Source organism: Rhinichthys klamathensis, unplaced genomic scaffold (assembly GCF_029890125.1).
Source record: "Rhinichthys klamathensis goyatoka isolate OS25496 unplaced genomic scaffold, OSU_Roscu_1.1 h1tg000011l_1, whole genome shotgun sequence".
Lineage (NCBI taxonomy): Eukaryota > Metazoa > Chordata > Actinopteri > Cypriniformes > Leuciscidae > Rhinichthys > Rhinichthys klamathensis.
The window spans coordinates 18,501,898-18,646,076 of NW_026606564.1; the positions used below are offsets into that span (position 1 = coordinate 18,501,898).

At 39.9% G+C, this 144,179-nt stretch overlaps 1 protein-coding gene and 1 long non-coding RNA gene across 2 annotated transcripts; one reads left to right on the top strand and one right to left on the bottom strand.

Annotated features, from left to right (window-relative positions):
- Window positions 1–31,837: 31,837 nt before the first annotated feature.
- Window positions 31,838–99,081, bottom strand: LOC130100961 (NACHT, LRR and PYD domains-containing protein 12-like). Its single transcript, XM_056266589.1, has 14 exons — window positions 98,841–99,081; window positions 98,462–98,755; window positions 94,938–94,977; window positions 94,123–94,230; window positions 91,520–91,624; window positions 91,260–91,344; window positions 90,799–90,994; window positions 86,531–88,361; window positions 75,363–75,533; window positions 72,594–72,767; window positions 40,238–40,408; window positions 37,820–37,993; window positions 32,398–32,571; window positions 31,838–32,079 (listed from the first exon to the last, which is right to left on the bottom strand). The coding sequence occupies exons 1-14, from the start codon at window positions 99,079–99,081 to the stop codon at window positions 31,869–31,871; spliced, it is 3,975 nt and encodes a 1,324-aa protein (XP_056122564.1). The 3' UTR covers window positions 31,838–31,868.
- A 4,092-nt stretch (window positions 99,082–103,173) lies between these two features.
- LOC130100688 (uncharacterized) lies at window positions 103,174–103,770 on the top strand. The gene is made up of 2 exons (XR_008808914.1): window positions 103,174–103,454; window positions 103,532–103,770. It is a non-coding gene; the product is annotated as an uncharacterized LOC130100688 (long non-coding RNA).
- The last annotated feature ends 40,409 nt before the right edge of the window (window positions 103,771–144,179 follow it).

Here is a 144,179-nt window from a genome sequence, read left to right on the forward strand (position 1 = left end):
ATGAGCAACACAAAATACCTTTTATTAGATGATGGTGTTTTCTCACTGAAGTCTGGTGGATAACCTTCTTTAGACCGATCACTCTTCAGAGACACAGAGCTGGACACATGTGAGCCTGATCTTACACTGATGACACAAAGAACAGAGAGAAAACACTTTACTACAAGAGATACTTAGTCTCATTTGAAAAGGTTTAATGTTGCAAATAGTAATCAAATGCAGTATAGCTGCGAGGCTGCTGTGTTACTGGAATGAGTTTCATAAGGTTCCCAGGAATTGAGTTTTATTGTGATTTATTGTTTTATTCAGTCAAGTTCAATCACATGAATCACTGTGGACCAATAATACAAACCTATAATGTAATGTAAACACATAAAATACCTTTTATAAGATGATGGTTTTTCCCCACTGAACCTTGGTGGAACATCTTTAGACCGATCACTCTTCAGAGACACAGAGCTGGACACATGTGAGCCTGATCTTACACTGATGACACAAAGAACAGAGAGAGAGAGAAAACACTTTAGTAAAGGAGGATCAACTGTGTCTGAAACACATCTATGTCTTTATCTAATCCTCCACAGAAACACACACACACACAATTTACACATTAAAATTAAGTGTATAGATGTTTTCTAATGTCTATATCAATCATTTTATGATCTAAATTCTAAAGTCATTTATTTGGATTAATTCAGCATCTAAAAGGTTATTAAAGCTGCAGTCCGTAGCTTTTTTGGGTTAAAAATTATCCCAAATAATTTTTTGAGCAAAAACATAACCAGCCAGAGTTCATCACTATCTGCTTGCCTTAGCTCGATTCAAAGCGGTAAGCTTGTAATAATGTTTTTAGTTCCAGTGGTACTGGTGGATTTCCGTGGGAGATTCGAGCATGTCTTTGCGTCATTACCTCACATCTGTACACACCAGTGATGGAGTACTCGAGTCCTGGACTCGAACTCGAGTCCTTATTCTCTGGACTCGAGTCCGACTCGAGACTCCATTCTCTGGACTCGTGACTCGACTTGGACTCGCGGACTGATAACTAGTACTTGGACTCGGACTCGAGAATATATAAAATCGGACTTGAGCATTCATCAAATGATTGACGTAGTTTCTGACTAAAAATTTGATATAAGATGTTACACTTTTCCTGTTTCGGGGTACAAGACCGGCCGTGATCTTTTTTTTCCCTCACAGACACTGCTACCGCTCGCTCTCCTTGCTTGACAACACACTCGCTGACGTCACTCACTTTACGCTGCATTCTCGTGAGAGAGATAACGTAACACTCATTTAACACTAGATAAGTTCCTCTACATCTAATCAGCAATTTCGATTTTGGCATGCTTTGCAGCAGCTGAGCTGACCACTAAGGAGCGAATGTACAGTGACGTGACATAACTGCCAGATTTAAACTGTGCTTTCGTGCTATGGCTGGCGCTGAGCCAAAGTCGGACGCGCTCAGCGCTTAATCCCGCTTCTCATACAATAACACAATTATGTTTATTTTAGCTAACAAACTAGACGGCAACCTTGACCATGTCACACATCGCAACCACTCTTTTCCTGCGGAGTTACAACTGCTTATAGCATTGCATTTTCTGATTTTTGCCGAAGTTAAATTGGGATAGTTTGCTTTTCAAAATTTCTAAATTGTTTTTCTTTTACCATATTCGTCAAGAAGAATGCATTTCTCCTCCTCAGTCCAATTAGGCTTTCTTTTTTTTGTTTGATTTATCCATTCCAGTTGACTGATCATCCAAAAATGTATTTAAACAATTAAATAAATATAATCGTGCCACAGCTAGTTGACAATGATTTGAACTAAGGTCAAAGGCAATAGTGATATACACATTTATAGCTGCAAGAAAGAGTGCCTGAAAAATGTGGCTTGATTTGGCTTAAGTGTAGGCCTATATAATTTCGACTCGGACTCGAACACGGACTCGAGACTCGACTCGGACTTGAACTCAGGTAATGGTGACTCGACTTGGACTCGACTCGGACTCTTCTTTGGTGACTCGGACTTGGACTCGGACTCGAACACTGGGACTCGAGACTGGACTCGGACTCGACAGTTGGTGACTCGACTACAACACTGGTACACACAAATCTGTACACACACACACATCTGTACACACATATCTGCACACACACACATCAGTACACAAACATCTGCACACACACATCTGTACACATAAAGAAGAGTCTCGGCTAGTAGGCTAGATTGTGCGTGAGGATGCTAGAGGTGGAGATTTATAGCCTTTTCCCACAGCACTTGATATAATTAAACTTATTAATTTGATGGCGGATCCAGAAAGGTTCAAACGACAATCACCAGTGACAACAGATTCACCCGCTGTAAAATGCAAAAGACTTTGGACTGAGAGTTTGGAAAAAGAGACCGGCTCATGCGAAAACAAAGGATAATATCAGAAGGGCTTTATGTAGTCACGCAATGCTGATGTTGTTAACATTAACAATTTGAGAACAAAGTATAATTTGCACGGTTTGACGTGATATGATAAGCGATCGTTAGATTTAATCAGCGCGATTTAGTTCACTGCTTTTTTCCCCTTAGTTGGTCAGGACAAAAGTGGATGTTACTTGTTCAAATTACAATTTAGGGTGAAAATACTTATGTTGGTCATACTTCCAAAAATAATAATCTGTGATTCTGAACACAAAGTCCAGTGGAGTTTAAACTGAGAGTGTGAAACAGACGCAGTCTCACCTGTGTTTCTCTGAGAGACTCATCTGAGAGAGAGAGTCCTTTCCTCTTTCCTCTGACATACTGCAGCTAAACTGACCCTGAAAACTGATCAGCACTGCTTTCTGAAAACACTCAATCCTTCAGCATCACCTGCACATCACAACATTTACACACATCAACAACATCTTATTGAAGACAATCATGAAGAATAAAGGAGTTATCATCAACAACAGCAACAGCAAAAACAATCTATCAAATAAAGTGAGTTACAAACAAATATATTGTAAAATAACCGAATGGTCTTAATCATTTCTGATTGTTTAATGAGTTTAACTGACTCTAAATATGAATTCATTGGGGAACAGAAATTTACACTGTGCTGGGAAAAATTAACCCAATTTGTTACATTCTCTATTACAGAATAATATCATATTACCATCATATTTACCCAATCTTTATTAATTGTTGAATCGTTTGCCATTCAATCATTACTTCAAGTTCACAATAATTGAATGAGTAAAAGTAACCAGAATTATAATAGACATACTGTATAACTACTAATCACAATTGCAGAACAGATATATTCAGTTTAATAACAGCAGATTGTTGTTGATTGACGTTAGGCTTCATCTGTCTGTCTACTGTAAATGTCTGCTTCAAAAATACTTTCGATTTCACATCACAAAAACAACAGCCTAACACGGAAGAGGAAATGGGAGAAAACTTTTTAGAAACATATTCGTGTTGAATAATCCTTTATCAATACAATTTTTTGTGTTTTAACTGCAAATTATTGTAATTTCTGGCAGATTCTTCTTCTGTTCGGAGTAGCAGAGGAACAGCCTTCTGTAACTTCACATTTAAATCTCGCTTAATATACAATATGAAGTTCCTAATAATAAAAAATGACTGTAATGGAGAATGTATTAAACTTACTTGCAGTCTTGTCCACTAAGAAGAGAATTTATCAGTATTGTAAACTCAGTAACGCTTGTTGTCAGTCCGCGCGCGTCGTTCTCAGAATCTCTCGCTGGTCTCGATGGATTGTGGATTAAACACATAAATGGCCGCGAGTGTTATTAGATTTGGTAGGCATTGCGCTAAATTGACATCAGTAGACATGTTTTCTGAATCATAGATGAAATCAAATCCTAAAAAGCGACAGGTTTAGGTGTGGACAGGTGTTCCTTTCGTTTTGCTCTTCTTCGTGTGTTTTACAGGAGGGTTTGGAACAGCTGAACAGTGTCACACCGACACCTACTGCACTGGAGCGAGATATTATACCACATACATCTCTAAATCCTGTTTAAAACCTCTTAAATACACATTTCAACAGTGCATCTGCTATATTCCCTATTTCTGCACTATTATCTAATATGCTGAATATTGTAAATGGCTGACATCCCCAGCTAACACAGTTACGTTGTGAAGACGTAACCGGACCAGACCATATTCGTCGTAGCGACGAACCACATAACGTTCCAGCGACGTAACTTGATTCCCATAATCGTCGTGGCGACGTTATAGTGGTACGTCGCAAGAGCGTGATGAGTACGTCTCAATGACCAAACTGGTATGTTGTGAGGACGTTACATCAAAGGACCGTGTTAGTTGTAGCAACGACCAAAATCACGTAAAAAAAAAAAAAACTATACTTTCTAATCAGCAAGTGTGTTACCTGTACGATTGTGTGTAGCCTATATGCACCGCATGCATCAATGTGTTACACACGTGTGCCTCAAGAATCAATCAACTAGAAAACATTTATATAATTTATTAATCAGGATTTAGTTAAAGACATTTTCCACAGTAAGCTAATAAAAAATTAACATATCATTTTTAACATATAGGCCTATATATTTTAAAAGTTAACAACAAAGTTATTGAGAAGTGAAAATTTGGCATATACATTAATTTTAATTAATTTGATCTTACTTTAAGGAAAAAAAAATTAAAACCAATGAAAATTTCGAATGAATCAAAAAGTATTTATTCGTCTTCAAAAAGTAGGAGTGTTTCATCATCGTCATCATTCTGCTGCACACCTTTTCTCTGGTCCTGCTGCTGCAAAATGAAAAGTATATTTCAGTTTTATACAATTAATTGCACATCATTTTTTTCACTTGACTTTTACATTTGTTGAAATTAAATGTTAGATTCAGCTGGTCAATATAATTGATTTAAAATATGATGGTTTCATTAGGCCTATATTAATCATGTAAGATAACTATAATATACTATAAATCCAGTGATTGTATTTACTAAATGGCTCAAATGCAGGAAACAAATACATGCAATAGTGAGTTTATTAGTATTAGTGGATTAAAAAATAGGATTTAGGGATTACGTGAGAACACCAGTTCTCTTCACACTTCATCACAGTGGCGGCATGCACCAATGGATGTTGAAAACACTTCAGCTGCGCTGTGTGAGTAACCATGAATCATATCTTTCATTCTAATATTGTATTTGTTGATTGTCAGATGTCAACTATATGTACATTATGACGAGGTGAGATGCGCTAATCATGTTAGCTAATAGTGTTCTGTTCTTTAGACCGACAGACGAACATCATAAACCAACTTTATTATACTCCAGTAACAAAACATACACACGTGACTCTGGATGTCATTATATCAGATGACCACTAGATGTCCTCATGACCTCATATATGTATAACATATCAATATATTACATGCCCCTTCTTAAGTATATTCCTTTATGCTGATGCACAGAACTACTGCACAATCTTTTAAACACAACATTTGAGTTTCATTTAACAAACTTTCAGCATAACTGCAAAATTATTCAACACATTTTCACAAATGCATTTATACTTAAAAACAATTGCATTTCAACCCATTTACCCAACCAACAATGCATATACAACATAACAATCGACATACCGGGCCAGTAGAAAATGTCTCTGCCTCTTGCCTTACATTTGACAGTTCCCAGGTGTGACTCATGTATTTTGTTGATCATTTCTTGTCTCAGCTGATTTGGAACAATGAGTTTATTTGCTTTCAATAACAGACCATCTTCATAACTGATTTCCTCTCGATATGTCCAGTATTCCTGTATTGATCTTGGCATCATAGATCGTTCTTTCGCCCATCCATTCAGCACTGCCTTTTTTAACATTTGCATCTCTGCATCCTCTGCTGTTGCTTTTCTGAAAGCATCCAGTTTTTCTTCTGAAATAGGAAGTTGTGACGTAATCCAGTTCACTGCTAGATCCTCTTCCAGCAGATTTCCCTTCTGTTCGTGTAAATATGCACGACTTAGAGCATCTGCTGTGTATAGTCCCTTACCAGGTTTGTACATCACCTTCAGATTGTATCTCTGTAGCCGTAAAAAGCATTCTTTGTAATCTCATAGGAGCCTGATGCAGCGGCTTCTTACTCTCTAATGGCTTGTGATCACTTTCAATCATGATTTCCTTTCCGTACACATACTGGTGAAATTTCTCACAGCCATAAACTATGGCCAACAACTCCTTTTCAATGTGTGCGTATCTCCGCTGACAGTCGTTCAGAGCTCTCGAGCCGTAAGCCACTGGCCTTCCTTCTTGCAGAATCACAGCTCCTAGTCCTTCTGAACTGGCATCTACCGACAACGTGACCGGTTTGCTCACATCACAGAGTTTCAAAGTAGGACTTTGAGTAACCAAATATTTCAGTTTTTCAAAACTTTGCTGTTGAGCATCCTCCCAGTGCCACTCTGTCTCTTTCTCCAGCAATTTCCTCAAAGGTGCACTTATGTCAGACATATTGGGAATGAACTTTGCCAGAGATTGCTCCACTCCCAGAAATCTTTGCAGTTCTGGCTTGCTTTGTGGTGGTGGGATTTCGGTCACTGCCCTTACCTTTCCTTCATCTGGCTTCACTCCTTGAGCACTCAGTCTGTGTCCTATGTATTTGATCTCCGTCATTCATATTTTGCACTTGTTCCTGTTCAGCTTTAAATAGTTTTTTCTTGCACATTCCAGCAGCTTTATGAGCCGTTCATCATGCTCTTGAATGGCATCTCCCCACACCAGCAAGTCATCGATGATATTTACCACACCTTCCAGTCCTTCTATCATTTGTGCAATGGATCTCTGAAAGACTTCTGACGCTGATGATATACTGAAAGGTAACCTAAGAAAACGGTATCGCCCAACTGGTGTGTTCATTGTGCAAAGCTTTGAGCTTTCATGATCCAGCTTTATCTGCCAAAACCCTTGATTCGCGTCTAGCACAGAAAAGTACTTTGCATTCGGCATTCTTGAGACCACATCTTCTGCTGTCAGCATTGGATAATGCTCTCTTTTTATTGCCAGATTAAGATCTTTAGGATCCATACAAATGCGCATTTTCTTCGATGTAACTACAGTTGCCATGCTGTTGACCCATTCAGTTGGCTCAGTTTGCTTTGCGATGACCCCCATCTGCTCCATTCTCTGTAGTTCTTCAACCCCTTTCTCTCGCAGAGCTACAGGTATCCTTCTCGGCGCATGCACAACTGGTCTGATATTTGGATCAATTTGTATGTGGTGTTCTCCTGGTAAACAGCCTAGTCCTTCAAATAGATCGTCAAAATCCTTGAGAATGTCTCTGCTCTTTTCAATTTCACATAGTCTTTTATTCATGCCCATTTTTTGACATGCAGATCGTCCTAGAATGACAGCTGCATCATGCTTTATTTCAAACAGGATTTTGTATTTCTGTCCTTTACACACAATTTAGTGCTTTCTTGCCCAATGGCGCCATCTTGTGTCCAGAATATGTAACGAGTTTGCAGCTGGACCTCTGCAGTCTCCCTGCTGTGTTTAGCAACTTGTACACACTTTCTGACATGACATTACATTCAGCTCCGGTATCCAGTGTCACTTTTACATCATTCTTGTTTATCTGGATTGTCTCGATCCATTGTTCATCCTCATTACTTGAGTTGATGGACATTACATTTCTTTCTTTTTCCACTGTTACTGTACCAATAAACATGTTACCATCTTGTTCAATCACGTGCATTCTTTTACTCTGACTCTGCAGATCTTAGGAATTACACATCTTTGCAAAATGATTTTTCCTCTGACAAGACTTGCATGTTTTCCCGTAGGCTGGGCATTTCTGTACTCGAGCTTATTACTGCATTCCTTTCTCATCACTGACGTCTGCTCTGATTTGGTGTCTCTTTTCTTTGGCTTTATGGATTCAACTTTGTGTACAGTTACTTCATCATTGAGTGCTTTCATCTGACTCGACGTGATCTCGCTGGCCCTGCAAATGTCTATGGCCTTTTCCAATGTGAGATCCGTTTCTCTTAGAAGCCTGCCTTTTAGTTGATCCTCTCTTATGCCACATACAATCCTATCACGAATGAATGAATCGTGGAGATCACCAAACTCACAGTCTTTAGCTTTGCTTTTCAGATCAGTGACATACATGTCGATTGTTTCAGCCGGCCCTTGCGATCTCGTGAAAAACACATGTCTGATGTACGGTAGGTTTTTTCGAGGCTCTCAGTAATTTTTAAACTTGTCTTTTAGTACTTGTATTTTATTTTTCTCCTCTTCTGAGAACTCAAATGTATTACATACTTGTATGGCCTCTTCCGCCGCCACGTGCAGAAATGTAGCACACCGCACCGCCTCAGACTTCTCTGCTACTCCGCTAGCTAGCGAGAAAAGATCGAACCTCTGTATCCAGTTCCTCCAATTTTCCGAGAGATTTCCTTGCAGGATCAATGGCGGCGGTGGCTGTAACTGTGCCTCTGTTTCTGCCTTTATATCCGTTTTATTCGGACAGCATGTTCTGTTCTTTAGACCGACAGTAGACGAACATCAGACCCTGTGTCATCAACCAACTTTATTATACTCCAGTAACAAAACACACACACGTGACTCTGGATGTCATTATATCAGATGACCACTAGATGTCCTCATGACCTCATATATGTATAACATATCTAATATGTTACAATAGCATGAGATCCAAACTTTTGTTTTACCTAACGTTAATTAGATTGCAATGAGCGGAATTGGAATAGTTCAAATTCAAACCTGCCTCAAGCCTAATGGACCTAAACGACAGACTGTGAAATGTTCCACTCACATGTACAGTCAGATGTTCTTTGTTTGTGTAAGTAAATCGAACCAGTGACTAAACGGTCAACTTCACATTGTTTCTACTTTTACTAAGTGGACTGAACATGTCATCTCCCTTTTTTAAACGATATAACGTTAATTAGAATATAACAATAATAACTATTTTACAGAAAACTGCACCAAAGGAGCTTATATTCTGACACTTGCTGGAGCGTAAGTGTGTCTGCCACAATGGCCTCCACTGTTGCTTGCTGGACTCTAGGATTGGACATCATCACTGCCTCTGGAATATTAAATTCCATAATTATGCAGAAATGGTTTAAAAAGTACCACTGTAAATTAGAAATGAAATGTACTGGTATTGGTATCAATCAACTAATGAAATTTTGATATTCTGAAAACCCCCAAACACTTTTTAATATGAAAATGTGCACAAGTGGTAAAGTAAAATAAATTAAAACTAAGAAAGGCCTACCAGTTGATGTACAGTTCACCCGGCTCTTCTTTTTGGGGTGAGGGACTGAAGAAGTATCTTAAAAAAAAAAAAAAAGATTTTTGAATTACTTTAATTGTTTACTTGTAAACTTTTTTCACATGCTCAGGTTCATACCTTCATCGGAGCTGCTGAGACACACTGGTGTTTTCTCCTCTTGGGAGCGTCACCGGAGCTCTCCACAGAAGACTGCACAGCTGCTCTTTTGGGCCACTTTCAGCAGTTTCATAGTCACCTGAAGTAAAAACACAGTGAGTATAATTTAGCATTCCTTAACAGTAGTTGCACTAACATTTTGTTTGAATGGTCCTTTAAAGTAAAATGAAATACCTGTTTTTGCAAACACTCTGACCCTGTGCCTGGTCCAATTTTTTTTATCAGGTAGTTCAAGCCTTTTAATTTTTTTGGTCACATTAATTGGTGGCCAGTAACAGTATTGTACCTGCATTAAAATAGTACAATTAAATTATGAAATAAATATTGTAGAAGTAGAAAATGAATTCAAACTGTAATATGAAAGCAAGAGTAACTGAAAATCTAACTCAAGTAAAAAGTTAGATGTAAATGTTAATAATTGAGAATTGTACTCAAAACATGCTAAATGAAACTAACATTCGTTGGGAGAACAATGTGTTAAATTTGAAAAGAGAAAGATGAGGAAAAAAAAGAGAAGAGTTGTCCTTACAATGAAGGCATGTAAATCATTTTGTAAAACACGATTAAAAGCGCTTTACAAAAAATGTGCATGAATAATTTTAAAGATGCACTGTTATGTTCCATAAAAGAAAGAATTGTCCATTTTGATTGTCATGGTGAATGTAAAGATATTTGTTAATGTATGTTGTTGATACAAGTGAGATTTAATACCTCATCTTCTTCAAAAAGCCAGGTCTGTAGTACCAAATCACAAGTCCCCTCCTCCAAAAATTCAACTATTGCAAACATTCTGCAAGAAGCACAATAGCGTCTGGCTGCAGACAAGTGACGTCACTTGCACTCTCGGACTTGCACGCTCAGACACGAGCGCTTCCTCTGCAAGTGACGTCACTTGCACTCTCAGACACGAGCGCTTCCTCTGCAAGTGACGTCACTTGCAATCGACGCCTGATCTCTACGGAACGCGATCGTAATCGTCTTTAAACGAAACGCGTGAAATTTGACCGCGTCAACACGAAGTGTTTGTCCGCGGCAATTTTTTACGTGTTTCTTTTGAACGCGTAGACACGCTCATTTTGGTCGTGTTAAGGTGTCATTTGTCATTTTGTTGACAGTTTTTTTCAAATTGCTAAAACACTACAAGTGGAATTTGAGGCTCACTCAGTGAAACCATTCACTCATGTACCCAATCTTTAGACCAAGCCTGCACAAATACAAGGACATTATATGCTTTGCACTCAGTTTGCATTTGAAAAACAAACTATTTGCAAAACTCTAAACACATTTCTCTACATTACACACATCATTCAAAACTAACAGCTCTTGTGTTTCATTTGGGAAACACTGGCATTTAAATGCCACATTAATTTACTGATGACCTACAGCCAATCATGTGGGAAAACACTTGTACATAAATTGATCACTTAGAAATCAAAACTCAGTTTTGAGAAAGAAAGAAATTATTTTTACTATTATTATATATTTAATTATTTTCAAGACATTTTGGACAATTTCATGCTCCTAACTTTGTGGGAACAGTTTGTAGATGTAAAACATCAAGATGATGCATTTTTTTTCTTTTTATTGTAAATGTCAATTTACAGTTATTACACACAGTTAATGTGCAAAACAGACAAATACAAGGTAGAAATAGACAATATACAACATATATAAAAACACATTAGCACATTATTCACTTTGCTCTAGTGTAGTTCGACAGTTTACCTTTAATTTCATGACATCGACTACATGTTCAAGAAACATTTGCATGTCATTCATTACAGTAAAGATGAAGCAAAAGGGTTCCAGAGCATCGATTCTGTCCTGTGGAAACTCAGCCTTCTCTAATCTCTCAATGGCTTCCGCAACGTCTTGTTCCTCCATACACTCTACTTTGGGCAAATGAACAGAACCATACAGTGCACTAGATTGATCCAAACACCACTTGCTGGCTATCTTCAAATCTGGCATCAATCGACTCTGTGAAATAACACGGAGAACAAGGGATTGCAAGTGACGCCACAGCCGGTAGCGGAGAGCAGGTGTCGACTGCAAGTGACGTCACTTGCAGCGGAAGCGCTCGTGTCTGAGCGTGCAAGTCTGAGCGTGCAAGTCTGAGAGTGCAAGTCTGCAGCCAGACCCTTCTCAAGAAGCAAGACAAATCATTATAAATGGAAAAGAAGCTAATTATATTTACCAATCGCCTCATATCACATCACATGACAACCTATTACCTTTGATTATAACTTATGGAGCAATGACAGAAAAATCACACTCCTGTCTTCTGCATTCATCTTTATCGCATGTTTTGTGAGTTCTGATGTTGGAATCCATTTGATAGTGTTGTTTTTTTGGTTGTATGTGTAGGCACCAATCAAAAATGACGTGCATGGGCTGTGGACCAGAGGGTACGGTTTACTGTACACACGGCAAAGCACTCTTTCTTCCTTGTCTGGCACTTGAAGAACCTCACAGCATTGGCCCCCACTGAGGATGTATGCACAGTCTCGGGCCTTTGGGGAGATTTTCTGTACATTTGTATTGTTTGGAGTTTTTTTCTGTTTGCTCATCTCTTCCAGCCTCTTAGAAACCTGAATCAGTGGGTGTCTGCCAGAACGCACCATCTTCTTCAGTGACTGCAGGTAGTTTTCAAACATGAAGGCACTACAATTTTCCAGACAACCAAAGTGTTCTGCATCACTTGCTATGTGCAGCATGGTATGGGTGTTGTACACGAGGAACTCCTGTCCATAGAGTGTCCTACCTTTTTCCACAAAGTATTGCAGCAGTTCATTGGCATATTTGGAAAGTTCCTGCACAAGACTTGGACATACTAGGATTGCCATGGCCACACTGAAAGAAAGGAAGTGTAAGTACAGGTCATCTGGCAGTATTCCTTTCAACACAATCTTCCCTGTGTATAAAAGGACCTGACGAAACTCGGCTGCTTTCCATCTGTCCAGCTCCTCAAGACCCCTAGGCTTTCGCACAGATGCGGATGGTATGCAGTTCCGGAGAGACAGCAGTCTTGCACTAATCTCTTTGGTTTGGCTGGCCGAAACCCTCACAGCTCTGTCTCCTCTGGTCCAGATGAGCAGGAGCCTTTTCATTACACGAGACAAGCCTGGTGCATGTACTCAATGGGAGAGCACCGCACCATGTCTATGGGGAGGTGAGACACAGGTGTGTTCCCATGGTGATGCTGAAACTGTGTTTGATTCCTGAATGCTTCATCTGTCCGGAGTATGAGGTCAGCAGTCTCTTGGGATGTGACTCTGTTTAACCACACACCTTTTTGCTCACATCGGTCACAGCCAAAGTACCCGGAATACAGTTTAATATTGTTCACTAATGCACGAGCTGGAGCATCACACACAAAGCACCTCAGATTGACATTTATTTTTCTTCCCATGAAGGTAATCCCGTCATTCATCAGATGACCAGGTCCCTTACTGTGTCTTCCAAAAAGCCAAGATCTGTTGGTCGACTTGCACCACATGTCAGAGCCGTGGGGAAAATGGTAACAGGATCTAGCATGACTGCACAAAGGACTGGCCACATACATGTTTTGGAGCTTTTGTACAGTGGTAATCCATCAACGTTCAGGGATAAATCAACACAGTCGAGTTTAACTACTTCATCAAGTGGGTAACTTTCTAACGTTTCTTGTCATTTCTGTTTTAGTGGAAAGTAAACGTATTCCATTCCAGATGATTGCTGTGTGTCAAGTTGCCGGGGAGTGTGCAAAAGGGTCCGGGCAGTTGAGCGTAATTCACTGTGTCCATGCCTTTTTAACAATTTAAGAAGGTTGTCAAGTGCATTGTGTTTTATCTGGTATTCAATGGCCCAAGTGGACAGCTCTTCTGCCAGTGACATGTCCTCACTGTCGTCGTCTTCAAGGTGAAAGGCCAAGGATTCATTCAAGCTGTTAATTACCTCCCATGTTGTTGCTATTGGCTGTTCTCTTGCATTTTCAGAGTGCAAATGGTGTTCAGTGTCAGATGAATATTCCCCACAATTCTGCTGCATATCAACTGACATTACTACTCCGTCAGCACCTTCTGATTGTTCTTCAAGTGGAAGATCGAGTGATTGTACTTCACCGGCTGGATTAGTCTCCAGGTGAGATGGCGATCTGGACAATGCCTGCCTTGTGGTTCTCCAAGCATGCACATATGTCCTGTGCATCTCTCTCTTCTCAGAGCTCATTCTAGGAGAGTAGCATTTATTTCATTTATATTTAATTTGTACACCCTTTTTTACCCAATCTGAGCTTTCCAGTTAGTTAAATTGTCAAGCTTATTTTTCTTAAATATTGAGGGATCACTGATTATCAGATTTTATTTTTAAATATTGTATTTTTGTAATGCTTGGTCCTTTTGTGATCTTTCAGCACTAAAATCAAATCCTACTAGAAAGAACATGTTAATGTAAATTTGTTAATATCTTACCTTGTAGTGTTGAAGGCAAAATGAAAGAACTTGAAAAACGAAAAACTGCAACACATCAATGTGAATGGCTTGTTATTTTTAGGCACTTGCAATAGATATTAATTGGCAAAATGTTACTTTGCTACATATTGAACATATTGAAATTGCAAATATAAATAAAAAAAATCTATTTATCAAGTTGGAAGTTTTGCAGTGTTCTCTTAATTTCTGAATCTACATAAATAGCCTATGTATGGATAGTTGTCCCATCGCAAAAAAATGACCAAATATAAATATCCGATGTAAGTTTAAAATAAAATATACAACATATATTACTGACAACACATTTAGGAGCAGCTAAGTAATATTACTTATCTTGAAATTAAAACTGAGGCGGCAGAGGAAGACAATCCAAAATCTAATAAAACAAAGTAGTTAAAAAATATATTAATTAAACCTGGTAACAGTCCTAAAGTTTCATGTTACATTAATGCTGCATTATGCCAATAAATACTGAAAACTTGTCTGATAGTTAGTCAAAACATGTACTTACGAAACCAAAGCTCTTAAAAGTCTTAGCTCTTAAAATAACTTTTGGGGTGTACAGTATCGGGCTGCTGTGGACACGTGCAAAAGAAAAAAGAGAAAAAGAGAAAACCAATAAACAAGGCTGAATATGAGTGTGATGGGCCTCTATACGAGTTAAAATGTTTCATTACAGACTAATCAGAACGTAATGAACATGGCAAATCTGAGATGTAGGATGACTGGTGTGTATGACTTACAACAAGCAGATGGTAATCGAAGAAGCTGAAAAAGAGAAGAGAATAATTATTTTATAAATCATTAAAAGCTTTAAATGTATAAATTGTATGATAACATCTAAAAATAAGAAAAATAAGCTATACGAGTTCACATGTGTGAACTATCCCTCTCAGTCAGAGCGCATTAGAGCAAATGACGTCATACATCGAACGGTATTAATTTGTAAATTGTCCCTAGTTAGATTTTTTTTTTGTTTAAATGTATAATTTGAATATAAATTGAATTAATTTAAATGTTAATGTAAAGGGTTAAAGATGATTCCAAAAAGATATGTATTTATACAAATTCAGGCTGAATCAATGCTCTGCCCAGTCTACACACCTAACTGTGACCGTAGTAATAAGTTCATGAAGTGAACCACATCTTTCTACAAACAAAGGTGTATTATTGTGACTTGGCCAAAAAGCTTCTTGCACTGGGGCGCCTATTGTTTTTATGGTCCGCTTAAATAATACTTTTCAGTGTGTTTGCACAGTATTCAACCATAGACCTCATTTAAACTCCAGTGCAATAGGTGGCGGTATGCATACAGTGTGTGTCCGCCAGTAAACCCACAGGTGAACTGGACCTTGGGCCATATCCGCCTATACACACACACGGCTGGTAACGGTAGACGTATCGCTGGAAGACTGCGGATACAGAAACACTTTTAAAAAGGTAAGACGTTTTATAATTTAAACGTTTATTATGTGTTTAATTATAACTACATCAAATGTTAGCTTGTCTTTTATTCAAGAATCCATTATTTCGACAGATTGTGCTTCGCCAGCTCTGCATTGCATGATCTCACGCGTCGCTCGCCCAAGAAATGTAACTTGTCTCGCGCACTTCACCCGCAGCGTATAACGTTAGCTGTGGACGAAAGGTTAATATGTGGACGAAAGGTTAATATATTAATTTATTACATGGCTTGGTTGAATTCTAATGTAGTATGCGGCCTATTATTTCAGGTCTAAGTATCACACACCGTTGCCATGAAAAACAGAGCGTTTGCCATGGACACAGTTCTGTTCGCTCTGGAGGATAAAATCCTTTTTAAATCAATATTTTGTCAAATTATTGATTTATTCGTTAGGTAGCCATGTAATAAGCGGGATACTGTAGAGCGAGGCTGTTGCTATAGCGAATACAAGCCCTTCAGGCGGATTCAAGACCACTCCGTTCGCGCTGGGTCCTGATCAGCCTGTCGGGGTTGTATTCGCTATAACAACAGCCTCGCTCTACATTATCCCGTACACATTTAACCTAACGTTACTAACCACAAATGTCACTGTATGTTTTAGCGGTGACAGTGGTGTAATGCAGTGGTTCCCAAAGTAGGGGTCGCGACCCCCCGGGGGGGCGTGAGACAGCGAGGGGGGGTCGCGAGATGATTTCCAAGGGACCGTTCGGTATTTATGGAAAGGTCCACCGGAGGAAAATAGGGGAGGGTGTATTTTTATTCTTTGTTGAGGGGAGGGTCATTCAACTTTTTGTATCCATGAAAACAGCAAAATTTCAAATATTTTTTCCATGTAGCTCTCTCGGTCTCGGTTCCCCATCGCTATCAGATGGGTCTCCCAACAAAAATCCAGTTTAGCGCTGTCTGACAGTGCGCGCGCGCGCTTCAGTGCGCGCTCAGAAAAAGTACATCATGTACAGAACGCCAATGAAATGTTTACCTGGCATAGCTTTAAAGCACGATTAAATAATTAACTTTTGTGATTACGAATAAGTGCAGTGTCCTGTGAGTGTAACTCTACCGCTGCATTAACATGTGATATAATGTACGTTGAGTGTTTGAGTGTATTGGGACTGAAGCGCCAGAACTGCAGCTGATATAATGTGCGCTGTAGCACGATACTTCCATATTTTAGTTTCCATTCTTATTGTGTTTTCACAACAATGTTAGTGAGTAAATACTGAAATTGCCACCATAACAGTGGAGTGTGATGTGACGTAGGGCTACATTTTTAACATTTTTAAATTACTATTAGTATTATTTGAAGTTAAAATAATCGGAAACCGACACCAAAAAACTATTTGAGGATAAATTATTTAAAATTGGGCAATTCCAGCGTTATGGACGTGACATTTGCAGTCAAAACTTGAAATATAAATGATCAGAAAATGTATTTAATACTGAAACAGGCTATCCATACCCCCAAAGGAGTCAAGACATTAGAAAAATATCAGTCTACACATGCGTTTTATATTTAATATGAGCGAAATACACATGTGACGTGACACAAAAAATCTTTAACTTTTATGTGGCAAAATATTTTTTAATAATTCTACGAATTACACTGAATTACACAAAACAAAAGTACGCTAATAACTGGATGAAGAAGGGTCGGCCTCCACAGAACATAAAATATTATTTATTTTATTTTATTTTTCGTGTTCGCATTTATGAGGAAAAAAACAATACGGACGTGACAGTTCTCCGTTTCGGACATGACCGCTCTGAAAGCGACTTTAAAACTTCCACAGAGACTTCAGAAAGCACAAAGCCTTTCTTTAAAGTAAATTTCGTTTTTTATTAATTGTATCTAAATTTTAATTAATGTTTCATCAACCAATTACCTGGATTAATGAATAAGAAGTAAATATAGTAGAAAATAGATCATCATGACACGGAGTCGCCGGCGCGTGAACTGGACTCTTTCTCATGAACCGAAACTCAGCGTATAATGTAGCTACTTGCCTCACAGAATTGAGAAATATATAGAAAGCTTGATGTCAACTTTTAAACAGAACATTTAAAAACGAAAAACAGACTGCTCTCTGCTTATGTAATCCGTATGAAATCTGCATTTCTCTCTGGCGCGTTACTGTGAAGATGGCGAGTCAGCATCGTCAAATTCATCTTGAAGCCGACACACTGACACAGAAAAACCTTGTTTATTAATAAACAATTAATATCTCTCCCTGCTATACTATTTGACATATTCATAATCATTACTTTTGCCGGTTCTTTTGTGGCAGCTTTTAGATACTTAATTGGGAGCGCCACCCTTGTTACATGAACGCGTCACCACTGCATCAGCACCGAAAACATGATTTTTCTTCTTTTTTTTAAAATCTAAAATAAAAAATCATGATACGAACCGAGTTGTAGGTTTGGTCCATCGTTACAGCCTTAGTAAAACGAGAAAGTAGGAGTTTAGTCGTTTGTCATTTTGTAAAAAAAACAAACAATGGCTATCTGAGCATCTTTGCCAAGCGCAAACCAGCAATCAATAAATTATCGGGGAGGGTCATGCCTTTTTCACAATCATTTTGGAGGGTCATGGAAAAATGTATTACTGGCGAAGGGAGGGTCAAGTATTTTGACTACAGATCTCAAAACTCCTCCGGTGGCCCCTTAAATAAAAAACGAACAGTCCCTAAATAAAAAATAATAATAGGCTAATAAAAAAAAATAAATAAAAAAAAAAAATATATATATATATATATATATATATATATATATATATATATATATATATATATATATATATATATATATATATATATATAACGATTAGAAATAGCATATTGTATCCATAATTGTAACAAAATACAAAAAAAAAGTTGTTAAATAAAAAAAATAAAAAATAAAAACATAAAAAAAATAAAAAAAAAGCCGTTGGTCCTGAGCCTGAGGTGATGACGAGAGATTAACGACAATTAGCGGTCACTTTACTACAGCACCAAGATAAACAGTCTTTCTGACACGTAGCGCAAGGTATTTTTTAGGTTTAAGTATAGGATAATATTGTTTTCGAAATGAAACGTTGGTTAATATCGACCAAAGACAACAAAGGAAGGCCAGCAGAGGTGCCAGCGGAGGAGAGTGGAGAAGTAGGCCTACCACCGTCGGAAATGCCATCGACCTCAGATACGGAAAGAGGCCGGCGTGTGCATAAAGAGCACATCCATCAGCAGTCGGATCAGCCTTCCTCCAAGTGTCGAAAGTATCGAGACGAATTTATCCAGTATGGATTCACATGCGTCATCATCAACGAAGTACAACATCCCCAGTGTGTAGTGTGCACTGAGGTGCTAGCACATGAAAGCCTAAAGCCTGTAAAAATGCTACGACACTTGAAAACCAAGCACCCCTCTCTTGCTGCTAAACCAGTAGATTTTTTCCGACGAAAGGAGCGAGAGTTGCAAGGCCAAAAGAAAGTTCTAACTAAACAAACAACAATCCCTGCCAAAGCTCAACAGGCATCATATGAGGTGGCATATTTAATTGCACTGGCAAAAAAGCCACACACGATCGGTGAAACCCTTATCAAACCCGCTGCTATAGCAATAAGTCGGGCTATGCATGGGGATAAACTGGCCCGTGAGCTAGAAGCAGTGCCTCTGTCTAACGGGACTATTGCCCGGCGCATCTCCGACATGGCCCAGGACATAAAGTGTCAGCTGGTGGACAGAGTGAAGAAAGGGAAATATGCTTTACAATTAGATGAATCCACAGATGTATCAAACTCTCCCCAGCTGCTTGTATTCGTCAGATACAGTTTTGACGGAAAACTTAACGAGGACATTCTGTTTTGCACCGCGCTTGAGGGAACGTGCACAGGCGAGGACATTTTCACAAAAGTTGACAACAAACTAAAAGAAGAGGGACTGTCTTGGGGTGAGTGCATCGGTGTGTGTACAGATGGTGCTGGAGCGATGCTGGGGAAAAAGAAAGGTCTTAAAGCAAGAGTCTTGCAAGTGGCGCCTCACATAAATTTCACGCATTGCATTATACACAGAGAAGCTCTTGCGAGCAAAACACTTGACCCAGAACTTAAACGTGTTCTTGAAACCGCGATAAAAATTGTCAACTACATAAAAGCGCGTCCACTCAATATCAGGCTGTTTGCCACTCTCTGTCACGAACTGGGATCGGAGCATGAGTGCTTGCTGTTCCACACAGAAGTCAGGTGGCTTTCGCGAGGGAATGTGCTCAGCCGCCTGTTTGAGCTGCGGGACGAAGTGCGCTTATTTCTGATGGAGCATGCGTCCCAGCTCGCTGACCACCTCACTGATCCTGACTGGTTAACAAGGCTAGCGTATCTGTCTTGCATATTTGAAAAACTGAATGGCCTTAATATGTCATTGCAAGGTGAAAACACAAGCATCATGTCACTGAATGATAAAATCTACGCATTCACGAGAAAACTTGAGCGCTGGACTGAGCGAGTTGAAATGGGTAGGATTGACATGTTTTCTGAGCTGGACGAATTCATTGAGGAAAATGAACTGAGTGTTAACATAGTGATGAAGTCTATCACTACTCACCTTCAATCCCTACTGGAACACTTCAACAAGTATTTCCCAAAGGAAACAGCTCCAGAACAATATGACTGGGTAAGATCACCGTTCACTGTAACAAGGGCTAATCATCTGACATCCAACCTGGAGGACGCATTGGTTGAACTGTCAAGCGACCGAACCTTAAAGACAGCGTTTAATTCCAAGACGCTGGCTGAGTTCTGGATTTCTGTCGAGAAGGAATACCCACAGCTATCCAAGGCCGCTATGGATGTACTGATGCCTTTTGGCACTACCTACTTGTGCGAAAAGACTTTCTCGGCACTCACGTACATTAAAAATAAACACAGATCGCGACTGAATGTGGAGGACGAACTCCGAGTGGCGGTCTCCAAAATTAAACCAAGAATGGACTTGCTGTGCTCCAAGCATTGTGCCCATCCATCTCATTAGGAGATGGTAGGCTAATATTTAAATGAAAGTAATGAGTAAATTACTATAAAACAGTATTATAGTTTGATTGTTGTGTTCTTTTTTGTTGTAAACATGCTCGTGTTTAGATAGGCCTATTTGTGCGTGTGCGCTTTTGTGCGCAACGGCATGTGCCCATCCATCTCATTAGGAGATGTTAGGCTAATATTTAAATGAAAGTAATGAGTAAATTACTATAAAACAATATTAGAGTTGTTTGATTGTTGTGTTCATTTTTTTGTTGTAAACATGCTCGTGTTTAGATAGGCCTATTTGTGCGTGTGCGCCGTTGTGCGCAACGATATTGTGCGCATCCATCTCATTAGGAGATGTTAATATTTAAGTAAGGAATAATTGACGAGAGGCCGTTGAATTATTAGAAAAATAGTGCACACTCGAGCTAATAGGCTAAATGAAACACAAAGCCCTTTTAACAAGTAGGCCTATCAATAATTATTTATTTGTTATAGAATAATAACGAAAACCCGTGCAGTTTAATTTTTATTAAAATTAAACTGCATGTGTCCATTTATTGTGAAGTTAGACATTACAAATTGCAGATCAAGCGCATGGGGCTGCATGTTTTTTCTTGTTATGAATTGTATCCTATTTTCCGTTGTTACAGTTATTACTACGCGCAGTGATATGGAACTAATGCGGTCAAAACTACTTTAGCCGTGCGTTTCCCTGAAAATAATTGCACACCTTATAACCTTCTCAACCAATCAGAATCAAGCATGTAACAGCCCTGTAGTATAATATAAAATAATATAATGTTTGTTTTGACTGTTGTGTTCTTCTGTGTTGTAAGTATGCCTATTAGTGCGTGTGCACAGTTTCACGCAATGTTTGTATACTTTAACCACCTCCGAGGATAGTAGGGGTCGCGAGTCACTCGCACCTTTATTTTGGGGGTCGTGGGCTGAAAAGTTTGGGAACCCCTGGTGTAATGGACCTGAATTAAAAAACTAAAAATACGGGAACAACAATCCTTATATGAAAAAAATAAAATCAACTCGAGCTGGTCTGTATCAGTCTATATCCACCACCGTCTTCAAGCAACAAACGTTAATTCCGTCATGGCAGTTATTTAGTATGACTGACGAGGAGCATTATATTCATTTTAAATGTCTTATTTCCGCTCTCACTCTGGACATAATGATATAATAGGCAACTTGGTTGGAATTTGGTGAAGGCCATATGTAGCACACCAGTAGTGCACTTAGTTTGCCCCTCAGTTTAATTGTGTGTGTATATACTGGTATATCATTATACCGGTATACCTTTACAGCCCTAACCGGGTCAGGGGATTATGACAGGTAAGTTATAGCTTGTTAAGAATGTCTGGATTGGAAGAAAATGATGAGAAACATTAGAGGGGATCCAGTGTCCAGCTGAAGCAAGATGGATGCTGCCTTCCACCAGGAGATGTTCTGGCTGGGATTAATGTATTCACATCTTGGATGATGATGATGACTCGGCCGCTAATGTTGAGGCTGTTGCTCTGTGTATACATGGATCGTTCATGGGGAAATTGTTTCGAGGGTGCATTCACGCAACCTAACAATTGATGCTCATTACTGTGCCTCTGTTTCTGTGTTCGAGTGCCTGGTGTCATAGTTTACTTCCTGGCTTGAAGGATGAAGCTGTAGGTAAGCAAATTAAAATCCCACACAACTCCCTGACACCTTATCACTATTATATATATATATATATATATATATATATATATATATATATATATATATATATATATATATATATATATATATATTGTCCATTTTAAGTAATATCAATCAAACTGAAGCTTTGCAACTGTTCTCCTCACGAAACAAAATTAATTTTAAACACAAATCTGGTAAGATCAGAAGATCAGTGTGGAAATTATTAGCAACACTATAACAGAAAAGTTAATGTTTTTTAAAAACACATTTAAAAACACAATTTAAAAACACATTCATCTTTCCAGTGGTGAAGTATCCCTTTAACCCATCGGCCCACCTCAGCTTTTCGATTTGATAATCCAGCCCCCGAATTAAGCTAATTGAATAGCCCTGTCATATGATGTAGTTTATTACATGAGAAAGAGTGCCATTTCCCCTAAATATCAGCATGATTACAAATGCGATATTTATTGTATAAAAAACAACAAGCAGATAAGCAAATAAGCAAATCCCCTTTTGCAGCCTGACTTTTTGACAGTTTGTCAGTTTAAATTAAAATTAAATGTAAATTATGGTTGTAGAATGTGATATAGCCCAAGATTACATGAGAATGTATATCTTACCTGTATCTTTTTTGTTTTTCTTTTCCAGTAATTCAGCAATTGGACTTGTTTCCATCCTTTTTGGCCTCTTCTGCACTTGAAGTCATTGCTTTCATCCGATTCAGCGCCTGTCGATCTGCATCTCTGTTTGCATTACTCTGCTTACATTTTGAACCCTTAGCAACAATAAAAGGGTTTTCCATTTTGGCTGTAGTTGTAGTCAAGTTTGTTTTACCTTGATTTAATGTGCTTGTGTGGAGATTTGCTATGTGACAATTATTTATTTCACAGCACTTCATCTCTGGGAGGATGCAAAGATATATATATATATATATATATACTCACCGGCCACTTTATTAGGTACACCTGTCCAACTGCTCGTTAACACTTAATTTCTAAGCAGCCAATCACATGGCGGCAACTCAGTGCATTTAGGCATGTAGACATGGTCAAGACAATCTCCTGCAGTTCAAACCGAGCATCAGTATGGGGAAGAAAGTTGATTTGAGTGACTTTGAACGTGGCATGATTGTTGGTGCCAGAAGGGCTGGTCTGAGTATTTCAGAAACTGCTAATCTACTGGGATTTTCACGCACAACCATCTCTAGGGTTTACAGAGAATGGTCCGAAAAAGAAAAAACATCCAGTGAGCGGCAGTTCTGTGGGCGGAAATGCCTTGTTGATGCCAGAGGTCAGAGGAGAATGGCCAGACTGGTTCGAGCTGATAGAAGGGCAACAGTGACTGAAATAACCACTCGTTACAACCGAGGTATGCAGCAAAGCATTTGTGAAGCCACAACACGCACAACCTTGAGGCGGATGGGCTACAACAGCAGAAGACCCCACCGGGTACCACTCATCTCCACTACAAATAGGAAAAAGAGGCTACAATTTGCAAGAGCTCACCAAAATTGGACAGTTGAAGACTGGAAAAATGTTGCCTGGTCTGATGAGTCTCGATTTCTGTTGAGACATTCAGATGGTAGAGTCAAAATTTGGCGTAAACAGAATGAGAACATGGATCCATCATGCCTTGTTACCACTGAGCAGGCTGGTGGTGGTGGTGTAATGGTGTGGGGGATGTTTTCCTGGCACACTTTAGGCCCCTTAGTGCCAATTGGGCATCGTTTAAATGCCACGGCCTACCTGAGCATTGTTTCTGACCATGTCCATCCCTTTATGGCCACCATGTACCCATCCTCTGATGGCTACTTCCAGCAGGATAATGCACCATGGCACAAAGCTTGAATCATTTCAAATTGGTTTTCTTGAACATGACAATGAGTTCACTGTATTAAAATGGCCTCCACAGTCACCAGATCTCAATCCAATAGAGCATCTTTGGGATGTGGTGGAACTGGAGATTCGCATCATGGATGTGCAGCCGACAAATCTGCGGCAACTGTGTGATGCCATCATGTCAATATGGACCAAACTCCCTGAGGAATGCTTCCAGCACCTTGTTGAATCTATGCCACGAAGAATTGAGGCAGTTCTGAAGGCAAAAGGGGGTCCAACCCGTTACTAGCATGGGGTACCTAATAAAGTGGCCGGTGAGTGTATATTCATGCAAAGGCATGAAAAATAACCACTAATAAGCATACATTAATTCAAATGTTTAATTGGTTAAAAAGTCGTGGTAAAGTTCCATTTTTTTATAATCTTGGCTAACTTTCCAGAAATGTCGTCGGCACGTCCTCAAAAGACGTCGCTAGTTTATCCCATGGAGAACGTTGTAGAGACGTGGTCAACTGGTCACCAGATATGCCATTTGGATATTATTTGGGAAATGTACTTAATTCAGCAAAAATTGTATTAAGTTATCTGGTGACCAGTTGACCACGTCTTTACAACGTTCTCCATGGGATAAACTAGCGACGTCTTTTGAGGACGTGCCCACGACGTTACAGGAACGTTAGCCAAGATTATAAAAAATGGAACTTTACCACGACGTCCTCACAACGTTGTCACAAAGTAATGTCACGCTGACCAAATGACGACTAACTGACGACGTCGTCACAACTTCTGTGGCAGCTGTTACCACTTGTTTGTCCCTTTATATGTTCAGTAAAGGCGGGCGTACACGGTGAGATGTTTTGCTGTTTTACGAGCTCGCAGATGATCGTGTGGAAATCGGTGATGCTCGCATGGTCGCACTCACAGCGTGTGAGAGGAATAGGCAGTATCAGAGCCATAGAGAGAAAGAGTTGCGACACTCTTTGATGTCGCCGCGACGGCTGTCACGTGGTTCATGTAAGCCCTGATAGTTCCAACACATACGCTGGCTGTCATGTTCTTCTATGGGACAGACAGCAGCGATTGCATTATTGAACGCTAAATATAAAATAAAACACACACCCAAGTACTTTTTCAGCTGTTATTGCATTTTGTTAATGTCAGTTTTGCATTTGGAGAGGCAGGGTGACAACAAAATACTGTAGATTACTTAGATAAGTTTTAGGCTATAGTTTTGGAGGGAAAAGCTTAGTGTTCATGTTCGCATGGGTAGTAGCACTGGCTTTAGGGGCTCTCACTTAACTTTTCCATATCATTCATCTGATGATGGACGTCTCGTGATTTTTATTTTAGCACAACTGGGCTGTATTAGGCTATTGATTCCCGTTATCTTGCTTATAAATTCCGATTCAGCCATTAGCCTACCTTCGTGATCACGCAAATTCAGAATTCGCTTAGAAGCTAGCTCACTTCTTCTGATGAAAGTGGCCACCCCCAGGACCACAACGTGAAACATGATTATGTTAAGACTAAGAATATCATTTTAAGATTAAGCCATACACATATTATCAAAACTATAACAGATTAAAAACTAATTTACGCTTTTATGTTTGGGTCTATAGGTAAGTGCAGAGTGAAGATTTTTCTCTATGGCTCTGGGTTAGTGTACAGAGTAGGCTAAGAGTAAGGGTAGCTGTAACTCAATCCAAGTAACTTAAGCAATTAACTAACAAAACACTTGTAACTTCTGTTACAGCTATTGAGACAGCAATTAAGCATGGCTGATACAAATGAAGGTTTTAAAATAAAATATGTTTTATTAAACAATGATAGACAACAAAAATGTGTGCTTGTGTGAGTGTGTGTGAACAAGAAAAACAAAATCCAGGGCTGAAGGCAGATGCAAACATGGGGTTTCAAATTATTAAAAGTATTTAACTTTAGGGGAGGAAGCCTGAAAATATGAATGTTATAAAGGTGGTAGCGATTCATTACCAAAATGTCACAGCTGAAGAAGTCGCGCTAGCTAACTAGCTAGCAGGCAGTGCTTGAAAATTGGTTGAAACAACCGAGATAAAATATAAATGATTACGCTGTGCATATACAAATGAAGACCAGTATAAGCATCGCAAAGGGCCTCTGATACAAAAAAGACAGTTGACAATTCAAAAGAGGTCGATATTTCAGCTACTTATCTCTGGAACAACTCGACGCGCAGCAATGTAAGTGAATGGGGTCCAACGCCCAAATGACAGTGTTTGGAACTAATCAGATCTTCAAATCCCGGAAGTAGGCGGTTAAAAGCGCCGCCATTTTTTACAACGGAGGTCTATGGGAGTGTCGCAACTCTTTCTCTCTATGGCTCTGGGCAGTATGCACTGGCGAGCATGACGTATTTCCGGTTAAATCTCAGGATGGTTGTAAACATCCGGTTATTGTAGAGTGAAGTGCTACCTATGCTACCATTGAATGCTTGTCGTCAAAACACCCAAAACTGTTCATTTTCGTCGTTGTTGTGTTGTTTATGTTAATGTTTTTACTTGTACTTTGTCTTGACTGATAACGCGATGACATGTAAACGCACGAAATTGTCCTTTCAAAGGCGGGAAGACAGCTCTTCTAGCCACAGTGTCTGCAACATGCAATTCTTCAGTTAGTTTTTTTACTTTTCCCAAAGACATTGAATTACATAAACGTTGGGTGATTAACATCCGACGAGAAAAGTTTCTTACTGTGCGTTCACACCGGACGCGAATAGCGCGTCAAATTCGCGTCTACCGCGTCTAGTTTGACGCTTGACCACTTTGTGTTAATTCGCGTGTCAATGGCGAAATTGACGCGCGTAACAACAAAAGTTTGAAGCGAAATTTACGCGCGTCAGAGGCGAAATCCGGAGGCGAAAGTTTCGAAACCCGTTGGCGGCCATCTTTTTAGATGTTTATCGAGCATTAGCATTAGCATTATTCGAGAGAGTCACCGCTCGTATATGCTCTGGAGAGCAGAAACAGCTGCGTAGGGGACATCGTCGCTGTACTCGGGTCCACCAGAACCTCCGGAGGGTTTCAAGAGTTTCACAATTTGCTCCAGGAGCTAGGTTTGGTGGACCTAATGGTGAGGATGCTGACGAGGACAGCGTAGGCCGTATAAGCCCTCGGCCTCGAGTGGTCTATTCCTGTCGAGCCCGCGCTCTACAGCCCGGCGCGAGGTTCACCCTCATCCGCATCCACCTAATCTGTCATTTATTTTTGTTTTGATAATAAACGAAGCCAGCCTCCAAAAGTGATTAATCTGTCCTGTGATTTTTTTCTCTCTCTCACACATCACTGTCCAGACACTAACTTATATGTTGGTTGTCTTTACATTATAATAATATTTCATATAATCTAGATATGGAATAAATAGCATTCAATACAAAATGAATATGTCTCATATATTGAAATCAAGTTTTATGTGATAAAATATTTGCTTTGTTGTGCATTAGAACCACAGTCATATATTACAAAATAATTTATTGAAGCATCCAGATACTTCACCACGTGACAGCAGCAAGCAGCTAGGCTCCTGATTGGTTAACGCGGCGCGAATTGACGCAGAAGTTCAGATTTTTCAACTCGGGCGGCAGACGCGAATTCGCGTCAAACGCGTGAATGCACAAATAGCACTAACTAAATCATTTGCGCGTAACGCGCTTAACGCGCCAGACGCTCAATTCGCGCGAACTTGACGCGCGAATGAGGCGTATTCGCGTCTACCGCGCCGCGCTCTACGCCTCATTCGCGCCGCAGGAATTTTTTACGCGCGTAACGCGTCTTTGCATTGACTTAACATTGAAATCACTCGCGCCTGACGCGCTATTCGCGTCCGGTGTGAACGCACCATTACAACAAACACACGAGTCTGCAGCCGACACTTTCAAAGTGAAGACGTGATGAGCCTCTGACTCCAGCTGGGCGGAGACGTCTAAAGAAGGGAGCTGTTCCCGTGCTTTTTCAGTGGAACAATTTCAGTCTGCCAGCCCCACGGCCCGGAGTTTGGGAAAGGACCGATCGTCCCAATACAGAAACCACGCACGATCCATCTGTGGAATTGGACTATCCTCCTGACCATGACTACTGCGACAGTAGTGAACCTGCTGCGCTGGATATGTCTCTTAACCGCACTGAAGAACTTCATGAAGAGATAGCAAGACTCAGAAACGTAATAGAGGAGATATCTATCAGCAACAAGTTCTGCTTGGAGCGGTTTGCTGGATCAGATGATGACAGAAGGTTCTTCACAAGGTAAATTAAAATGTCCACCTTTGTTTAATATAGATGTTTTAGAGCTTTCAACATTGCTTAGTATTATTAAGCCTATCTGTTTAAATGTTGCATGTGTGATGTGTGTTGTAAGCTACTGGAAACCTTGAATTTCCCTCGTGATGAGAAAAGTATCTATCTAAAACTATCTAGATCTATCTACTAGTGCATTGTATTTTAAAATACTGAGAAGAGCAGTAAGCAAAAGGACTGACGTGTGTGGTCCAGTTTCTGACCTGAGTGCCTAAATGTTCTAGGATGTTTACAGTAACTGTCAATACAGATGCTAACATGCTTGCAATATAATGTTGTGTATGGGCACTTAATGTAATGTAATGAAATGTAACACCTATGTCCCACAGATTTAGGTTTTATACTGTATTAGGCTACCACTGTTCAGCTTTCGTGAAAACCACAAAGGTGCTCTCTTAGAAATGGTCATCAAAGCTGAAATGTGGTAACATTAAACGAGTAAAACTTTTGTTGAACAGAACCTTAAACAAGTTCAACAGAACTTTTGAACGTGTCACTTAATCTAGTCCTACTTTCAGCTGGTGTGGTGGCTTTAGCTTCTTAATTGAGCGGTAGCAGTGGGCTCTCACAGATATCTCATTTGTTGCCCTATTTTTACCTGATGCTTTAATAAAAGTACAAACACATGAAGTGAGAGGTATATACACATAATTAAACTTTATTTAAAGCATGATTAACCTGAAGCAGGACGGAGTCATGACTTAAAACACTACGCTAAAACGCTAGCTAGCGTTAGCAAATTACTTTCAAAGTTGCAAAGAAATAAAGAAACGTAAAATTTAAAGCCTTTATCTAATTTGCTGCGTGGTGTTGTCGTACTGGATAACCGGACGATCCTCCGGATATCGTTAACAGACACTTTGGCAACTCCAGCAAACACCTTGTGAACTTCGTCTCTGCCATCGTAAATGTCGACTGTCACTGTTTAATGTTTTCTTCCGTTAACCGGAAATGTCCAAACATCCTTACGCCAATGCGGAAGTGATGCGTGCATAGACGAGCCGAGCCGAGCACTTTACGAGCACCTCCCGACCTCCTGATCATTTTTAAACATGTTTCTAATACGCATGCTAACACACACGCTGCTTTATTTAATAGTGAAGCCTGAGTCTCTTCCACCTGTATGAAACACATTTACACATGTATTTCTCCTCATAGACAGCAGTGAGACTCTTCTGTGGATCACCTGATGGTTTCTGCTCCTCTCATCTCCGTTTCACAGATTTAAACCATGATGTAAATCCACTGACGTTTGGTAATCGATCTTCATCTACTCTGTAAAGTGGAACAGAAGAGAAAACAATCAGTGTTCAGTGGAACAAAGTGCAAATTATTATATTTCAATTACTGTTTATTGAGTAAAAATAAGTTAAATTGAAATCCTGTAATCAGATTAATTACCGACTTTAAATTATCTTGCTGATATTTGTGTTTTTAAATATAATAGATGTAAAACCTGAATCATGTTCATATATGTGTGTGTGTGTGTGTGTGTGTGTGTGTGTGTGTGTGTGTGTGTGTGTGTGTGTGTCGGTGCGACTGCTATTGAGTCTCTGTAAAGGAGAAACTAATGAGTGTACGGCGTATGGAATAAACCACAGGGAGCAAATACTAATGTTATTTTGAGTTAAACACAAACCTTTAGTTAAAGCCGTTTGTCCTCTAGTTTAAACATGTTTGTAGGCTCTTAGTAAATAACTGAGAGTAAAGTAAGTGTAGAGTAGTGTGACGTGTTGCTTGTCACAGTAAAAACACACTAGAGACAGAGACATTGCTCATGTGAGCTGGACGCTGTGAGCTGAAGCTGGAACTGCACTGATTTTAGCAGGAGTGCAGCGTTTCCTACAATCTGACCAAGTCTGTTTTCACACTGAAATGATTCACTTCTACTGACACAGTTCATAAAGCAGGTGTTGATGTATAAAGCTGTGACAGTGAGCTTTTCTTCTCTTTCCTCCTTTGAACATTTCAATAACTTCACATTTTGTTCTCACACAAACCCTTTGTTGCAACAAATCTAAATGATAATTTCCTTTCACGAATGTTTGAAAGGATTGTTCACATATCAGAGGTAAATGAAGATCTCTTTAATATCTCAGTGATGTTTCCTCACCTCAGGACACAGTTTGAGTCTCGTAGCTCGTCTCTGAGTTGCTGCTTTGAGTCTCCTATCTCATTGTCTCTCAGATCAAGCTCTTTTAAAAACTGCAGTGCTTTTGAGTTAGTCAAAGACTGAGTTAAAGAAGAAACATCTGTAATGCCACAGCGCTGTAGACTAGAGAGACACAAACAGAGGAAGAGAGATTATCTAGATTACAAACAAATCATGAATGTGAAGAATTTTACACAGATATAATGTGAACTCAGACTCACTGTCAGATATTGAGAATAAAGTATTTTAGTTTAATAAACCCAGAAAGTGCACTGCTATAACCAATGAAACATAAGCCCTGCTGTCTTCAAATAAATAAACTTCAGTCACACTGTAATTGCTGTACAGTATAATGACACTAACTGTAGTTTCTCCAGCTTGAATTGTGGGTTCATCAGTAGATCACTGAGGTTTTTCACTCCAGAGTCTCCTAGTTTATTCCCGCTCAGGTTCAGCTCTCTCAGGTGTGACGGGTTTGATTTCAGAGCTGAAGTCAGGATGAGACTTTCTCTGTAATACTGCATCTATACAGACTGAAGACAGAGAAATAACAAGTTTACATCTATGAAGATCATCTTATTGAAGAGCTACAGCAGCATTTAGTTTCCAATAGTCTGTTTTAAAACCCAGTCACACTAGTTCTGTGCGCTGGAAGACACTGTTTCTTCTCTTTCATTTTTAACTATTTATTTGACGTCTCTCTTCTTTATTCTCTGTTGAAAAGGCAGATTTCTGCATGTACACAATCAGTACATTGTATCAAATGCTGGGAATTAAACAATTACTATCTAGATAAAAAACACATAAAAATGTGAGCAATAGGGAAACCCAGAAAGTGCACTGCTATAACCAATGAAACATAAGCCCTGCTGTCTTCAAATAAATAAACTTCAGTCACACTGTAATTGCTGTACAGTATAATGACACTAACTGTAGTTTCTCCAGCTTGAATTGTGGGTTCATCAGTAGATCACTGAGGTTTTTCACTCCAGAGTCTCCTAGTTTATTCCCGCTCAGGTCCAGCTCTCTCAGGTGTGACGGGTTTGATTTCAGAGCTGAAGTCAGGATGAGACTCTGTTTCTCTGTAATACTGCATCTATACAGACTGAAGACAGAGAAATAACAAGTTTACATCTATGAAGATCATCTTATTGAAGAGCTACAGCAGCATTTAGTTTCCAATAGTCTGTTTTAAAACCCAGTCACACTAGTTCTGTGCGCTGGAAGACACTGTTTCTTCTCTTTCATTTTTAACTATTTATTTGACGTCTCTCTTCTTTATTCTCTGTTGAAAAGGCAGATTTCTGCATGTACACAATCAGTACATTGTATCAAATGCTGGGAATTAAACAATTACTATCTAGATAAAAAACACATAAAAATGTGAGCAATAGGGAAACCCAGAAAGTGCACTGCTATAACCAATGAAACATAAGCCCTGCTGTCTTCAAATAAATAAACTTCAGTCACACTGTAATTGCTGTACAGTATAATGACACTAACTGTAGTTTCTCCAGCTTGAATTGTGGGTTCATCAGTAGATCACTGAGGTTTTTCACTCCAGAGTCTCCTAGTTTATTCCCGCTCAGGTCCAGCTCTCTCAGGTGTGACGGGTTTGATTTCAGAGCTGAAGTCACATCAGAACAACCTTCATCTGTCATATCACAGTAGCTTAACCTACATTAGCAGAGAGAGAGAGAGAGAGAGAGAGAGAGAGAGAGAGAGAGAGAGAGAGAGAGAGAGAGAGAGAGAGAGAGAGAGAGAGAGAGAGAGAGAGAGAGAATGAAGAAAATAAGAGACTCTTTATTCTGTAAAGTCACATCATCTTCATCAGCAAATAAAACAGACAGAGGAAGAGAGATCTTCATCTTTATTTCACCAGATCACAAAATACTAAGGTGAAAATGTTTGTACAAATATAATGTTAATGTGTTCTAGTTTAAACAGTTGAAGTGATTTAAAGCATTTTGATTCTTGTATGTGAATGTGACTGACCTCAATCTCTCCAGTTTACAGTGTGAATCCTTCAGTACGGCACATAAGTGCTTCACTCCTGAGTTTCCTAGATTATTCCAGCTCAGGTTCAGCTCTCTCAGGTGTGACGGGTTTGATTTCAGAGCTGAAGTCAGGATGAGACTCTGTTTCTCTGTAATACTGCAATCACTCAGACTGAAGACAGAGAAATAACAATAGTTCACATCTATGATGATCATCTATTGAAGAGCTACAGCAGCATTTAGTTTCCAATAGTCTGTTTTAAAACCCAGTCACACTAGTTCTGTGCGCTGGAAGACACTGTTTCTTCTCTTTCATTTTTAACTATTTATTTGACGTCGCTCTTCTTTATTCTCTGTTGAAAAGGCAGATTTCTGCGTGTACACAATCAGTACATTGTATCAGATGCTGGGAATTAAACAATTACTAACTACACTCTAAAAAGTTTTATATGATTTACTAATTTTTTTTGGTGAAACATTTTTACTCAAAAATATTGATTCAATTTTAAAGCAGTGAAATAAATTACAATACACTGTATAAACTGAGTAAATGTAAGTAAAAAAAATGTAGATCTGAGTAACTGAATCTGGTACATTAACAAATAAAATTGAGTAGAAATAATTGTGGAAAAATATAAAAAATATCAATATTTATGAGTAATATTAACTTTTTTATTTTCTCTAAACCTTTGTGAAATAGTATTCTGTACAACCACCGGTAGCTGTACATGACATTGGCCTTTATTGTCGATGAGTAACGTTACATCAATACGGCATATTTTACACTGTTTTAACATGTATACAACATTGCCTAAATATCACCCAAATTAGTTATATTCATTATCTTTAGGAATAAAGTCGTGTGTTTTCTGCAAGCCATCAGACATTTCAATCAGCGAAAAGACAGACGTGACACTCGTTTAGGTGACTCACATTGAGTCCCAGTATGTTGTTTTGCATTACATAAAATGATTTAAAACACAGTAATGATTTTATAAAATAAAAGATAAAATAAAACACACACACACCTGAATTTCACAGAGGCACATTCACAGAGGCATTGTTTTAACTGAGTAAATCTGCTCAATCTCTCAAGAGTGTGTTAAATATATTAATAATACTGTATTTATTTGTGGATCTTGAAACATATCAGTTTAATTCTCAATTCTCAAATATTTTGATAGAAATTTCACAAATATCTTAAAGCTGCAGTCCGGCGTTTTTCCTCTTTGTCGCCATCTCTGTTCGAAATCTGCAATTGCAGTCATTCGCAGAATTATCCACTTTACGTGAGTTGTACTTCAACACCATCGACACGGCACAGAGCGGATGAACACAGTGTTTGAGGAGAGTGTGTGTGTCAGTCACCGCGCCGGTGCTGATACTGGCATTCACTGGCATGGGTCCGGTTAAAGTCTCTTTTTTTCTGTAGCCGCTCCGAAGTCTGAACGAAGTCTTCTGCATGTTACAGCGGGTGAATCTGTTGTCACTGGTGATCCGCGTTTTAACCTTTCTGGATCCGCCATCAAATTGATAAGTTTAATTATATCAAGTGCTGTGAGAAAAGGCTATAAATCTCCACCTCCAACATCCTCACACACAATATAGCCTACTAGCCGAGACTCTTCTTTATGTCTACAGATGTGTGTGTACAGATGTGTGTGTACAGATGTGTATGTGTGTGTGTGCAGATGTGTGTGTACAGATGTGTGTGTGTACCAGTGTTGTGCAAGTTACTTCCAAACTGTAATACATTATATATTACTTGTTACTGTTATTTAAAAGTAATTCATTACCTTACAATATTACTGTCTCAGAATTGTAATGCGTTACATTACTCCTGTATTACTTTTGAGTTACTTTCACCAAAATAACTATACAGAAGTAGAACTTAACATTCTAAATGACTAGGGCTGTAACGATATGCGATATGAAACCGCATATCCATACCGTCCAGATCCAATGCTACCACATCTTTAAATTACTATTAGTATTATTTGAAGTTAACTTAACATTATAAAATACTTAGACCTACAGCACAAAACTAGTTGAGGATAAATTATTTAAAATTTGGGAATTCCAGCGTTATAGGGTCACTCCACCCATTTGCATTAAGAGGTCCATTGTTAGACAACCAGTCATACTATTGAATGGTCGTGCAACATTCTTTCATTTTCCCCTGAGACGAGAGAAATCTACTATTTACCTTTTTCACTTCCTCCTACAATGACGCAAAAATCGTCATTTGACGTCATTGTAGGAGGAAGTGTAAAAAGGGGGGATTTCTGTATAGACTACAAGCACAAATTCCCACCCTTTCAAACCCGCCCATAGGGGGTTGTGCCTAATGCGCTAACAGAGCTATCACAGATCAGTGGGTGGGACTTCACTTGCAGATACTGAAAGCAATATCAGCCATCTTGTTTATAAGCTAAGCTAACAAGCGCTGTGGATATAGGAAGTTACGACAATGACGGAAGAAACTAAACATGATATGGAAGTAGAGGATTTTGAAATTCTGCTGCTCGAATCCGCTCTTCGTGGCTATCTTTACGAGCCGCAATATAGTGAAGAGCAGCTGAGGCTGATGGAGGACCAGGAGGCGGCTGCCTGTCGCGAACGAGGAGCCCGGACTGGGTCGAGCTGAGGCGGGCTGCTGGTGCGTGTGCTCTCGCTGTGCGCTACGGACACAGATAGAGTCCGTCTGCTGCAGAGAATTTCAACGATCGCAATTTCTCCTAGACGAAATCTCTGAATCAGACGACCACACGGACGTTTGTGTTGTGATGTGAACCATCCTAGTTTCGCCTGACTGAAAATCCAGGTATCATGCAATAATTCACCATATAGAAAGAAATACAAACGAGTAATTCACTAATGAGTTTGCCAATGTAACGGGGTTCGTTGTTGTGGGAAGAAGGAGGCTGGAACCGGCGAACATTTAAACATTTTAATAGTAAAATAAACAAATACAAAACAAAAGTATAAGCCAGCTGGCCACACACAACAGAAACAAAACATAAAATCAGGCCTGTTCCTTTTGTGCTTCCGCTCCTCCGTGAGAGATATGAGACCGCTGCACAGGTGCCATTCATTATCACTCGCGTCGTCCTCTCACGTCCCTCGCCCTCGTCCTGCTCGCCACAGCCAACTAACTAGACATTTTTTGTGAAATGAATTTCAAACTCATTTAGCAGCTAGCCTTCTTGTAGACGGAAGAGTGATTTCTCTCTGATGTTTGCGCTGTTCTGGATTAGTGGGAGTGGCTTGCGGAGCTGTGCAACGTGGTGCATTGTGGGAGTTGTTGTCTTACATACAAATGCGCCCTAAAGTTATTTTCTGTCTTTTCTCGGTCAAGAGGGCACCAAATTCAAAATTTCTTTTACATTTCGACTACATATATAACCCACTTTCAATAAAGATTAATGTTGAAATGGGTGGAGTGACCCTTTATGGACATGACATTTGCAGTCAAAACTTGAAATATAAATTCTCAGAAAATGCATTAATACCAAAATATTTAAACGTCTGTTTATCCATAGGCTCCTCCCTGAAAGGAGTCCAGACTGTGTGTTTGTGGCAGTTTTCCAAAATATTGAAACGTCTGTTTATCCATAGGCTCCTCCCTGAAAGGAGTCCAGACATTAGAAAAATATCAGTCTACACATGCGTTTTATATTTAATATTAGGGAAATAGACAGTCATGCGTGACAAAAAAAAATCTTTAACTTTTAGGAGGCAACGATTTTTTTTTTTGTGTGTGTAATTCTGTGAATTACACTGCGCAAATCGGATGAAGAAGGGTTGGCTCTCCACAGAACATAAAATATTCATTTTATTTTATTTTCGTGTTCGCATTTATGAGGAAAAAACAATGTTACAGACGTGACAGTTCTCCATTACGGACGCGACCGCTGAAGCGGCACTAAAAGACTGCTTTAAAACTTTCACAGAGACCTTACACAGAAGACACAAAAGCCTTTCTTTAAAGTGAATTTCATTTTGTATTAATTGTATCTTAATTGTAATCAATGTTTCATCAACCAATTACTTGGATAAGTTGGATTTAATAAATAAGAAGTAGGCTAAATATAGCAGACAATTATAGATAGGCCATCACGACACGGAGGTGAACTGGAGCGCGTCTCATAAATGAACCGAAAATCAGCGTATAAGGTAGCCTATTCACGGACCCGAAAAATATATCTATATTGAAATGTCTACTTGTAAACAGAACAATTCAAAACGAATGAAAACAGACTCTGCTTATGAAATGAAATGCGCACATCTCTTCATGATGAAGAACATTCGCGAGATGGACGTTCATGCCATCTTCACCATTAACCGCTTTTCCACTGGCCAGCGTAAGCACAGAGGCCGAAATCATACTTCACGGCACTCCTGTAAAAAATAAATCGCTATACAAATATATCAGACGCTGCCATTTAGTCTTTATATACAGACTTGGACCACACGCGGCTATTGACTGACCACGAACAGGTAATTTAGCCTACTTGCATTTTTCATTCGTTAATGTCTCGCGGTCTTGCTGTTTTTTTTTTGTTATGTTTTACAATTAAAACTAAAAGTCTGTTGTAACGCAAGTCTTACTGAACATGTACCGAGTAAAATATTACTGAAAATTGGTTAGTAATGCCTTACACTACTGCGTCACAGCAAAAAGTAATATGTTACTGTAATGCATTACTTTTGTAACGCGTTACTCCCAACACTGGTGTGTACAGATGTGTGTGTGTACGGGTGTGACGTAATGACGCAAAGACATGCTCGAATCTCCCGCTGAAATCCACCAGTACCACTGGAATTAAAAACATTATTACAAGCTTACCGCTTTGAATCGAGCTACGGCAAGCAGAGAGTTTTGAACACTGGCTGGTTATGTATTTTCTCAAATATGTATTTTGGATAATTTTTAACCCCAAAAATCTACGGACTGCAGCTTTAAGTGTATTATAAATAAATAATTGGTTAGTCAAATATTAAATTCTTTTAGTGAAATTTTTTTTATATAACTGTACATTTTAGATGAAATGAACTGTTGGATCAATTATAATAATAATAATTAATAATAATTCATTACATTTATATAGCGCTTTTCTAGGCACTCAAAGCGCTTACTTTTGACACATTAAACACATTATTTTTGTATGTTTAACTCAAACAATCAAATAAATGATATTCAGAGATTTTATTAAGTTAATAAAGTTAAATATTACTGTGATATTTACTAAGCCACAGAATAATTACACAGAGTGTAGATAAACAAAACACATACAAATGTGAGCAATAGGGAAACCCAGAAAGTGCACTGCTATAACCAATGAAACATAAGCCCTGCTGTCTTCAAATAAATAAACTTCAGTCACACTGTAATTGCTGTACAGTATAATGACACTAACTGTAGTTTCTCCAGCTTGAATTGTGGGTTCATCAGTAGATCACTGAGGTTTTTCACTCCAGAGTCTCCTAGATTATTCCCGCTCAGGTCCAGCTCTCTCAGGTGTGACGGGTTTGATTTCAGAGCTGAAGTCAGGATGAGACTCTGTTTCTCTGTAATACTGCAGCTATTCAGACTGAAGACAGAGAAATAACAATAGTTCACATCTATGATGATCATCTTATTGAAGAGCTACAGCAGCATTTAGTTTCCAATAGTCTGTTTTAAAACCCAGTCACACTAGTTCTGTCAGTCAGTGCCGTGATCCTCAACTACAAGTTCATTGGTGAATTCCTCCTCCTCGTCGCTCTCCTCCACTTCTCCCTCTCCGGCCTCCGCTAACTCCTCCTGCCTCGCTTGCGCTAACAGCTCCGCCCAGATGCGCAGGGCTCTCTTGCGTGCGCAATCTGCACCATAACGAACTGGCTTAAACAGACGATCTGACGGGTTTTAGAAGATTAAATACAACCCGAAACTAAAAAACAGACCAGGCCTTTATTTGAGACCGGCCTTTATTTATCCAAACCTGTCGCCACACCAGGCGTGTAAAAGAGACGGGCGTCTATTTGGGACTCGGCTATTATTTGAAGTTTTACGGTATGCGTGGTAATTCTGAATAATGTCCCTAGGGGCACCTCATATTTTCGGTTGCAAATTGATGTTCACAGGCCCACAGTGCTTTTGGCTGGATTTGTGCGCAAAAAACGTGCCAAAAGTGTAAGCGAGGAAAAATGAAAGTCAGAAGAATACAGATCCTATTTATTTTGCATAAACATGAAGCTGCAGCTTCAAAATACATGAATTACACTTACGAATACGATTAAAATGCTGCAAATGTTTTTTTCTTACACTTGATAGGCGATTTACACTTTTACAAATCTTCTCTTGCGCATGCAAATTTAATTCACACTTGCAATCTTAAGTACAATTTCACAAATCTTACCCTGCGCATGCGATTCTTTAGGGGGCGACACGTGACTGTCTTTATGAGTGAGCAATTACACCATTAATTGAACTGATTAGTCCAAAAACATTGATTAATTCAGGAAAGAAACGAGTTGCTGAAACTGATCTTTGATGCTCATACATATTGCTCATATGCCTCTGGACACAGAAGGATTGCATTGGCGTTTGACTGAAATGTAACATCTATGCAAAATAATCATTGAATCATTTCTCATTCCTGTTTGGAATAAGTGATTGTGTTTGTCAACAATAAGCATAACATTTCTGCATTTCAATTTTGTAGTGTGGATCATTCATTGCAACATTTAACCTGATTCTCATGTTTAAGAATCTGTTTTCTGCTTGACAAATAATGTATGCTACTGCCCACTGACATGCTTTTAAAGCTATTGATATCCAATTGTTTTGTCCTTCAAACACCTTAAATTGCACATGTTCAGATCAGGAAAATCTAAATTTCCCCTGAACCCCCCTAGCAACATCAATTTTGGGGCCTCAGTTTTTATAAAAAACGACACACGCTGGCCAAAAACTGCATAAAAACACCTTCTACAAACCCATTACAAATGTTTTATTGAAAGTAAAATCTATCAAATGCAATTAACTAATAATCTAATATGATTAAATATCAAGTGTCTGTATAATATGTGCTCTTTTATCAATTTACAGTGCTTGTTTTATTTATTTTATGGATAGCTCAGCTAAAAATGCCAATAAGAGACTATTAACTACTATTATTTCTTTTAATTACGCTAATGTCTAATTAAAACATCTACAAATGAGTAAAACTGATCAGGGATCAGGTTAAACCCACAGACACTTGTTCAATCTCAGTAAATCTGCATGATTAATGGGTTCACAGAGATCATCTTCCCCCAGCGGTGAACCACTGACATTTCATAACGTTTTGAAACAGTTATGACGTAACTAATCCTCGTTTCCTGAAATCATGTGACTTTGGCAGTTTGATACACGCTCCGAAACACTGATTCAAAACAAAAGATTCGGAAAGGTTTCGTATCTTCATGAAGCGTGTTTCGAAAGCGCCCATCACTAGCGTTCAGTGGATCTTATTACAGGCAGATACTGATCACAGACTTTTAAAATGCACTTGTTCAATTTTTACAAGTTACAGTATATGCTGCAGCAAAATTAGACATTTTACATTTTGGGAAACTGAAATAATTATTGACCCATGATCCATGGATCTTAACCAAAATATTTAAAGCTTGATTTCACGTTTTAATTGTGTATTTTTAATTTGCCGTTTAATTTTTTTACTTTAAACTGTTGTGGGTCTGTGTGACGCTGAGGAAAAAAACTGCTCTGACTCAAACAAGTGAGGAAATATTATCATCAGCTAACATTGCAACTAAAAGTAAAGTAATATTATAAATAAATGAGCAATACTCACGTCAGTGTGTTGAGTCGACAGTGTTTATCCTGCAGTAGAGCAGCGATCTGATTCACTCGTGTGTCTCCTAGTTTATGATCAATCAGATTCAGCTTTCTCTGGAGAAACGGGTTTTCACCCACAACTCTATTCACATACTGACAGGCTTCCTCTGCAGCAGGACTCAAAAACCTGCAGAACAGTCAATTCAGTTCTCAAATAAATGTCTGTTGCATTACAAAAAAGATTGATACGATACATTTTTTTTTTTTTTTTTTATTAATCTAAAACATTTAAATACACAAATAAATATAAATTTTAAAGAAACTAGAGCGACACTCAGTCCTAAAGCAAACTCATAAGAATAGAAACGTCTCACGAGCAGAGGGGCAAAAGCTCACTAGATCATGGTTCCCCTTCAGTCGCTCACGTTCGACGTTCGACATTAGGGGATCACTTCAGGGAGCCCTATCAACTTCGAGTATCTAAAGAACAAGCCAATGAACGTTGGCGTGCGTGAACGCGTCACGCGCCCCTGCCCCGCAGCGCGGGTATAAAACAGGAAGTGGGCGCGCGCACCCACTGTCTTTCATTTCGGAGCCGAGTTCTCTGGGACTTCTGTCTAAAAGGATTCAGCGCTTTGACGACTTCAAAGGAGATCTCTCTGCCTGCAGTGTTGGTGTGACGGCGCGATCAGCGGTGGCCGCGAGCAGTGCAGCTCTCAACTGCTGTTCTCACAGCACTATTGTTTGTGTGTGTGTGTGTGTGTGTGTGTGTCCACACAGTGGCTACCCCTGGGCGCCTTAGCACTGTGAGAGCATTTTCCAACCTTTTTTATTTTACTAAAAGAGCAACACAAGCGGACCCTGCGTCTTTTTCAAGATGTCATTCCGCTTGTGCGTTTCTGGATGCCGTCGTTCCCTGGTGCCAGCAGTTGGCCACAATAGCTGCATCTCGTGTTTGGGCATTCAACACGCTGAGGCAGCTTTTGTGGATAGTTCATGTTCCCATTGTGGGAATATGACTATCGCAGCACTTAGATCGAGACTCGCTTACCTCAAGGGAGGTGCAGTCCCCTCGCCTATGCCCCGATCTAGTGCTTATTCTGCCCCGCAGAATAGGCCTACTTCGGCGCATGGCCAGGGTGATCTGAGGATCACCGTGAGGGCTTCCCCGCCGGGGCAATCTCCGCGGGCTCCTCACGCCTCTCAGGTGCTGTTGCCATCGGCGCCCCTTTGTGAACGGCTCGGTCCTTCTCCGGAACGACCAGTTGTTTCCTTTGGGGCGCCAGCTGACAATCAGATGTCGATCGCAGCATCGGAGGGGGAGCAGTCCTCTGGAGATGACGACTCGGCTGCGTTGCCCCCTTCGGGGTGTGTAGCGTTGTCCGAGCCTGATCCAGAATGGGCGGCTAAGCTTTCCCGGGCCGCCGAGAAGGTCGGGCTTGCGTGGAATCCTCCACCACGTCCCGAACCTTCTCGGGTTGGACGATTGGTTTCTCGGGGAGGGCCATGCTGGTTCTCAGTGCGCCGCCCCGGTACCTTTCTTTCCGGAGGTGCATGAGGAGCTTTCTAGGACGTGGAAGGCACCGTATAGTGCCCGAAGCCGTTCTAGTGGCTCCTCTCCCCTTGCCACCCTCGACGGCGGGGCAGCTAAGGGGTATGTGGAGATCCCCCCAGTGGAGCGGGCTGTCGCGATGCAGTTGTGTCCGGCGTCCGCCTCCTCCTGGCGGGGTAATCCACGCCTCCCGTCCAAGGCCTGTAAGTTCTCGTCCGGTCTAACGGCGAGGGCTTACAAGGCCTGTGGACAGGCTGCTTCCGCCCTCCATGCCATGGCGCTCTTGCAGGTCCACCAGGCCCAGGCGCTCATGGACATGAACGAGGGTGGTTCTGACCCAGAGCTCCTCCGGGAGATCCGTGTGGCAACTGACCTCGCCCTCCGGGCGACGAAGGAAACCGCACGTTCAGTCGGTCAGGCGATGTCCACCTTGCTGGTCCAGGAGCGCCACCTTTGGCTCAACCTGGCGGACAAGAGGGACACCGATAAATATCGGTTCCTGGATGCCCCTCTCTCCCAGGTTGGGTTGTTCGGCGACGCGGTCGAGAGCTTTGCCCAACAGCTCTCGGCCGCACAGAAGCAGACGGAGGCCATTCGACACATCCTGCCCCGGTGGACCGCTGCTGCTCCCACCCGTCCGCCGGCCGCAGCCCCTCCGTCTACTCGTCGCCGAGGTCGGCCTCCTGCAGCGTCCTCCGCTCCCGCTAAGCCCCAGCAGCAGCAACCATCCAGGCCTCAGCGTGGAGCAAGCCGCAGGAAGCCGACGCCGCCCGTCCAGGCCGCTGCCAATCCAGGAGGCAAGCGTCGGTGCAAACGACCCTGAGACGGGCGGCCCAGAGGTGGATCAAGTTGCTCTTCAGGAGATGACGAACGTGCCACTCCTTCCCCCAGTGGAGGGCCGGGCGGAGAATCCTTTGTTTCCTTTTCTTTTTGTTCCGGCGGGTCAGTGGTACCCACCTTTTCAAAGAAAGAGCAATTTCTGAAACCTCTGGGCCCCAAGAGGGAGCGCTTGGCAGTCAAGGACGCTATGCCTTGTCACTCCCGAGCCCCTCTTTCATCGCCAGCGGGCAGCAGTGGCTGTGTCCTGGACGCAGTATCGCCTCCGCACACTCACTCTGTCCTCCGACGGAAGCAGGTACGTTTTGCACCACACGTTCAGACCCCACTCCAGGCCGCTATCCCGCCCGAGTCGGGTCCCCGCATTCCGCCACACTGCCCGACTCCGGGTACGTCTGTGGTGCCGTTGGTCACGCTTGCTCGGTCTCTGGGAGCTTGGTTAACGCTTCCCAGCCCGTCTCGCTGGCTCATCCGTACCATCAGACTAGGCTATGCGATTCAGTTCGCTCTGCGCCCCTGTTGTTTTCGAGGGCATCCTGTTCACCCGTGTTCTGGCGGAGAGTGCCCCTGTTCTCAGGGTGGAGATTGCAGTCCTACTGGCGAAGGACGCAATCGAGCCAGTCCCTCCAGCCGATATGAAGATCGGCTTCTACAGCCCGTACTTCATTGTACCCAAGAAAGGAGGTGGGTTACGGCCAATCTTGGACCTGCGCATCCTGAATCGGTCCCTTTACAGGCTACCGTTCAAGATGCTAACGCAGAAACGCATTTTCAAATGCATCCGTCCCCAAGATTGGTTTGCAGCGATCGACCTGAAGGACGCGTACTTTCATGTCTCGAATCTCCCTCGACACAGACTGTTTCTTCGCTTTGCGTTTGAGGGACGGGCATATCAGTACAAAGTCTTACCCTTCGGGCTGGCCCTGTCGCCCCGTGTCTTCACGAAAGTCGCAGAGGCGGCCATTGCTCCCATGTGCGAGCGTGGTGTTCGCATTCTCAACTACCTCGACGACTGGCTTATTCTCGCCCAGTCGAGAGAGCAGTTGTACGAACACAGGGACATGGTGCTCAGTCACCTCAGCCACCTAGGGCTTCGGGTCAACTGGGAAAAGAGCAAACTCACCCCCGGGCAGATGATCTCTTTTCTCGGTATGGAGTTGGACTCGATCAACATGACAGCGCGCCTCCCCGAGGCCCGCGTCCAGTCAGTGTTGAACTGCGTGAGTACGCTCATACGCAGAACAGCGGCACCACTGAAACTATTTCAGAGGCTCCTGGGGCATATGGCATCTGCAGCCGCGGTTACGCCGCTCGGATTGCTTCATATGAGACCGCTCCAACACTGGCTCCACGATCGAGTCCCGAGATGGGCGTGGCAGAGCGGCTCGTGCCGGGTTCCAGTGACCCCGCACTGTCGCCAAACTCTCAGCTTGTGGTCGGACCCTTCGTTCCTGCGGGCAGATGTTCCCCTAGAACAAGTGTCCAGGCACTCTGTGGTCTCCACGGATGCCTCTATCACCGGCTGGGGGGCCACGTACAACGGGCATGCAGTTTCAGGTCTGTGGACGGGGCCTCAACTGCATTGGCACATCAACTGCCTCGAGTTGTTAGCAGTACATCTTGCGTTGGGCAGCTTCAAAACGTCGCTACATGGCAAGCATGTACTGGTCCGTACGGACAACACTGCGACCTTTGCATACATCAACCGCCCAGGGTAGTCTACGCTCCCGCCGCATGTCACAACTCGCCCGCCATCTCCTCCTTTGGAGTCAGAAGCATCTGAGGTCGCTTCGTGCCGTTTACATTCCGGGCCTGCTCAACCGTGCAGCCGACGAGCTCTCACGGCAGCAGGTGCTACCGGGAGAATGGCGACTCCATCCCCAGGTGGTCCAGCTGATTTTCAGGCGCTTCGGGACCGCACAGATAGATCTGTTCGCCGCCCCGGACACGTCTCACTGCCAGTTGTTCTATTCCCTGACCGAGGGGACCCTCGGCACGGATGCTCTGGCACACAGCTGGCCCCGGGGTCTTCGCAAGTATGCGTTTCCCCCAGTGAGCCTTCTGGCACAGACCCTGTGCAAAGTCAGGGAGGACGAGGAGCAGGTCTTGTTAGTTGCACCGTATTGGCCCAACCGGACCTGGTTCCCGGAACTAGTGCTCCTCGTGACAGCCCCTCCCTGGCCCATCCCTCTGAGAGAGGACCTGCTCTCTCAGAGACGGGGCACCCTGTGGCACCCGCGTCCAGACCTCTGGAAGCTCCATGTCTGGTCCCTGGACGGGACGCGGAGGTTCTAGGTGACCTATCCCCAGCGGTAGTTGACACCATCACTTCCGCTAGAGCCCCCTCTACGAGGCGCCTCTATGCATTGAAGTGGAACCTATTCGTTGACTGGTGTTCTTCTCACGAGGAGAACCCCCAATCTTGCTCGATCAGAGCCGTGCTTTCCTTCCTGCAAGATGGGTTGGAGCGAAGGCTGTCTCCCTCCACCCTTAAAGTGTATGTTGCCACTATTGCCGCACATCACGACGCTGTTGATGGTAAGTCTTTGGGGAAGCACGACCTGATCGTCAGGTTCCTGAGGGGAGCGAGGAGACTGAATCCTCCTCGCCCACTCTCTATACCCTCTTGGGATTTGTCTCTGGTCCTTTCGGCACTTCAGAGACCACCCTTTGAGCCTCTGCAATCAGCTGAGTTAAAAATCTTGTCTTGTAAGACAGTTCTCCTGGTTGCATTGGCCTCTATCAAGAGGGTAGGGGACCTGCATGCATTTTCGGTCGACGAATCGTGCCTGGAATTCGGCCCGGATAACTCTCACGTGATCCTGAGACCCCGGCCCGGTTACGTGCCCAAGGTTCCTACCACTCCCTTTCGGGACCAGGTGGTGAACCTGCAAGCGCTGCCTTCGGAGGAGGCAGACCCAGCCCTGGCTTTTCTCTGTCCCATCCGCGCTCTGCGCTTGTACGTGGACAGAACGCAAAGCCTCAGGACCTCAGATCAGCTCTTCGTCTGTTACGGAGGCCAGCAGAAGGGAAAGGCTCTCTCCAAGCAGAGGATGGCCCACTGGATAGTGGATGCCATCGCCTTGGCTTACGAAGCCCAAGGCGTGCCTTGCCCGCCCGGGTTGAGAGCCCACTCCACTAGGAGTGTCGCTTCTTCTTGGGCGCTGGCACACGGCGCCTCGCTGACAGATATCTGTAGAGCTGCGGGCTGGGCGACACCTAACACGTTCGCTAGGTTTTATAGCCTACGTGTTGAGCCGGTTTCTTCCTGTGTGCTCGCTTCAACCAGCCGGTAACACCGAAGTTCCCGCTCTAGTGTCGGCTTGCTGCGCCACTCCTCTCCACGGAGCGGATACGTGCGCTTTTTTGCTCCAGTCGAGTTCCCCACCCAGGCGAACCCTGTGAGTTCCTCCACACCCCTTCGGCAGTCGGACGTTGCGGAGTGTCCGACGCCAGGCCTAGTGCTCGTATGCTTGTGTAACTTGTGCTAGGCTGGGTTCCATATGTGTGATTCCTGCGGCGATCCCATATGAGTATTCTTCCACGACCAGCTCCCTGCGGTGAGCCCGTGTCTTTCCCTTGGCAGAGCTCGCTCTGCCGTCACTGTCTGGTGTAGCCTCCCCCTTCTTGGGCTGGAGCCACCCCAGTGACATTCCATATGTTGCACTGCTCCAACCGACCAGTCCATATGTGTATTCTCCACATGGTACCTCCATTCGGGCAGGATGTGGCTCCGCAGCGTCCCTCTCCCCTGGAAAGGCACACTTCCCAGTGTTATTCAAGAGTTCACTGTATGGGTATATGGAACAGCAGTTGTACTCCATCTACGCAGGTCTTCCGCCCCAGCAGTTGGGGGTCTGAGAGTCTTGCGTAGGACGCTGGATGTGGCAGCAACCGATGGCGTTTTCCATGGGATCCCCTAACATCGTCACGTCGAACGTGAGCGACTGAAGGGGAACGTCTCGGTTACTGATGTAACCCTCGTTCCCCGAAGGAGGGAACGGGAGACGTGACATCCCGCCGCCACAGTTGCTGACCATCGCTGTACGGCCGTCACTATCTCGGCTCCTCAGTGAAAAACAGTGGGTGCGCACGCCCCCTTCCTGTTTTATACCTGCGCTGCGGGGCGGGGGCGCGTGACGCGTTCACGCACGCCAACGTTCATTGGCTTGTTCTTTAGATACTCGAAGTTGATAGGGCTCCCTGAAGTGATCCCCTAACGTCGTCACGTCGACGTCACGTCTCCCGTTCCCTCCTTCGGGGAACGAGGGTTACATCAGTAACCGAGACGTTTTCAGTATGAACACAGAGTGTGAAATTAAGATCTTTCTGGCTTTTAAGTTTCAAGTTTGTATTTATTTATATAGCACATTTAAAAAAAGCAAACAGGGCTGACCAAAGTGCTGAACAATACACAAGATAAAGAGCAATAACAAACCACACATTCAAGACAAAAGGTCACAATGAGTTAAAAGCTAAAGAAAAAAAATAGGTTTTAAGAGAAGATTTAAAAACAGTTAAAGATTGAGCAGCTCTGATGTAAACCGGAAGGCTGTTCCACAGCCTAGGGCCAGCAACAGCAAAGGCTCTGTCCCCTCTATTCTTTAACCGTGATCTGGGGACAGACAGAAGTCTCTGATCACCAGACCTCAGGTTTCGTGTGGGGTTGTGTGGGCAGAGTAGCTCAGACAGATAGCTTGGTGCCAGGTTATTTATGGATTTAAAAACAAATAAAAGAATTTTAAACTCAATTCTAAAATGCACAGGTAGCCAATGCAGAGATTTTAAGATAGGTGAAACATGATCAAATTTGCGTTTTCTTTTGAGGAACTTTGCAGCAGCGTTCTGTGCTAATTGGAGACGAGCAATAGAGTGTTTGGGTATGCCAAAATAGAGAGAGTTGCAATAGTCCAACCGCGATGTAATGAGCGCATGGATAGCAATCTCTAGTGTTTTCTCAGAAAGGGAAGATTTAATTTTAGAGAGAAGACGTAACTGAAAAAAGCAAGCACAAATCACCACATTGATTTGTTTTTCAAATTTCAGGTTTTGATCCCAGAGAACACATAGGTTTTTAATGCAAGATGACTTTGGATCAAGATAGTCCAGATCAATGTTGCTGCTATTATAGTTGTCATGGGGGCCAAAGACTATGACCTCGGTCTTGGATTCATTCAAAAATAAGGAATTTTGAGAAAACCACATGTTTGCTTCTTCTAGGCATGCAAAAAGAGATTTTAGAGCAGTATCTTTGTTGCGTTTCAGAGGGAAATAAATTTGTGTATCATCTGCATAGCAGTGAAATGATACACCATGCTTTGGGAAGTAAATATACGGAAAAAAGAATGGGTGCGAGAATAGACCCCTTCGGCACTCCACAGGAGAGTTGAGCTGGTGAGGAAGAAAAATTACCCAGTTTAACAGAGAAACTTCTATGTGTTAGATAAGATCTAAACCAGCTGAGGACAGTTCCCTGGATGCCCACAGAGTATTCTAGTCGAGATAATAGAGTTTTATGATCAACTGTATCAAAGGCCGAGGTGAAGTCTAACAGTAATAAGATCACAGAGTCACCAGCATCGGTCGCTAACAGTACATCATTAGAAACCCTTAGAAGAGCAGACTCTGTGCTGTGCAGAGGCTTAAAACCAGACTGGAAAGTTTCAAGAATTTGATTTGCGCTAAGATGAGATTGGAGTTGATTGAGAACCATTTTCTCCAGTGCTTTAAGAGCGGGGAGAGTTAAAAAATGTCCAGCCTTCCGGAATCAACTCAGCAAAAGGACTTAAATCACCAACCTTCATCCAAGTTTCTGTGATGCACATAAAATCCAGTGCGTGGGTAGTGAAAAAGTAATTTAAAATTAACGTCTTATTGACTAGCGACCAAGCATTAATCGGAGCCATCCTGGAAGGTGATACCGAGTCAGAGATCGCGGGAGAGAGGACTCTATTCAAAAAACGAAGATTCTCTAGAGTAGCTCCACCACGACGAGCACGGATAGGAGGGTAGCAGGAGACCGTCGAAGTAGAATCCGGGAGAATGGTCCAAAGCCAGCGAACAGGTGGATCGATTAAACGGCAACCAGCACATCGGCCAACGCCTAGATTCCACGTCGTCATGGAGACGAAGCTGGACGCGCGCCCGGCGAGTAGCGTCATTTTCAGTTTGACAGCAACCCCTCCGCGCTTGCCGCGTCTCCTGCGGCGCTTTCTGCGGGGAACCCCATTAGGCCAACTGTGCAGATATTCTGGAATATCCCAGGTAGAGTTTGGAGAGCAGGATTGTGATCCAGCCACAAAGCTTTTTGACTCTGGGTTAAATGTGGCCACAAAAGAGTCTCGAATATCCAGAAGTAACTGGCGATCATAAACCAGAAGCGAGTAGCAGTTTGATGTAGATAAAAACACACATATAGCACAGAGAAGCAGAGACGTCCGACGGCATGCCACAAACACCGGCGCCATCTTCGTAACATCGCTTTCAAGAAATACTTAAAAAAAAAAAAAAACTCGAAAAGTTTTTTAAGCAGGAGAAGTGAGAAACGTCAGCACAGAGAAAACTGGCTTGTGAAACTGCATGTTTGTGAACATCTGGAGACTCATAGACCTGCTACAGAGAGATGCAGTGAATCTGGGCTTGATGGAAAACAATTGTGTTCAGAAAACTATTTCACTAAAAGGTTATCTAGAATTTTGATAAGAAGTGTGCACACAAATAAAACTGTGCATTTCAATTATCAAGGTATACTCCAGAATAGCAGCACATACAGAAGGTACTCAACCAGAATGCTTATTACCGCCGCGCAAAAATAAACCAGTGGCATTTCAAAGTTGTTCGCGAAATGACCGCCAAGTGGAGCAAAGGGACATTCAGCAAAACAGCAGCAATTGCCGCATTTTGAAACTAAGTGGGGCTGATGTCAATTAACAGTAAGGATGAAACACTACAACTATTGTAATTTCCAAATAAGCCTACAACAAACATGAGAAATCAAAACAAGAACTACTGACATTTGCTGTACACTGTAACAAATTGCTGTAGATTCTACAGCAAAAATCTACCGAAATGTATTGTTTTATCATTTTACAAGTTATTACTGTAATTTGCAATGCATTATGGGTCAAAAAGAGTATTACAGTTGTTAACAGTATATTTCCCTGTCAACTGTAAATTGATTTACAGGTAAGAGGTGTTTTCACTGTAGTTCATACGTTTTACAACAATTTACTGTGATGTGGCATTATGGGATTGCGCGGGCTGAATACAGGTTTGAAAACTGGTGGACTGGAGCAGGGCAAGACGAGTTGAAGATAAAAGGCACTATTTACTCAATTCTTGGTAAGTTAACTTAAATTTACCTCCATAAATATTACAATAATGTATTACTTAATGCTGTTTAAGCGATTCATATTTTGAACAGAATTCATAACGTAGGCATGTCCGATGCAATTAATTTTCGACTTGTTATACAACTGCATGTTATCAGGACATTTAGTGTGATGTAAAAGTGTTTGATTCGAATATTTTCCCCCCCGAAACGTTACGTTTATTTAGTAAAGGAATGTGTCTTTAATTTTAAATTTCTTGTTTCAGGCGAGGCATAGAATCGCGACGGCGCGCGCGCCATAACAGTGGTGAGACGAAGCTGAACTGTTACAAGGTAAAACCATCGTAAATGTTATGGACGAATGCTACAGTTTGATACAGTTTTATTCGCAATCCGCATTTGCTCTCAAGAGAGTATTTTTAGAGCATTTGCAGTTTGCAAGACAAGACAAATCTACATACAGTAAATATGCACGTGCAGTTACCTTTGCTGATGAAAAACATTAGAATATATATGACTGTAACATCGTTGGATGATGCTGCTATTTTCTCATTTATGTCACTAGTTTGGATTTCTTATTGAGAGCTTATAAAACCAGTGTTTAACAAATCCCTGCGTCATAACTAAATTCAAAATGACTGGCAAAAGATTTGAAAGTTCATTTTATTTTCTGTTCAAAGTTCCCATAGTTATCGTTTTCTTAATATAACTTGAACCTAAATCTAATTGAGAAATGCATCACTGTAAATTGTCAACATGAGAGCAAAACCATTGTAGGTTTTACTTAGCATATGAAAGGTCACAGTAATGTCCCAAACTGCTGTTTTACCGGTGGTGTACCTGACTGTCCCCGTGCATTTACAAAATTTGCAGCTTTTAAGTCTCATCTATATAGATACCATACAGGTTATCAGAAGTCTTGTAAATGTGCCAGATTTGACCAAATAGACAACACTGATTTGCCAGATTGGATATTGTCATTTCACATGTACAACTCTGAATGACTTAATTAGGCATTTAAAATACCATATTGATGAGGGCAGGGGAATCTGTCTGTACTGCATTTACTTACATTTACAATTTTTTTCCTTTTATTTTTTTTTCTTGTAGATGTCAGCAACAGCAGCTGATGTGGAAAAAAAGTTCTACACTTCCAGACTCTCCGAGACTGATTGCCTTAGGTAATGTACGTTCCAAAATCTTTAAATTACTTAATTACTTAAATTACTTAATACATACCTTCGTTCATTTTTGGAACACAAATTAATATATTTTTGATGAAATCCCAGAGGTTTCTGAACCACACATAGGCAGCAAAATCATTGCAACTAATAGACCATGTGACTACAGTGGATCAACCTTAAAGTTATGAAGCCACGATAATACTTTTTGTGCGCAAAACCCCCCCAAAATAACTGTAGCAGTTTATACTGTATAGTAATGATAGTATCAGTATTAGAGGAAATACGGTAAAGGGGTGGGGTCACCCTCGCCCGGATATGAGCTGTATCAGAGTTGTACCAGAAGTAAAACAGCACTCAACTTGGCTCCGTCTCTGCGTGTGTTATTGTTCATCCACAAATATTACATTGGCGACGAGGATAAAGAGTTAATGAATCCACATCGGGAAGGATATTGAAGATATCTGACGAGTGAAACTCAGTAAAAAGGCAACATTCCGCCTGTTTTCGGGTTCGGAGGAAACCGAAACTGCTAGCTACTCAAACGGCTAGGAAAAGGGACAGCGCATGAAAGCGCATGAGCGCCCTCCTGTGGTGAGTGGATGTAACTGAAAAAAAAAGAAAAAGAAAGAAAAAAAAATGTGTCTTGCAAGTTATAAAGGAAAAGCGGAGATTAACAGAAGGAACCATAGGAAGAAGTGTGCTGGAAGAGGCGAAATTGTAAAGAAATTAAATAAAGAAAACACCTGAAGAGATGGCATTGATAGGAAGAGTGCCAGAATTTGAAAGTAAGAAAGAAGATTTTGATTCATATTTAGAACGATTTGAAAGATGGCTGTCAGCAAATGAGATTGATGCTGAGAAGAAAGCAGACGTGTTTCTGAGTGTCTTGGGTCCTACTGAATATGGACTGTTGAAAAATTTGATTGCACCTCAGAAGGTTACAGAAGTGTCATATGACAATGTCACAAGTGCCTTGTCACTACATTTTAAGCCGAAGCCCATTTTGATTGCGGAACGATTCAGATTCTACAAAAGACAGCAAAAGCAAGATGAAACTGTGGCTGAATACATTCTTGTTCTGAAGACATTAGCAAGCACTTGTGAGTTTGGACAATTTCTAAATGATGCCCTCAGAGATCAGTTTGTTTGCGGGCTCTCAGGAGAGGGATATCACAAGCGGCTATTATCTGAAAAAGATCTTACATTCAAAAAGGCCTGCGATATTGCACTTGCTCTTGAGTTGGCTTACAAAGACACTATGGAATTGAGAGAACATGCTGAAAAACCAAAAGGGGCAGTTCACAGAGTCTTTAACACTTCTGGTGACCGGCGGCATCACAAGAAGAGTAACAGTTCATTTTACAACCGGCAGGATGATGGAAGAGCTAAACAGCGTTTCTCTACAGAGAAAAAGCAGAAGTGCTATCGATGTGGAAAGGACAATCATCAAGCAACTGAATGCTACTATCGCACCGAAACCTGCCACGGTTGTGGAAAAGTCGGACATCTAAAAAGAGTCTGCAAGAAAATAAAGCATAAGGACAAAGCTCAAATGGTGAACGCAACTGGAGTAACTGATGACTCTGATGATTGTAAAGATGATGGACTGGACTTGTTCACGGTGTATACCGCTCAAGGAACAAAAGATGGAATTTTTGTCAAAGTTGATGTAGCTGGGAACCCAGTGAAAATGCAAGTTGATACAGACGCATCTGTGTCTTTGATTCCAGAGTCTCTCTATCGTGACCAACTGAAGGACTGTTCTCTGCAGCCAGTAGCCATTCATCTGTCTTCATACACAGGAGAAACCATTCCTGTGCTTGGGAAAATTCTAGTGCCAGTGAAGTATGAGGGATATGAGTGGAAGCTGCCACTTGTGGTGGTGAAAGGCAGTAAACCACCACTTTTGGGAAGAAATTGGATGCAGAAGATAAAGCTGAACTGGGGTAAGATCTTCAGTCTTCAAGGCAGCGAGAAAAATGAACAGCTCACCCTGCAAGCAATGCTTGAAAAGCACAAGGATCTTTTCAAAGACGGATATGGGAAGATTAAGGACTTCAGAGCGAAGATTAGAGTGCAAAGTGAGGCCAAGCCCATCTTCCACAAACCACGACCAGTACCTTATGCATTGAGGGACTCAGTGGAGAAAGAGCTGGAACGATTACAGAAGAATGGCATCATAACACAGGTGGAAAGGAGTGAATGGGCGGCACCTGTTGTCGTGGTACCAAAGAAAGACCAGGCAGTAAGATTGTGCGGTGATTATAAAGTGACCGTGAATCGATGCATACTCCCGGAAGAATATCCACTTCCAAATGGTGAGGATTTGTTTGCTACTTTGGCAGGTGGGAGTTTTCAGTAAGCTAGACCTGTCTTTCGCTTATCAACAACTGCAATTAGATCCAGAGTCAGAGCAGTATCTTACAGTGAACACACACAAAGGCCTTTTCAGATTCCATCGCCTGGCCTATGGAGTTTCCACAGCTCCAGCAGTGTTTCAACACACAATGGATAAAATACTGAATGGGATGGAGAAGGTTGTGTGCTTTATGGATGAGATTCTGGTGTCAGCACCTTCAAAGGAAGAACACCTGGCAATTTTGGATCAAGTGATGGCAAGACTGGAAAAGTATGGTGTGAGAATCAAGCTTTCCAAATGTGCATTCCTGCAAGACTCAGTGAAGTACCTAGGGTACAGAATAGATGCACTGGGACTGCACCCAACCACAAGCAAGGTTGAGGCCATAGTAAACGCACCAGCCCCGCAAAATGTTACTGAGTTAAGATCATTTTTGGGGTTGCTTAATTACTATGGAAAATTTTTGGCAAATCTGTCCACATTGTTGCACCCACTGCACCAGCTACTGCAAGCTGAAGCCCCATGGAAGTGGTCTCCAAAATGTGAAGATGCATTTCAGGGCTGTAAACAACGGCTCTTGAATAGCAAATGCCTTGCACACTATGATCCAGAGAAGCCTCTCAGGCTTGCTTGTGACGCCAGTCCATATGGTGTCGGAGCAGTAATTTCTCATGTGTTTCCATCAGGTGAAGAACAACCAATTGCTTTTGCATCAAGAACTCTCTCATCTAGTGAGAAGAATTATGCTCAAATTGAGAAGGAAGCATTGAGCATCATTTTCGGTGTCAAGAAGTTCCATAAGTACTTATATGGTAGAAAGTTTGAGTTGTTGACGGACCACAAACCACTTCTGACAATTCTAGGCCCCAAATGTGCAGTTCCAACTCTCGCTGCACTTCGCATGCAACGCTGGTCTTTAATTCTGTTGGCGTATGATTATGACATTCAGTACAGACGATCCAGTGACCACGCAAATGCAGATGCATTGTCACGTCTCCCTTGTGATCATGACACGGATGACGCTACAGATGAAGGCGGAGTACTCTGTGTCTCACACATTGATGAGCTGCCTGTGTCTGCAAAAGACATTGCAGAAGAGACAAGACATGACCCGGTCCTTTCCAAAGTTCTTGATCTGACATTGTCAGGTTGGCCGAAGTTTGTGTCAAATCCAGATCTTAAACCATTCTATCTGAGAAAGGATCAGTTGTCTACAGACCAGGGATGTATTCTCTGGGGGTCAAGGGTGGTTATACCACCAAAGTTCAGACGGAGGCTATTGTCTGATGTACATGATGGACATCCTGGAATAACACGAATGAAGGCAGTAGCCCGGAGTTTCCTATGGTGGCCGGGACTAGATCAAGAAATAGAGAAATTTGTAGGTCAGTGTGCTGCATGTGAGATCACACTGAACAGGCCTGCAGTAGCACCCCTCCATCCTTGGTCATGGGCTACATCACCGTGGGAGAGAATACATGTTGATTTCGCTGAGATCAATAAGCAGCACTACTTGCTGGTAGTGGATGTCTATTCAAAGTGGCTAGAAGTTCTGCCTACACAGCAGACAACAGCTGAGAAGACTGCACATCTTCTCAGAAACCTATTTTCATCCTATGGCCTGCCAAAGGTGTTGGTGTCAGATAATGGCCCTCCGTTTACATCAGCAGAGTTTGAACAGTTCCTCAGGAATAATGGAGTCCGCCATGTTCTATCACCACCCTACCATCCTGCATCCAATGGAGCAGTGGAGCGAGCTGTGCAGACATTCAAGAAAGCCTGGACTCGACTGGAAGTTCAGTCTGTGTCACCCCAGCAACGGCTTGCTCGGTTCCTGTTCACATACAGAAACACTCCTCACACCGTCACGGAGCGCACCCCGGCGGAAATGTTTCTAAAGAGACTACCACGTACTCGCCTGTCATTATTGAAGCCGGACATATCGGAAGTAGTGCTCAAGCATCAGCTACAGCAGAAAAAGGCTCATGACAAGCGAGCAAAGCCACTCCGGACGTTTAAGCGGGGAGAGAGGGTGTTAGTTCGGGATTTCAGACATCCAAAGAAGCTATGGGTTTCAGGAACGATTCTGCAACGAAGAGGATCTCTGACCTACGAGGTACAAGTTGATCATCGTCAAGTTAATGTGCATGTGGATCACCTGCGTGCATCTAAAGCTTCATATTCACCAAGCAGAAGGGATGATGATGATTTCTTGGAGTACTCAGCAGGCTGTGGGGATCCAGTATAAAGCACAGAGCCAGAAAATGTTGCTGCTGGTCCATCTTCGGGAGTGCAACAAGAGCGGCGCTATCCAGAAAGGCAGCGGACAGCACCAACTAGATTGAATCTCTAGTGTTCATGTAGAGATGAGTTATTAGTATAGTATTCATGTTCTGAGTCCTTACGGTTAAGTTAATGAGGTTTGTATATGTGGTATAATTTTAGCACCACATATTATGTTACGAAATAGTGATAACAGTACAGTTATTTTTTGGTTATGGGTTCAAATCTAGGGGGAAGGAGTGTAGTAGTTTATACTGTATAGTAATGATAGTATCAGTATTAGAGGAAATACGGTAAAGGGGTGGGGTCACCCTCGCCCGGATATGAGCTGTATCAGAGTTGTACCAGAAGTAAAACAGCACTCAACTTGGCTCCGTCTCTGCGTGTGTTATTGTTCATCCACAAATATTACAATAACGACTTTATTTAATAATCTCTTCTCTTCTGTGTCAGTCTCTGGCGCTGTTAATGTAATAAACACAGTGCAGCGCTTCCAGGTTCTACGTTAGAACACAAAGTATTTTCATCACTTCATAACATTGAAGTTGATCCACTGGAGTTACATGGACTATTTTAATTATGTTTTTACTACCTTTCTGGGCCTTGGAAGTTGTAATGACGTTGTGGTCTATGTGTGGTTCAGAAACCTCTGATTTCATCAAAAACATCTTAATGTGTGTTCCTGAAAATGAATGAAGGTCAGTAGTTAATTAATGACAGATTAATGAGTAATTAATTACAGAAATGTCATTTTGGGGTTAACTAACCCTTTTTAGTAGTTAGGGGTGTAACGGTTCACAAAATTCACGGTTCGGTTCGATACGATACACTTGTGTCACGGTTCGATACGATACACTTGTGTCACGGTTCGGTACGTTTTCGATACAGCAAAAAGAAAGAAATGCCAGAGAAATTTCCTTGATTTAATTTTTTTAATTATATGTTTATCAAAACTAACATCATGAAGTATGATATTTTTTTACTTTGAGCAATGATGGAGCTCTACTTGACTTTTCTCAGGAGCTTATAAAACAAAACAGCTCCTTGGACAAAATGAAATGTAATATTGTAGTAGTTATAAACAAAGGTTATTTTAGTTCAGATTAACATTTGAGGGCAGCAATTGTATTCATAATGTCAAAATAAAACCGACGTAATGTTACTTGAAAGCATTGTAGCCTACTATTCCTGCCAAACTTCCATGGTTACAGTTAGTAGTAGAGCTGGGTTTCGATTCAAATTTCAAGAATCGATTCGATTCCGATTCTCAAGATCTTGAATCGATTATCATTATTCGATTCGATCCGATCCGATCTGATCCGATTTTCGAGATTTAGATATGAGTTTTTTTTTGTTTTTTCCAGCTGTTACCTGAATTACAGGACTGTAGTTATGCAACATATTGATACTATTAGGCTATTATAGACATTTAACTGCTTGTTTTGAACTTCATGCATGTGTATTGAATGTTAAACAAGTTCATAATGATAACAAACAAGAATGTTTATCGTGGTGATGTGTAGCCTACAGAGGCTTCGCACAGACAGTGAATGAGAGAGATCGGCAGAGCGCGTGCGGATTACCTGCGTCTGTCTTTGAAGTCATATGTATTCGTGAAAAAGGTTGCCGTGTCAAAGGAAAGCGAAATATTTGTCGTATCATCCTTTTAACGTTCACGTCACGGGTATTTACCATAAATGCGCGTCAGCAGCAGCACTGGTCAGCATTACACAGCGCGAGGAAGCCGCGGGGAAATAAAATCAGCGAGTCACGCATTGAATCAATGCCATATTGGTCTCTAATAACTGAAGCATCAGCTTCAGCGTTACCCATGCGACGCATTGCTGCTCAGCTGAGCCTTGAAAAGTGGAACTCAAAGTTAAAAATAATTAACACCTTGTTTCATTACATCTCTTTTAATGAATCAGCTTTTTTGAACGTGTTCGTTGAATGAACGAATGACTCACTCAAAGCCCGTTGTTGTAACAGTGTGCGCGCTGAGTGAAAGCCTTTCAATGCGCATACAGGGATCTCCCAGTCGCGGCAAGTTAAAGTTCCTATTATTAAATCGATCCTCTTGAGTTACGGATCGATCTTTAGAAATTAATATGAAAATCGATTCAGAATTGGTGAATCGATTTTTTCAACACAGCCCTAGTTAGTAGTGTTACTACAGTAAACCCATGGTGAATGTGCTGATCTGTGGACACTGGATAGTTCAGTCATGGCACAATGTTTCTTCCTGGTTTCCACGTTAGCGTTGTTTTTTAATCCGTTAATAATGGAGAAATGTGAATGTTTCTCACCAGATCTCGCAGCGATGTTATTACTTCAGTGGCGAATTAAATTTTTTTCTTTACTGGATTTCGCTGTGTAGTAACAGTGCTGATGATTAAGATCGGCTCGCGCTGCATTGGTCCAAACTGATAAACGGTCCGTCAACCACACAATAACGGGTGGCTCAGTTTTGTTCTGCTTACATTACATTTGCCATTTGATGTTGGGCAATGTTGTGGTCACAACCAAAATTTCGTTATTTCAAATGTAGGCGCGTCGCAAGCGCGCTCATAATGTAAGAGACGCTCTCTTACATTATGAGCGCGCTTGCGACGCGCCTACATTTGAAATAACGAAATTTTGGTCAGCAGGAAAAATGGTCCAACGAACCGTTTGGTTTAAAAATGCGCACCGAAAACCGAACCGAAAGCCTCGTACCGAACGGTTCAATACGAATATGTGTATCGTTACACCCCTATTAGTAGTGCAGCGAATGCTTATTGTAAAGTGGTATATATATTCATTAGTCTGCACATGATCCTAAAGCTTCTGCTTGTGTTTTTCTGATTGATTTTTTTGTGCAGATGTTTTGTTGGAATCAACCCATCCACTGGTACCAAGACAGTCAAAAAAAGTGGAAAGACCTCAAAGAAGAGGAACAACACAGTCAATCCTCATGTGTCTACTCTTCTCAGAAGGCTAATGGACTTTGAGTGGTTAAGCATGTAAGTTGTCAAATGTATATATATAAAAAAAAACTACAGGAGGAGATGTCTATACTTGTAAAAAAGTACTTTACATTAAAACAGTTTAAATGTTTTTAGAGGGAATGTTGTCAATCACCATTGTTGTTTATCACAAACATTTATACCAAAAAAAAAATTTCTAATAATTTTAACAGGAGATGTGTTACCCATAATGCCATTCTGTTGATTCAGCTTAAAGTGATAGTTCACCCAAAAATGGAAATTCCGGCATCATTTACTCACCCCCATGTTGGAACAACTTGAGGGTGAGCAAACAGAATGATGACAGAATTGTCATTTTTGGATGAACTGTCCCTTTAACTTTTATTGAACCCAGAATCTTGCTTTTAAGTCTTACAAGTTATTTGTAGTTATTTTGTGACTGATTTTGACAAGATTTTCTGTACTTGAAAATGTAAAGTCTTTGCCGTAATTTGCGTATTATTTTAATAAATATTTTTCTACAACAGTTTTGACTTTGTGATTGTTTTTTTAAATGTTTATTTTAATGCATTTACATCAATATAATGGTAAATAATAGAGTACAGTTTACTGTTAAAATGATTCTTTTCAGCTTTTAAATGTTAAACTATTACAGCATCTTCTTGAATTTTGTGGGTATTTACAGGATTTTATTGGCAACTTTATTGCCAGGTTAATAGTGTACTTTAGTGAAATTACAAAAAGTTGCTGTAAAATATATTTACAGGATTTTATTGGCAACTTTATTGCCAGGTAAATACTGTACTTTAGTGAAATTACTAAATATTGCTGTAAAATAAAATACAAGCTTAATTCAATGTTACTGTAAAAAAACCTTCAAATTACTGTATTTCATATACAACAATTAACTGTAAGTTGCTTTACAGTATTATACTGTAATCGATTTTACAGCAATTACCAACATTTTTACAGGACTTTATTGGCAACTTTTTTGCCAGTAAATTCCTGTAATATCTACAGGAAATTTTTTACAGTGACAATAATGAAACAAACAAAGATTTGGTGGAGTTGAAACTGCATGTTTAAGTAATAATTGTATTATTAATTAAAGAAAGACAATTTGGTTAATGTTATTTAATCAAACGATCATACAATTTATAGTATACACATATAGTATACTGTACATATAGACTTTTATTTGTACGAACAGTGAACTATTATATAACTATTATATAACAAACGAAACAGAATAGAACAAACTTTTAGAACAAAAAAAATAATACAACTTTTTTAAAATAGCCTATAGGCTACAACAGATTTGGTTAAATTGAACGAAAGCAAAATGTAATTATGTAAAAGTAAATTTTAAACAGATTATAACAAACTTTTAGAGCAGAACATTTTATGAATCAAAAGTTAAAATAGGCCTAACTCGCAGTCAGTGAAAATAAATGAGGTGCAATGACGCTAACAGGGGCGAGTGGGACCAAAAAATCTACCGGGCAATTTCGTAGACAACCGGCCCTCGTGGGGGGGGGGGGTTGATTTGTTTAAATATAATATTTTAATATCTAATTTGCTGGGCTTAAGCTGGGTTTAATAATTTGCTGGGTTTAATTTTGTTCCTCTGTATTCTGTAGCAAATTCTGAAAAGGCATTTGTAAGCTATAATTCATGTTGTGTACTGTATCTTAACTTGAGAAGCCAAAACCCCTTTTACATTTAATAGAAAACATAATGAACCACTTATATTACGTAAAAATGTGGGTACATTTGCAATGCTAATAATATGCATCATTACAGTCTGTAACAACACAATGCAATCACTAGTAAGACTTCCGGTTAATAAAGTATCTGGGAAGAATCTATTCTATATTAACAATGCATTAAATCACATTACACATTAATAAACCACAATAAATAAAACAAATTCAGTGATGTCTCATGTCTCAAGTAAAGTGAATTACTGACTTCCGGAAAAGGGGAAGTAACCAATGACATTTGAGGTTATTAAAATAGTAAGTCCCGCCCCTCGACTGCCAAAAATAAAACTGTTCAGTGAGCAAAAGCAGCAGGCGAGAGCAGATCAAGCGCGAGCGTGTGGGGAATGATCATGCGCGCGCCATGGCTTGTATTGCGTGCAGAAGATGTCATGCGGGCGCGCGGTTTTTGAATGAGCTCGCGAGTTCCCGCTTCCTCACGTGTAGATCTGTTATCCTCTCGCAGAAGTCATTTACCGTGCACACCAGTATCAGTTGTGCGCTTGGTTATTATTGGCATTGATTTGCATTGATTTGCCACCATAAAAGCTGGCCTAAACCGAAATAGCGTTTTAATTCTTTAGTCATTGAAATAATTTTGATGAACTTTTATGACAGAAATATTACTACATGTAGCCTAAATGATTTAATTCCTTCTTTATCAACACTTTAATAATCAACACTTTAATAACAACTCTTTGTCTCAGACGCTCCTCAGAGAGCCTGTGGGGGGTTGGAGGGAGAGTTCAGTGCTTATCGTGGGGGTGCAGGACAAGCTGTTAATCGCTTCTCTTTCATATGGAGACTGTCGGATAGCCAGCCTGATGATACACTTTTATATTAAAGAGCAGGCAAAGTTCCTTTCAGGATAAATCTGTCGATGTGTACAAATGTAGACCCTATATCTTATTAAATTAGCTGTATTTAAAGGTTTTCTTTTTTTAAGTGTGCAATCCAGTTGTTTCAACTGGTTTTGTAGAGGTGTAGAATGTTTGAGCAGTGTGTATGATTGTCAACAATATGACATTAACTGTTGAACTGTTGATGAAACGCGTTCATGCCAACTAAACGAATGAGTGAGCAGCAGACAGAGCTCTTTTATTCACGATCGAGCAACCTCGTTTTATTGTAGGGTGAATTCAACAAGGCATTCTGTTTTTTTTAAGCAACAAATGCTAAATAATAATAATTTACAGTTGTTGTTTTTTTTGTCATTGGTGACACGCAGCGACATACAGTTTTATTAGCTGTATGATGCGTTTCTATCCTGAAACATTTAAAGGGACACCAGGCAGAAATCCCGTTTTTGTCAAACAGTGACCCCTAGAGTCGCTGTGGAGAACTTGTATTTAACGTTAATGTCGTAAATACCACTCACGCAGAGCGTGACATGGCGTGACGTGTTACATAGTGTACAATAGTACATTGTTTAATTTGTCGTTTAATGAGATCTAATATATGTTGTTAGTGGTGAGAATTTTCACGTGATTAAATACATAGATCCGACAATTATCCCCATGAACTTTAATGGTCCAGTGGCAGAACTTTTGCCAAGTGTGTCAGAGGTTCTGGGTTCTAATCCGTACTAGTAGTATAGTTTATTTTCCTCATCAAAACCGATTGTTTATTAGTGGTTGTATATCAAGCAGGGACAAGTTCATTAGGTTTTGTGATTTCACCGTAACAAATATAGAGAGTCTCTCAGCTCCTGCAACGGATTGAGGCGCGCGTCCGTGTGAAGACTATGCGCGTCACAACAGAATACTGTATCCACGCCACTGATCGCAGCGGCAACAGTCTGTGAGCGGCAAGCACTTTGGTCACTTGATTTCAAAAACAACACATTTCAGATCGCCTCTTATTTAACAAACGAACGAAATGAATGCTCTACTAGAGTTAACTAGATATGTTTTATTTATTTGTATTGGTACATCCGTGCCGCGAGATGTTTCAATGGGGACATTTCACACCCGCAAATTACGCCTATGCTGGTGTCGTGTCTGACTCCTCGCTCGGTCAGTCTGCCGTTCCCTCTTTCTCTGTTCCTCCGACAATGCTTTCCTAGCTTTCTCCATCTTATATACCGGCTCAGCCATGACGATAGTGTGACAAACTCCATCCCTGTCTCTACATTGTTCCTGGATGGGGGTGTGTATGTGTGCAGTGCCGTAAAGGAATATGTTACATCGCGAGAGCTGATATCACGCGATACTTCCTGACACTGAGGCCGGCGGCCCGCCGCACGGCCGCACCGAAGTTGCAAGTGAGATTTTTCTGCTCACAGGCACCAGGGGGGGTCGAGACGCCCACCATTCAACCCGAAAGAAGTCATATAACCATTTTTAATAACTCTGAAGCTGTTCAGTTAAGCTAAAATAACTGTATAGAATCCCTAAATATCAAGACCCAGCGCGTGCAGTGCGGGAGATAAAAGAAACTTGAGATCCAGCGCGTCTGCGAGAGAGAGGCAAAGATAAACGCCTGTTCTTAATTAATGTTGCTTTCTACTATTTTCATTTTGTACTGATTTAATTGTAGCCTACACAGCAAAGCTGAAATTTCTTTGGCAATACAAATTTAAAATGTCGGAAGAATTAGATTCTATATTTCTAATTTTTCTTCGCAAAGGGAAAAAACACTCGATCCAGCCCTGTTTTAAATAAACAAACTGTCCTGACTCTTTATTTAAACCTTGAAATGTATAATAGGGTTATAATTGTATTGTTTTTTATATTGAAAGCAATACTATTTAGTTAGTGTATAATTTTTGTAGCCAAGTCAACAAAATGTTAAGAGCTATTCAATGTAGGCCTATGGATCTGTTTTGAAAAATGTATTTCGTTGCTATGGGTATCACTGTCAGCCATCTCAATTTCATGAATGATTCACAAAAAAAAAAATTAGCTGATTAAAGACGAGCTTCATGATCTTCATTTTCTGCTGCGATCGGCTGACAATCTTCAACAGCACCTTCGGGTTTTGTCGTCTGTGCAGCGAAACATAGGCTCTGCTGGAATCTAGCAAATTGATGATGTAATGTGCCATTAATAAATAAACAAAACAATTGATGTTAATAACTGTTCCCTTTTTAAGCATCAAGAACGTTAAAACATTAAAGTCCCTGTAAAGTCAAAATTAAGTATGTGTTCTGAGTTTGTCACACCACAGAAAAATGTGTTATTAGCCACCCAGCCAAATTTGAATGATAAAAAAAGCCGCCAAGTAAATAAAATAAGCTATCAAAATCTTGAAAAAATTAGCAGTATTCTCTGCTCTTAAATGCTGGGGGCGTGTCCGCTGTGGGGGCGTGTCCGCTGGTTGCACTGAAACCACGCCCACTAGCGGGAAAGCTTCCGACGGTGATATTAGGTGATATTGCTTTCGGGACGGGAGGATGAAGGCCGATGCCGGAGATAGTCGGTTTGGCCCCATTTACCCATTCACGGATTATCAGTGAATCCCAGAATCTCAGACGAAAGTTTATAAATCTATCCATCCATCCATCCATCTTCTTCCGCTTATCCGGGGCCGGGTCGCGGGGGCAGCAGTCTGAGCAGAGATGCCCAGACTTCCCTCTCCCTGTACACTTCCTCCAGCTCTTCCGGGGGGACAGCGAGGTGTTCCCAGGCCAGCCGGGAGACATAGTCTCTCCAGCGTGTCCTAGGTCTTCCCCGGGGTCTCCTCCCAGTGGGACGTGCCCGGAACACCTCCCCGGGAAGGCGACCAGGAGGCATCCGGAACAGATGCCCGAGCCACCTCAGCTGACCCCTCTCGATGTAGAGGAGCAGCGGCTCTACTCTGAGCTCCTCCCGAGTGACCGAGCTTCTCACCCTATCTCTAAGGGATCGCCCAGCCACCCTGCGGAGAAAGCTCATTTCGGCCGCCTGTATCCGGGATCTTGTCCTTTTGGTCATGACCCAAAGCTCATGACCATAGGTGAGAGTAGGAACGTAGATTGACCGGTAAATCGAGAGCTTTGCCTTACGGCTCAGCTCCTTCTTCACCACAACAGACCGGTACATCGACCGCATTACTGCAGAAGCTGCACCGATCCGTCTGTCAATCTCCCGTTCCATCCTTCCCTCACTCGTGAACAAAACCCCAAGATACTTAAACTCCTCCACTTGAGGAAGGATCTCTCCACCAACCTGAAGTGAGCAAGCCACCCTTTTCCGACTGAGGACCATGGCCTCGGATTTGGAGGTGCTGATTTTCATCCCAGCCGCTTCACACTCGGCTGCAAACCGTCCCAGTGCATGCTGAAGGTCCTGGTGTGAAGGGGCCAACACGACAACATCATCCGCAAAAAGCAGCGACGAAATCGCGTGGTCCCCAAACCTGATACCCTCCGGCCCCTGGCTGCGCCTAGAAATTCTGTCCATAAAAACTATGAACAGAACCGGCGACAAAGGGCAGCCCTGCCGGAGTCCAACATGCACCGGGAAGAAGTCTGACTTACTACTGGCAATGCGAACCAAGCTCCTGCTTCGGTCATACAGGGACCGGACAGCCCTTAGCAAAGGACCCCGGACCCCATACTCCCGGAGCACCCTCCACAGGTCGCCGCGAGGGACAGAGTCGAATGCCTTCTCCAAATCCACAAAGCACATGTGGACTGGTTGGGCAAACTTCCATGAACCCTCCAGCACCCTGTAGAGAGTATAGAGCTGGTCCAGTGTTCCACGGCCTGGACGAAAACCGCACTGTTCCTCCTGAATCCGAGGTTCCACTATCGGCCGTATTCCCGTGTAAAATGTTCACTACAGAAGCGGGTTTTGGCGGTGATCCTCAGCTCTCCATCAAGGTTGGCTCTTCACAAAATGAATCCACCTCTTCTTGATGTGATCGTTTTTCGGAAAATTAAATAAGGACACCGATCTGTTTTGTACGTGATCGCATCCAGGTAGTACGTATTTCCGTGACGAAGGCAAGCTAGCAAACTGTAGGCTGTAGTAACTAATAGTACTGACAGTAACAATAACTGATGTGAATGTGCTCTATTGTTAGGGGAGGGGCCAGCCTCAGGGGCTCCAGTGCGTCATCAAGTAGGGGCGTGTCCAGGAGCTCAGGGGCTCCAGTGCGTCATCAAGTAGGGGCGTGTCCAGGAGCTCAGGGGCTCCAGTGAGTCATCAAGTAGGGGCGTGTCCAGGAGCTCAGGGGCTCCAGTGCGTCATCAAGTAGGGGCGTGTCCAGGAGCTCAGGGGCTCCAGTGCGTCATCAAGTAGGGGCGTGTCCAGGAGCTCAGGGGCTCCAGTGCGTCATCGAGCCCGAGATTTAGGAACACAGCAATGGTGAAAAACTGTTTAACGGTCTAACTCCACAATTCAGTACTTCACAGTTCACGGTATTTGTAATATGTTTTAGCAATACATTTCTAAAAATGATAATGTGTTTTAGAATTGCCTTTACAAGAACTTTAACGCTGTCGGCCAACATCGGTCAACAGCATGTAGGCTTCAATGTAGGGCTGTAGTCAAGACCACCTTTGTCGAGTCCAAGACAAGTCCAAGACCAGGACTAGTCGAGTCCAAGTCAAGACCAAGTCCAAAAAGGTTCGAGTCCGAGTCAAGACCGAGTCCAGGACAAGAAAAAAAAGTCTTATGCATGACATTATCAAGAAGACTATCATTTTGGGTTATTAATTGTTGATCTAAAAGCAAAAACAGTGTCACAACACCCAGGATTTTTAAGTATAGACATTCCCCTTGATATCATATAATCTTCTAATCTAAAGAAAACAGAATGATGACATATGGTGATACCTCATAATAGCAGTGTGAGAACTGATATACAAACACCAACCCACTACTATTAACACTGCTAGGTACTAGTACTGAGCATTTGAGCAACTAATTGACAATATAGCTTAGGGATGGGACGAAATATCGTTTGACAAAATATCGCGATACAAAACGTGATGAAACGCATCGAGGTCGAAAAAAAATGGATCGCGAAATAAAGATAGATGGCACTGCTGCATGATTTGGGTAGTATATAAATAATTTAGTGTATTATATGTGTGTGTGTATGTATATGGGGCAGACATACAGTCTATGGTGGCAGGCTGGCAGCACCATCTGCTGATCAAGCAGGGTAAAACTAAATGAAAAAAAAAATTATATCCGGGGAACAGTGCGGTACGTCATCACGTCAAGACAGCGCATGTTGCAACAACAACACTGCAGTCTACAGCGAGCTAACAAATATTAGCATCAGTACCAACTGCCTTGTCCCCAAACAGCCGACCAAGGAGTCAAATGTATATATATACCGTAAAACTTCAAATAATAGCCCGGGCTTTTATTTTACCAAATCGTCGAACTGCACCGGCTTGTATTTGAGACAGGCGTCTATATGAGACCGGCCTTTATAATTTAGTGTTGAGATGTTCATTGAGTCTAAGTAAACCTAGAGTCTCTAATCTCTAAAAATCTCCAAATGCTCCACGTGAAACTGCGGTCTTTCGACCTTTTACTATCGTGTCAATTGATTTTGATTAATATGCGCGAGGGAGAGAGAGCAAGACAGCGCTCGTTTTTTTGAAGACGTGAGAGTGCGCGCGCGCGGCCGGAGCGCTCTCTCTCTCTCTCTCTCTCTCTCTCTCTGCTCGTTATGCGCCCTGTCAAGCGCAGCAGTCAATTCATTCTACATCACTCGCCGATCAAAAAAGGCTTTTGCGGGACACACATTTGCTTTGGCCGCAAAAGCAAATGAATAAGTTGTTGTTATACAGTAATATTTTTTTTCTTTATTTTCCTTTTTTGATATCGTATCGTGACGTATCGTATCGTGACCCTGGCATATCGAGGTGCATCGTATCGTGAGTTTAAGTGTATCGTCCCATCCCTAATATAGCTACACTCCAGTAAAATATATCTTTTATAATTTCTTCACATTAAACCAAACTTTTATTTTGACGGGTTTCTGAGTGTATCTGACGATGAAATGCTGAAGATGAACGCGCGTGTACTTGAGTATGTGTAGTACATGAACATGTGCCACTCATTTGCAGAGACACGCTGAACAATCAGACTTAGTTTGATAGCATTCTTTAATATTCACAGTCCATATAGCAATTTGATATTATGATCACCAATGAATAGACAGATCTGTTATTTCAGCTATGCGCCGGTATTGCAGTAGCAAATAGTAGAAAATAATAAATCACACATGCGCAGGTCGTACTTGTCAATGACGGGCACTGCAATCTGCGGAGGTTCCTGGGGAAGTCTGCGGGAAGCAAACTACACTAATTTGTTACTGGGAACATAATAAAGACACCTGGACTGGACTCGGTCGAGACCAAAAGCCATATTTGGCAAGACGAGTGGCCTAGACCGAGACAAGTCCGAGTCCGAATCCGAATACAAGCGAGTCCGAGACAAGTTCGAGACCATAGAAAACCGGTCTCGAGTCCGGACTCGAGTCCAAGACCGGACTCGAGTACTACAGCCCTGCTTCAATGTTATCATCTAAACGCCTATTAATAAAAATGACAGACAATTAATAACAAAGCTCCGAAAAAGTGTTTTGAATCAATAAATGCACATTTCAAAAGTTTTTATTTTCGACAAATATTAAACTAGAGACAAAATAATGAAATCAGTTTATAGAGCTGAGTTTCGAACTCAGAGCGCTTGAAGCCCCGCGAGGGACATGTTGAAGCATTGACCGCACTGCTATCGTCTGAACACTTAACATCTTATGCTCATGCAAAGCCTTATTGATTTAAAAAAAATTATTACAATGTTTTATGTTGAAATGTTTTCATTTATAAAATAAGCCTATTTAACCCTCTGGGGACGGACTGGGTGATACCGCCCAAAAGAGCACACTTTTACAAATGTGTAATTATCTTAAAAACTATTAATGATAGAGAGGTGCCGTCTTCCTCAGATTCCGCTGAAAACAATGGAATATGGGATACACACTTCCTTGTTGCGTAATACCACTGCGTATAAGGCCAATGAAATCAATGTTGTTAGGAATATTCCATGAGCAAAGACCAATGGAAAAATTGCCGCTGGGAGGAATATTTTTCTTACCAATCAGAGGAAGGTTACCATGGCGTATTCTAGCTAATCAGAGGACTCTGTAGCCTTGCAAGGGGTGGGATTATAGTAAGTGATATGACGCAATTTCACGCAAACAGCGTCGAGTGGAGAAGGAGACAGAGAGCGAACGGAGCAGAGTATTACAGCGCGCAGAGAGATTTATATGAGAGAGAGACAGAACGATTATAATATATATATATATAGCAATTATAGCATTATTATCTTATTGTTTTAGCACTTTTATGATGGCAAGCAGTAAAAGATTTACCTCAGAACACGCTCTGGAACAATTACTGGAAAGTGACGAGGAGAAATCCGAAGCTGACAGCTTTTTCACAGATGATGAAATATTTTACTTTTGATTGAACAATTACAAATGTCTGTCAAGCAAAGGGTTTGAACAATATATTTTTTGTTCAAAAACTGTTAACTATTGTTGTGTGAGGTGTGATTTTCAGTAATAAATGACAAAAATAAAATTTTCGTTTTGAAATTCTTTAGTTTATTGTACATTTATTGTACATGTTTCACTCATTCTTCCTTTATAAACACATTACATACTAGCTTAGGGTCTTTTGAATCCATAGATACCAAACACATGGGGCCCTATCTTGCACCCGGCGCAAATGACTTTGTACACTGACGCATGTATCATTCCTATTTTGCACCCGCGCAAAGCGGGCTTTTCCCTCCACAGACGCACGTCGGTAAACTAGGGAATGAACTTGCGCTCCCTGGGCGGGTCGGAGCAAAAAGGAGGCGTGTTTTGGCGCAAACATTCCCTAGTGCTATTTTGCAGTTCCAGAAAACAATTCCGCCACTGACCAGAAAAAACCTAGTCTAAAGTCAGTGGCGCGTTGCGCGTTGTTCATAATGCTATTTTAAGTGCGCATGCTTGGCCATTATGTAGCGGGTGCACAACACGCATACACTTTGATTCTCTCATCAACACAGATGCAGCAGTTTTTATTTTTCCAAATCATACATTATAACAAGGAAAAATATTAACACATGAGGGAAATCATTGTGGTGTCCATGAAGATGTAAAAAAAATGTATTTTTTTCCCTCCCACGCCTGTTTAATCGACGCTGATTTGGGTGGGTTTCTCCCATCCCCATACAACGTCACTTCTCTGTCTTTCACTGCCCTGACAAGAACGTCGGTCTCCTCGGCTGTGAACCGCTCCTGGCGCGCGCCTGGTAAATCCGCCATAATAATAACAATCCGCCATGCAACATGCGCACCTGCTCTTAAAGGGTATGTTGGATGACGCTCTGATTGGTTTATTTCACGTTACGCCCAAACCACACCTATGAATAATGAAGCTATTTCAGGCAAACCCCTTTTAAACTTGCGTCGGGCGCAAGAGTCATTTATCCCGCCGGTAAAATAGCAACAGCGCCCAAGACCCGCCCACAAAGTTACTTGCGCTTCGCGCTTGATACTTGCGTTTCAGATCGTTAAAATAGGGCCCATGGTGTTCAATCTCCATTACATATGGTTTATAAGCCCAAATGTAAAAATAGAGAAAACGGACCAAAAAGGGCTAAGTCCCCAGAGGGTTAATTCTTAAAATAATAAAGAATGCTAAAACAGAACTGATGCCGACTAACATCGGTTAGCAAGTCCTGACAATGTTTAAATAATTAACTTACCAGTCGGCCCCAATTTTGGCAAGTGAAGCATTCATGACATACCCAAAATAAAAAGGTTGCTGCTCTTAAGTCATTCTGAATAGACACATAACCAACATATATTTAGAAAGCCAACCCTTGAGAGTTTACATTTCAAGACTCAAAATTAATCAGACTGTTATTAATATTGAGATATATAAGCTCAAACATAAAAACAAAAACAACAAATATTAAGAACATATTTATTAAATGTATAAAAATATTATGTGAATTTAGGATAGCAACTTGAAACCACAACTAAAGTGTAGCCACAATTGTGGTCATGCTTCATTTAAAATCTGAGGATGATATTTCTAAAATTATGCATTTTATTAAGCCTATTGTGAAACCATGTCAGGAGAGAGTTTAGAGAAGTTTTATAGGATGCTAATATAAGATTCTCATCAAATATTTTATTGCCCTGTAAACACCCATTTACAGTCTCTGACTAATGTCTGGCGAGGAGAACTGGCCCATTCATGTTCTTTTCATTTAATCGACCAACCTTTCACACCTATGCCGGTATGAGACTTAATCTTCATTATTCTTTTATCCTTATTCTTTTGTTTGAATTCAGCCATTATAGCCTATATTGGCCATCTAAACCTCTCTGATCCCACCCTACATGATCAATCCATCTATTATATTAAGTCTTGTTAGAAAACAAACAATTCTTGGAACTTTAAATGCGAATTATTTTTTTTTTTAAATGATTGTATGAAATGGAATAGCTTCTGCAAGCAGGTGCATTAGCACAAGTAGCCTCGAGCTACATGACACAATTTAATGTATTAATATTACACTTTTATTCAAAGTTCACTTTAAAACAACATCTAGTATTTGTATCATATGCCGGTCGCGGATTAAAATGGTTTCAAGTCATGAAAAGATTTTGAAATATGTTATATTTAGCATTTCAGATGAAGCTATGGGCTAGCATTTCCTAGCATATGCATTCTGTAAACATTCTGTATTGATATGAAAACCCCAAATCGCACGAAAATCAAACACAAAACACATAATATTTCAATCGTGCATTTATTAGTTCCTTGTTTCGGGTGAAGAGATGTCAGTTTCGCTTTGTTATCACGGATGTCCAGTATGAGGAAGTGTACACATGACGCGTCATGCAGAAGAGGTCACGCTGGACCACGTGAGATGATTGACAGCTGTACAGCGAATGATATAGCTTTGAGGTCAAATGTGACGCGATTCAGGAAGAGAAGACACACATCTCGCTCCGTTCGCTGTCTGAGCTCTTTAGATCGCACATTTCAGTGGTAAATGAATAGAAATGTTATTCTTTATGAAGAAATATTTTACTAGCATGTGATAATTATTAATCATTTCTCCAAATATGCGCACCATTGGACTAATAGCCCTGGCGGATGCTGTATATTGTATGTATTTGAACACAAATAAACCGGAGAACACGAGAATTAATGTTTTATGAGTGATGATTTCTATTCAAAATAACGAACATTACAGATTAATTATTTTGCACTCCTGGCATAAATTAAGAAATTAATATCACTGCAAACCAGTTAAATCATAAACAGTGGTCAAACATCGAAGCTGTAGACTTCAACCTTTCTTATGATGCTGAGTTCGTCCAGATCAAGTAAGAGTGAGATGTTTTGACAAGTAATGAATTTTGAACAACACTAATCCGGGATCACCAGTGATCCCTGCCTATCAAGGGGTTAAACGATCATTTTGTTTATGCCTAATTTATTTCACCGTTATTTTAATTTGTTAGTAGATTTAATAACTGAAACGATGTATAATAGCCTACCCATTATATTGACGCATAACCTGAGATTAGCCTATAGAAAAACTGGGCACACAATATTAGCCTAAAGTTTAACCTACTTTGCTTAAATTTGATGCAATAATAGAAGCCTACATTTGTTTTAGTTCTAAATTTGTACTTTAATTTCAGTATTGTGATTAAGAAGTCGTTTAATTAAAATGTTTCACTTGAATTTATCTGCTACCAGTTCTCAACGAGCCGCGGCAGATTACGCAATAGAGAGTAAAAACTGACACTTTTCAAAGTCTGTGGTAGTAGCGCTTCTTAGCGGTAAAAGGCAGCAAATACACCCCCCAATTTAACAGCGGCGGCAAAAGTATTATTCTGGTTGAGGACCAACTGTATACTGATCCATAATGTCTATTTGACCTGTAGCTCATATCACAACTAAACTGTGTTGACGTTTATCATCATCATGACAGAACCTGCAGCATCTGATCTGATCTTGATCATTTTTGATGCAACAAATTGTCAAGCTAATTGTATCGCTAAAATAAAATATTAGTTATGAATATTTAGCCTAATTAACTAGTTTAGTTAAATATTCAATCCTGTCTCACCTGAGTGTCTTCAGTTGACAGTGTGGATCCTGTAGTAAATCATTGAGCTGCTTCACTCCTGATTGTCCAGGATCATTCCCTGTGAGATCCAGCTCTATCAGGTGTGAAGGGTTTGATCTCAGAGCTGAAGCCAGAGCTTTATAACCTCCTTCTGTTACACTGCAGTTAGAGAGTCTAGAACAGGAATGAAAGCATTCAACTGATTAATCAGTTAAACCCCAAACAATATAAATCCTTAAATTTGAATTTTATTTTGTTCTTTGTACAAATGCATTGAAAGTTAGTTGCAAAAACTGACAACTGAATATGGAGGTAAACAAAAGGCACAGAAATATTTAATATGTTAGAAATCAATATCACTTTCGAGATTACAATTATCTAAAACTGTGTAAGCCCGTTTATCGGTCCAAATGGGGGTTTCCTCCAGAACGGGTGAAGGTTTCTGCGTGTTACTGTCTTTCCACATGGCAAAGCAATTTAAGTCCATTTAAGCTTTTATCGGACTCCATTTTATATCTTAATCCATTTTATCATGACCTCGAATTTAAGTTAGATTGCCAATTGGTTATTGGTCAATTATATAATAGTTTAGCAATACATTTGATTGTAGGGGTGGGCGATATGAGCAAAAATTCATATCACGATATTTTCTCACTGTCCGGACGATATCGATATTATATCGCGATATGAGAAAGAAAATTGGAATCACATTTTAGTACACCTTAGTTAAATTACAGGTAAAATATGTATTTTAACACTAGATAACTAGAAAAAGGTGAGGCATTGGACATAGACCTGAATTGTTTTTTATTATTATTGTGCCCTTTTTTTTTTTCTCAAAAACTGCAAACTTGCAACATGAGGTAGGCCTGAATGCACTTGTTATGTCTTTCCACTTTTTGCTCGTCTTGTCATAATGAGAACCGGCAGCGAATGAAGACTTTATTGATTTCTGAGTGAGAGCCGTCTTCGGGTGTGCTCTGTCTCCGGGAATATCTGTTGTTATAGTTTTGCTTTGTTTTTATTTTAATATAGTTTTCAATTTTGCTTTAAATTTCAGCTTAGTTTTAGTTAGTTTCATTAATGGTTTTGTTAGTTTTTATTTAGTTTTTATTTTGCAAACACATTTCTATATAGTTTTTATTTTATTTAGTTTCAGTTTTAGTAATTATAGTTTAGCTTTAGCAGAGCGAGCAGAACACTTCCAGTGTAGACCAAAGCGAGACGTTTAATTTAAGTTTAATGTTTGCACAGATTACAGTTAACTCTTGTGCAGACATCTTAATAATAAAAATAAATAATGGTTTGAGATTGAACAAAGCACCAAATAAATAGAACTTAAAAGTATACAAGAAAAAAACAATGAAAATTTTCATAAAAACTAATTCATTAGTGTAAGGAGACCTACAGTTTGTACAGTATAAAACCCATTACGTCTATGGAGAGTCCCCATAAAGATAGTGGACCAGTGTGTGTGTATGCGTGCGCGGTGTGTGTGTCGTGTGTATGCGCGCGCTTATGTGTGTCGTGTCCTGTTATTCATAGCCTAACGTTACATTGCGGGGAAATGTCTCCACGTAGATAATATTATTAGCAGTAAATGTTTTGTAAAAACAAAGATAATAATAGCAGCTTTCAGCCTTTCAACCTTCATGAAAACATGACATCTCAAACATACAGTAGCCTAGAACTTTTACGGTTTTTTGTGCTTGACGAACTTGTTTTGGTGTTCAGACATCAACATCACTTTCGAGATTACAATTATTTAAACAGTGTAAGCCTGTATGAAGATTGAAAATCTCATAATTTAATGTTTTTAGATCACAATCTCACCAGCTTCGGTCACTAAACAGAAGTAATTGCTATATACCTGATTTCAGTCGCATTCACGCTTACATAATCAAATATACTTTAGTATAGCCCCTGTGATTGCATACACTTGAAATTAAAGTAACATTTACTTCAGTAGAGGTATGGCCACTACTACAGATATAAGTCAACCAACTTTACTTGTCTTATAATAGCTTTGGATTGGCCCTGCCGTGGTTTCCCACGTACACTTATGTAAAGTAACATTAAATTAAAACAGAGGTAAAACACACCCAGATTTAAGTTGGTCACGCTTCAATTTTGCTTCCCGAAACGCTGCCCGAAACACGTACACTTGAATTAGCGCCAAAATATTAGTTGTCACTAATCTGACGCAAAACTTGCGGAACATACAAATCCGTTTAATCTACTTGGGAAAACAATTTCAGAGTCAGTCGGAATAAAATCAAATGTACCAATTAATTATGTCAGGTAAATGTATCATGCCAATTACATAATCAGTTCAAAGATAATCAATACAAAACATCAAATGCTCTGGAATAAAGAGAGAACATGCGAACCTGACATTATAAAATACATGATGTATTTTAACGAGTTCACAGTGGGAATTTGCATTAATCACTGTCCCTAACTTACTGGGGACAGACGTTGATTTACATGGGGGCACACACACAGCAGTTAACAAGATATCTCTAAACGCTCCACACCTTATTACCTTTTTGGTTTACTTCTGTGGGAATGAGACCTTTGTACCAGTCGCACTGAGACATTTCAAATGATACCAAACATGTATAATACTGTATGATAATAGTTCATATTAAACCATATAGATTTTTGGGTGAATTCAGGTAAGGATGGGTGAAGGGAAAGATGTGGAAATTGGGAGGTGATCAACTCAAGTGCGCTTTTTGCCTCCGGCATCGTCCAATTTACACTTACCTCAGTATCCCCAATTTACACTTTAAATTCTTCAGTCCAGTGCAGATCAGCTTCACTCCTGAATCCTGCAGATTATTATTGTTCATGTTCAGCTCTTTCAGATTGGTATCTGATCCAAGAACTGCAGCCAGAGCTGAACAGCTTTTGTCTGTTAAGTTACAATCATTTAACCTACAATAAAGTCACAACACAGAATTAGATGGAATACATACAATACATTTTCTATATACAAATATTAAATACATTTTCCCATTTATTTTTTACATAAACACAGGGCTCCAGACTAACTTTTTGCCTTGGTTGCACTGGTGCGCCTAACTTTTTTATTTAGGTGCACCAGCACAAAATTGAGGTGCACTAAATTTTTTCCTCGTCTCGCGTTGCCTTTAACGCCACAATTTCAAGGTCACCTTTTTATCACGCTCCATATACATTCATATATATTATGTAAATGCTTTTAAACAAGAATAATAATAATACATTTTTTTTTAAGCACAATTATACTGTATATACAAATGTTAATCTTTAAAAAAAATAAAACATTTAAAGTGCTGTTTTTACATTGTTCAAGTTAGGGCAGGGTATTGACACAAATTTCACAATTCGATTCAATATTGATTATTTTGGATATCAGGTACAATACATGGCAAATTTTCTCAAGGAAAACAAATCTCTTAACTAATGCTGTAAACTGGGAGTCAGTTGTAGCCCACTATGCTTCATTAGCCTACTATAATATTGAAGGTAAAAATTACCTGATTTGTACACAAACACTTAAATTACACTTTTATTTATTTTTATAATAATAAAGTTATATGAAATATAAACATTTAAATGGTGGCTGCATAAAAACTTGCCAGATTTTTTCAAATAACATGCATTAAATATTGAAAAACATTAAAAAATTATAATGAATATGCAATATGGTGCATATATTTGGCAAAATGCTCCTCCCTAGAGTTAATTTTTCTAGCTAGCTAACGAGTTTATGGTCACTGGATATGTTTTTTCTGAGGTAAATGTGACGTTACATGACATTGTTTAAAAGCGTTTTACTGACGTCTTTCCACGGTTGAAACACTGATTGAGCGATTCCATGTGAAAGATACGGATTTCGATAAGTTGTACTCTATCTTTTAGCACACTTTCAGATGCTCGTTCATGTTTATTTCGCGCTGTAACTGGTATTATTAAGGCGGAAGAGAAGATCATGTGCACTCCACGCTGCTGCTTCTCTGGGGCTGAGCTGAGCCAGAGCGATCTCACGCAACAGCGTCAAAACACTATTTATGTTTTTGAATTTCATAAGAAAATGGACCTAATTTGAAATCTGAGACGTTGTTTCATATCAATAGTAACAAAGCACAAAGATCATTGCGATTTATTGGATGGGATGCGTGTTACAATGTTCCATTCATTCATCAACTGAAAACAGCATAGCCCAACGGTTCGTAAAATGAGAATCGATTAAAATCGAGAAATCAATATTTTTTACCTAGTTCAAGTAGCCTACATTTTTTAAAGTTTCTTCGTCGTCTGTTTTCTTGCGTTTATTTAGCTGATGCTGCTGATTGCCGTAACTGATTATCTGGTGCTCATGTCGCAATTTATTTCAATCACACAGACAGCACGGAGCATTTTAGTCCTACAGGAATATCTGAACCACAGCCAATCAGAGGCAAAGACCAGCCCAATCTCTATCTCTGATTGGTTTAGACCACGATATGATCCAACCATGCGTGCAAGGAGAACAAAAGACTCGTTTGTTGAGAGGCAACGGATGCGATCATGCGAGAAGGTTAGGTGCACTGGTGCGACCTAGGAAAAAATTTAGTCGCACCCTTACAAATTTTGGTCGCATATGCAACCAAATTGGTCGCACTCTAGAGCCCTGTAAACAGCATATACAGCAAAGAGGCTGAGTTAAAATAAAATGTATCTTCAAAAACTATTTCCTGTACATTAGTGTTTTTTATTCACTGACAAATATCCTTGATAAAATAAACCATGTTTGAAAAACAATTTGTGTAAAGCTTCTATAGCTATAGGATTTTTTCTCTATTTATGTGACCTGATGGAGTTTAGGTTCTTGCCACTGTTTCCTCTGTCTTTCTTAGTGGACACTTATTAATCAACAATATTATTGACTTGACTGCACTGACACCATTATATGAGACAGTTCACACTTTATGGCAACTTAAAGGCCTTTCACTATAATACTAAAACTGCTCCATGCACATGTACATGTCTTTTTGACATAACATATTTAATTATTTAAGTAAAGCTAATATTACTTAAACCTGAGAACCTAAGAAGTTTTTTTGTAGAAAAACGATCTGATATGTACATCAAATATGATACAACAGGCTTTTGATAAATGTTTATTTGTAAATCTCTCGATCTACATATTGCATTACATTATTATTACATTAAACTACAGAATTACACAGAAATAAGCATTTAAAATATCTAATTACTGGGAGAAACAGAGGGACAACTAATATATGATGTGAAAATATACTGTACTTTATTTATTAGCCTGTTTTATAAAAATCTCAATGCTTTATACTATAACCTTTCAGAATTTCATCTTACTTTTTGGAAATATAAATAACATCTGTACCAAATTACATTCTTTCCCCCCAGTGTGTGTATATGAATAAAATATGCCATTTTTTTCTTCCTCAAGTATGATAATGTGATAATATATATAATTATATATAAACCATAAAAGTCTGGTGTATCATATGATACAAAACAAACATGCAAACATTTTTCCATGGTATTTTATATTTTGTCTTGTAGTGGAAATTTTAATGATATTCATTGATCTTTAGACAAATATAGATGATTCAAAGAATGTCACATGTGTGTCTCTCACTTGTAGTGAGAGAAGATTCTGTTTATGTACCTGGGGAGGCAGAAGAGGGAGACACTCCAGAGAACAGACGAACAAGGACCTCTGACCTAGATGTCAGAAGGCCACTTAGTGCAGGGGGGCTTATTGGGCCAACTAGTGACGTCTATGGAAAACTACTGGGAGGAAGGCTCTGGGGGGAAGAAGGCCTTGAAACTAAGATAAAAGCTAGTTCAGTCTGTCTGGGGGTGTGTCACTCTTCTGCACAGGGTAACAACTGTGTATTAGACTGCTCCTATTCTTGCAAGAATAAATACTTCTATTTTATATAATTTGACTCTGAGTGTCTCTTACGCAGTGATGTTTGTTTGAGATGAATTTTTGCCACAACAGTTTTGGTGTCAGAAGTGGGATTCCTTGGACGTGCCTCCTGGACCTGAGATCGGACGGTGTTTGGCCACCTGGACTAAGTAAGTTCCAGCTCTACCTCGTAAACTTGAGAGAGAGGGGCCGACCGATATCAGGGCCGGGAGAATCGACCACTGGAATCTAAAGAACCCGCAGGTGGCAACAGAAGCATCTCTGGTAAGAGACAGTTCAATTTATTTTCTTTTGGGTAAGTTAATTAAATTCAGTTTAATTGGGGAGAAGAGTGAAATTGAACCATATTGGCTGAAGGCTGTTTCTGTGGTACGTAATCTGAGATTAATTGAGATCTATATAGATCAAGAAATTTCAAACAGATACGAGGAAAAAATCTGAGATTAATTGAGGTCTGTAACAGAACAAGAAATTTCAAGCAGATAAATAATCTGGGATTAAGTGAGAACTGTAACAGATCAAGAGATTTCAAACAGATAGGTACCCTGAAAATTAGTTGTTCCACGACGGAGCAAATTGTTTTTAGGTACTGAGGCTAATTAGGGGGAACCAGAATTTTTTGGTAAACCATAATTAGGAGGGCACTAATAGTGCAACCCGACCGATTTGGGTTAAAAGAAAAGAATCGGATTTGTTTAGGGACGCCTAACAGATTAAAGAAAACGCGCGTTGAAGAGAAATCCACAGAGAACAGAAAACAGCCAGTATGGGGATGTCTCAAAAGCAAGCTTGCGAAATTTGATACACCGGTTTTCTGTAGAACTAGGAAAGTATGGGGGAAAATGTATGTGTTAGATATTGAAAAAAAAACTGAGAAAATACCATGATCATGAGCTACCATGAGCACAAATAGACTAAGAGTGTGCGAGAATCAGTGGAACAGGGCAGCGGGACAAAAGGTTGTTGTGGCTGCGTTCAACATGTGTGTAAAAAATGTGAACAGATAATGGATTGTTCAGTTGAAGATAAAATGTCGAACTGCCAGGAGAAATAATGTTTTTTTACTTCTTTATCCAGTAAATGGATGCATGACATTAGATGTCTATAGAACTTAAATTTATATGACAAGGATTGAAGTAGCAAGAAGCAATAAGGCTGTCTGTGTGAAATAGAGGGAACTGTAAGTGAGACTTGGTGGAAGAGGGAAGTGAAAAAAAAACAAAAAGGTTGGTGTGTGAGATATGTGTGTGTGGGGATTGTTCAAACAATCATGTACTGGTTAGATAATGAAGGAACTGGTATGTTTGAGAAAAGAAAGGAGAGGATAATGAAGGAACTGGCATGTAGGGAAAAGAAAGGAGGAATATAGTAGAAAACTATATGTGATGAAAATAGACATGGTCTGATAGAATTTATGGAAGTCAAATGTCAAATGTTTAAATGATATGAAAAGTTTTAGAATAAAATAAGGCATTGTATGATTGACAGGGATTAACATGATATGAAGAATGTTTTAAGCAGAATGGGGAACAATTCTAGATTTTGATAAAATAATGATTGAAATGATGATATATCTGCCTTATTTTATTAATGTTAAGAAAATAAGGGTATTGAAGCAAGTAGCTATAATGGTTGTCTGTGTAATTTACGGACTGAGTAATATAATCTGTTTTGGAGAAACAGTAGAGATAAGACTGAGACAATAATGTGATGGGAGGGAAAAAGGCTTCAAACCAGTTGTAATGAAAAACAATGATGTACAAATTGTTACACTTTATGAAGAGTAACGGAACAGTCCGGGAAAATAAATAAGTAAATAAATAGTGAGACAGAAGAGAGCAAATGCTGTAAACAGCTCTGCTCTGAAGATCTCACTTTGAAGAGATTTGCAGATGATGTTTTGTAAAAGATAAGCTGGGATAACAGCAACAGCACTTGTAATTAGTGTTGTTGATGATAATACCAAATTAGTAAGGTAAAGACAGAAAACAAATTCGAATATTTTGAGCATTTTCTGTGCTGCTCATGAAATTATGTTCTGCCAATAATAATGATGAAGAGTATGATTTGGCTATTGTGATTCAATCCGCCATTGGTGGATGGTCAAAGGAATACAGAGAACTGCTTATCAGTGGGTCTGTTTACATTCCTGAATGGGACACACACTGCTTCAAGGGCGTGCAGTTAAGTTGAAGCCCTTTGGAAGCTCACAGTGATCAAACTGCAAGGTGTCTGATGCTGTAGTTGAGGCTGACACACGAACCAACCAGATGACAGAGATTGTCTTGACTGTGGTCAGTAGGTCCATTTAACACGTGACACACGTCTGATAATAATGTGGGGTTGAAAATAGATCAGTGTTTAAATGACGACAGTGACAATTTTTGGTCTGAGAAATAAGAGATAAAAAACAAGGTCAAAGATTGAAGTCTTAAAGTGAATCCTTTTGTGACTCCAACAAATGTGAGTTGCAAAATATGTAAAGGTAATATAGAGAGACAGATCTCAAAGATGATTTATAATAACTGCAAAAGATGCAGAGTAGCCTTGTCAAAGTTAGTGTGAATCCTGATTGGAGACTGATAAACTCCTAGAAGAGAAAACTTTGAAGTCAGAGATTAAGCTATGGTAATTGAGATTGAGAAATGTGAAACGTTATTGAGAACTAGAATAATTACCATTATGTAAGAACAAATAAGCAGAAGCAGTAGGCTACTGAATTAACAGTTGCTCAATGTAAAATGTGTTGAAAGGCATCTGATTAAACAAACAGCTTGAAAAGTTGACCATGAAAGAACTAGAAGCTGATGTTTTGCTTTCAAAAGATAAGTTTGTTATGGGCTGTAATGAAACAGTTTGCTTATCTAAAATCTGATGTGTGCTGTGCCTGAAACTGCCAGTGCGACAGAGACTCAATCTGAGTGGAAATTTGTAATGTCTAAATTCCCTGAGATGGGCAAAAGACAAATATAAATAATATGTTTATTTAAAACCATATGTAATTTCTGGCAAAGATGCCTTAAGCTGGGATAGAGTTAAAAAAATGATAGATAAATGTTTGATGTTAGAAGTATTAGAGAGCAGTGTACCATCCAATAGAGTCTCAGAGTCTCTCTCATTCAATGAGTCAGCTAAAAGCTGGTATCTGTGATAATGTGTAAAGCACAGTGTTTCAGTTGAAAGATCATAGACACAGAGATGTTTTAAAAATAAAACTGAATGACTTTAAAGAAGTATTTAAAATAATAATACAGATAGAGATGACATTTTGATTAGCTTATTTTAGGACCAGTAACTTCTTTGTCTCATTTAGTCTCCACCATTCAGGACCGATGGCTCCGGCTACAGATGAAGTACACTGAATGTACGGTTGTGATCTAAATTCACTGAGTATAATCCAAGCAGCTAGGTTTCTGCTTTTAAGATGGTTAATGGATTTAAGTGATTAAATACTGTTGTTATTGACCTGTCTCCCTGTGTGAACACTATTAGGCAATCGGAATGGCTCTGGTGACTCTTGAACGTGCCCTTCCTAAGCTCCAGAAAACAGCTGAGTTCTGTTGAAGAAAACTGATTGTGTGATGGGAAAGAGCGGTCACCAGTGTGTACGTGTGTACGAGTGGCTACTCAATGACGGGTTTGATCTTCCTGGCCAGGGGACAGCCTAACGCAGGGGGTCACGAACATTGGGCACCTCCGGGATGGAGGTGTTATATGTGAGAAAGGTATGAGAGTTGAGCGCTGATTACTGGAGGCCAGCGGGGTCAGCAGAGCATTGAGAGGGATGGAGGTGTGAGGAACAGTTACGGCAGTCTAACCCAGAAAATGTGAGTTCCTCCATACCACTCGCGAGAAGAAACCGCATTCATTGTATGGCTTGTTTTTTATTGTGACAAGCGTCTGCAAATATGCCAGGGGAAAACACCCTGATGGAGATTATAGATAAAGGGCTAACAGGAGTGGGCGAGCAGGAGCCAGCTGAGGCCATTGAGTGATTCCCATTAGTTGTTGTAGAGACAGTAGCAAAACTTTTTATGTACTGGTTGCCTTACGGGCAAGGAAAATCATAGTGTTGATTTTGAACTAATATGTTATAACATAGTTTTAACTCTTGAAGGTCGTTAGACATGGTGGTGGCTAAAGATGAAGACAGCTTTTGATTTAAGAAAAGCCTGGATAACAAAGGTGAATGGTCAAAGGTTATTGTAATTAATTTAATATTACATTATGTCTAAGTTACAGCCTTAGAAGGCTGTTGAAAAAGATTATTTATTTATAGTGAGAGAGACTGCTTGAGCAGAGGAAGGGATGGTAACTGTGTCTGTCTTTCCATTATTGGCCTGCTAGAGCCAGCTGAAGCAAAATAATGATAATGAAACAAAACAACCCAGCTGACCTTGTTAAATTCTAATGAATAATGAACAAGACATGCTTTGAAACTGGTTGGGAGACCATGTAAAATTAGGTAGAAGCTACCGGAAAATGGGAAGTTTAAAATCTTATTTAAAATTTAAATATTTTAGCAATAATATAAAGAAAAATGAACATTGAAAATGAACAGTTAACATATGTGTGTCTAGTACGAGTGTGTGTGATGGTGACAGCACTTTATGTCTTGTATGTATTAGTTTGGGGCACTAATATTCCGCCTGAATGGTGTGTATATTGCGTCATTAACCTCTGGAATGAGTTTATCATTACAGATGGGTTAAGGCAAATGACAACTTTTAAAGAAGCTGATAATTCAGATGAAAAGACAATACAGAACATGGGACAAGCTTTAAGTTGATTGGCCATCAAGCTTTGTCATACATAATGTAGATTTGAAGATCAGTTTAAGTAAAGTTGTAGATCACCATCTGGCATGGGCTGAGATAAATGAAAATGTTGTAGATTTGAGGGAAACAACAAAGTGACATATTGGCTAAGTCAACATGAAATTATCAAGAGAGCCTCTCACATTTATGATTATTGTGAACAAAGGGGGAGAAATGATTGACTGACATTGACCAAGTCTGTACAGCACGACTTGACCTGATAGGGAAAATTGATGACTTTGGAAATGTTTGTAGATGACTGACTTGAGAGACCAAACAACAGGCCTGAAAAGCAAGATTCGATGTGAGACTGAGGGCCGTTGCCTTTCAAATACTTCGATAAGAAGATGAGATTGTGGCTTTAAGTGAAGAATGTAATATTTTTGTTTCAGAGGCAGAGAAAGATGTCTGGAGGGAATTTGTCTGAAGGACAATGTTTGGGTTAGTGTTGATGGCAAACTTTATAAAAACACTATGTTAAATGTTATGTTAAATTGATGCTCGAGTTGTGTCGTGCATCAAGAGGGAGATGGTATAACAATTGCCAAATATGGTTTATTAAGGGGTTCACAGTTGCTGAATAAATGTTGGGAGAACACTGGGGGTAATTTGATAAAAGCCCTGAAAGAAGCCATTTTTTCTGCCTAACAAAATTGATGTCTGTGAGTGTGCACTCACCAATAACAAAGATTGTTTCAACAGGAAACGCCAGGGCATCGAAGGACACGGGAGAACAGTAGACAAAAGAAACTGCGTACTTTACTATCTGACAATAGCCTCGAAATTTGTTTCTCTTTACAGAGAGCATGCAGGATTGGGAGACAGGGCAAAATGTGCCAATAAAATAATGGTTATGGATGAATTTGGCTAACTGTCCTGGCCTGGGTTATTATTGTGGCAGAAAGGTGCTACACCTGCGCAGCGCATAACTTAAAATTTTCCTTTTACAGAATGTCAGGATGGATTGGATCAAACAGAACTAATTCTGTTCCAAATGTATAAATATTGTGTGGACATGAGCAAAGTGGGTTGAGTGTTTTTCAGGGTAAAAGGACCCCGAGTGCTATTAAGATAATATGTTTCAAGTTGTTGATTCCACAGGTCACACCAAAGGGGACGAGCGGCTGTCAAGCGGTCACTAACAAAATACTTAAGGTCTCCATTCACAGATGACAGTTCACTCCAGTGGGGGTGCGGTCGTGATATAAGGGAAAACCTTATAAGGATCAGAAAATGGTTGGAGAGTGTGACACCTGGGTCCAAGCCTCTCACCTACACCAACAGGCCACAACCATCCCATAGTCCATGGGGCGAACGAGATGATCAACACGCCTGGAGGAGGATGTGAACCAACTAATGGTTTAAGAATGTGGTTTTGTGATTATTTTGAGGATTTGATTTGATTAAATCAAAATAGGGCTTAGTATTGATATACAGCAGATCAAAAGATTTGATTGGTTACTTATTCATTAGGAAATATTTAAGGAAAATGTTTTTGGGAAGAGAAGATCTATTAATTAATGTAAATGGTAGGGATAATTGTTGAAGCTTATTAAGTAGAACCACAGCATGTTTGAACTAAAAGTTAAAGGTAAAAGAACACGGAACGTCCGTGGGGCGAACGAGATGATCAACACAACTGATGGTTTAAGTTTAACAGAAGAATCTGTTTTTGTGATGATTTTGTTTGATTGAATCAAACTAGGTATTGATTTGATTGTAAATGTGTCCGTAATGGAAATATTAGAGTTAATATTGAACAACTGCATTGGTTGGAAGAATGGATAAAATTATAAGACTTCTCTGGTTAGATTTTGTTAAATATGGCATTAAATAGAGCTTACCAAATTGAATTAGAAGTGAACAAAATATGGTTAGGAAAACCGAGGTGAAATATGGAGATGGGCGTAGATTAATGGAAAAGGCTTAATGATAGGAGTTAGGATTGTTATTCTAATAATTTTGTTATTCATGGGTGAATATGATTACAGTGACAGGTGAAACATGCTGTCTGTTCAATTGGTGAAAATGACAGTCTATCCCAAGGATGAACAAAATTATGTGACGATACAGGTAGCGGGAGCTACAGTGAGATATGTGTTAAATGTATGTTCTGTTTGTTTTTCTTCTATTTGTTTATTTTCTGAGAAAGATTAAGGGCAAAAGATTTAAAGAAGGTTACAAGCAGCGGTCATCCGTGTTACGAGATGGCGTACAAAGATAGGGTTTGAAACGGAGTGATTTTTATTATACTTTTATCTGTTTGTTTCCTTACTATGTTATAACTACCTTTTTCCTTACTGGCGTGACTGAGGGTCTGTTTACAGGAGCGCAGGAACAGTGATTTCTCGCTTAGCCCGGCGTCGTAAAAATGTTTACTTGCTAGCTAAAATATTACGGGGCCTTTCCCCAACAAAAACAGCCTTATGCTTCTTCATTCTAAACTTTTCTTCACAGGTTCAAGGAGAGTGATCATTTATGCAAAAAATCAGAGATGAAGAGTATAAGTGTGATGATATGACTTAAAATTTGTTTTATTGTTTATTATTGTGATTATGGGTAATCAGAATGATAAAAAAGTGAGGAGTTGTAGTCGAAATTTTAATGATATTCATTGATCTTTAGACAAATATAGATGATTCAAAGAATGTCACATGTGTGTCTCTCACTTGTAGTGAGAGAAGATTCTGTTTATGTACCTGGGGAGGCAGAAGAGGGAGACACTCCAGAGAACAGACGAACAAGGACCTCTGACCTAGATGTCAGAAGGCCACTTAGTGCAGGGGGGCTTATTGGGCCAACTAGTGACGTCTATGGAAAACTACTGGGAGGAAGGCTCTGGGGGGAAGAAGGCCTTGAAACTAAGATAAAAGCTAGTTCAGTCTGTCTGGGGGTGTGTCACTCTTCTGCACAGGGTAACAACTGTGTATTAGACTGCTCCTATTCTTGCAAGAATAAATACTTCTATTTTATATAATTTGACTCTGAGTGTCTCTTACGCAGTGATGTTTGTTTGAGATGAATTTTTGCCACAACAGTCTTAAGTTGTGATAAACTCTCCACACACACACACACACACACACACACACAAACAAAAAAGCTTTACGGGTAATGTAGATAAATGCATTTTTCAGATGAAAGCTAAACATGACAAAATATATTAAAAGACTTACAGGGCTGTTTTGGAGGTTTTAATGACTGCCGATAATCTAATGAGGCACTCGTCTGATTTCTTGAATTTCTGAAGCTCAAACTCCTCCAGCTCTTCCTCTGATGTCAACAACACAAAGGCTAAAGCAGACCACTGGGCAGGTGAAAGGTCACCAGATGAGAGACTTCCTTTGCTAAGGTGGGTCTGAATCTCCTTCACCAGAGTTTGGTCGTTCAGTTCATTCAGACAGTAGAACAGATTGATGGATCTCTCTGCAGGAAGATTAGCTTCTAATTTCTGCTTGATGTACTGAACTATCTCCTTGTTGCTCTGGTCAGTGCCGTCTCGCTGTGTCAACAGACCTCGTAAGAGTCGTCGATTGGACTGGAGTGACAGACCGAGGAGGAAGCGAAGGAAAAGGTCCAGGTGTCCATTGTCACTCTCCAGCGCCTTGTCCACTGCAGTCTTGAGAAAATCAATCATGGTTTCATTTCGGTTCTCCTGTTCTGTAGACTCATGATCAAACACACTTGTCTTGTTGATGTCTAGAAACAGATGTGCATAAAGGGCTGCAATAAACTCTTGAATGCTCAAGTGAACAAAGCAGTACATGGTACCAAGAACGATCCCTGTTTCCTCCTTAAAGATCTGGGTACACATGCCTGAGTACACTGATGCCTTATAGACGTCAACACCACAGGCTTCCAGGTCTGTGTCATAGAAGATCAGGTTGTTTCTTTCCAGATGATGAAATGCCAGTTTCCCCAGTGAAAGGATGGCGTCTTTATCCCAGGAAACATCTGGTGTGTATTCTCCATCATATTTTCGGCGGCTCTGCTGGATCTGAAAGCGGAGAAAGTGTGTGTACATTTGTGTCAGAGTCTTGGGAGTGTCTTCAGTGTTTGATTCCTGCAGTGTTTTAGAGATCTCATCAGCCTGAGTGTTTTTCACATCATTATTTCTCTTCTCCTGCAGAATGTTCTGGAGAACAGTGGCTGAAATCCAGCAGAAGACTGGGATGTGGCACATGATAAAGAGACTCTTTGATTGTTTAACATGATCTATGATTGTGTTGGCTTGAATATCATCCTTGAATCTTTTTCTGAAGTACTCTTGCTTTTGTGCGTCGCTGAATCCTCGTATCTCTGTCAGCCGGTCGATACAGTCAGGAGGAATCTTACTGGCAGCTGCTGGTCTGCTGGTGATCCAGACGAGAGCAGAAGGAAGCAGATTTCCCTTCATGAGGTTCGTTAGGAGAACATCCAGAGAGGCTGGTGACGATACATCACGCCACGTCTCATTACAATCAAACTTCAGAGGAAGGCGACATTCGTCCAGTCCATCAAGGATGAACAGCACTTTGAACTGATTCCTTCTTGTAAGGTTCAGTCCTTTTGTCTCTGGGAAAAATTGAGTTATAAGGTCCATCAAACATAGTTTTTCTTTCTCCTTTAAGTTCATCTCTCTGAATGGAAGAGGAAATATGAAGCTGATATCTTGATTTTCTTTTCCTTCAGCCCAGTCCAGAACAAACTTTTGCACAGAGACTGATTTCCCGATGCCAGCGACTCCTTTTGTCAGTACAGTTCGGATCTCCTTGTCTTGTTCAGGCGCTTCAAACAAATGTGTGCATTCAACCTGTATCTCTTGTGCTTCATGACGTCTGGAAGCAACTTCAATCTGTCTCACCTCATGTTCAGTATTGACCTGTTCACTGCCACCCTGAGTGATGTAGAGATCTGTGTAGATGTTATTCAGGAGTGTGGAGTCACCTTGCTTCGCCATTCCTTCAAACACACATTGATACTTCTTCTTTAGGCCACATTTCAGCTGATGAATGAAGAACAGCTCATCTAAACACAGGAACAGACAATAGATAGTTTTAGTCTTCATTTTCTCTCCTACATTTATAAGAGATAATCGGTAACACTTTACAATACGGGTGCACTAATATGCATTAATTCATATTTAACTAATGCTTAGATAATCATGAGTTATTGTATGGTTCATGAAGAACTAAACCATTAATTAATGATTACTGCATCAGCAACTAATAAAGAGTCTATATTCCATTCAATCCCATCAATCTGGAAATCTTCAGTCATTTGTCCAATAGCCAAAAAGAGCAATCCCACCTGCAACAATGACTATCGGCCTGTGGCTTTAACATCTTTGATAATGAAAGGCTTTGAGAGGCTTGTTCTTTCACAGCTTCAGGAGGAGGTCAGTTTGCACATTGACCCCCTTCAGTTTGCATACAAACGGCACAGAGGTGTGGATGATGCCATTCTAACACTGCTGCATGGCACTTATTCCCATCTTGAAAAGCCCAGGTCATTCATCAGACTGGTTTTTGTGGATTTCTCGAGTGCTTTTAATACAGTGCAACCCCACCTGATGGGACAAAAACTGCTCCAAATGGACGTGAATCCGCATCTTATCCTATGGATCCTGTCTTTTCTGACAGATAGACACCAGAGGGTCCGAGTCAACGGTCACCTCAGTTCGTCTAAGACAGTTTCCACTGGGGCACCACAAGGCTCTGTAATCTCACCGGTTTTGTATACACTATACACTAATGACTGTAGGAGCAATAACCCAGGTATTATATACACTAAATATTCTGATGACACTGTGATCATGGATACCACTAACTCACTACGAGAGCTACAGACCGAGATGGAACTCTTTGCGGAATGGTGCAAGCAGAACTGTCTTGACCTCAACCCCTCTAAAACAAAGGAACTGGTTGTTGACTTTCGTAAAGATGTTTCCATCATTCCCACTTTGTTAGTCAACAACCAGCCAATAGAAAGGGTTGAATCATACAGATACCTTGGGACAATACTCGACCATAAACTTACTTTCCAACTAAACAGTGAAAACATTTTTTCTAAATGTCAGCAGCGCCTCTTTTTCTTGAGGAAGCTCCGTAGACTTCAGGTTCACCAGTCAGTCCTGATAGCTTTCTACAAATGCTTCATTGAGTCTGTAATAACCTTTAACATATCAGCCTGGTTTGGATCACTATCCAATATTCATCGTAACACACTAAACAAACTCATAACAATGAGTAGTAAAATAACCGGACAGGTGCAAGAATCACTTATCAGTATTTACAATAGGAGGACAAAAATAAAAGGAATACAAATAGCCTCTGACACCACTCATATATTGCACAGTCACTATAGTATTTTACCCTCAGGTCTGAGATACAGATCACTCTTATTTAGGACTAAGAGAGCCATGACAAGTTTTGTGCCTACTTCTATTAGAAATATGAATAGTTGATAAATTTATTCACCATGATGCATGTCTGTATGTGCGGATTTGTGAATTATCTATCTCTTCTTAATTTTTTTTTTTTTTTTTTTATTATTTTTTTTTTATTTTATTTTTTTTTTATTTTTTATTTTTTTTTTTTTTAAACGTAACCTTTTTATGCCTACTGCTTATTTATCATGTACTTATTGTGCTTTGCAAGCTTTATTTATTTATTACTATTTATTACTTATGTGAGTGTGGTAGACTGTGCTATGTTTGTGCAACTGTACACGCATGTTGATGCTCAACACGAATGAAGTTCCTAACGGATAAATAAAGTTCTTTGAATTGAATTGAATTGAATTGATATGATTAATAGATTAAGTAATACATGAATTGCTATTAATTCAATGTGTCATTGTGTATTAATTCCTTAATAACCTATTTTATTAACTAATAGTGTAAATTAATGTGTTAATTACCACAATTAGTCAAAGCTATGCACTTCAACTTCCAGTTGTCTGCTTTAATTAATCATTAGCTAATGATTTGCAAAGGTATCATTATGTTATGACTTTACTTGTTGAGGCACATCATTATTACCTAGTCATTTAGTAACTGTAGTAATTTACACATGAATTTGCACTAACAATGAAGTAGTTAATCATGTATTAATCCATATTAGTGTACCTGTATTATCTGGAAGTTGAAATACAAGGCTTTGGCTCATTCTGGTAATTAACATATTAATTAACACTATTAGTTAAAAAAATGAGTTATTAAGGAAATTAATTCACAATTACATATTTAATTAATAACAATTCATGTATGAACTAATACATTAACCATTCAGACTCTTAATTAGTTCCTAATCTGGTAATCATTAATGAATAGCTTAGATAATCATTAGTTACACATTAATTCAGTATTATCTGTGCATAAGTTAAGCATGAATTAATGCTTATTAGTGCACCCGTATTGTAAAGTGTTACCAGATAATCAGACAGATGATCACGAGTCTCTTGCCTTCTAGAGCATCAGCAGCTTCATCTTGCTTCATCTCTCTCAGGTAATGTAGTGTGAGATCAAGAGCTGCTGATTTGATACTGGATCTGTTCTCATTAAAGTCCTTCACAAAGTGTTGTGTGTTCTCATGTTGTAATATTTTCTTTAACTTCTCCAGCTCATTCTTCAGAAACGTGATTATTTTGCTCTCAAGATCCTACAAACAAAAGTAAAAGAAAAGACAGAATAACACAATTTAAGCCAAATTGTACATCTACATTTGGTCAACACTATTTATTCAATAATTATAATACATGTACATAAAAAAATCCAGTTAAAAGACTAACATGCTGACCAAGTTGTGCTAAAATGAGTTTAAAAGGAAAAAAAGGAGATGAAGAAAAATGTAATTAAATTTCTTTGTTCAATAACATATTTGTTTGTTAGAAATATTAAACATTAATAAAAATGTGTTTTCCTACCTGGAAGATCCCAAGAAGATTGTCTTTGAAATTCTCGTGGTTCCTGTGAGTCTGAAGGTCTGAGTCGAATGTCTCATATTGAAGCCTGTAATCACATTAGTAAAATAAAATACTAACTGATATTTTACAGAAAGAGAAATAAGCATTAGCTGTGAATACTCTGACAAATATTTGATCTAAACATGTTTCATGATTGGTATTCACTAATACAACTTTTAAACACAGTCAATGTGCGACAAAAAATGAGTAACACAAAATACCTTTTATTAGATGATGGTGTTTTTTCACTGAAGTCTGGTCCTTCATCTTTAGAGCAATCACTCTTCAGAGACTCAGAGCTGGACACATGTGAGCCTGATCTTACACTGATGACACAAAGAACAGAGAGAGAGAGAAAACACTTTAGTAAAGGAGATACTACAGTCTCATTTGAAAAGGTTTAATGTTGCAAATAGTAATCAAATGCAGTATAGCTGTGGGTTTCTGTGTGTGTGCGCGTGTGAGTCATCCTCAGGGTTCCTACAGGTTTCTTCAAGTTAAATTCAAGTCTTTTTAAGACCATTTATTAAAAAATTAATACCTATTTCACATCCCTACCAGCAAAGAAAAACAAAATCCTTCAACTTGTGTTAATTTATTTTTCAAATGTGGAATGGGTAAAAGATGATAAGCCAAGCAGGTGTGAAAAATAAAAACATTTCAGTAGGCCAAAAGAAAGTTTGCCGAACAATGTTAAGTTGTGTTTTAACATTAGCTAGCTACTTTTTCCATGCTGGGAATATGGGGAACTGAGAGACCCCTGAACAATAAACATCGAAAATCATAATAATAATCGTGGTTGACAAATTAAACTTTTGAGGAAAAATACAATACGGAGAAGTTACATACAGCAGTGTTAATTTTGACAGCAAATTTTTATTTAGTTTTAGTCTCAGTCTTTTGACTAAAAATATGACAAACTAATTTTTTAATATTTTAGTCATCTGAATTGTTTTAGTTTTAGTCTAGTTTTAATTGACGAAATACAATAAGATTTGAGTGATTTTAGATTTTAGTTTTTTAAGATTTTCGAAATCTACTGTAAACTAAATCTACAGTAGATTTTGTCGACTAAAATATAATGGGTTTAGGTAAATTGTAATGTGTTAATTTAGAATTTCTCTAGAATTTCCAAACCCATATACACCCAGAGAAAACATATATTAACCTATTAATATGAATGATTTTTAAGTTTCAACAAGCAATACAGATACAGTTTTAACTACTGTGACTTAAAAAAAAAAATCTTAAAATTAAATAAAACCACTTTTCCTAAAGTAAAACACAGTCTTCTTTTCAATGAATGATATATGCATTCTTTATAACAACTTACATACCGGTACATAATTCTTTATTCTTTCAAGCAGACAATTATTTGTATGAATTAAATATAGTTAATCCTTAATAAAGCTATTAACAAATAGTGAATGCTTTTCTCTTTTTCTTTTGTTGCTTGAACAAAATTAATGACACAGACCGCATTATGTTTATTGCCACTGTCACTTTAAGACATCGGCTCATGTCCAATGACATGCGGATACGATTGCACTGATGCACACCCGATGTTACTGTTTAAGACATAACCGACATAGTTTACATGAATACTCTCCAAACCGGACATTTAGACATAATGTTGTGTGTATTTGTCCATTCAGACACGAAAGAGAGCTCAGTGCAGTACCCGCCGCTGTATAGGTGTATATGTGCATGGCTCCACGCTTCGGGTTGGTGCGTGGTTGGTTTACATTTTTAACATTTTATGAGACCGCGGGGTAGATCAGCACGTTACAGTACAAATGTGCGCATCTACCACACACGCAGGACATCAGTTCTGACTGGATCGCTTCCCAGATCGACACTATCTAACATTTTTCTTTGACGAAAATGTCGATAGATTTTCGTCATAGTTTTTGTCATTCAAAACTAGGTTTTATTTAAGTAGCGTCTCGTTTTCGTCAGTGAAAAATGTCGTTGAAGAAAAGTTATTATTTTAGTCAATGAAATGAACACTGACATACAACACGATTTTTAAGACCCAGACATCAAAATTCAAGACTTTTTAAAGACTTTTTAAGGTATTATTTCCAAATTGATAAATTCAATGCTTTTAAGGCTTTTTAAGACCCCGCGGGAACCCTGCATCCTGCATGTGTGTGTGTCATCCTGCGTGTGTGTCATCCTGCCCGTGTGTGTGTGTGTGTGTGTGTGTGTGTGTGTGTGTGTGTGTGTATCATCCTGCGTGTGTGTCATCCTGCGTGTGTGTGTGTCATCCTGCGTGTGTGTGTGTGTGTGTGTTATCCTGCGTGTGTGTGTGTTATCCTGCGTGTGTGTGTCATCCTGTGTGTGTGTGTCATCCTGCCCGTGTGTGTTTGTGTCATCCTGCCCGTGTGTGTGTGTGTGTGTGTGTGAACCTGCTTGTGTGTGTGTGTGTCATCCTGTGTGTGTGTCATCCTGCCCGTGTGTGTTTGTGTCATCCTGCCCGTGTGTGTGTGTGTGTGTGCGCGTGTGTGTCTGCGTGTGTGTGTCGTCGTGCGTGTGTGTGTGTGTCGTCCTGCGTGTGTGTGTGTGTGTGTCGTCCTGCGTGTGTGTGTGTGTGTGTGTGTGTGTCATCCTGCGTGTGCGTGTGTGATCCTGCGTGTGCGTGTCATCCTGCATGGGTGTGTGTGCGTGTCATCCTGCGTGTGTGTGTTACTGGAATGAGTTTCATAAGGTTCCCAGGAATTGAGTTTTATTGTGATTTATTGTTTTATTCAGTCAAGTTCAATCACATAAACTACTGTGGACAAATAATACAACCCTATAATGTAATGTAAACAAAAAATACCTTTCATTAGATGATGGTGTTTCCTCACTAAAGTCTGGTCCTTCTCCATCTTTAGAGCGATCACTCTTCAGAGACACAGAGCTGGACACATGTGAGCCTGATCTTACACTGATGACACAAAGAACAGAGAGAGAGAGAAAACACTTTAGTAAAGGAGGATCAACTGTGTCTGAAACACATCTGTGTCTTTATCTAATCCTCCACAGAAACACACACACTCACACAATTTACAGTTTTATAGTTAACCATCATTTTATTTACTGGCTCACATTAGTTTAACAATTTCTTTAATATACATTTAGTGAGATTAAACATGTTAAAAAATACTTGACCATAATTTAAGAGAACATTTCAATGTTTTTATTTATTGACAGAAATAGAGAACAGAAATGTCTGTGTGACACAGTTTTGTTAGCATACTTGAATTAAAGTAAGTGTATAGTCGTTTTCTAATGTCTATCAATAATTTTATAATCTAAAAACTAAAGTCATTTATTTGGATTAATTCAGCGTCTAGAAGATTATTAACAAATTATTAACTGTGATATTTTCTATAGAGCAAACAGGGCTTTATAGACAATGTCAGTGTTAATTTAAGAAGTTCAAAATTGAAGTTGTGCAAAGCATTTGCAAATATAAAACAATGCTTAAAGTTGTGTTATTGACAGGGAAACACAAAGTCCAGTGGAGTTTAAACTGAGAGTGTGAAAACAGACGCAGTCTCACCTGTGTTTCTCTGAGAGACTCATCTGAGAGAGAGAGTCCTTTCCTCTTTCCTCTGACATACTGCAGCTAAACTGACCCTGAAAACTGACCAGCACTGCTTTCTGAAAACACTCAATCCTTCAGCATCACCTGCACATCACAACATTTACACACATCAACAACATCTTATTGAAGACAATCATGAAGAATAAAGAGTTATCATCAACAACAGCAACAGCAAAAACAATCTATCAAATAAAGTGAGTTACAAACAAATATATTGCCATGTAAAATAACCGAATGGTCTTAATCATTTCTGATTGTTTAATGAGTTTAACTGACTCTAAATATGAATTCATTGGGGAACAGAAATGTACACTGTGCTGGGAAAACTGAACCCAATTTGATATATTCTTTATTACAGTATAATATCATTCTACAATCATATTTACCCAATCTTTATTAATTGTTGAATCGTCTGTCATTTAATTATTACTTCAAGTTCACAATTATGGTTGATTTCATTACTTTCAAATGATCCTAAAATAACTGATTAAGTAAAAGTAACCAGAATTATAATAGTCATACTGTATAACTACTAATCATAATTGCTATATATGAACTAAAATATATAAATATATATATATATATATATATATATATATATATATATATATATATATATCAGATTGTTGTTGATTGACGTTAGGCTTCATCTGTCTGTCTACTGTAAATGTCTGCTTCATAAATACTTTCGATTTCACATCACAAAAACAACAGCCTAACACGGAAGAGGAAATGGGAGAAAACTTTCAGAAACATATTATGTGTGTTGAATAAACCTTTCTCAATAAATCTTTTTGTGTTTTTACTTCAAAAGATTGTAATTTCTGGCAGATTCTTCTTCTGTTCGGAGTAGCAGAACAGCCTTCTGTAACTTCACATTTAAATCTCGCTTAATATACAATATGAAGTTCCTAATAATTACAAATGACTTTAATGGAGAGTGTATTAAACTTACTTGCAGTCTTGTCCACTAAAAAGAGAATTTATCAGTATTGTAAACTCAGTAACGCTTGTTGTCAGTCCGCGCGCGTCGTTCTCAGAATCTCTCGCTGGTCTCGATGGATTGTGGATTAAACACATAAATGGCCGCGAGTGTTATTAGATTTGGTAGGCATTGTGCTAAATTGACATCTGTAGACATGTTTTCTGGATCATAGATCAAATCAAATCCAATGAGCGACAGGTTTAGATATCTATGTGCTGTTACTTTCGTTTTCCTCTTCTTCTTCTTCTTTAGATGTTTAATGGCGGTTGGCAAACCAGTTTATGGTCCACATTCCGCCACCTACTGGAATGGAGTGTGAGGCAATGATATCAAAGGAAAAATAATTAGCCTATATTAAAAAGAGAAAAAAGAAAAGGAAAACAATTCTGTCGAAATGTTTTCTGGATTATAGATCAGATCAGATCCAGTGAGCGACAGGTTTAGGTGTGGACAGGTGTTCCTTTCGTTTTGCTCTTCTTCGTGTGTTTTACAGGAGGGTTTGGAACAGCTGAACAGTGTCACACCGACACCTACTGCACTGGAGCGGGATATTATACCACATATATCTCTAAATCCTTTTTAAAACCTCTTAAATAGACATTTCAACAGTGCATCTGCTATATTCCCTGTTTCATGACTATTATCTAAGATGCTGGATATTGTAAATGGCTGACATCCCCAGCTAACACAGTTACGTTGTGAAGACGTAACCGGACCAGACCATATTCGTCGTAGCGACGAACCACATAACGCTCCAGCGACGTAACTTTGTGATTCCCATAATCGTCGTGGCGACGTTATAGTGGTACGTCGCAAGGGAGTGATGAGTACGTCTCACTGACTAAACTGGTATGTTGTGAGGACGTAACATCAAAGGACCGTGTTAGTTGTAGCAACGACCAAAATCACGTAAAAAAACAACAACCCTGCTTTCTAATCAGGAAGTGTGTTTGTTACCTGTACGATTGTGTGTAGCCTATATGCACCGCATGCATCAATGTGTTACACACGTGTGCCTCAAGAATCAATCAACTAGAAAACATTTATATAATTTATTAATCAGCAGTTAATGACATTTTCCACATTAAGCTAATAAAAAATTAACATATCATTTTTAACATATATATATTTTAAAAGTTAACAACAAAGTTATTGAGAAGTGAAAATTTGGCATATACATTAATTTGAATTAATTTGATCTTACTTTAAGGGAAAAAAAATGAAAACCAATGAAAATTTCTAATGAATCAAAAAGTATTTATTCGTCTTCAAAAAGTAGGAGTGTTTCATCATCGTCATCATTCTGCTGCACACCTTTTCTCTGGTCCTGCTGCTGCAAAATGAAAAGTATATTTCAGTTTTATACAATTAATTGCACATCATTTTTTTCAGTTGACTTTTACATTTGTTGAAATTAATTGTTAGATTCAGCTGGTCAATATAATTTATTTAAAATATGATGGTTTCATTAGGCCTATATTAATCATGTAAGATAACTATAAATATACTATAAATCCAGTAATTGTATGGCTAAATGGCTCAAATGCAGCAAACAAATACATGCAATAGTGAGTTTATTAGTATTAGTGGATTAAAAAATAGGATATAGGGATTACGTGAGAACACCAGTTCTCTTCACACTTCATCACAGTGGCGGCGTGAACCAATGGATGTTGAAAACACTTCAGCTGCGCTGTGTGAGTAACCATGAATCATATCTTTCATTCTAATATTGTATTTGTTGATTGTCAGATGTCAACTATATGTACATTATGACGAGGTGAGATGCGCTAATCATGTTAGCTAATAGTGTTCTGTTCTTTAGACCGACAGACGAACATCATAAACCAACTTTATTATACTCCAGTAACAAAACATACACACGTGACTCTGGATGTCATTATATCAGATGACCACTAGATGTCCTCATGACCTCATATATGTATAACATATCTAATATATTACATCCCCCTTGTTAAGTATATTCCTTTATACTGATGCATAGAACTACTGCACAATCTTTTAAACACAACATTTGAGTTTCATTTAACAAACTTTCAGCATAACTGCAAAATTATTCAACACATTTTCACAAATGCATTTATACTTATAAACAATTGCATTTCAACCCATTACCCAACCAACAATGCATATACAACATAACAATCGACATACCGGGCCAGTACAAAATGTCTCTGCCTCTTGCCTTACATTTGACAATTCCCAGGTGTGACTCATGTATTTTGTTGATCATTTCTTGTCTCAGCTGATTTGGAACAATGAGCTTATTTGATTTCAATAACAGACCATCTTCATAACTGATTTCCTCTCGATATGTCCAGAATTCCTGTAATGATCTTGGCATCATAGATCATTCTTTCACCCATCCATTCAGCACTGCCTTTTTTAACATTTGCATCTCTGCATCCTCTGCTGTTGCTTTTCTGAAAGCATCCAGTTTTTCTTCTGAAATAGGAAGTTGTGACGTAATCCAGTTCACTGCTAGATCCTCTTCCAGCAGATTTTCCTTCTGTTCGTGTAAATATGCACGACTTAGAGCATCTGCTATGTATAGTCCCTTACCAGGTTTGTACATCACCTTCAGATTGTATCTCTGTAGCCGTAAAAGCATTCTTTGTAATCTCATAGGAGCCTGATGCAGCGGCTTCTTACTCTCTAATGGCTTGTGATCACTTTCAATCATGATTTCCTTTCCGTACACATACTGGTGAAATTTCTCACAACCATAAACTATGGCCAACAACTCCTTTTCAATGTGTGCGTATCTACGCTGACAGTCGTTCAGAGCTCTCGAGCCGTAAGCCACTGGCCTTCCTTCTTGCAGAATCACAGCTCCTAGTCCTTCTGAACTGGCATCTACCGACAACGTGACCGGTTTGCTCACATCACAGAGTTTCAAAGTAGGACTTTGAGTAACCAAATATTTTCAGTTTTTCAAAACTTTGCTGTTGAGCATCCTCCCAGTGCCACTCTGTCTCTTTCTCCAGCAATTTCCTCAAAGGTGCACTTATGTCAGACATATTGGGAATGAACTTTGCCAGATATTGCTCCACTCCCAGAAATCTTTGCAGTTCTGGCTTGCTTTGTGGTGGTGGGATTTCAGTCACTGCCCTTACTTTTCCTTCATCTGGCTTAACTCCTTGAGCACTCAGTGTGTGTCCTATGTATTTGATCTCCGTCATTCTTATTTTGCACTTGTTCCTGTTCAGCTTTAAATGTTTTTTCTTGCACATTCCAGCAGCTTTATGAGCCGTTCATCATGCTCTTGAATGGCATCTCCCCACACCAGCAAGTCATCGATGATATTTACCACTCCTTCCAGTCCTTCTATCATTTGTGCAATGGATCTCTGAAAGCCTTCTGACGCTGATGATATACCGAAAGGTAACCTAAGAAAACGGTATCGCCCAACTGGTGTGTTCATTGTGCAAAGCTTTGAGCTTTCATGATCCAGCTTTATCTGCCAAAACCCTTGATTCGAGTCTAGCACAGAAAAGTGCTTTGCATTCGGCATTCTTGAGACCACATCTTCTACTGTCAGCATTGGATAATGCTCTCTTTTTATTGCCAGATTAAGATCTTTAGGATCCATACAAATGCGCATTTTCTTCGATGTAACTACAGTTGCCATGCTGTTGACCCATTCAGTTGGCTCAGTTTGCTTTGCGATGACCCCCATCTGCTCCATTCTTTAGTTCTTCAACCACTTTCTCTCGCAGAGCTACAGGTATCCTTCTCGGCGCATGCACAACTGGTCTGATATTTGGATCAATTTGTATGTGGTGTTCTCCTGGTAAACAGCCTAGTCCTTCAAATAGATCGTCAAAATCCTTGAGAATGTCTCTGCTCTTTTCAATTTCACACAGTCTTTTAATCATGCCCATTTTTTGACATGCAGATCGTCCTAGAATAACAGGTGCATCATGCTTCATTATTTCAAACAGGATTTTGTATTTCTGTCCTTTGTACACACAATTTGGTGCTTTCTTGCCCAATGGCGCCATCTTGTGTCCAGAATATGTAACAAGTTTGCAGCTGGACCTCTGCAGTCTCCCTGCTGTGTTTAGCAACTTGTACACACTTTCTGACATGACATTACATTCAGCTCCGGTATCCAGTGTCACTTTTACATCATTCTTGTTTATCTGGATTGTCTCGATCCATTGTTCATCCTCATTACTTAAGTTGATGGACATTACATTTCTTTCTTTTTCCACTGTTACTGTACCAATAAACATGTTACCATCTTGTTCAATCACGTGCATTCTTTTACTCTGACTCTGCAGGTCTTAGGAATTACACATCTTTGCAAAATGATTTTTCTTCTGACAAGACTTGCATGTTTTCCCGTAGGCTGGGCATTTCTGTACTCGTGCTTATTACTGCATTCCTTTCTCATCACTGACGTCTGCTCTGATTTGGTGTCTCTTTTCTTTGGCTTTATGGATTCAACTTTGTGTAGTTACTTCATCATTGAGTGCTTTCATCTGACTCGACGTGATCTCGCTGGCCCTGCAAATGTCTATGGCCTTTTCCAATGTGAGATCCGTTTCTCTTAGAAGCCTGCCTTTTAGTTGATCCTCTCTTATGCCACATACAATCCTATCACGAATTAATGAATCGTGGAGATCACCAAACTCACAGTCTTTAGCTTTGCTTTTCAGATCAGTGACATACATGTCGATTGTTTCAGCCGGCCCTTGCGATCTCGTGAAAAACACATGTCTGATGTACGGTAGGTTTTTTCGAGGCTCTCAGTAATTTTTAAACTTGTCTTTTAGTACTTGTATTTTATTTTTCTCCTCTTCTGAGAACTCAAATGTAGAATGAGAATGCTGATGATTCTCCGAGTGAGTAGGCTCAGGAGGTGATCTGGGAGAATCAAGATTGATTCATTCAAATAAAGGTAACAACTAAGTTTCTAATTATGTTTTGCATTTACCATTCTTCGGGATGTCTCTAGGAGGCGCTGGTCTTAATGATGCATCAAGAATTGTATAATCTTCAGGTGTTGATTGCGTTAGTGTGGTTTGTTTGTTTGGTTTAAATGCTGGGGGAAATGGCAGCTGAGGTTCCACTGTAAATTAGAAATGAAATGTACTGGTATTGGTATCAATCAACTAATGAAATTTTGGTATTCTGAAAACCCCCAAACACTTTTTAATATGAAAATGTGCACAAGTGGTAAAGTAAAATAATTAAAACTAAGAAAGGCCTACCAGTTGTTGTACAGTTCACCCGGCTCTTCTTTTTGGGGTGAGGGACTGAAGAAGTATCTTTAAAAAAAAAAAAAAAAAAAAAAAAAAAAAAGATTTTTGAATTACTTTAATTGTTTACTTGTAAACTTTTTTTCACATGCTCAGGTTCATACCTTCATCGGAGCTGCTGAGACACACTGGTGTTTTCTCCTCTTGGGAACGTCACCGGAGCTCTCCACAGAAGACTGCACAGCTGCTCTTTTGGGCCACTTTCAGCAGTTTCATAGTCACCTGAAGTAAAAACACAGTGAGTATAATTTAGCATTGCTTAACAGTAGTTGCACTAACATTTTGTTTGAATGGTCCTTTAAAGTAAAATGAATTCAAACTGTAATATGAAAGCAATAGTAACTGAAAATCTAACTCAAGTAAAAAGTTAGATGTAAATGTTAATAATTGAGAATTGTACTCAAAACATGCTAAATTGAAGTAACATTCGGTGGGAGAACAATGTGGTAAATTTGAAAAGAGAAAGATGAGGGAAAAAAGAGAAGAGTTGTCCTTACAATGAAGGCATGTAAATCATTTTGTAAAAAAAAAAAGATTAAAAGCGCTTTACAAAAAATGTGCATGAATAATTTTAAAGATGCACTGTTATGTTCCATAAAAGAAAGAATTCTCCATTTTGATTTTCTTGGTGAATGTAAAGATATTTGTAAATGTATGTTGTTGATACAAGTGAGATTTAATACCTCATCTTCTTCAAAAAGCCAGGTCTGTAGTACCAAATCACAAGTCCCCTCCTCCAAAAATTCAACTATTGCAAACATTCTGCAAGAAGCAAGAAAAATCATTATAAATGGAAAAGAAGCTAATTATGTTTACCAATCGCCTCAAATCACATCATATGACAACCTATTACCTTTGATTATAACTTGTGGAGCAATGACAGAAAAATCACACTCCTGTCTTCTGCATTCATCTTTATCACATGTTTTGTGAGTTCTGATGTTGGAATCCATTTGATAGTGTTGTTTTTTTGGTTGTATGTGTAGGCACCAATCAAAAATGACGTGCATGGGCTCTGGACCAGAGGGTACGGTTTACTGTACACACGGCAAAGCACTCTTTCTTCCTTGTCTGGCACTTGAAGAACCTCACAGCATTGGCCCCCACTGAGGATGTATGCACAGTCTCGGGCCTTTGGGGATATTTTCTGTACATTTGTATTGTTTGGAGTTTTTTTCTGTTTGCTCATCTCTTCCAGCCTCTTAGAAACCTGAATCAGTGGGTGTCTGCCAGAACGCACCATCTTCTTCAGTGACTGCAGGTAGTTTTCAAACATGAAGGCACTACAATTTTCCAGACAACCAAAGTGTTCTGCATCACTTGCTATGTGCAGCATGGTATGGGTGTTGTACACGAGGAACTCCTGTCCATAGAGTGTCCTACCTTTTTCCACAAAGTATTGCAGCAGTTCATTGGCATATTTGGAAAGTTCCTGCACAAGACTTGGACATACTAGGATTGCCATGGCCACACTGAAAGAAAGGAAGTGTAAGTACACTACACGAGACAAGCCTGGTGCATGTACTCAATGGGAGAGCACCGCACCATGTCTATGGGGAGGTGAGACACAGGTGTGTTCCCATGGTGATGCTGAAACTGTGTTTGGTTCCTGAATGCTTCATCTGTCCGGAGTATGAGGTCAGCAGTCTCTTGGTATGTGACTCTGTTTAACCACACACCTTTTTGCTCACATCGGTCACAGCCAAAGTACCCGGAATACAGTTTAATATTGTTCACTAATGCACGAGCTGGAGCATCACACACAAAGCACCTCAGATTGACTTTTATTTTTCTTCCCATGAAGGTAATCCCGTCATTCATCAGATGACCAGGTCCCATACTGTGTCTTCCAAAAAGCCAAGATCTGTTGGTCGACTTGCACCACATGTCAGAGCCGTGGGGGAAATGGTAACAGGATCTAGCATGACTGCGCAAAGGACTGGCCACATACATGTTTTGGAGCTTTTGTACAGTGGTAATCCATCAACGTTCAGGGATAAATCAACACAGTGGAGATTAACTACTTCATCAAGTGGGTAACTTTCTAACGTTTCTTGTCATTTCTGTTTTAGTGGAAAGTAAACGTATTCCATTCCAGATGATTGCTGTGTGTCAAGTTGCCGGGGAGTGTGCAAAAGGGTCCGGGCAGTTGAGGGTAATTCACTGTGTCCATGCCTTTTTAACAATTTAAGAAGGTTGTCAAGTGCATTGTGTTTTATCTGGTATTCAATGGCCCAAGTGGACAGCTCTTCTGCCAGTGACATGTCCTCACTGTCGTCGTCTTCAAGGTGAAACGCCAAGGATTCATTCAAGCTGTTAATTACCTCCCATGTTGTTGCTATTGGCTGTTCTCTTGCATTTTCAGAGTGCAAATGGTGTTCAGTGTCAGATGAATATCCCCCACAATTCTGCTCCATATCCACTGACATTACTACTCCGTCAGCACCTTCTGATTGTTCTTCAAGTGGAAGATCAAGTGATTGTACTTCACCGGCTGGATTAGTCTCCAGGTGAGATGGCGATCTGGACAATGCCTGCCTTGTGGTTCTCCAAGCATGCACATATGTCCTGTGCATCTCTCTCTTTTCAGAGCTCATTCTAGGAGAGTAGCATTTATTTAATTTATATTTAATTTGTACACCCTTTTTTACCCAATCTGAGCTTTCCAGTTAGTTAAATTGTCAAGCTTATTTTTCTTAAATATTTAGGGATCACTGATTATCAGATTTTATTTTTAAATATTGTATTTTTGTAATCGTTCAGCACTAAAACCAAATCCTACTAGAAAGAACATGTTAATGTACATTTGTAAATATCTTACCTTGTAGTGTTGAAGGCAAAATGAAAGAACTTATGGACAAAAACTGCAACACATCAATGTGAATGGCTTGTTATTTTTAGGCACTTGCAATAGATATTAATTGGCAAAATGTTACTTTGCTACATATTGAACATATTGAAATTGCAAATATATGAAAAAAAAATCTATTTATCAAGTTTTGCAGTGTTCTCTTAATTTCTGAATCTACATAAATAGCCTATGTATGGATAGTTGTCCCATCGCAAAAAAATGACCAAATATAAATATCCGATGTAAGTTTAAAAATAAAATATACAACATATATTACTGACAACACATTTAGGAGCAGCTAAGTAATATTACTTACCTTGAAATTAAAACTGAGGCGGCAGAGCAAGACAATCCAAAATCTAATAAAACAAAGTAGTTAAAAAATATATTAATCAAACCCGGTAACAGTCCTAAAGTTTCATGTTACATTTATGCTGCATTATGCCAATAAATACTGAAAACTTGTCTGATAGTTAGTCAAAACATGTACTTACGAAACCAAAGCTCTTAAAAGTCTTAGCTCTTAAAAGAACTTTTGGGGTGGACAGTATCGGGCTGCTGTGGACACGTGCAAAAAGAAAAAGAGAAAAAAAGAAAACCAATAAACAAGGCTGAATATGAGTGTGATGGGCCTCTATACGAGTTAAAATGTTTCTTTACAGACTAATCAGAACGTAATGAACATGGCAAATCTGAGATGTAGGATGACTGGTATGTATGACTTACAACAAGCAGATGGTAATTGAAGAAGCTGAAAAAGAGAAGAGAATAATTATTTTATAAATCATAAAAAGGTTTAAATGTATAAATTGTATGATAACATCTAAAAATAAGAAAAATAAGCTATACGAGTTCACATGTGTGAACTATCCCTCTCAGTCAGAGCGCATTAGAGCAAATGACGTCATGCATCGAACGGTATTAATTTGTAAATTGTCCCTAGTTAGATTTCTTTTTTGTTTAAATGTATAATTTGAATAAAAATAGAATTTATTTACATGTTAATGTAAAGGGTTAAAGATGATTCCAAAAAGATATGTATTTATACAAATTCAGGCTGAATCAATGGTCTGCCCAGTCTACACACCCAACTGTGACCGTAGTAATAAGTTCATGAAGTGAACCACATCTTTCTACAAACAAAGGTGTATTATTGTGACTTGGCCAAAAAGCTACTTGCACTGGGGCGCCTATTGTTTTTATGGTCCGCTTAAATAATACTTTTCAGTGTGTTTGCACAGTATTCAACCATAGACCTCATTTAAACTCCAGTACAATAGGTGGCGGTATGCATATAGTGTGTGTCCGCCAGTAAACCCACAGGTGAACAGGAACTTGGGCCATATCCGCCTATACACACACACGGCTGGTAACGGTAGACGTATCGCTGGAAGACTGCGAATACAGAAACACTTGTAAAAAGGTAAGATGTTTTATAATTTAAACGTTTATTATGTGTTTAATTATAACTACATCAAATGTTAGCTTGTCTTTTATTCAAGAATCCATTATTTCGACAGATTGTGCTTCGCCAGCTCTGCACTGCATGATCTCGCGCGTCGCTCGCCCAAGAAATGTAACTTGTCTCGCGCACTTCACCCGCAGCGTATAACGTTAGCTGTGGACGAAAGGTTAATATGTGGACGAAAGGTTAATATATTCATTTATTACATGGCTTGGTTGAATTCTAATGTAGTATACGGTCTATTATTTCAGGTCTAAGTATAACACACCGTTGCCATGAAAAACAGAGCGTTTGCCATGGACACAGTTCTGTTCGCTCTGGAGGATAAAATCCTTTTTAAATCAATATTTTGTCAAATTATTGATTTATTCGTTAGGTAGCCATGTAATAAGCGGGATACTGTAGAGCGAGGCTGTTGCTATAGCGAATACAAGCCCTTCAGGCGGATTCAAGACCACTCCGTTCGCGCCGGGTCCTGATCAGCCTCTCGGGGTTGTGTTCGCCACAACAACAGCCTCGCTCTACATTATCCCGTACACATCTAACGTAACTTTACTAACCACAAATGTCACTGTATGTTTTAGCGGGGACAGTGGTGTAATGGACCTGAATTAAAAAACTAAAAATACTGGAACAACAATCCTTACTCGAGCTGGTCTATATCAGTCTATATCCACCACCGTCTTCAAGCAACAAACGTTAATTCCGTCATGGCAGTTATTTAGTATGACTGACGAGGAGCATTATATGCATTTTAAATGTCTTATTTCCGCTCTCACTCTGGACATAATGATATAATAGGCAACTTGGTTGGAATTTGGTGAAGGCCATATGTAGCACACCAGTAGTGCACTTAGTTTGCCGGGTCAGGGGATTATGACAGGTAAGTTATAGTTTGTTAAGAATGTCTGGATTGGAAGAAAATGATGAGAAACATTAGAGGGGATCCAGTGTCCAGCTGAAGCAAGATGGATGCTGCCGTCCACCAGGAGATGTTCTGGCTGGGATTAATGTATTCACATCTTGGGTGATGATGATGACTCGGCCGCTAATGTTGAGGCTGTTGCTCTGTGTATACATGGATAGTTCATGGGGAAATTGTTTCGAGGGTGCATTCACGCAACCTAACAATTGATGCTCATTCCTGTGCCTCTGTTTCTGTGTTCGAGTGCCTGGTGTCATAGTTTACTTCCTGGCTTGAAGGATGAAGCTGTAGGTAAGCAAATTAAAATGCCACACAACTACCTGACACCTTATATATATATATATATTTGTCCATTTTAAGTAATATCAATCAAACTGAAGCTTTGCAACTGTTCTCCTCACGAAACAAAATTAATTTTAAACACAAATCTGGTAAGATCAGTGTGGAAATTATTAGCAACACTATAACATAAAAGTTAATGTTTTATGTTAGTTTAAGCTCAAACTAACCAAAGTAAAACTTTTAACATTTAAATTACTAAAAGTAATTGAATTTTGAATATACCGCAATACCGGTGTATGTTGCTAGTTTTTACCTTTGTTTAGGCATTTTTTGTATACAGTGGTAGTGAGCGAGTAGCCATGCATGGTTTTACCTGTGGTTACCAACTCTCACTCTCAGAATATTTTCATTTGTGCCTATGATAATTATAAATGAAATAATTATTACCTATGCATGAGTTTGTATAATTCATATATTTCCAAGGAAAAAGTTCTGCACAGCTGTAAGCCAGTTCCGATACTGCCCTCTATAACCGGTAGGCGTGGCTTGGGACTGGCCTCATAGGGCAGCGAAGCAAGTGCATTCTGGGAGTTGTTGTCTTTCATCCACATGAGCCAAAAAATACATTTTCTGGATTTGTTCAGTCTAGAATGCACCAAATTCTAAAATAATTTCACATTTCTACTACATAAATAACCCAATTTAAAAAACACATTCATCTTTCCAGTGGTGAAGTATCCCTTTAACCCACCGGCCCGCCTCAGCTTTTCGATTTGATAATCCAGCCCCCGAATTAAGCTAATTGAATAGCCCTGTCATATGATGTAGTTTATTACATGAGAAAGAGTGCCATTTTCCCTAAATATCAGCATGATTACAAATGTGATATTTATTGTATAAAAAACAATAAGCAGAGTGGACTGCGATAACATCAATGAAAAGCATTACTGCAGGCTTCAACATGGCTGTGTTTACGATTAGAAATGTCAAACTGAAATGAATCCCCTTTTACAGCCTGACTTTTTGATAGTTTATCAGTTTAAATTAAAATTAAATGTAAATTATGGTTGTAGAATGTGATATAGCCCAAGATTACATTAGAATGTATATCTTACCTGTATCTTTTTTGTTTTTCTTTTCCAGTAATTTAGCAATTGGACTTGTTTCCATCCTTTTTGGCCTCTTCTGCACTTGAAGTCATTGCTTTCATCCGATTCAGCGACTGTCGATCTGCATCTCTGTTTGCATTACTCTGCTTACATTTTGAACCCTTAGCAACAATAAAAGGGTTTTCCATTTTGGCTGTAGTTGTAGTCAAGTTTGTTTTACCTTGATTTAATGTGCTTGTGTGGAGATTTGCTATGTGACAATTATTTATTTCACAGCACTTCATCTCTGGGAGGATGCAAAGATATATATATATGAAAAATAACCACAAATAAGCATACATTATTTCAAATGTTTAATCGGTTAAAAAAATATCTGCACAATGGGGGATTCTTTCACTATTGCATGAATATGTGCACTGTGATTTACATTATGAAGCACACATTAAATTGACAGTATTTAAAAGTCATGGTAATGGTAGGTTACTGGTAGGTTAATGTCAGCATTACAGGAAAGACACAGATTGGTGAAAGATTAATGACACAACAGTGTTTTGCTCCAAAATAGTTTATCCCCCCTCTCCCTCCCCCCTCGTTTATTGGTCCTGCTTTTAATACTATTTTTATTCTTTTAATTTTCCTATTTCAATAAATATTTTAAAGCCTGTTAGTGTAGTTGCATTGTTTATTTAGTCATTACTTTGTTACAACGTTGTGAGGACCAGTTCTGGTGACCAGTTGACCACGTCTTTACAACGTTTTCCATGGGATAAACTAGCGACGTCTTTTGAGGACGTGCCCACGACGTTTCTGGAACGTTAGCCAAGATTATAAAAAATGGAACTTTACCACGACGTCCTCACAACGTTGTCACAAAGTAATGTCACGCTGACCAAATAACGACTACCTGACGACGTCGTCACAACTTCTGTGTTAGCTGGGCAGCTGTTACCACTTGTTTGTCCCTTTTGTAGTGATAATCAGATAGGTAATCGAGCTAGCTCTGGTATGTGGAGTAAATTAACTAGATTCTAATTTACTAAAGTTCCCCTCCAGTCTTCCATTCGTGAAACAAAGGGGACAGTGTTTTGAATTGATTAAATCATTGACTCCATTCGCACATGCAGCGTCTTTCTCTAATGAATGAACAACGAAGTGCTTTGCTTACGAGTTGAGCCAGCTCGGGACATGTGACTCGAGATGAGATCTCATGGGTCTGGCCGAAGATTTTCCAGAGAACAGCCCCTTAGGGTCTCCTCTGATTTGATCACCTCACAAACAGAGCATTGTGTAATGAGTGGGTCGATCCACAAAGGAATGCCTGAATGCTAACAATTACCTACTCCAACACACACACACAAACCTTCCTTCAATATCCCCACTGAAAGACATTTAACCAGATGTATTCGATGTGTTTTTATGTGTGTCTGTTTGCCCATGTCACATGGGAATAACTACGATTTTATCGTAGCATAAAGTGAATTATAAATACCTTCATTATGCATTTTGAATATAACTGTATATTCCTCTTACAATAACGTTCTTACTACCTGTAGAACACTCGTGGCGTGAACAACGCGAATTTGCATACAAATATAAAGTAAAGTGTATTTTTGATCAGTTTTACTCTCATTCAAGATCGAAGTGTCTTCAGACTGTAAACCCTCCCCACTCGCACACAGAGATAAGGAGCGTGCGCTCTCAGACAAAGAGTAATAAAAACTGAATTCCCGCCTGTGACTTCCAACTCTCCGATTGGCCAAGCCGACAGGGAGAGGCTGGATCTCTTCAGGTGATATATGTCGGCGCGCTCACTCCAAAACTCCCTTCCTGAACGCGCGCCTCCTGGTCCCTGGCTCTTCCTGCTCTCTTCGATGCTTCATCATGTGACTCCTCGTGCATTTGGACCTCGCCTTAGTGTGATGATCCATCATTTCTCTTTTTGTTTTCTTCAAGTTTATTTTATCTTTTTCGAAGTCTCCTCTGTTCATGTCTTCTCGCGAAGAAAATGAACACAGCCAGACTGGCAAGCTTCACCTACAAGGACATTCAAACACGCCGCGCTCGCTGGACGAACCCGAACGCTCGGCATCCACATGACCGAGAGAGACACACGCCTGCTTCACATCAGCCGCCCAAAAGAGCTTTACCTGTGCAAGTACCCGTTTTACTATGCTTATTTAAGATCTGTTGATTCTTGTTGTCTCAAAAGGTTCTGTGTCTGTGATGAATTTTGCCAAACCAGAAGATCTCTCCAGATCTTCTTACTCTCTCTCTCTCTCTCTCTCTCCCTCCCAATCTTTCTCTCTCGCAACCTCTCTCTCTCTCACTCCTGTTTGTGATTCGTCTGTCTCATTAGTTTTACTGTTTAACTGTACATACATGTATCCCGTGTTTAAATGTAGAATTCTGTATCCGTAGTTTCAATTATTAAAACCATATTCTTGATTGCTTTCTGTCTAAGAGCTTATATCACAAGTCAATGAAATGATGATCTAGCTACAAAGCTTTACAAGTTGTTACTATTTCAGTAACCTAAATTTTATAAACACAAGAAAATTAATGTTCACGGCCGGAACATTGATATTTCTTGGAGTTTATAAAAAGGGATAACTTCGTTGAGAAGTTGGTAAGTTAATCTTACGGCTGTTTGCTGGACAAACCGATTGTTTGATAACTAAATTAATTCCCTTAAAGTTATCTCATATAATCGATCCGTAATGAGACCATTGATATATGAATGAGGAATTATAATTCGTTATGATTTACCATTCAGATATACGATCGATCTATTTTCAATTTCGATAATTTAACTGTAACATGCAAGATATGAATCATATTCATGATTAATTATTAAAATTCCCTATAAATAATTTGAGCTAATTAAGGCAAAACTCGATGTTGCCACAGTTATATGGTGGAGAACGCGGGCATATTTCAAACGTTGTTTTATGAGCAAATTCAGTTGCAATCTGTTTATATGGTTATTAATAATTTTGTGCACGCACGCTATGGAATTTTGAAATTGTGAGATAAGTCGCAACGCGAACTCACTCCTAACTGACAGGCAAAAACCCGACGTCAGTCAGTAATGTTACATTTTAACAGCTGCTAAAATATGCATAGACATGTTTTTATCACTCTTAAATGCTGAGTACACTGCAGTATTAATATTACAAATGTCCTGTTAAGAGATGAAGAAAACTCTCTGCAGGTGATACATTTTAATTATTTAGTTTTTAAAAACGCCTATTAAGACGAAGAAATCTCTTTTTAGTGTGAGACGTAAATCTGATCAGAGCGAAATTCCTTTGATTCAGTAGTAAAAAGGCCTGATATATAATCGTTAGATTAACGATAACTCCTGGTAAAAATTGGCCTAGCTAACCAATTATAAACCTAACACATTTGAATCATAAGTGCTAAATTGATTCTGTGTACGGGAGTCGAGCAACAGATGAATAATTCCTGTTGTCCACAATTTACGTGTAGTGCAGCGAAGAAATCCTGCCACACACTTTTGTGAAATATAGCACCAAAAATCCGCCGAGATTTAAAAAATTTTATGTTGTGATTTGTGCAGTAATGAAGCGTCTGCACGCGCTCAAATTTGAATCACATTTGAAGCAGGCTGGTTGTAATCTCGCTGAAAAACACTGGAGGGCAGCCTTCTGGTACAGTCTCAGATTACTTCCACCCCATGACTTCATTCGGCACGAGCGAAATTGCGCCATCGTGTGGACATTAGGAGAAAGAAAGTCTAAGCGTAAAATCACAGTGAGTGTAATTTCGCTGACAAACACTGGAGGGCAGCCTTCGTAACAGCCTCAGATTACTTCCGCTCCGTGACATCATTCTGCGCGAGCAAAATTGCGCCATCGTGTGGGCATTCGCAAACAGGTCACTCTATTCTCATTCTCTCTTGTTTTTTTTTTGTTTTTTCTTCATTTTTCCTGTGATTATGAACTTTGCAGTCTAACTTTCAATACATATTTGCATTGAAAAGCTTTGCTGGTGTTAATATTATTGGATGTTAGATTTTCCTGCCTCTGACTGTCTTACACTTATTTTGAATTTGATTCAAACAAGAGTTGAATTAAAGTTTAATTAAGTCTCAGCTCAGACTCAGCCACTGATGGACCCATTTAGAGGGAAGTAAGCGACCTCGTGGCATCCCCTGCTAAGTCGGTTTATCACTTCCTTCCTGCTTTCATTCTGTTTTGAAGTGGTCAATTTCCAGTTGGTTTTATTTGATGTGCTATCACTGATACCTTACAGTAATCGTGATTATCATCAGATATTATTCTGATCTTTAAACTCGTTTTACACTTATTCAAATTTGGTTTGGAATATCAAATTCCTAATTTAAATTTGAATTAAGTTTCTCATGTCAATTTTGTTTTCTCTCTTTTTAAATTCTGTTTTGAATCACTTATTTCTACTTTTCTCTTTGGATTGTTTCATAATTATGAGTGATACTTTACTGTTATCACTGATTGTCAGACATAATTTTGATCTTTAACTTTCTTGACACGCTTATTTTAATTTGGTTCAAACAACTTTGAATTTAAATTTAAATTAAGGTGGCTGAGTCAACCAGGTTAACCACAAGGAAGTGCGCCCCCTGGTGGCGAAAACCCACTACTACGGTTCACTTCCTCCTGCGTTCAGCCTGCTCTCTTTAGTTCTACCTTTCGTTTTTGATTATCTCATAATTATGGATGATACTTCACTGCTATCATTAGTGATTATTTGATATTATTCTGATTTTCCTTTTAATTCTTCGTACATGCTTATTTAAATTTAATTTAACCCTCTTTGAATTAAATTTGAATTAAGTTTGTCTATTCAAGTGACACAAACACGCTACTACAGCCTGCCTCCTCCTTTGTGCCTCTGGCTTTCTTTATTTTCTATTTTCTCTTTTTGGGTTAGGTCATTCTGATAATTACCAACATTATCATAATTTCCTTTTGTTTACTATTATTTAATAAAGCCTTTGCCTTTATTTCTACACACATAATTACTCCATTGGGTTAAACAAGAAATCTTAATTCACTTTGAGTTTCACTTGCTAAATCCTGGTCTGTATTTGTACGTAGAATTCCATAGGGCGCTGTGGTGAGTCAACAGTCATCTCTGGTTGGTTTCCGGCAAGCTGGTTTGTCTGACCGGCGTTACCGGCGTGGACCGTGAGTGAGTCTCGGACTTTTCTGTCTCTTTCCATTGGTGCGACACATAAAACTGTGTCATCAGAAATCTGGCACTCCAAAGTCGCAGATTGTTTGAGAGGAACGCACCTTGGTAGAGATGAACAGAGAGGCCCGAGGACACGGCGGTTGAGCGCGGGGACGACGGAGGGATTAACCACGACGCTGGCTCCAACCAGAGTGACCTCAATTCACCCAGGCAAACTAAATAAGGTAAAATCCATCCACTTAGGCTAGGCCACAGAATATTAGATATTGCCCTGGCCATTTAAGTGTTGAGCCCATCTTCTCTTCTCTAAGCCACACCCCTTTTTCCTAGGCTTTCCACCGGTAAACCCACTAGCTCGTGGGCCCGGCTATAAATCCAGCTGGATAGCAGGCTCAGGCCTCCTTATCCCCTGTAACACTCTCTGTGTTAGTATATCTCCCATTTTATCACAGACCTATTAATTTGTTTTGTTTCATTTTACTGCAATCTTTTCTATCTCGCTATTTTTCCGTTCTGTTGTGATTTGTTTCTTTCAGTTCACCTAGAGACAGAACCTACGAGAGACACCCAGAAAGGCTAAATAACAGATCGACCACTGAGCAGCTAGCGTCACCACGTGACCCACTAGGCTGCCGCCCTGTCAAAATCTTTATTTAGGCTCTGCGCTGACCTACGCAAATTGTCCCAATCTAACTGTCTGCATCAGTTAGCCAAAATTCTCATAGACGGCCTAGGCCGTATTAGTATAATTCATTAGCTCGTAAACGAACTTGCATTGGTTTTGTTTTCTTGTGTGAGTGTGCTGTGCTCCTCTCGCCTGCAGTGAGCCAGTATTGTTCCGGTCTTCCAGTCCCGCAGCCCGCTGGGACAACCTGGAGACATGGCTGAGATCCACAACACCTCCACTCCTGCCCAAGGTCGCCAGTGACTCAGAGCCCCCGAGCCAAGAGCAGCTGGACGCCGACTTGGACAAGCTGTTGGCTCACAAACCGAGCCAAAGCTACAACGACAAAGACTGGGCCCGACACGTCGGAAACCTCGCTCACAAGCTCATCGCACAAGCATGCCTCCACGAAAGGAGCCGCATCGCCCTGGAGCATGAAGCACCAACGCTAAAGATGCAAGCGGAGGAGGCCCAGATCGTCAGTCGTCTAGATCAACTACTCCTCGAAACCGAGGAAGAGGATGACACCGACCCCGAGCTACAGAAGGAAGTGAAAAGACTTCAAATTGCCCTGTCTGATCTTCGTCTACACACAGACCGAAAAGAGCAGTCAGAGAAAGAAACCAGAGAGGAGCTCAACATGAAACTCCGAAACGGTGAAGCTCTCCTTGCAAGAGCAGAGACTGAACTAAAAGAAAGAGACACTAAAGCCACGGCCTGCGAAAAACACTTGCAAGCGGCCCAAGCTAAACAAACTTGACATTGTTCGCACAGAGTTGAAACACTCGTATAGACTGCAGAGTGACCAAAATGGGGAAACACACAACACAAAGTTTCCCCTGACCAGCCGGTCCGCACCTTTCAGCCAACAACCCAGAGCTGAAAAGGGGGGCGAAAGTCCACCGTTCAAAACACCACCAGCCAGCCCACAAGAACCCCCGTCAGCGAAAGGGGGAGAGCCTTTCCAAAGAACCCCTGCCACTAACCACGGCATGGCTCCCAAAGAACTTGACAAGCTGGCCAGAAACATCCCGACGTTCACTCCGAACCCTGCAAGAGGCCACGACGTGCACACCTACCTGCAAGGCATTGACTTTCACCTACAGACTGTTACCAACGTGACCGCGTGGGACAGATTTTACCTGATTAGGATTACGTCCAGCCATGAGGTTCGCAGCCTCCTAGATCGTCAAAAAGACACTGTCAAAACTGACTACCAGCAGCTGCAACAAGCTTTGATCCGTGAACTCTCTGATCCAGAATCAGACCAAGGGTTATTCACCGCCATGGACCTCAAGCAGGCCCGACGTGAAACCCCACAGACCTTCTACAACCGACTCCGACAAGCCTACTTTGGAGCCCAAAATCACCCAGGTATGGAAGAAGATTTCAACTTCAGAACTCTGTTTCTCCGAAATCTGCATCCCACGGTGAGTCATCACCTAGGTGTCCTGGCCTGTCCCCGTAGCATGTCTACCCAACAGCTACGAGACTTGGCCCACAAAGCTCACATTAAGCAAAAGATTGTGTCCGAAAAGACTTTGAAAGACCACACAATCTACTCTGTCTCTGAACACTACTCAGAGCTGCCTCTAGAGGGCGCCCCACAACACCATAGCCCTTTTCATAGAGAGTCAGAACCGTTCCAGGCCAGCAGAGGGCAGCACAGCCGTGATGGTGCTCGTCCAAGGCACCAGAGCGAGCGCTCTGAAAGATTCTGGGAAGCCAGCCGGCGACCCAGAAACAGCCGACCCCCATCACTAAGAGACTCAAGCCCAGACAGCTCGGAGCGGTACCCCTCTCAACATGCCACGGGTAAGCACGAGTCTGAGCACACATCAGATAAAAACAGTGCAGCCACGTCAGAGACGGCAGAGATCCTGAAGGTGCTGAAAGAGCTTCTGCACATGAGATCCCACAAGAGAAACAAGAGGGACAAGCCAGACATCCTATGTCTAAGCCAAAGACCTGAAACAGGCACCCAGAACACTGCTCGTCAGCATCAGACCACAGAGCTAACTGTGACACCACAAAGTGACAGCATCACCCAGCCACCACAGCTGACCGCTGCACAGCCTGAGCTTGACAGCACAGTGTCACACAACTGGGACCAAAGTCCCGAAAGACCAAGAAATGCTGTTTTGGCTACCTGCCTCCGCAGCGACCCACACAAGACCGGCCCTAACTGCCCATCGATCAACACGCCAGCCTCGACCCCAAGACTTCTGGGAAACCTGATCCAAAGGGGGGTGGCCCGAAAACTCTACCTAGCCATCACCATAGACAATGATTTGAGCATTAAAGCCCTGCGAGACACTGGCTCAGACCTCATTTTGATATCAGCTGAACTTTTTGACAGACTCAAAGCTAAGAGACAAGATCGAACTCTTACATCTCAAACGTGTGAGCTGAACGTGCAGTCGTACAGCCAGAACAACATCTGGCTAGAACAGGTAGCTCACATCCACCTGACAATTGGTCCTTCGAGTCTAGTCCATCCCGTGCTCATCTCACAAATGAACACTTTTCCACTTCTAATTGGCAAAGATCTGCTAGATCGATTTGAGCCTTTAATAGACTTCAAACAACTGCAAGTTTGGGCTCAAGTGCGAGAACCCCTCCCCTCCAGTCGCACAGGTCACCAGAGCCAGACTGGCAGGCCACAGAGGTCACGGGAACTCCCGAAAAGACACAGACTCAACACCAGGTCAAGGTTCAACTGTGCTACCCTGCACCTTACAGCTCACTAAAGACTTTGACACCTGCTGCCCAAAGGTCATGACTGACCTGCAGCTATATGATCAAACACGTGCCCTTGCCAAACCTGGCACATTAAACAACAAGCTGGGGCCACTTTCAACCCATCCACCTACCCTCAAGGTCGAGGTGAATGCACACTGCTTGGCAACTTTACGAACTAAACTGCCTACCTCAGAGCCACTTCCGCTGGCTCCGCTGTTTACAACAACCAAAATAGCGGACAGGCGGGCTTCTGACACAATAAAGACTTTGCTTGACCACCTCTTGACCCCCTCCCTCTTGGTTTCACTTTCAAATTGAAACCCAGATACTTTTGTTTTCATTTGTTCTTTATTTTATTTTGACTTAAGGAGGCGACCCCTATTTTATTTGTGTGTGTTTACACCTGTTGAGCCTGAACATTCCCACTCAGTTCAGTTGAATTAAATTAAATTTGGGATTTAATTAAATCAATTTGCTTAGTCGATTTACATTCTAGTTACTAGAGCTATGAGAACACTCGATGTTTACCCTTTTATTTTGATTTTATTTCAATTTATTTACTTTGGTTTCAGCCTGAATCCTTATTCAGCTAAATAAAGCTTAACTAGATTTGAAATTTAATTACATTACCTGATACGCTCTCCCTTTAGTCTCCTAGAGCTGTAAGGACGTTCTAACTTTACCTTTACTTTATTTTAGATCACTAGTCACTATCCTCATCTCCTCTCTCTATAGGATTACAATACCTAGCGACTGTTGTTTCCTTAGCGAGTTACACAGGTCATTAACATTCTACTTCCTGTCTGTGTTTTACCCCTCCTCACTCCTTAGCACCAAGCTAAGTACATGAAGTACGGCTAACACAAACGCACAGTAGGCCCCAGACAGAACTGCAAACACTCCCCGTTGTTTCTTCTTCTGCTGACCTTGATGTTTGATGTGTCCCCGCCAGCAGCTTACCCATAAGGAACACCAGTTTACTTATGTCTCCTAGCTAAACTTAAATAGGTAAAACACTCCTTTCTTTCTCTTTCTTTCCGGTTTCATCCTATCTCTTATTTTTGGTTTTACTCTATTTGTTACTCTCGAAGTATAACATATGAAAAGAACCAACAGCATTTTTGAGTAATAAGTTATGACATGTAAGAACCCAGTCATCAGTCGACACTGCTTAATGCACATTAACTAAGAGACTCAAAACCTTTTGTTGTGTGTGCTCACCAAAACCTAAATTTCAGCTGCATCCACAAGCAGAGAGCTACCTAGCGATCAAAACTGTTCACTAGCTTAAAAGTCTGCATTTATGCATAAGAGGGACGTAACTATATAGGCTTAGACAAGCTTTGACTTACAGCAAATCTATTTCCTTACTCTGTAAACAAATATAATAAGTTGTGTAAAGTAAAGAGAAGGGTTCCATGAGTAAAATTAACAAATGCCAAAAAACATTTGCATTTTACTGAATGTAACACCAATTTCTTGAAAGACTTAAAGTATAGTCATCCCCTTTTAACCCGTTTAAACATGCATAACTCAGTAAAATGTGCAGACACTCTGCAGGTACTGTTGAATTGTTCTGACATGCTCTGGTTCCCATGACAACAACTGGTCACAGAAAGTGCTAACTTGTGATGTCACGGTGTAAACAAACCAGCCTACGTGGCTAGGCTAACCTAGCATTCATCCAGCTTAGGCTAAGCTAAATAATAACTTCTACAGTTAGCAGTTAGCATCATTCACTGGAAGCCTTAATTGCAGCTTTTGTTTACACAGTTCAAAGTATTCTAGAATACTTTCTTTTACCCCAGTTAGGGTTTCTGATTCTTCACTTTCCGTACTTTCAATTCTTCTCAGCTAACTTTCACCTTCAATAGTTATCCATAGTCCTGGCTGCGCGCTGTAGGCTAAAATTTTAATAGTTTAACTACATGTCAACTGTGTAGCTAGAGAAGAATTCGTATAGTAATGAGAATTTCCATCAGCATGTTGACTAAACATGTGGAGGGACACACAGAGTGTGGTCTTGAACACACAACCGCCGTAACCCACTATGGAGTGTTGGTCCGGGCAAATCCAAAGTTTAGTCACTAGTGCTACTGATTATTATCACATTCAGATCATTACCGCTGTTTTGATTACTTACTTTATGTTTATTTACTTTTTTTATTTTTATTCTTCTTTTTTTTTTTTTTTTTTTTACTCTTTCCACTTTGATAATAATAGCAGTCAGCTATTCCCTTGTCTATTTGGTCATCTATATGATTTAATTCAATTTCCTCTCTTGTTCGAATGTGGTTCCATTTCCCATTGGGCCCAAAAAGGAAACAGAGACACCTTTATTTTTGATTGTGTTTACTTTCAACAAGTGCACTCATTGTTGTGACCCTGCAACACAAGTAACTTCAACAATTTACTAGGGCACAACTATAGTCCAAAGTATTAATAATAAGCATAATTTGAATAGGAAAGCTGTCCTTTTTCTTCCCATCACTCACTTCGTCAAGCCGTAGTGAACCACTAGTTAAGTCCAGAGAAATAATTTAGTCATAAGAACCATCTTAAGTCATTTATTTCATCTCGGCTATGCCCTTTCCAGGAAATACTCTCGGAACCACATAAGTCTTAGCCTCCTAACATCCACAGCTAAGATGATAAAGATACAAGAGACACATCACTAGCTAGATACACATCACTAGCTAGATACACATGTAACACCTAACTTTATGCTACATATCTAGCGAACCCATTAAACCGTGGTTCTGAACTTTTAGGGTCATGCATTAGTCTCTCACCACAAGTATGACCAAATGTCACAGAGCCCCTGCTTCACCTGACCTTCACCTTCTAGCTACCAAAGACTGTGACAAAACAATGGACACTATGAGAAACCACCTCTCATACCCCTCCAACCACCCACGAACGCCGTCTGCACCCAGCGACAACCGGTGCCCCTGTCAACTTACGTCAACAAGCACATGCTGCGTGCACAGGACAACATTCAGCGTTCTGCACCTGATGCCATCACTGCGCCACAGCTCGTGGTGCCACAGTGCAAAAGGGGGGTCATGCCAATGTACGCCCTGGACGCACCACGTGCTGCACACCGCAGCACCAGAGACACTTGCAAGACACCGAAGCAAGTGGCATACCGGCGTCCTAAAAGCGAAAAGACTGTCCTAGCCAACCGAGGACGACACTCGCTGAAATTTTTCCTCCCTTTCTCTTTCTCTCTCCCTTTCACTTTTACCAGGATGCTGCTGTGGTTCGCCATGCCTGTGCCTCCAGCCAACCAGAGGACAGCCGCAATCGGACATCTCACCAGGTCCGACAGCAGGCATCGTCCGGAGAGGACAACAACTCCTGATCACCAACTGCAGGACCCACACTCAGAAAGTGTGTGTTCGACGCAACCCCCGCAACGTCTACAGAGCACCTCACCCCAGCACAGTAGCCCAGAGAACAGAGGACTCCCTCGCTCACGCCAAGGCCAACGTCGAGCACATGCTCAATCAACTTGATAAAATGACTGTCACACAAGCGGACTTAGGTGGGCACAACCGCCGGTCCAAACGGTTCCTGGGAGCTTTGCTCGGAGCCGCCGCTGCTGTCGGAACTCTGTTTAGCATTGGTATGCCCAGTGCTAACGCAGTGAACCATGTGACTGAAATCCGGACTGAGTTCCCACAGCTAAGACTGCAACTCACAACACAGAGTGCATCCCTGCAGACCATCGAAAAGACATTGATGGGAACTGTGGTAATTCTCAACATTCACAGCGTTCTGCTGAACCAGACTTTTCTCAAACTCCGCTGGTCACAGCCCCGGACGGGGTGGCCTACCACATGACCAGCGACACACCGCTGCACCTGGCCCCACATGTGCAGCCCACGACCAAAGACATTCACCATCTCTGCCCTAGCAAACCCTTCCTCAGAGACAACACTGACGGAACCTGCGGGTTGCAACCCATGATCAGCGACACACGCTGCCTTGCAGAAGCCAAGCCTCGCACACAAGTCACCGAGATACAAGCAGAGACTGTAGGTGACAGATGGCTCGTCAACACTCCCGTGCGAACAGCTACTCGCACTTACAACCAACATGACACTGCCATCCGTGTCACCTTGCTTAACCAGAGCATGTGGATTCGAGTACAGAAAGGTGCCATCCTCCACCTGGATGACCTGACATTGTACCATCTTCCAAGCAAAGAGTACAAATTAGAACTGGAAATCCCATCCTTCTTCAGGAACCACACTGTCACCCTAACTCCAGAACGGGAATTGTGGTTTGCGAAAGGGGGGTCCCAGTGAATTGACATTGCTCCTATCGACACAGCCCTCCAAGCTTTGTCTCGACCGCCAGTCTTGACTACCTCACCTGTTGTCCAAGCCTGGACTGCCGCCGACGTTGCGCTGAGCATCTCTACAGGTAATCAGCCACCCTCTGACCCTATGTATGGCCTTCATTCTGTACAGAAGACTCAACCAGATGCGACACAGCCGAGCTCACGAAAGCCATGTCTGAAGGTCTCAGAGGGAATCCCCGGAAAGGGGGTGCCAAGTCAGAGACCACGCTGAACCTCATCGAGCTGAGCCCTCAGTCCTGACAACCATCTGCAGCATCCGACCTTCATGACTTACCTGCTATCCTACCATCAGGTTCCACCTGCTATCCTACTACCATGGTCCACCTGCTACATGACCATCAGGATTCACCTGCCAGTCGGCCATTGTGATGATTGTCGTCCGATGATGTCCACACAGGGACTTCATCCGACGAAAAGGGGGAATCTGTAGCGACTGACCTAATCCTGCTTTCCTTTCACTACTGAATAAATATGAACACACATATGTTTAATTCACAAAACCTTGAATCATGTGATATGGTGCCCCAATGTCTGCGAGCAGGTCATTGATTAACTTCATTTGACACATTGCGCAATCAAGAAACAGGGCCCCGTTGTTCTAAAATCCTTACACTGCTTGCAATTTGTGCTCAGTCACAAAAGAATAAGAACTGATCCATTCAGGGTCTTGAGCTAATTTTTCCCCCCTCATCAATTATTATGTCTCCGTAGGCTGATAAGATTTAAACACAAAACTACCCTTTTGTCTTCAAGACAACCATTTGCGAACTAAACCCTCACGTGGTATACACCACGGATGGACAGATGCTGACCATAAGGATACCCACACATACCCGCACACAAACATCCTTTGTGTGCAACTTAGGATAGGAATGTCCTAAATGTATATAACACAGAATTGTATCCGACCTTCCTGTATGCATGCATATCTAATTAGTTTTGTCTTATTCTATAGATGCAATCTGAGACTGTTCTGTAACTTCGAATCTTCAGTTTATTTCTAAAAGAAAGATGAATAGACTCTGCAATCTTATATTGTCTATAAGTATAACCACTTAAGAAATGCATAAACATGAATTTGATATTTCCTAGGTCATGGTAGCCGGTATTATGGCTTTAAAGTCGTGTGAAGGAACATTAAATGCTTATAAAATGCATATCTTCTGTAACTCTGTATTCCGATAATCTTCATGTGACGTGTCTGATATGTCTGTAACTCTCTCAATCTAACGGAGCCGAATTCCGATAGCATAATGAAGTAAGGTACATTTCATATTTCAGGAGCCGAACGGCTCAAATACAATCTCCTCATGACTCAGTCAAGTGGGCATCCCCCACAGGACAAAGAGAACTGTGTCCGCTTCAGATCCGCGGACGGTCATGTGTGGTTCGCGCAAACAGAGGCGTGAACCCTCCTCTCCATAAGAGACACAGAAGTTTCTTTCGGAGCACCTCGAGAGCTTTTTCCTGTGAGAGGTTTCCGGTTCCATGGCTCCTTAGGGAGTTTTCTCCGTTTTCTTTAATCTTTCTTTATTTTCGTCTTCGGACTTTTTCTTACGTTTAGTTTCAGTGAAATGAACGTAATCGGCAACTTCAACTTTAAAGAGACTCTTTGAACCTTCAGCGACCACGCTCGCCCGGAAGAGCTGACAAAGCACGCACCCGCTCTTAAGGACACACACGCAAGACGCGGTTCTCCTCGGCAACGCAAAGAGAACCATTGTGCAACTCTCATTCTCCTATCCCTGCATCGGTCCCTGTTTCATTTCTTCTCGCGAGGAAAATGAACCCAGCCCGACCTCAGCTGGCAAGCTTCACCTCCAAGGACATTCAAACACGCAGCGCTCGCGCGCGCTGGACGAACCCGGACGCTCGGCATCCACATGACCGAGAGAGACACACGCCTGCTTCACATCAGCCGCCCAAAAGAGCTTTACCGGTGCAAGTACCCGTTTACCATTCTTTCGAGGTTTAAGATCTGTTGATTCTTGTTGTCTCAAAAGGTTCTGTGTCTGTGATGAATTTTGCAAAACTCATGATCTTTCCAGGTCTTCTTTATCTCTCTGTCTATCTCACATGATCTTTCACGATCAAGTCTCCCTCTCTCTCTCTCTCTCTCTCTCTCTCTCTTGTTGTTATTTGTTTGTTTCGTTGGTTTTACTGTTAATGTACATATATGTATCCCGGGTTTAAATGTAGAATTCTGTATCCGTAGTTTCAATTATTAAAACCATATTCTTGATTGCTTTCTGTCTAAAAAAGCTTATATTACAAGTCAATGAAATGATGATCTTTATAGCTACAAAGCTTTACAAGTTGTTACTATTTCAGTAACCTAAATTTTATAAACACAAGAAAATTAATGTTCACGGCCGGAACATTGATCTTTCTTGGAGTTTATAAAAAGGGATAACTTTGTTGAGAAGTTGGTAAGTTAATCTTACGGCTGTTTGCTGGACAAACCGATTGTTTGATAACTAAATTAATTCCCTTAAAGTTATCTCATATAATCGATCTGTACTGAGACCATTGATATATGAATGAGGAATTATAATTCGTTATGATTTACCATTCATACATACGATCGATCTGTTTTCAATTTCGATAATTTAACTGTAATATGCAAATATATTAATCATATTTCATGATTAATTATTAAAATTCCCTATAAATAATTTGAGCTAATTAAGGCAAATCTCAATGTTGCTACAGAGGTTACTAGCCGCTAGCTAATTGAACATTAAAGGATAGAAAAATACAAACATAAAAGTGGCGCCTTAAAGAGAAAAAAGAAGGTGGAGAAGTTAGTCACGACACAAAAACTACCCAAAATAGACAGTTTTTTGTGCCGACCTAGTGCGAATGACACCGGTGTGGAAGGTGAGAGTGAAGTTTAGTCAGCTAATATTAGCAGTTGCACGTCTTTGGATGAAAACAACAATGCAGCCGCCGACAGCTTGATGAGGTGCCAAGAGTCCGGGAGTGAAGAAGCAGTCGCAGACGAGCCAAAAGCTGGATATTCGGCGGGACATATGTCAGCGGGTTACCCAACAGATAAAGGACACTATCCAGACACACTAACAGATGGGCAAGTAAAGCATTTTATTGTGTCGCAAGGTTCATGCAAACCCCCGGTCCATTCCTCGAGATCCATTGCAAGGACACAGGAGCTATTCCACGAGTTTTTACTCCACCACAACAAAAGCTGGTATTCAGCTACCGAGATCCTGGCTATGTTACTCGCTTGAGCTTTACGCTGCATATTGTGAACCATGCTGGTTATTTGCAGACCGCAGTCACAAAAGCTACAACATGGACACAAGGAATAAGAACATGGCAGACCCTGTCAAATAAACTGTCCAAGCATGAAGGCGCAGAGTGTCATGTAGCGGCTTGCAGTGTGTATGATCAGTGGCGTCTGCATGGCACTATCGACGAGGCGTCAGAACAGCAAATCCGTCAACAAGTTAATGTCTGGAGGCAGGTTCTAGACCGGATCATTAATGTCACTTTAACTCTCACATCAAACAACCTTGCATTTCGGGACACAAGACACTGAAAGACGTTTTCTGTCCATCGTCGACCTACTGGCTCAATGTGATCCATATGTGAAGGAGATGCTCAGTCGCCCTGCTGCTTCCGTTAAACATCTCAGCCCAGAAATACAAAATGAACTGATTGGTATTCTCTCTGAGTCCGTCCAGAAAGACATTATCAGTGAAATTAAGGCCGCGCCGTTTTTCTCAGTGATCATGGATACGACTCGAGATGAATCTAAAGTGGATCAGATGAGTCAAATCTTTCGGTGTGTAACCATAGAGAGAGAGAGCCAGGGTTCTGCAATGGCTGTGGAGATCAACGAGTCTTTTCGGGGATTCCAGCAAATGCCTGACTCGTCCGCTGGCACAATAGCCAATGCAATTATACGTTCGGTTGAGGAAAAAGGTCTGGATATTTCAAAATGCCGTGGCCAAGGATTGGATGGGGCTGCGGACATGAGTGTCATAAACACGGGAGTTCAGGCAAGGAGACAGGAGAGACAAGCAAATGCGGTAACACTTTATAATAACTGCACGCTATTAATCATTAAGTAAGCATGAGTAAACAGTTAATTCATCATTTATAAAGCATTAATAGACATTAATAATCAGTTTGTAAATACAGCTTTAAATGTTTTTTTCTTGATTTATGTAAAGACTCAAGGCGGATCTAATCCGTGGGGATAATTGGTAATAATTAATAATTGGTAATTAATAATTATTCATACATGTTTGGAGTAGATCAGTCTTACATGTTAATAAATCTCCCGATAAGGGAGGATCTGTCATTTTACCTGCATGCATGCATGTGAATCCCTGAAATTAACCACAAGTTGATTAATTAATTACACGGACCACGTTTCACAAAACGGGTAAACTGAATTAGCTCAATTGTCAGGATAATATTTGTGGGATCCACAATATCATCTTACTTTATAGGATTTCAGGAAACGCAATTCTCTGGCCAGAAGAATTGGGTTTCCCGCCCTATGAACACATACTCTTTAAAGTATATTTAATTTTAGTAAGCTTGTAGCATAAGATCTTTGGCACTTAAGGGACTTGAAACTGAGCAAAGAGACAGTACATCAATCAAATGAATATATAATTAATTTAATAGAGGCATGACTACTTATGTATTTACTACGGTTACACGGGATATATGTATTTACAGACACATAGACATCAATGAACAATACAATAAGACATCAATGAACGAGAAATGCGTAAAGTTTGGACAATGGATAACGTACACGCGTGAGCGAGTAAGAGAGAGAGAAAGAGGGAGGGGTAGAGAGAGAGAACTCAACAGTGGCAGAATTTTACCTAAGACATTCACCTCTCCGATTACAACACGAAACATCATCTTAAAGCTCCTTAGAAGCTCTATAAAGAGATTATACTTGCACAAGTTATGTTATGGTCTCTCTGTGTGTCGAGGCATTCCTGTACGGCCCTGTCTGGCCGCGTGAGCTGAGTCCTTTGTGTGTGAGGAAGCGTCACGTGGGCTGCTTGGCGCGCGTGTTGAACGGAGGTTCAAAGTCTTTGGGGTAACATTACCAAAGGGAAATAGTTCGGCTAAGTTCGTTTCACTTCGTGGAAGTGAACTGAGTCAACTACGGAAAACAAAACTTTGACTAACTAAAAAGAAATAAAGATCTCTACGGGGAAATCACGCGGAGTTAACGTTACATCTTTGCATGGCTGGTGAAGAAGCGCGTGCTTCGCTCGGTCCGGCCCGTCACACGGTCACGTGCGCGTGTTTCTCCTTCAAAGCGAGCGCGCGCTCATTTAAAGGTCCCTTGTAGATGGATTTGCTGAAGAGATATGTCACGGGGTTTTCTTTTCAATCGTCGATTGGAATTAAACACAGAGACTTATCTACAACTGAAAAACACAAACTAAACTAGAAACAAATAAAAGAAAGGCGAAGAGCTCGCCCGGAGGCGAGACGTTACATTATGACACGAGGACAGGAAGGGAAGAGAGCGAGCGGAGGGGGGAAGCGTCATTTATCACTTTTGGAGAAATCCAGCCTCTTCCTGTTGGCTTGGCCAATTAGAGGGTTGGAAGTTTACAGGCGGGACTTTGGGTTTTATTGCTCTTTGTCTCAGAGAGAGACATTTGAAACCCTAATTTCGTCGGTTGTTTAAGAGAAGAATCTTCACAATTCTTATAATACTAATGTGTCACAAAGTTTAGCAAAATGTAATGTCAATTAACAAATGGGGAACGAAGATTGGAGTTTATCGAGACCAAACTTGCCACAAATGGATTTGGTTAAACCTTAGTTGGCAAAGTTTGAAACATTATCCCATTAGAGTTGTCGAGAAACATAGACCAAACCACAGAAAGGCAATTCATGAAATAGGGAACTTAGATACATTGTTCATGCAATTCTCAAGTGGATATATAATAATATATATATATATATGAATACAGGATTCATTTCTCCTCCTTGGTTAGAATTCAGAGAGAGCCACAGTTCTGTGAACATTCAATGTGACATGGGCAAATGGACACACATAAAAACACATCGAATATATCTGGTTAAATGTCTTTTTAAAAAAAGAAGTTTCCTTCTCTTGAACATCAAATTCCAAGTCAGTCATAAAAGTGTCTCGTAACTGGAAACCACGCTCTGTCCTGAGCAGGCTTCACTTGTGGGGGATGTGTGTGTGTGTGTGTGTGTGTGTGTGTGTGTGTGTGTGTGTGTGTGTGTGTGTGTGTGTGTGTGTGTGTGTGTGTGTGTGTGTGTGTGTGTGTGTGTGTGTGTGTGTGTGTGTGTGTGTGTGTGTGTAAATTTACATTCCAGGCTTTTTGGGTCTTTAGCAGGATGTATTTAGTCCTTTCAGATTCACCCTCGCCCAGTCCTTACATTTATAAGCATATATATAATGTGTTTAATAATTGTATTTTCATACTTTGTTAATGATTAATTAATAATTTCTAAATGAAGTATAGCATTATTTACAAACCAGTTATTTAAGATTTGTCAGTGGTTCATAAGATCACTTAAAGTGTAAGTAAATGGAGTAAATTCAGGTAGTTATAAAGCATTTAGTAGTGGTCAGTTAACTATTTCTGTGAGCTCATCTAAAGTGAGGACTAGTTATGCCTTGTAAAGCATTTATAAAGGAGATTTAAAGACTCAGTTATCTTCTTAACAGAAAAATGTAACAAACACAACACAGTGATACAGAACATGGAAATTATTAACAGCATTTAAATCTCCTTTATAAATGCTTTACAAGGCATTACTAGTCCTCACTTTAGATGAGCTCACAAAAATAGTTAACTGACCACTACTAAATGCTTTATAACTACCCGAATTAACCCTGAATTACAGTATAAATACATGTTAATAAAGCATTTATTAACACACTAAGTAACTATTACTATATGTGTGAATAATAAGATGTATGAATGTACATTTAAATAGTTTATTAATCATTTACTTACACTTTCTATGTTATGAACCACTGACAACTTTTAAATAACTGGTTTATAAATAATGCAATACTTCATTTAGAAATGATAAATTGATCATTAATAAAGTATGAAAATACAATTATTAAACACACTATATAGAATTTACATGCATAAATTTACAAGAATTTACAAGAATAAAGCATTTATAGCTGTATTTATAAACTGTTTATTAATGTCTGTTAATGCTTTATAAATGATGAATTAACTGTTTACTAATGCTTAACTAATGATTAATAGCGTGCAGTTATTATAAAGTGTTGCAAATGCCACTTATGTACACTGTGCTGTCCATAACTTACATCTGGTCCTCAGTGAGTCAGTCGATAACAGAGCTGACACAGTTTTACAACACCATGGAAAGATTGTACGTGTTTTTTGCGCACAGTATACAGAGGTGGAGTGTATTGGTTGAGATTACTGTAAAACCCACTCCGGGTGTCACGCTGAAGAAACTGTGCGCTACAGGAGGGCATCGCGCAATGATGCCGTGTCTGCAGTCAGATACAGATATACAGACGTGTTGAAGGCCCTGACCAAAATTCACTTACCAGTAAAAAGGCAGATGAGCGCAAACGGCTTTGATAAAGCTGATGGAAAGATTTGACTTTGTTTTTATCACAGTTCTTCAAAGTGAAGTCTTGGAACAGATCAATGTCATTTCAAAAACGCTACAGGCAAAGGAGGCTGATCTTCCTAAAGCTACAGGATTACTGACACTGCCATCGCGGAGTTGACAAGGTTCAGGGAAAAGCAAACGCACAATTCATGGCTGAGAAGTGGGGAGTGAAACAAACCTTTGAAAAGTAAAGAATTAAAAGGGCAAAGCGCCATTTCGATGAATTCTGCCAGGATGAGCGTTTGGCTGATGCTGAGAGTAACAAGGTAAATGTTTTTAATGCTTGCCTTGACATCATCATTTCCCAGCGGAGTCGACGATTTTCAGCTTTGCGATCGGTACTAAAGGCACTCGTTACTAAAGATTTTAAGAACTATGTAAAAACTCCATAGTAACCATCTGTGACAACTACCAACCAACTAGTAACACCATAGCAACCATCAAATATACCACAGCAACGCTCTGAACACCCTAGCAACTGCCTAGAAACGCCCTAGCAACCACCCAAAACACCTTAGCAACTGCCTAGTAACCACCCAGAACACAGTAGCAACAACCCACAATACCTTAGCAACTGCCTAGCAACCACCACGAATACCTTAGCAACTGCTGGTATTTTTATAATTAGTATTAATATAATTATTACATTAAATGTATTACCACACTTTAATATGTTAATTATTATCAGAAAACTGAACATTTAGCGTTGTCAGGCTTTTATCTGTGCTTAAAGGATAAAACAACGGCTCTGTGCGCTGCTCATAAACACGGCTGCTGTAACTTTTACCTCCCACAAGATGGCGCTGTTTTATATTTACATTTAGTCCTTTAGCAGACGCTTTTATCCAAAGCGACTTAAAGCAAGCGAGTCATCGTGAAGAGGCAAAAACAACGCCAGAAGTGCTAAAATACAAAGTTCAGGCATTGCTCAGAGTAGCATAAGCCAGATTAAAGGAAAGAGAAAGAATTATTTTTTTATGAGGTTAAAGGTACACAGAAGAGATGAGTTTTCAGCTGTCTTTTGGATGTTGTCAGGGATTCTGTATTCTGGCACTGTTTTCGACACTCTTGATTTTTATTTTTTTATTGCAGATCACATTTGTTACAATTTGCCGAAAAAAGAAATTGACCTTGTACTACAAAAATCATTTAGTTACAGTTCACGCTTTCATAAAGAATAAAAAAAAAAAATATATATATATATATACATCAGCCAATAGATAGAGAATTGAAACACATATCATATAAGTAACAAATAATCTGTATAAAAAATATAAACAACATAAAAGTACACAGCCAGAGTATCAGACAATAAATATCAGTTAAATTAATTATAAAGTTAAATTACATAAATATTACATACATTTTGATGCTGATTTACCATCTAATCCAGAAATACAGTCTATATAATTTTTTAAGCCAAGTCATCTTTATTTATATAGTGCTTTTTACAATACAGATTGTATCAAAGCAGCTTCACAGTGATAACATGAAAATAAATACAAGAAGGTTTTTTTTAGAATAAAATTGCTTCATCGTCCACCTGAAGTAAGGCAGATCAAAAATATTATTGAATATTAAATGTCCCCAACTAAGCAAGCCAAAAGCCAAGGCGACAGTGGCAAGAAACCGAAACTCCATCAGTGACAGAATGGAGAAATAAACCTTGGGAGAAACCAGACTCAGTCGGGGTCAGTTCTCCTCTGGCCAACGAGCGAACAGTGTATGATTATGATTCAGGCAACATTACAGGTCAGAAGTCAGATTGGATCAGAACATTCACAATATTATCCAGTTGCCTCTGGTCGGAGGTCGGAGTCATCACGCCGGTATGGAGACGAGTGTGTAGAGGTGTCCATGAGGCCTTCACAGGGCTGATGAGGCTGGCACTGCAGGGATGCGGTGTGCTCGTGTCCAGGAGTCAAGTTTAAAAACATTGAAAAGAGGGTTGTTCTTCAGAAATTTCAATTTATGAATAAAGAATTTTCCAAGCAAAATGAATAAGTTGACTATATATTGTACAGAGGAGTTTGAGTCAGAAAAGTAAAAGAAGATGTCAAAACTAGATAAATGTAAGTTTGAGCCAAGTGTCCATTAATAAAACATTGTATATCATTCCACAGAGAAGAGCATGTGAACAGCTGTAGAATAAATGCTCTAACGTTTCTGTTTCCAGAGAGCAAAAGCTGCATTTCTCGTCTACAGTCGGGATACATTTCCAAATAATCTTGTTACAGGGGTAATAGTGGTGAAGAATTTTAAATGATATTTCTTTTACTGAAGCAAGAACGGGATTTTACCAAGTTTTTTCAAAGATAAAGTTTGGAACAATGTTCCAGAAACTGTTCGGATTTTTCACAAATCTTTTAATCCAGTTGATTTTTAATATCTCATTGAAAAGTGAGAAGTCAGTTACCGATAAACCCCCCCCCCCCCCCCCCCCCCTCCACTAATTTTATTAGTCAAGATGTTTTTCCTGATTTTATGGGGCTTCTTCCTCCATATAAAGTTATATAATAGTTTGTCTAGATTGGCACATTGTAACTTATGAATTTCTATTCATGTAAATAAATATGCTGCTCGTGAGAGACCTTCTGCTTTAGAAAGAAGAGCCCTGCCATACGCAGATATATCTCTTGCCAAGAGTCAAACTTTTTATGAATAGAATCGTGAAGTAAAGAGATATTACTCTCTGTCATCAACTTTTGATTAGGACTGATTTTTATTCCAAGATAAGTTTCTAAATTCTTTATATTTATGCCACATATTTGACCCGAATGCTTATTTTTAACAGAAAACAGCTCACATTTTGAAAGATTTAGATTCAAGCCTGAGCTTTCAGAAAATTGGTTTACAACATTTAGTGCAACTCCTATTTGGGATTCATTTTTTAGAAACAGGGTTGTGTCATCAGCCAGCTGTCAGATTTGTATTTCTCTTTCATTTAATGTAATTCCTTTAAATGAACTCTTGTGAATTAAATGACAGAGAATTTGAGCTACAATCACCAATAGAAGAGGCGAGGTGGGGCAGTCTTGGCGGAGACCTTTGTGTGTGTGAAATCTCGGTGAGCTTCCATTAGCCAATCTAACACAACTGTTTCCTCCATGTAAAGAGTTTATACAGCATTAATACAATTCTTACCAAAACTAAAAAAGTTTAAGGTGTCAATAATAAACTTGTGGCTTACCGTGTCAAAGGCTTTTTGAAAGTCTAAGAATAAAATAAGGTGTTGTTCATCATCTAGAAAGTCTTTGTATTCAATCAGATCCAAAACTAAGCGAATGTTATTGGCTATGTGACGATCTTTCATGAAACCAGATCGGCAATCATCAATTAAAGTGTGTAATTTAGATTTGAGACGTTTTGCTAAGATAGATGCTAGAATCTTACAGTCATTATTTAGCAATGTAATGGGTCGCCGATTGTCAATGAATAGCGAGTGTTTGTGAGGTTTTGGAATAAGTGTTGTGACGCCTCAGAGAAGGAGGAAGCTCCTCTGTCAAGAGATTCTCTGAAGACAGCCAGAAGAAATTTACCGTGACTCAGAGAAACATTTCTACATCTCAGAGCTCAGACCATCACAGCCTGGAGATTTACTGTTCTTTAATTGAGTTATTCCCCAAATAATCTCCTCTAGAGTTATGTCCTGACAGCAGATTTGATTATATTCTGCATCCACACAGTTAGGTGAGTTAATCAAGCTAAAGATTTCCTTTGGATCTTTGAGATTAATATCTTTTGAGTAAAATTTTGCATAAAAAGCACTTATATAGTTTGATATTTCTTTAGTGTCCTCGCCAATATTTTCCCCAATGTCAAGTTTTCTTATAGAATTGATTTCATTTCTTCTTTTTTCCATGTTAAATAAATATCTGCTGTTTTTCTCACCCTGTTCATCCAATTCCTACGAGACCTTATAAAAGCTCTTTTGCTTTGTTCTCATATAAAATGTCTAGTTGGTTTTGTAAGTCTAATAAGGCATTATTATCTTCTTGGCTCAAATGCTCTTTTTCAGCAAGTTTGTTAATATTGTTGATTAGTGTGTATGTTACACTTTTCTTTTTGTACGCCAATATCTTGCCATAACCCGAGCAGAAGCCTCTAATTTTATATTTGAGAAAATCCCACGATGTCCCAAAATGATTCCCTTTTCTAGCCGCCTCCCACTGTTCTGAGATCAGGAGGTCTATTTTCATGTTTAGCTCTTCATGAGAAAGTAGAGAATTATTTAATTTCCAGTAACCGCTAGAGAATCTCCCTCTTGGTTCCTTGCTGAGCTGAATAGCTACAGAAATGGCCTTATGGTCTGTCAGAACCGCAGGAGAAACAGTGCATGACTCAATGGAGGGTCTAAATCAGCCGAGATCAGCCAGAAATCTCTCCTGGACTGCAGCGTGTGCTTTCTCAGCCAACCCTCTAAAAACCCCAATACAATCCCAACTTTTTCACACAGAACAATTCAAAATAAAGCAAAAGAGTAAATTACACAAATAACCCCAAAATCATATTACATAAAAAGTATAACAAACTCAAATATACACCAAACCAAAAATGAATTCCACTGCAAACTTAAGTCTCATGCAACTCAATAGTTCATGTGTTCTAAAGCATCAATATAACAGAGGGTACCAAAAGTTGGCTGGTAATGACAATGAGTTCACTGTACTAAAATGGCCCCCACAGTCACCAGATCTCAACCCAATAGAGCATCTTTGGGATGTGGTGGAACGGGAGCTTCGTGCCCTGGATGTGCATCCCACAAATCTCCATCAACTGCAAGATGCTATCCTATCAATATGGGCCAACATTTCTAAAGAATGCTTTCAGCACCTTGTTGAATCAATGCCACGTAGAATTAAGGCAGTTCTGAAGGCGAAAGGGGGTCAAACACAGTATTAGTATGGTGTTCCTAATAATCCTTTAGGTAAGTGTATGTCTAATGCTTTTTAAAAACTTAAGGCTTTCTTCTTCATAAAACGAGTCGGACATCATCACATTTTTGTATACATTTTTATTTATTTACATTAGTAAGCTACAGGACATCATCTTTCAAAACATGACCTGCGCGAAAGAGAGAAATAAATTAATGTGTCTCTGTCCCCAGCACATTTCAGACCACACTGACGCCCATGGGTTCACATTCAGATTCACAGTGATTACTGTCCCTCATCTTTGCCAAAACTGGCCCTGATTTGTTTTAAGATAACTGGGCCACATTTGCTACAACATATGTGGGCCATATTTGGTTTACACCCAGATTAGTCATTGTCGATTGTGCCACATCTTTGCCATAGGTGGCCCACATTTGGTTTGTGATATTTGGGCCATATTCATTATTTATCATATGAGCCACTTTAGGCCCACATTCAGATTACACATTGCCATGAGTGCCGCATCTTTGCCTAAAAAGGCCCACATGTGATTTAAAATATTTGGGCCATATTTGCCATTTTACATGTGGGCCACTTCAGGCTCACATACATTTTGTCGGGGCCATAAGAAGGCCTGCAGTGCCGCATCATCGCCTGAAGTGGCCCACATCCGTCTGCTCTCTGAGGAGCGAGTGAAACACACACAAATGCTGTTCACTGGGGAAAATGTTTAGTCGGTCTGTATAGGAGAAGAGACTTCATCCACAGAACAAAGACAATATACTGTACATCAGCAACACACATACACACACACACACACACACACACATAACTAACTTCATATACAATAAAACAATAACAATAAACATATTCTGTGTATAAAATGTTAGAGATAATGTAAATGTTTAAAAGTTACATGTAAACTTTATATCTTTTGAAACATTTATGTGCTATACTTGACAATCACGTTCATGATTAGAAATATCATTATGGATGAGTTTAGTCTAAACATTATTATATTTGCAGGCCTGATAGTGAAGATTTCTGCTGACACTCATCTGAGCTTCTTCCTCTGTTCCACCTTTAATTACAACTAAACCATCATTTGGCTGAATAATAAACCAACATTAATCATTCAATATCACATGTTTCTAATACACATGCTAACACACACGCTGCTTTATTTAATAGTGAAGTCTGAGTCTCTTCCACCTGTATGAAACACATTTACACATGTATGTCTCCTCATAGACAGCAGTGAGACTCTTCTGTGGATCACCTGATGGTTTCTGCTCCTCTCATCTCCGTTTCACAGATTTAAACTATGATGTAAATCCACTGACGTTTGATGACTGATCTTAATCTACACTGTAAAGTGGAACAGAAGAGAAAACAATCAGTGTTCAGTGGAAGAAAGTGCAAATTATTATATTTCAATTGCTGTTTTTTGAGTAAAAATAAGATAAATTGAATTCCTGTAATCAGATTAATAACCGACTTTACATGATCTTGCATAGATATTTGTGTTTTTAAATATAATAGATGTAAACCTGAATCATGTTCATATGTGTGTGTGTGTGTGTGTGTGTGTGTTTGTGTGTGTCGGTGCGACTCCTGTTGAGTCTCTGTAAAGGAGAAACTAATGAGTGTACGGCGTATGGAATAAACCACAGGGAGCAAATACTAATGTTATTTTGAGTTAAACACAAACCTTTAGTTAAAGCCGTTTGTCCTCTAGTTTAAACATGTTTGTAGGCTCTTAGTAAATAACTGAGAGTAAAGTAAGTGTAGAGTAGTGTGACGTGTTGCTTGTCACAGTAAAACACACTAGAGACAGAGACATTGCTCATGTGAGCTGGACGCTGTGAGCTGAAGCTGGAACTGCACTGATTTTAGCAGGAGTGCAGCGTTTCCTACAATCTGACCAAGTCTGTTTTCACACTGAAATGATTCACTTCTACTGACACAGTTCATAAAGCAGGTGTTGATGTATAAAGCTGTGACAGTGAGCTTTTCTTCTCTTTCCTCCTTTGTGTTCAACATTTCAATAACTTCACATCAACGATTGTTCACATATCAGAGGTAAATGAAGATCTCTTTAATATCTCAGTGATGTTTCCTCACCTCAGGACACAGTTTGAGTCTCGTAGCTCGTCTCTGAGCCGCTGCTTTGAGTCTCCTATCTTATTGTCTCTCAGATCAAGCTCTTTTAAAAACTGCAGTGCTTTTGAGTTAGTCAAAGACTGAGTTAAAGAAGAAACATCTGTAATGCCACAGCCATATAGTCTAGAGAGACACAAACAGAGGAAGAGAGATTATCTTACAAACAAATCATGAATGTGAAGAATTTTACACAGATATAATGTGAACTCAGACTCACTGTCAGATATTGAGTATAAAGTGTTTTAGTTTAATAAACCCAGAAAGTGCACTGCTATAACCAATGAAACATAAGCCCTGCTCTCTTCAAATAAATAAACTTCAGTCACACTGTAATTGCTGTACAGTATAATGACACTAACTGTAGTTTCTCCAGCTTGAATTGTGGGTTCATCAGTAGATCACTGAGGTTTTTCACTCCTGAGTCTCCTAGTTTATTCACGCTCAGATCCAGCTCTCTCAGGTGTGACGGGTTTGATTTCAGAGCTGAAGTCACATCAGAACAACCTTCATCTGTCATATCACAGCAGCTTAACCTACATTAGCAGAGAGAGAGAGAGAGAGAGAGAGAGAGAGAGAGAGAATGAAGAAAATAAGAGACTCTTTATTCTGTAAAGTCACATCATCTTCATCAGCAAATAAAACAGACAGAGGAAGAGAGATCTTCATCTTTATTTCATCAGATCACAAAATACTAAGGTGAAAATGTTTGTACAAATATAATGTTAATGTGTTCTAGTTTAAACAGTTGAAGTGATTTTAAGCATTTTGATTCTTGTATGTGAATGTGACTGACCTCAATCTCTCCAGTTTACAGTGTGAATCCTTCAGTACGGCACATAAGTGCTTCACTCCTGTGTTTCCTAGATTATTCCTGCTCAGGTCCAGCTCTCTCAGGTGTGACGGGTTTGATTTCAGAGCTGAAGTCAGGATGAGACTCTGTTTCTCTGGAATACTGCAATAACTCAGACTGAAGATAGAGAAATAACAATAGTTCACATCTATGATGATCATCTTATTGAAGAGCTACAGCAGCATTTAGTTTCCAATAGTCTGTTTTAAAACCCAGTCACACTAGTTCTGTGCGCTGGAAGACACTGTTTCTTCTCTTTCATTTTTAAAAAAGACTTATCTCTTATTTATTCTCTGTTGAAAAGGCACATTTCTGCATGTACACAATCAGTACATTGTATCAGATGCTGGGAATTAAACAATTACTATCTAGATAAAAAAACACATAAAAATGTGAGCAATAGGGAAACCCAGAAAGTGCACTGCTATAACCAATGAAACATAAGCCCTGCTGTCTTCAAATAAATAAACTTCAGTCACACTGTAATTGCTGTACAGTATAATGACACTAACTGTAGTTTCTCCAGCTTGAATTGTGGGTTCATCAGTAGATCACTGAGGTTTTTCACTCCAGAGTCTCCTAGTTTATTCCAGCTCAGGTCCAGCTCTCTCAGGTGTGACGGGTTTGATTTCAGAGCTGAAGTCACATCAGAACAACCTTCATCTGTCATATAACACCAGCTTAACCTACATTAGCAGAGAGAGAGAGAGAAGAGAGATCTTCATCTTTATTTATGTTTTACGGTAGAAGTTTTAGGCTCGATCACACCAAACACGTTTTTCAGGTTCGAAAACGCGAGGTGCAAAGCAGAACTAGTTCACACAGAACAGCAGTGCGCTGCGTTTTTTATGTTGCTAGGCAACCACCGAAACAGCTGTCCTGTCAGTCAAGTCAACGTCAAATCAGTTAACCAGCGCCCCTATTTTTGAGAATTTTCTGAAAACGACATACCCAAATACAAATGTCTGTAGATCTTAAACCATACGGTCCACATTCATAACTCTGATATTTATTTAAACTAGACACTTGAAACTTTGTTACCCAAGAGTCATAATAACTCAAAGTAGCATAGGAACAGAGTAAATCAAGGTAAAATTTACATGAAAGTGACTCACGATTTCTTTGAATGAACTTCATTTAAGGAAAAATTTATCAGACTTTTATTTTAAAGGCCTGAAAACACCATAAAGATAAAACTGAATGTCGAAAGGACATTCAGTTTTATCTTTATGGTGTTTTCAGGCCTTTAAAATAAAAGTCTGATAAATTTTGGATAAAACAAGGAAAGGACGCCTAGACTTTTCTTGAATAAAAGCTTACAGAAACTACATTTTTGGGAGTAACATCTTCAAATTTGGAAACCAAAGCCACTGAAAGACAGGAAAGATAAAGTGTGTAAGCAGAACAAATAAAATTGCAACACTGTGTATGCATGTGTGAGTACATCTCCTCATCTGCCGAATCGACGCTCGACACCGTGCACTGATGCATCTCTCAGCGTCTTTCTGCTGCTCTTCATCGCTGCTCCTCATCACCTCCTCCAAAACACTCTCAACACCACACAAACTCTTCTTTAGTCGACGATCCATGATGTAGATGATCAAATATGACGTTGGAGAAAATCCGTGCGTTGAAACATGCTCCGTGTTGCAAAGCAATGACGAATCTGTGCGCGCTGTGCGTAAAATGACGAAAGCGCACGAGGGCACGCACTTGTGTTTGACAAATCTGCTTACGTAATCTAAGCAAACTGTCATTTACTCTAATCGTGTTTTGGTCGGTTAACCCTCTGGGGTCGGCGGACGCGATACCAGCTCGCTTTTTTTCTTATCAGTGCAAAATAGACTCAAAATACTCTGTTGATTTTGATCTTACATATAAGTGTTATACATCATTCAACTGTTAAATGTCTTCTTTTATTTGTGTACACTCATAATAAAAACAAAATGTTGTTTTTCGTAAAATAAAGTAAATTAACATGATGCGCGTTCTGCCGTCTCTCTCAATGTGAATTTCTTTCTGAAACGCGACAGAAGATGATCTGTAACTCGGCGAATGTTTGTCACACAGACTTGAAACGTATGTCTTTACAACGCTTGGAGTCTCTATTTTTAAATGATGTAAATTATATAAAAAACAAATATTCTATGTTTAAGTTATCCGTATGAAAGCAGCGACATGTACAGTTTCTCAAACGCGTCCTAATTAACTCTAATGTGACCAAACCCACGCGAGCCTCACTGAGCCACGCCTCAGTCTTTCTTAATTGGGGACACTTAATATACATATAAAAAATACATGATGCCGAGTGCCTGCATACACTCTGCATCACAGGCTAATTTGAGTTATAAATTGCCACAAGCCTTCTTCAGCATCTCCCTAAATACTCAGACCAAGGCGGAAACCTCTTTTCAAATGTAAACATGAGTTCTCAGTGGGAATTTGCATTAATCACCGTCCCAGACTTACTGGGGACAGACGTTGATTTACATGGGGGCACACACACAGCAGTTAACAAGATATCTCTAAACTCTCCACACCTTATTACCTTTTTGGTTTACTTCTGAGGGAATGAGACCTTTGTACCATTTGAGACATTTCAAATGATACCAAACATGTATATTTTACCATCAAAGTGCATCCATCCATGATAAAAGTGCTGCACACGGCTCTGGGGGGTTAATAAAAGCCTTCTGAAGTGAAGCGATGTGTTCATGTAAGAAAAATATCCTTATTTAAAGGTGGGGTATGTGATTTGCAAAACGGCCGGCAGATTTTGAAAATACACAACTCAAAAGGTCCTATCTTCTTTCCTCCAACGCTGGCCCTGACTCCACCCATGCGAAGAACATGGACGCGCAATCATGCATCTGCAAAACTCAGATGCGCGAGATTGCACTTACTCTCTCTCTCTCTCTCTGTACCGGGGCGACTGGCATGTGACTGGGTGACGAGCTTTGAGTATGCGCACGAAGGGGACACGCGCGCGAGGGGGATGGGGAGGGGGGTATGGTACGACCGTTTGATTGACGAACTTACTGTCCAATGATTCTAGGTGGTCTTGGAAATGACTGGCTGGAGTTTTTCAAGTCCTGCCCGTTCCACAGATGATTAAATTGCTTAATTTTCATTTCAGTGCTTCTAACTCAGTGGCTGTAAGTGGGTTAGGAATAGGATTTCAAGTGATTTTAAAAAAAATGGTCAGAAAAGAAAATCACATACCCCACCTTTAAAACTTTATCGACTAAAATAACTAGCTCCAGGCCTTTATTAAACCCCCAGAGCCATGAGGAGCACTTATTTTACCAGAAAAGATATTTGCCAATGACCCTCAGGATCTGTAGCTCTTATTCTGATATGTAATGTTAGATCTTTCCTTTTCTTGGAACAAAATGAATGCTTAATGTCACTTCAATATTTCTAGATGAAAAAACACAACAAAAATAAAATAGTACAATGACAGGATTGATATGGTATACCCACGTTGTAACAAATAAATAAAAGATCTTTGAATTTTTCACAAAAGTTCTCTTGTGCTTTTGCCTCCGGCATCGTCCTGTCAGTCATCGCACCTCTAGTCATGTGACTCCTGTGGCTCAACTTACCTCAGTATCTCCAATTTACACTTTATATTCTTCAGTCCAGTGCAGATCAGCTTCACTCCTGAATCCTGCAGATTATTATTGTTCATGTTCAGCTCTTTCAGATTGGTATCTGATCCAAGAACTGCAGCCAGAGCTGAACAGCTTTTGTCTGTTAAGTTACAATCATTTAACCTACAATAAAGTCACAACACAGAATTAGATGGAACACATACAATACATTTTCTATATACAAATATTAAATACATTTTACATTTATTTTTTACATAAACAGCATATACAGCAAAGAGGCTGAGTTAAAATAACATTTATCTTCAAAAGGTACTATTTCCTGTACATTAGTGTTTTTTTTATTCAGTGACAAATATCCTAGATAAAATGAAGCAAGTTTGAACAAATATTTGTGTAAAGCTGTTATAGCTATAGGATGTTTTCTCTATTTATGTCACCTGATGGAGTTTAGGTTCTTGCTTAGTTGGGGACACTAAATATTCAACAATATTATTGACTTGACTGCACCGACACCATTATATGAGACAGTTCACACTTTTATGGCAAGTTAAAGGCCTTTCACTATAATACTAAAACTGCCTCCATGCACATGTACTTGTCTTTTTGACATAACATTTTTAATGATTTAAGTAAAGCTAAGATTACTTAAACCTACGAACCTAAGAACCTAATAAATTGTATTTGTTTTTAATATTTCAAGATTGAGGTCAACCAAAGGCTGATGCCAATATATTGAGAGCAGGGTGGCCAATGGGTGATATATCATTAATTTACAGATAGTAAAGAAGCATCCATGACAATTGCTGAAATTAAATGTATAGTTATTTTACTTAATTACTAAATTAGAAAAAATATATTTTTAAAAAATATATGAAAAAAAGATATTTTGAACGATAAAAAATGTAAACATTTTTTTGTAGAAAAACCACCTGATATGTACATCAAATATGATACAACAGGCTTTTGATAAATGTTTATTTGTAAATCTCTCTATCTACATATTGCATTACATTGTTATTACATTAAACTACAGAATTACTCATAGAAATAAGCATTTAAAATATCTAATTACTGGGAGAAACAGAGGAGCAACTAATATATGATGTGGTAAAATATATGTACTTTATTTAAGTAGCCTGTTTTATAAAAATCTCAATGTTTTATACTATAACCTTTCAGAATTTCATCTTACTTTTTGGAAATATAAATAACATCTGTACCAAATTACATTCTTTCCCCCCAGTTTGGGTATATGAGTAAAATATGTCTTTTTTTTCTTCCTCAAGTATGATTATGTGATAATATATATAATGATATATAAGTCTTACAAGTCTGGTGTATCATATGATACAAAACAAACATGCTAACATTTTTCCATGGTATTTTATATTTTGTCTTAAGTTGTGATAAACTCTCCACACACACACACTCACACACACACACACACACACACACACACACACACACACACACACACACACACACACACACACACACACACACACACACACACACACACAAACAAACAAAAAAGCTTTACAGGTATAGCTTCATGTTTATGATGGGGAATCACTATAGAGTAATGTAGATAAATGCTTTTTTCAGATGAGAGCTAAACATAACAAAATATATTAAAAGACTTACAGGGCTGTTTTGGAGGTTTTGATGACTGCCGATAATCTAATGAGACACTCGTCTGATTTCTTGAATTTCTGAAGCTCAAACTCCTCCGGCTCTTCCTCTGATGTCAACAACACAAAGGCTAAAGCAGACCACTGGGCAGGTGAAAGGTCACCAGATGAGAGACTTCCTTTGCTAAGGTGGGTCTGAATCTCGTTCACCAGAGTTTGGTCGTTCAGTTCATTCAGACAGTAGAACAGATTGATGGATCTCTCTGCAGGAAGATTATCTTCTAGTTTCTGCTTGATGTACTGAACTATCTCCTCGTTGCTCTGGTCAGTGCCGTCTCGCTGTGTCAACAGACCTCGTAAGAGTCGTCGATTGGACTGGAGTGACAGAGCGAGGAGGAAGCGAAGGAAAAGGTCCAGGTGTCCATTGTCACTCTCCAGCGCCTTGTCCACTGCAGTCTTGAGAAAATCAATCATGGTTTCATTTCTGTTTTCCTGTTCTGTAGACTCATGATCAAACACACTTGTCTTGTTGATGTCTAGAAACAGATGTGCATAAAGGGCTGCAATAAACTCTTGAATGCTCAAGTGAACAAAGCAGTACATGGTACCAAGAACGATCCCTGTTTCCTCCTTAAAGATCTGGGTACACATGCCTGAGTACACTGATGCCTTATAGACGTCAAGACCACAGGCTTCCAGGTCTGTGTCATAGAAGATCAGGTTGTTTCTTTCCAGATGATGAAATGCCAGTTTCCCCAGTGAAAGGATGGCGTCTTTATCCCAGGAAACATCTGGTGTGTATTCTCCATCATATTTTCGGCGGCTCTGCTGGATCTGAAAGCGGAGAAAGTGTGTGTACATTTGTGTCAGAGTCTTGGGAGTGTCTTCAGTGTTTGATTCCTGCAGTGTTTTAGAGATCTCATCAGCCTGAGTGTTTTTCACATCATTATTTCTCTTCTCCTCCAGAATGTTCTGGAGAACAGTGGCTGAAATCCAGCAGAAGACTGGGATGTGGCACATGATAAAGAGACTCTTTGATTGTTTAACATGATCTATGATTGTGTTGGCTTGAATATCATCCTTGAATCTTTTTTTGAAGTACTCTTGCTTTTGTGCGTCGCTGAATCCTCGTATCTCTGTCAGCCGGTCGATACAGTCAGGAGGAATCTTACTGGCAGCTGCTGGTCTGCTGGTGATCCAGACGAGAGCAGAAGGAAGCAGATTTCCCTTCATGAGGTTCGTTAGGAGAACATCCAGAGAGGCTGGTGACGATACATCACGCCACGTCTCATTACAATCAAACTTCAGAGGAAGGCGACATTCGTCCAGTCCATCAAGGATGAACAGCACTTTGAACTGATTCCTTCTTGTAAGGTTCAGTCCTTTTGTCTCTGGGAAAAATTGAGTTATAAGGTCCATCAAACTTAGTTTTTCTTTCTCCTTTAAGTTCATCTCTCTGAATGGAAGAGGAAATATGAAGCTGATATCTTGATTTTCTTTTCCTTCAGCCCAGTCCAGAACAAACTTTTGCACAGAGACTGATTTCCCGATGCCAGCGACTCCTTTTGTCAGTACAGTTCGGATCTCCTCGTCTTGTTCAGGCGCTTCAAACAAATGTGTGCATTCAACCTGTATCTCTTGTGCTTCATGACGTCTGGAAGCAACTTCAATCTGTCTCACCTCATGTTCAGTATTGACCTGTTCACTGCCACCCTGAGTGATATAGAGATCTGTGTAGATGTTATTCAGGAGTGTGGAGTCACCTTGCTTCGTCATTCCTTCAAACACACATTGATACTTTTTCTTTAGGCCACATTTCAGCTGATGAATGAAGGACAGCTCACCTAAACACAGGAACAGAAAATAGATAGTTTTAGTCTTCATTTTCTCTCCTACATTTATAAGAGACAATCAGACAGATGATCACGAGTCTTTTGCCTTCTAGAGCATCAGCAGCTTCATCTTGCTTCATCTCTCTCAGGTAATGTAGTGTGAGATCAAGAGCTGCTGATTTGATACTGGATCTGTTCTCATTAAAGTCCTTCACAAAGTGTTGTGTGTTCTCATGTTGTAATATTTTCTTTAACTTCTCCAGCTCATTCTTCAGAAATGTGATTATTTTGCTCTCAAGATCCTACAAACAGAAGTAAGAGAAAATACAGAATAACACAATTTAAGCCAAATTCTACATCTACATTTGGTCAACACTATTCATTAAATAATTATAATAAATGTACATAAAAAAAATCCAGTTAAAAGAATAACATGCTAACCAAGTTGTGCTAAAATGAGTTTAAAAGGAAAAAAAGGAGATGAAGAAAAATGTAATTAAATTTCTTTGTTCAATAACATATTTGTTTATTAGAAATATTAAACATTCATAAAAATGTGTTTTCCTACCTGGAAGATCCCAAGAAGATTGTCTTTGAACTTCTCGTGGTTCCTGTGAGTCTGAAGGTCTGAGTCTAATGTCTCATATTGAAGCCTGTAATCACATTAGTAAAATAAAATACTAACTGATATTTTACAGAAAGAGAAATAAGCATTAGCTGTGATCTAGACATGTTTCATGATTTGTATTCACTGATACAACTTTTAAACACAGTAAACATGTGACAAAAAATTTGTAAC

Bases quoted from the DNA above. Each gene is read 5' to 3' on its own strand.
- LOC130100961 (XM_056266589.1), bottom strand. From the start codon at position 99,081: ATGACGGAGATCAAATACATAGGACACACACTGAGTGCTCAAGGAGTT. The intron at 91,345-91,519 runs GTATTTTGTGTT...ATGTGATTACAG, and splicing joins ACACCATCATCTAATAAAAG to GCTTCAATATGAGACATTCG. The intron at 90,995-91,259 runs GTAGGAAAACAC...TTTTGTTTGTAG, and splicing joins ATCTTCTTGGGATCTTCCAG to GATCTTGAGAGCAAAATAAT.